The following is a 144179-nucleotide window of genomic DNA, read 5'->3' as shown; positions in this document are numbered from 1 at the left end:
ATTAACAGTACAGTAAAGTGTATAAATAAAATGTGGTATTTTCATTTGGTGGAATGCAAGCAACACACACAACAACATGAAGAAATTGTAGAGATTTTTAGAGCTAGATTTTAGTACCTGCATTGCACTGTACAATTCAATCCTCATAAAGTCCCATGAAGGGAAAGAAAAGCAACTAAATTACAGTGCTTAGGAGGTGGAAATGGGTACCATAACATTTATGCTATTGGTAACCTTTAGGGAAGTTGGAAGGAACAGTGATCAAGGGGGCACAAGTTGGTAGCTTCTTCAGGTCTGACAATGTGCTCTCATTTAACCTGGGTAACAGGTTACACCAATGTTCTGCTTATAATGATTAATGATGTCATACATTTTATGCTTAACGGACTTTTCCATGTCTAAATTACATTTTATAAGTAAAGGATTAAAACATAAGAACCAAAAGGCAAAGATTCCACAGGGGTCCGAGAGCACATCCTTAGTTAAGGGATCACTGTCACGTGAATGTCCTGGCACTTCGGTTTGCTGGCATTTTCTGTCTCAGCAACAATCCTTCCGCTCCTCTCCTGTTATGTAGCAGTCTTCTTCTTTTTTTGTTTGTTTGGTGGGTGGAGTTGGAGAATCGCAATGACCCAGTTACATGGTTGAACACTGATTGCTTTCAATCAGATCAACGTAATACTCTTAGAATCTGAATTAATCTAATCAGGTGCAAGCCATTCAAAACACAGAATTTGTATGGCTAAAAGAGTCGAATCAGAAATTGGAATCTGATCCAATTAAACTGAACCATGAGGGAGACTTGTTGAGACTTTTGTGAAATAGCATTCCTTGATCATCAGAAAAAGCTACCAGAAGTCATGAACTTGAAGCCTGGAACTTTTCCTACCAGATATGAGAATCCAGCCTTAGGGGGAAAAAAAAATCTATCACACCTGAAGAGGTAAAGAAACTGGGTCTTTGCCAAGCTGTAGGTACAAATCAAAGAAATCCAAAGCTTGCCCTACCTATGGACTTTACAGTTTTATGAGCGATGCAATTCAATTATTTTTTGTTTAAACTTGTTTGCATTTTTTCCCTTTGATTACTTGCAACATTAAAAAGCCCTAATTGACAAATAGGACTGACAAAATTGCATATAATTAAGACAGTATCATCTGATGTGATTGAAAGAATAAATAGAAGACTATTTTGAGTTAAATATGAATTTATGGGAAAGAACATCACTGACATTTAAATCTATTTCAGACCAAGCTGTGAACAGAATTGGAGCAGAGTGTAAAATGTGACCTGGGGTAAGGGCATAACCTCTTTTGGTTTTAGTTTTTTCATCTAGGAAATGAGGTTAAGATTAGAAATCTATCTCATTGGGTTTTCAGATACTAGCATTATAGTTTAGCAGTTAGGAGCATGAAAAAGAGAAGCTGAATAAATTTGGATTTTAGTTCCAGCTGTAGGTAATGATAATATTGAGGTCATAAGGTTTTTACTAAAATTAAAGGGGATGATTTATGCAAAGGATTTTGTAAAGTATTGAGTATTTACTATGTCTAACAAAAATTCACTACTATTATTCATAGTACGATTGTCTCACGTACAGAATGAAGAAATTTGGCTTATACGAGGGTGAGTCAAAAATTATCCTCACTCCAGTTATATTAAAACTTCTATAAATTCTACAGCCAGAGTGGGGATAATTTTTGTCTCAGCCTCATATACATCCCAAAGTTCTTTCTACTTTTGTATATACCTTTGTATAATCAGCAATTTATGAAACCAGACATTTGGAAAAACAAGGAAATTCAAGGTAAAGTTCAGTATCCTATGTGAGTCTGTCAAATGGTTGTATCTACCAGAACAACAAAATTAAGAAAGAAATCCCTTTGTTGTCTGCATCCTCCTTAGCAGGTTGATTCACATGAAACTGTCATTTCTATCAGCTGAAGTAGTAACATTGTTGACCTAACAGCTTACTAACTTAGGACTAACTGGGGAGGGAAACACTAGCAACACATGGTGCTAAAGTTAAGCTGCTCATTTTATAAACTGAGTTGGTCCAACCAAAGCACCACTGCCCTGAAACCCTATGCCAAGGTCCCTCTCACGCATTGAACTGGGTTTGAATTCACTACAGCACAAAGCCTACTGTAATACCATGATTTAAATTAGACAATAATAGGGGTAATTTTCCCCCACCTGTTTATTGTTATTTTTATAGTAACTAGAATGTAGTTTTTATTGGTTTTATTTTACTGTTATATGAAGTCATATAAAATTTGGGGTGAAGAAGGAATTCTTAACCACTACATTTTTTTTTTTAATATTTATTTATTTATTTGGCTGCTCTGGGTCTTAGTTGTGGCACAAGGGATCTTTGTTGCACATGCAGGATCTTTCATTGCACCATGCAGGATCTAGTTCCCTGACCAGATATCAAACCCAGGCCCCCTGTGTTGGGAGCACAGAGTCTTAACCACTGGGACACCAGGAAAGCTCCCCCACCCTCATTACTTCTTTTTTTTTTTTTTTTTTTTTTTTTTGCGGGGGGGAGGGTACACCAAGTTCAATCATCTGTTTTTATACAGGGATATGTGTATAAAAACCACTACATTTTTAATTTGAACATAAGGAAGAAATAAGATGAGAGAAGCCTATTCTCCAAAACCACTGAAAACATTTCTCTCCTATTTTGCTTCATAATTTTGTGCTGGATCAGATGTATCTATTTACTTCTTCTGAACAACTTTATTCAATTTCCCAGTTTTCAGATTATCAGTTAGATCACACATTTAATGAAATGATAGGTATTGGCTTCTATAACATGTTTCCTAAGACTCATCTGGTCAACAAAACATGGACTTAATTCAAGAGGGTCTATGCTTTTCTAAATAATTACGGGTGAGAAAAGGCTGGACCACAGGTCTCCAAAGTCCCAACAGCATCTTAAACTTTGGCAACAGCAATTCATGAAATTTGTTTTAATGTTCAAGGACTTCCCTGTGATATTTGCTACTATGTTCACTTTTGCTTTGATTTAAAAATTATGCCAAATTAAAATGCTAAAAGTATGTATAAGGATAATAAAATTTAAACACTGATCATTAATAAATAAATACAGCCCATATAATTCCTTTTAAAAAGTGTGACTGTTGGATAATACTAGACAATTCTCAAAAACCTATCTTAGTCCTAAATCTGCTCATATTGCTGGAAGAGGAGAAATGTATCTCATCATCCTCATAATACAATTATTTCATGTTCAAATCAATGTTTGTCTATATGCAACATACCAAACGGTCAGTGTTTAAATTGCATAGAAAATGCTTAAAAGAATGACTGAAGCTTTCACTTTTCAACCAATCGATATAGAGTCATTTACACACAAGAGAGGGAAAGAAAAGAAATTCTTCAGTGAATTTAAGATACAGAACACAGAAAATATAATGATCCAAGGCCCAAGAGATGGGATCATTTCTTTGTAGTTAAAGAATAGTCTCTTAGGAAACAGAACATGCAGGCCCCATCAGGTGTGTTTCTTGAGCACTGTACTATGTAAGAAGTCTTAGCAGAGTATTGTTCGTTGAGTGGACTGAATTTTTCTATTTCTGTCTGCAGTCCGTGCTTTCTCTCAGAGATAATAAAGCATTCCAGCAGGGGCCGAGAAAGGAGCCGTAAATTCCTCTCCACTGATGATGACCCCTACTTAGTCTTTATTGATTCTTCACAATTCACTGATAAGTTTAACATAAAATGAGATCCAAATGAATGCTAAATAGGCATGAAGTGACAGAAAAACACAGCAATCTAATTTACTAGGATTCATCTGAAATGCACATAACAAACAATGGCAACGGAGAGCGTTTTACAGGTTTGACGACTAGTGATGTTCTGTCTTATGGAGTGTTTTTCTAATTTTCACTTTTAACATCAGTTATCCTCTTCTCCATGCGGAAGTTTAGAGTGTGAATGTGTTTTGTAAAAAAAGGAAAATTAATGTGTCATATCCCTTCATCATTTCCTTTTTTGCATCATTTCATGCTTAGAAAGCCATCCGTAATACACTGCCTCCTAAACTTTACTTCACGTGAAATATTTCATTCTCCTGGATTTTTCTGATTAATAGTGAGGCAAATACCTATTAAAAAAAATTAGTCCATTGTACATAATCATTTATTGAACTGATATATCACTTTTCACTGACTTTATGTCCTAAAGCTTATCAGAGACCCAATCCATCCATGGATGACATTTATTCTCGGTGCGATAATTATCAGACACAGCGCTGGGTTCAGGGAACACAGGTAATGGGCAGATCTTTCATGAGCTTGACCACGTGGAGGGGATTCCCATCAGCAAGTATCACACAAAGGGAGCTTGCAGGAGAGCACGTTAAAATGGAACCTGACTAGAGAAGGCAAATTGAATTCAACAAGCAAAGAGGGATGTTGTCGGTGAAAGGTCTCAGGCACAGGGACTCACCCATGGAGATGCCTTGTTCTGGGAGGGAGATGGTCTAATGAAGCTACAGGAGGAAAGACAGCGCAGCTGGAGCAGGAGAGGGAGGGTGCAGTGGTGCAGGCAAGGCTGGAGAGTAGACAGGCTTCAGATCACAGCAGCTGGTGGGACAACCATTGAAGGGTGCTAATCATGGGTTAAATGACCAACGCTTTCCTGAGGAAAGGGGATTCTACTAGCCATGTGAAGGGCAGGAGGAGCAGAGTGGACAGAGGCTAGGGTGACATGGTGACATATTGGACTAGGAGGATGTCATTGAAATAAACATTATTGGATGGGTTCCAGGATGCTTTAGAATATATAACATAATGACAGACTGGATGCAGGAAGTAAAGGGGTGCAGGCAGAAGCACCAGGCTTTAGATTTACACACATGAGTGAGTAATGTCATTCACTGAGGGAACATGGTTTAGATTTGGTCTTAGTCAATTTTTAGGAGACTCTGAGTCATCTAAAAGAGGGGTTGACAAACTGTCTGTAAAGGGCCATAGTAAATATTTGGGGATTTGTGGGCCACACATGGTCACTGTTATATATTATTCACTTTACTTACTTTTTATATAGTTAGAATCCTTTAAAAATGTAAGAACCATTGTTAGCTCCAGAGAAATAGAAAAATGGGTGCAGGATTTGAGCTATGGCCTTCAGCAGCCAATGTAAGTGTCTGGAGTGAAGAGAAGGCCATCTGATCTAGAAACATGACTGTCTAGCCCCAGGTATCACAAGCCAGGATTAATGCAGTAAGTGAAGCTATGGATACAAATGAATGCACCTTGGAAGAAATTATGGAATAAAGGGAGAAGAGGGACTGACTGAGCATTGGAGAACTCTAACACGTCCAGCCAAGAAAGGAAACTTGCAAAGAGTACTAAAGGGACTTTCAGAAAAATGGTAAGAAAACTATAAGAATGTGTATCATGGAAGTCAACGAAAGTCTAGGGAGATTGTTTTTTGAAGTTAAAACCTCTAGATCCCTCAATGCTGATGCAATTGGGAAATGTTTACTAAATGCTGGAGAGAAACTTGATAATGAATGGTTTCTGATATAGTAGAAGAGGTACAAAGATTGGACTCTATTTGGAGGGGGTACCCTTCCTTTACTACATTAAAACATATCCATGTAGGTTTAGGTACAGGAGCAGGAGGTTTCCATCTAGAGAATGGCTGTCATTCCTTGATGAGGGAACAGACAGGTAAGGAGTGGGGATAGTAGGTTTGAAGAGAAAACAGAGACAGAAAATTAGTTGGCTTGCTGGGGAGTGTTGAGGGCCTACATGAGATTCCATGAATTTATGGAATTACCTGACTTTATTTCTGTGAGATTTTCTAGGACTGCATTTAATGCTCTGACACAGTGCAAATATTAAGTAAAAACAAATGAGCAAAATGATACATGCATGTATCCTTTGACCCAGAGATCTCCTAAATAAATACTAGCAAAAATATAAAATGACATGTATAAAACTGTGAGACATGGCATTAGTTTTGATATCAAAGTCCGAGAAGCAGTTCAGATATCCACCATTTGATACTGTGGGATAGATTTGGGTGCACCCGTACAGGGGTGTGTTATGCAATTTATTAGAATGGGATTAGGAAATGCATCTACATATGGATGCATTTTTAAAATAAAAGAAAACATGCAGGTCAGTGCCTGGAGAGAGGCAGGCATGCTGGCCAGTCGGTGTCACATTCACTTCCTGACTGAAACTTCAAATCTTTCTTCTCCCAGTCTCCATGCTTCAAAACTCCAACACTTCCAAGCCCTTACTTTCAACTGGGTGCTTTGTTTTTACTCTCTTAGATTAAGAAAATTCTTATTTATACCACCAAACCTAGTAGCATAACTAGCACTCTATTAAGTACAGAAATTCTCTGAACACACATCTGAGGACAGTCCCCCAACACTGAGCTGGGTTCCAGCTCTCCAGCTACTCAATGATTTTCTTCTTGAAATTCCCTCTCCACATGCATTCTCTGGAATCATTCATTCATTAAGCAGACAATTATATAAAAGTTCACTACAAGTGGGACAATATTATAAAACACTTTACAATTATTAACTCATTTAATCATCAGATTTTTCTCCCCCCATACCATCTCTGTTGGAAACATGGTTTTCATTTAAAGTCTCCCTCAAGGGACTTCCCTGGTGGTGCAGTGGTTAAGAATCTGCCTGCCAATGCAGGGGACACCGGCTCGATCCCTGGTCTGGAAAGATCCCACATCCTGCAGAGCCACTAAGCCTGTGAGCCACAACTACTGAGCCTGTGCTCTAGAGCCCACAAGCCACAACTACTGAAGTCCGTGCACCTAGAGCCCATGCTCCGCAACAAGAGAAGCCACCACAATGAGAAGCCCGCACACTGCAACAAAGAGTAGCTCCCACTCGCCACAACTAGAAAGAAAGCCCCTGGGCAGCAACAAAGACCCAATGCAGCCAATAATTAATTAATTAATTAATCAATTTATAAACAAAGAAAATAAAGTCTTCCTGAAGCCCACATTCTGCTTCAACAGTGAGACATCTCCACAGAGTTGCTGAAAGAGTTGTATGTATACACTTAAACTGTCCACTTTCTCTGTCCCCAATTTGTCTCTTGAGCCCACACCAATCAGTATTTCAAAACAAATAGCTCCTATCAGAATCTCTATCCGCCCCCACCTCGCCTGCTCCAGTAGCTGAATCAACTTTCAGCTTGCTGGACCCAAGAAAGGCAGCATTGGACAAAGCTAACCACACCCACTTTCAAACCACATTCTTCCCCCCACCCCCATCACCCTTCCTTGCTTTCCTCTAACTTCCCCTCACTTCCCATTGCTGGATTCCCCTCATTTTCCCTACTTCTAAACCAGAGGTCCTTTCTTGGCTGCAAATTATAATCATCTTGGAAATTTCTTTTTAAATTTCCAATGCCAGGTCACACACAGACCCATCTCCCAAAGTGAGACTGAGGCAGCCGTGGTTTTCTAAACTCTTCGGTAGATTCCAGGGTGCAGCCGAAGTTGGAAATCGCTGCTGGACGAAAGGCTATCCGAGAGGCCCCACCCATGGTCTCCGCTGACCTCAACCCCTCTGACCCATCTCTCTTCCTCCCCTCCCCACCCCCACGGGCTACTTCTCGGTAGACACACTGGGCTCCTAACTGTGCCCCAAACACGGCCAGAGTCCGCTCACCCCAGGATCTTGGCGTTTCCCTTGAGCTCTGTCAGCATGACCCTCGCTTCCCTCAGATCTCGGCCCAAAAGTCGCCTTAGCAGGAGACGTCTCTTCCTGTCCGGTCCTTCCACCCATCCTCCACCCGCAGCTCTCCCCAACCCTTATCACCTCTCAGCTTGTTAATAGGAGTGTGCTGATTGGGTATCTCCGTCACCAGAGTCCGATGGATTCTACCACTGATTATGGGTTAATCAGTGAGCAGAACAGACCAAGTGTCTTCCACACTTAACCCTTAATCAGTAGCAGAATCATCAGAGTGCAGAAAGGACTCTAGAACGTCCTGTACAATAAATGCTTGAATTTCTCTTTCTTCACATGTTAACTTTTTCTTTGGTTTATGTTATTATAAACTCAATGTCAAATTCTTATAGTTCTCTTCCTTCCTCTTTAATAATAAGATCAGAATTAATTTTTCTTTAGTACAGTCCTTCTCCTGTTCCATAAATTTTCTTATTATTTTATTTTCCATGATAAGTCTTTACATTTACTACTATGACATAAGACTGGCTTTAAGAAACATTTGGTGAAAAAGTTCTTTCTATTCTCTCTTTTTCCCCATTCCCAGTCACCGTGTTTTGTTTAGTTTAGTTATACATCAGTCATTTCAATTTCAAAAAATTGTAATAAGTATATTATTTTCTAAAATTTTCTGAATTCTTCCTTTTTCCAATAACCTCAACCCAAATAAACTAAATTTAAAATATAATTATGCAATATTTTTCATTGTACAAAAAGTAGAGGAAACGTAGCCATAATAGTTAAAGGTAACCGTATGTCTTTCAGGTGTAGGTATGTTGAAGTGAATCTTCCAGATATCAGGCTAATTAATTATTTTTTATTGTTACTAAATGCATTCATTTGTTCCAGGTCATACTCAACTATTACTCTTTCTTGTATTTCATATGAATGTATGAGTGTTTTTCCCTCCAGCTATGTGGGCAGTAAATCTCAGTTTCTGCCTCTACCTTCACCACCTTGGCCATTGTGAAGTAAGCAACTAAGCTATCACTCTTGTTTGTGTTCTTTCTGAATCTGGGAGGTTTCCTCATCATTGTGTGTGTGTGTGTGGTTGGTGTGTGTGTGTGTGTGTGTGTGTGTGTCTAGAGAGACAGAGACAGAGTCCAGCAGAGATAGAGACAGAGCAAAAGAAAAGGAAATATAAATATATTTTCTAGGAGCCAAAGTTAAAATTTGAAACAACATGAATATTTAAATTTTGAGCTTAAAAAATAAACAGGTTCTATCCACACAAATGAAAACTACTCAGTAATTAAATGATGCTAAATCTATGTTTTGTTTGTATGGCTACGTGTCCACAATATATAGTTATTAAAACAGCAGTGTACAAAACAACTTGAATATAAAAATCCCACTTTTAGAAAGACCTGTGTGTATGTACATTTCATAGAAAATAATTAAAATTTATACATTATCATGTCAATTTGTTTTTAGTGGGCTTATAAGTAGCACTGCTTTCTCCTAACTACCTTCCTGTAATATTTGAATTATTTTCCAATGAACATGAATTATTTTCAAATTCAGAGATAAAATAGCATTTTTATTAAGACTAAGATTCAAACAGATATTTAAATTACTGATGTACAAGTAAAATTCCACATCATTTTCTGACCAAAGCATGATTAGTGTCTAATAATTCAAAGTAAGTTTCCTTTAATTGTAAAACACTAATTCAAAACTTCAATTGGCCTTAACTTAAACCCCCCAAATCCCCAAAGATGTTTTTCACTATAAAAGGTAGGAAATAAAGGAAAGGAAAAGAATGCTTGGATTCATTTGTATTTTTGTTTTTATTTTCTGGCAGTGCTGGGAAAGCAATATGACAAAAAAATAAGAGGTATAGCTGTCAAAAACAGAACACATTTTTTCATTGTTTGTACATGATATGATTGTATAGCCAAACACCAAAAAATAAAAATAAGAAAATAATAGAACATGTCAGAGTTTATTAAGGTGGTAAATTGTAGAATAAATATGCAAAATCAAATGTTTTCCTTTATATCAGCAAACACTTTTAAAATTAATAAAATTCATCTCTACTTTATTTTATATTTTTTTAAATGAACAGGTATGGTGTGTTCCAATAGACTTTTTTTTTAAGCTCTTTATGGGAGTATAATTGCTTTACACTGTTGTACCAGTTTCTGCTGTACAACAAAGTGAGTCAGCTATATTTATACATATATCCCCATATCCCCTCCCTTATTATACATTTTTAAATTAAAATATTTTCCCCACTTGGTTAACCAATTATCTCAGTAACAATATCTTAAAAATCCACATTTTCCACTGAAAAAGATTCAGCTACTGAACATATGAAAATGTCGTTCAAATGAGAAATTGATATTAGGCTGAATCAAACAAGTACCATTCTCAGAAGGAATTGCAGACAGCACTTCCTCACTGCAGGGAAGTTATCGGGTGTCATTGCCCCCACTCATTTATTATCCTCAAGTTGACCAGCTCAGTTTGCGTGGAACTCCTGCTTTACGTGCACAGGTCACTGTGCAAGTAAACCCACAGAATATCACACCTTTTACAGCAGCAACTTTAACTAGTGTTTTTCCCCCAAGCTGCACCAATGTATTTTAACACCTATATGCCAAAGAGAAAAGGAGTATTTGCCAATTTTAATGCCAAGATTTTTTATGACAGTAAGATTTTCAGATTTACTAATAGTATCCTTTAAATAAAAGCATACATAAATGTTGAGCTTAAAAAGATTGCATATAAAAATACAGTATTTGTTTCAAAATTCAAATATCTCATTTTTGTTTCTTCACATTCGTTCTGATTACATAAAGCTTGCAAAAATTACATTATTCACTTCAAATGTTTTAAGAATATAGTGTATTATCAACAAATCTTGTAGGGAATTCCCTCGTGGACCAGTGGTTAGGACTCCAAGCTCTCACACTCAGGGCTGGGGTTCAATCCCTGGTCTGGGAACAAAGATCCCCCAAGTCACACAGCCAAAAAAAACCACAAAAAACAAAAAATCAAATCTTCTGAAAACTAAACTAAGTAAATGATTCACATAGCCTGAAATAAAATGAAGAAAGCAGGAAGGGCTGCATATTGTAACCTGTTTTTAAAGTCCTATACAGGACTCCTTACTCCAACTGATATATATTAACCTAGAAAAAAATAATGCAGAAGGAAAAAATTCACCATCCTTCAAGAAATAATTACCAACATAATATGTTCAGTGTATTCTTGAGTTTCATATTATTGTTACTCTATTCCAGAAAGTCAGGGAAAAAAACCTTTATTATCACTATACTGTCCAAAGTCGTCAAGACTGAGTACTGCTCAGGTATCTAACGAATACTGTAAGTGTTTTAAATAGGCCAATTTAATTTGTCCAATGACACAAGAATGCTGTTATCCACCAAAGACCTTGTAATTAAGTTGAGGACTATTTTAGTCCATTAGCACAAAATGCATCACAGAAGTAGAGTGAACTAAAGCAGATCAGCCCCATGTGTTGCCATAGCTAATGAGACTTCTTTTTGTTTGAAATTTAGGTGCTTTATTTCCATTGAAATAATCATGTTGGATATAACCTGCTGTTTGGTTTCTGCTGCCTTATATTTTCAGGGAATCCATGAAACACTGTAAACATGTAACGCAGAGTCCAGTACAGTTGTTGGTACTTCCAAATGCCAAGGATCCAAACAATCTTGTAATTAAAAAAAAAGGAAAATCATATCAGCAAGATTTCTCATCACGTGACTCTGGAAGTCAATGTTTGGCAACGTTTCCATAAAATCACAAAATTCCTTATACATCTACTTTGAAATAAAAGTGATTACAGTGTAATGTTTTATGGAGACTATGTAGATAAAATGTAGACTATTTATATTGAGTTGTTATTCTACTTAACTAATTTTGAAGAAAAATTTTCTTATGAGCTTTATTTTGTAACATCTTTCAAAATTTAAATTAATAACATTTGAAAAATTAAAGAATATAAAAATAAGCTTTTATAATTATGCTGTATTTTTCATCTGTGTATAGAGTTATATATAAACTTGAACATATTGTTCAGAAAAAAACTGCAGTCTGTTTTTCAAACCTAACCTAGTAGCATATGTATTAAATGCAACTTTAAAAACAACTATCTATACATATTGGGGGGGGGGATAATATTTTTATCTGTAAAAGCTTATTGTATAAATTTCAGAAAGTACTTACAAGTAGAACAAATGTTTAAAAATTAGCCTAACTCATTGCTACTAAAAAATATCCCCAACTAAAACTATGTTGTATATTTCAGACATCTTCCTCTATATAATATACATCTGAATGTGACTATGTGGGCATGAATGTGTGAATATATTTTATATTAATGACGTACTATGAAAATGTGAATTATCTCCTCCAGAGGCCACATTATATTAATATGTCATAATATAGTCACCAATTCCAAATGTGAGATCTATAGAAAACTTCAGATCTTTATAAGTAAGAAAAATGCTGAAATATTTTCATGAGTAAGCCTTTATTACAGAATCCAAATTATTTTTTAAGATACATATATAGGAATGCACACGTTTCCAGTAATTCCAGTTATTTAATTGTCTGGATGTATCAAGGTTTACTAAATCACAGATATCTACAGGAGTACATTTGATGAATTCCTACAAGTGGCTTATGAGAATTTTTAATTTTGCACATCTTATCATACAATCTGTGGAAAATTTGACAAATCTTCAAGAACATTAGCAGTGCACGAAAATCCATTATCCTCAGACCTCTATCAATGCTGGACATCTTTTCTCCAGTGTATTTGCTAATTTAATGGCCCTTAAGTAGAATTTCATCATTGTTTTTGTTTGTTAGTTAATGTTTTGGGTGCTCTGCAGGGTTTGTAGGATCATAGCTCCCTGACCAGGGATTGAACCCATGCCCCCTGCTTTGGAAGCACAGAGTCTTAATGGTTGGACAGCCAGGGAAGTCCCGCATCATTGTTTTAAGTTGCTTTCCTTTAATTACAAGGTAGTTTGAATGTTTATTTTAAAAATTTTTACAAGCCAAATGTGTATTTCTTGTTCATGTTTTGCCTTTGTTTATATTGAAGATGTTTGTTTTGACAATTTTTGATGTACTGTGTATATGGCTTTATTTTTTATATTCATCAGAAAGTCTCTTTTTGCTTCAGGACCATAAAAATATTTATCAGCATCTTACTTTACTATTTATTTGATTTTTACCCATTTTATATATTTTGAAATGAGTGGCTTAACTATTTTTGTTTATGTATTCTTTTCCAAGCAGCCTTTGAAAATAGGACTACTGTTTATTCCATTCTTTCCCTCTTCTTAAATACCATCTATCTTTATGATATAATAAACAATAATATCCATTTTAATCAATTTTTATGTATTTAAGTTTACCTTCAAACAAGAAAATATTCGGTTATATTTTCTTTAGCTCACCAGTGGTCTGATTAAAATGAGTAGATAAATAGATTTGGCATCTTGACATATATTGTGATGCAGTCTCCACTGATCTCAGAAGACACCTTAACTTATTAATAATTAAAGGCACTTGGTAACTGATTTTTCCCCATGTGGGAACTAGAATCTTTATCCTACTTATCAACTAGTATATGTTCTATTCAATATCTTTCTGTATATACTGACATATGACGATATCTTTGTCAGAATTTTATAAAACTAGGTAGAGACTGACTGAATACACAGTCTGTGGTGAAAACTCCAGCTGATTTGTCATAAAGACTCGGAATGAGCTGCAAAGGATTCACACGGTATGGAAATATGTGTCTTCAGTTCCTTCTCATTAAAGAACTAATGATATTTCTTCATCAGAGTGGCTAGAATCTTAGTCTGAATTTCTTTATTTTCCAGTACCTCATGGTAAAATTAGGATAGAAGTTTCTTCTCTCAGGACCCTCACCTACCATTTCAGGCAATTCTTAGTTTTTCTTGATGACCAAGGGGATGTCTAGATAGTGAGGCACCACTCTGTCTTTAAGACCAGAGTGCAAGAGACTGCCTTCTCTTTGGCAGCTGTGTTTTATCCCTGGAATCAGCAACTGGCAGGGTGGCAGTGAGAGGGGGGAGAAGATGATCTGCCCCCTTTTTACAAGAGTAGTCGCTTCCTGTGTGCTGTCTCCAGCAAAACGAGGTCCCTCGTGGCTTGGCACTGACATACTTTGTATGGATGTAGCATCAGGAAACAACCTCCAGCCAGCAACTTGCCTGACATGTTATGCGTTACAATGTCACCTTTTATTTTTTCTAGCAAATATACCAGTTCTATTATTTAAATCTGAGGAGTTGGTTTATAAAAGTATAGCTTCTGCCAGAACCTAGCACTGCCCTAAGCCGTCTCGAATGAACGATGAATCCTCAGGGATCAGTATTGTTCTGTGTTCCGTGACAGTTCACATTATTAAAGAAAATGGTTTTTGTTCCTTTCTGTCAAATCAACATGGTTCTCTAATATGTCAAGCAATTGCTTGTTTTGAATAACTGTCAGATTTGCCATTGCCGCTAGAATGAGGTCAAAGTTGACAACTGAGCAGATATTGATAACACTTCCCAATAAGCAGAGGGGACGATTATGACAACCTACTTTATGCTGGAATCTTAGTTCTACTTGATTCTGCCTAATGACTTAAATATTGTACTCAGTAGGGATATAACTGAGAAAAGTATAAAAAAATCAAGTTTTGACATTTAACAGAGATTAAGTTCTTTAAAAACATTCTATCTATCATGTTTGTAGTCTTAAGTGTTATTACAAATGCAAGCCAAGTGTCTAGAAACATTTAATCTGTGTGTATCTAAGGGAGAAGCAGTAGTTTCCAAAGTATGTTTGTTTTAACCACACATCTGTTGGTTACACATGACTAGCTAATCCTGTTTTGGGACTGATTATGTAAAAATACTTACACCATATGTCATTATCCTAGAATATTTGTATGGGCAAGTTCATTAAAATTTTCAGATGTCCTTTACAAAAAAATAAAATACTTTTGTTTGTAGAATTAAGAGCAATGGTATTTCACAAAATACATATAAATTGTGATGAAGATAAGCGTTTGTGGATTTTGCACTGATGTTCATGTTCATAGTTGTTCAGCTGAAACTTGTTCAAAGTCACCTCTAAGACACAATTGATTTTCATGCAAATGTCATATAAGATTTAATAGCAAAAGGGAAATGTTTCACAAATTAAATGAAGAAATTCATTTCCAAGTGCTTCAACACATCTGTTGATCAAATTACTTGCGATAGGGTGACTTTATTTCCAAGGTCACAGGACTTCCAACAGAGTAAATAGAGAACTCTCCCACCCACCCAAAAAGATGACTATATAAAATGCATGCTTTTATTACTAGAAACACTCTAAATCCTTTGAGACCACAGTATACTTTATTTTTATTTTCTTAGCATGATCTCATGTAAATAGTAGTAAACATATTTCTGAAATAATCTTGAAAATCATTATTTTTCAAGAAAGGATCATTTTCCAAGGAATAAAGATACTTTAAAAATGTTACTAAAATTCCACCTCTATTATTAGCTGGATACATTTGTTTTATGCATTTGTATCTGACATAAAATATGTACACTCCACCCTAAATGAAATCACAGTTTGGAATGAGTCTACAAAGATCTCATCCTCTTCCAAAACTTCCTGAAGGCTGCTGAGTTCACAGTGATACCAGTTCCTCCATTACATTCTCTCTCTTTGATCGAATACCAGGAGAATCCCTGGATTGCAAAGGACTCAGTAAGTACAATCTTTTCAAAAGGAATATTCTGTTAGGCAGTACACATTTGAAGCAAGTCCAGTCAGAGCTGAGAGATTTGAATTTTTTCGTATTTTTAAAAATACCAAAAGAACTTTGTATTTTTATTTTCCACTGTTGTACGTTTTGCATGCCTTCCCACATTGTGTGGGAATTCAGAAGAATCATCCAGTTGGATGATTTTATATCACTGGATATCGTGGTGGTGCTAATTAGTGGGCAAGAATATCTCAAGTTAGTGAATGGGCACTTTAGTGTCAGGTTTTATTTTCTTATTTAAAATTACTTTACAAGTTCAGTTTCCCTAATTTTATTCTAAATTGTAGACATTTAGGAGGAAATTTTACTGATACTTTGGCATTATGATAGCATCTCGCATATTAAAACTATTTACAGAAACTTGTAGATTGTAACAATTAGAACTATTTTTACAGAGAAAAGCTCTTATTTTAGAGAGAAATTATGTTAATAAAATTAATTTATTTACAATCATTAAACAAGGATTGAGAAGTATTTCATAATATCCTCTATTATAGTCATTACACTGAAAGAAATCAGTTTCTCTTTGAAAACTAATGATGTTCACTATGCCAGTATATACAGGTACTACCCAGGAACCTAAAAGAGACTGTAAGGAAATCATTTTTTAACCTTTCTTTCGGGTCTCTTAACACTTTTTTCTTTTGACACAAAATTCACATAACATAATATTAACCGCTGTCAAGTGTACAGTTCAGTGGCATTTAGTGCATTCAAAATGCTGCACAACCATCACCTCTTTCTAGTTTCGAATGTTTCATTACCCCAGAAGAACACTCCATGCCATTAAGTACTTCTCTTTCCCATCTGCTGGTAAACTATAATATGCTCTCTGTCTCTGTGGAATTGCCTCTCCTGGATATTTCATAAAAAAGAGTGGTGCAATATGAGACCCTTTGTGTCTGGCTTCTCTCAGCTTAATGTTTTTGAGAATCATCCAAGTTACAGCACATATCTCTACTTCATTCTTTTTATAGCCAAATAATATTCCATTGTATTTATATACCACAATTTGTTTATCCATTCATCTGTTGATAGACAACTAGAACATCTGAGACACCCACCTTTTACTGCTATGAATAATGCTGTCAAAAACATTTGTGTATAAGTTCTGTATGGACATGCATTTTTATTTCTCTTGAGTATATACCTAGGAGTGTAATTGCTGAATTATATGATAATTCTATATTTAACTTTTTGAGGAGCTTTCCAAATGTCTCCCACAGTATCTTCACTGTCTTACATTCTCAACAGCAACGTATGAGAGTTCCTATTTCTCCACATCCTTGCCAACATGTTATTATACACTGTTTTGATTACACCGTCCCAGTGGATGTGAAGTGGTATCTCACTGTGATTTTGACTTAGATTTCCTTAATCACCAATGATGTTAAACACCTTTTTATGTGCTTGTTGGGCATTTGTTTATCTTTTTTAGAGAAATATCTATTCAAGTCCTTAGTCCTTTTTATTTACTTGAGTTGTTTTTCTCTTTGTTAATAAGTTGTAAGAGTTTTTTTTAAATTATTCTGGATACTAACTCTTTTCTGGTATGTGATTTGCAAATATGCTCTTTCATTCTGTCGATGGTCTTTTTACTTTCTTGATAGTGCCCTCTGATGCCCAACAATTTTAATTGTTGTGAAGGTAATTTATCAATATTTTTCTGTTAGTGCTCATGCATTTGGTGTCAAATTTGGCAAATATCGCCACATCTGAGATCAAAAAGATATATTACGTTTTCTTCTAAGAGTTTTATAGTTTTAGCTCATATTTAGGTTGTTGACTCATTTTGACTTAATTTTTGTACATGGAATGAGGTTAAGTCTTCAACTTTATTCTTTTATATTCTTTTCCCTATTGGATAGTCTTGGCACTCTGTTGAAAATCAGGTAGGCATAGGTATTTGGGGTTCTGAACTCTCAATTCCAGCCTGTTGGTCTGTATGTCCACCCTTATGGCAGTACACACTCTTTTGGTTACTATAGCTTTGTATTAAGTTTTTAAATCAGAAAATGTGAGTCTCCCAACTTTATCTTTTTCCATATTATTGGGTTGGCCATTTGGGGCCCTTTGTAATTCCATATGAATGAGCCACTTATTAGCATAAAAGAGAAAATTGGTAGGAATCACATGATGTTCATATAGAGAAATTGAGGACAGGACCCCATGTTGCTTCTTATCTGAATAAGATGACATCTTCATATATTGAATTTAAAGGTTGTTGGTAATTTGGGCTGTAGCTATATTAAAAATGTTTTTAACCAAGTCCAATTTAAGGACACATTCTAAATAGTCTGCTTCTCTTATTTTCAAATTATGAATTTTTGATTATATTGTTAGTGCTAAGGAAAGATTCGCTATATTTATTTTAAAAGCTTAAAGACTTCTAAGTAAACATTGGACTAAAATTACATCTGGTGAAGAGTAGGTGCTGTGACAATGTCTCAGCCAGAAACGAGTGCTGCCCTGGCTGGTTCGGAGTGCCACACCACATGCGGCACAGTCTTTTCATGAGCTCCTCGACTGGTTAGGGAATTGCTTCCCCAAGCACCGATACTTCTGGTTCTATGAAGCAGTAAAGAACAGGAGTAAACTGAAAATTTTCCTCATATCTTCATATCCCCTTATCCTGGGTTCCCACCATGGTGTGGGAATACCATCTAAATTTCAAATATGGGGTGAGGACCAATCATTGTATAAGCAGATAGGAAAGAAAATAGTTATGTATAAGCAAAGAGATTTCAGTCCAGAGGACTGCAACACTTTACGAAATCAGGCCACATTCTTACTTATAACAATTTCTTCAATTAAAAAAATGAGAGATTTTTAGAAAAGTTTGCCACAATGGAGAAGAGCAGATGATTATGGAAAAAAGAAAAAATCTAAGAACAAGCAGATTACACAATGGCTGTATATAAAACCATGGAGAGTGAATGGACCTCAGGCTGAATGCTAAAGAAACATGAATCAGAGGGGAAAAAATGTAAAAGTCAAAAATCCCAGAAGAAAAAAATAATAAATTAATGAGAAGACAGGTAAGATATAAATCAAAAAGTTCTAATCTGTATAAACGATAAGTATAAAGTAAAAGGAAAGAAAATAATAAAAACAGTAAAAACTTTACAGAGCAGGAGGAAGCAATAAATTCACAGCTTGAAAGAGAACAGTTGGTATTAATAATCACAACACATAACTTGGTGAAAATTTTTAATTGCAAGAGTAAAGAGAAAAGTCTTAAACACCGCATAATCAGAATACATAGTGTTTGTTTTGCTCACAACCATGTCACCAGAACAATTAGTGCCGATAGTCAGTGACGATAAATGTAAATATTTGTCACGTGAATGTATGAATGAATAAAGTTACATCCAGGAGGGCCCTGTGCCTGACACGGATCACACTAAAATCCATATACGGAATTTTGAGAATTGTTTTGACCCTATAATTATAATACCAGGTAAATATTACTGGAGGGGAAAGGTCATCAGAAATGAAAAACATGATCAACTCAGATCACACTAGCCAAAGAAACTTCCTAAGAGGAAAAAGTAAAAATTTAAAGCACTTTCTGAACAATAAGTTATGAAAAGAGTTACAACAGCACAAGAAGAGGAAAATCAAGAGTGACAAGTTGATAAAGCCTTAGAATGAAAGACGTTATGATTAAACAAGCTAAGAATTGGACTAAGCACATCTATTGAAGTAAAATGCTTGTACACCACAGTACAGTTATAAAAGACTAAAAAATAGCAAGTAATTGGGAGCAAATTATCTGTATCAATATTAATTTTGAAGTAGAATTAGGAAGAACATGATTATGTTGAGTGAAAGTCTAATTATTTGACCCCCTTTGTGGCTCTCTTGTCTCCTTCATTCTGGAAGCTCTCCTGTGTTTTTCCTCGTTTTTAATAACCTGGACATTTTTGAAGAATACAGGCCAGATCCTATGTAGAATATACCTCTGTTCAGGTTTATCGAGTTTCCCCATGATTAGTTCAGCTTGTGCATCTCTGATAGGGGTACCACAGGAGGGATGTGTGTCAGTGCATCCCATGGAGGGGCACATTTCTCCCATTTCTGTCTGGTTAGCTTTGACCACATTGGTGAAGGCGGTAGCTGTCAGATTTCTCTATGGTAAAGTTATTATTAAGTTTTTTATAACTAATAAATATTTTGTGTGGTCAGTGCTTTGAAACTATATAAATATGCTCTTCTTCATCTAAGTTTTACTCACCAGTTTTAACGTTTGTTAAGAGTTCCTCCCTGGATGCACTATTCCCCAGGAAGGATGAAGGAGCAGAGAGAAAGGTGCCCGGGGCGTGGCTCCAAGGCTGACCAGACAGACTGAGGAGGGCAGGTGGGGGGAGGAGAAAGGAGACAAGATGGGCCTAGTGTGGGTGGGTGTGGTTATATAACAAAAATAAAAATAATTTTAAACAGTTTGTGATCTCTTGGGTATGTTCCTTGTAGGACCTGTCACCTTCTACACTAGAGACAGAAATTCATGTATCAGCAAGGAGGACAGAGCTGCTTCTGACCATGGAAATAAGATAAGGTTAAGTAACCACAAATAGGGGTATAGTGACTGAGAAGAGGAAAACTGTGAGTCTTCTTATCTAACAATCTCTGTTTTCAGTAGAAGTGACATTTATTTGCAGAAAGTCAGATAGAGGAAGTATCAGAACTTCATCCTGGAAAAGATGGGCGTCCTGGGCTGGACTGGTGCTGAGGTCCAGGAGCTTTTGAAATGGACCCTGGGGTGGAGATGCGCCGGCTCCATGGTAGAAAGAAGATGGGCAGAGGCAGACGCCCAGCTGTGGTCCAGTCATGAGAAAGGCCTCAGCCACCCACGGGGCTCTGGGCTGGACGCCTGCCCGTTAGAGCATCCTGGACCAGGGTAAAGGCCCAGGCCTTTAGCCATCCTCTGACCTGTCACTGAGGCAATCTGCGTCTGGGACAGGGTGTGAACATGACTGTGGCAATTTTCTTGGCTGGGGGATAATCACCTGGAGGGGAAACGCAGCCCCAAATTCCCAGCTGTTGGCACTCCAGGTTGGAGGTGTGGTGGGTGGTTAGTCCTGCAGGGGCTGGGAAGGATCTGGGGGCACTCGCAGGACACAGCACAAGAACAGAGCCCTCCTGAAGTCCAGTTTCATCTGCAGCTACTGGGGAACGCCTGCCGCAGGAGCGCTGTACACGCAAACACACTGCAAACGGACCTATTTGCTGTGTACTTACCAATTTCTGCCCTGTTTGAGGTCTAGACTTCTCTTACAGGTGAACTATGACAAAAGGAAAATTTTGCTTTCAACACTTGTTTACAAAGTGCTGGCACCTGAATTTGCTATGTTTGTTGTAAATTAATTTATCTGTGGCAAGGAGAGAAAGATTTGAATAGAAAAATCACAGATGAGAATCTTTTTTAATACTCAGAGGAACGTGCAGAGAGGAAAACTGGGGCCAGGAAAAGAGAATAATTACAATCTTCCTGTCGATTGGCTGGAGGGGTAAAATGTCATCTTCCTGCATAATAAATTTAAAAAATTTCAATATTTAAGGCCTCATCACAGAGATCTGTCAGTGAGAAACATTAATTTCTGTGCTGCCTACAGGGCAATCTGTTGTCATTGAGGGCTGTTGACTATTAAATGCTTAGATGAATTAAATAAGTGCTTGTGAAGTCTACAATTTCCAATCAGAAAATGAGACAGAGATCAAAATGACATTTTAAAAAAGGGCGTTTTATAGCTTCTGTTTCGAAATCTTAGGGCATCTCCATTGAAATCAAATACTGCTGCAATGCTTAAATTCCTGGCCATTCTTACTCACTGGGTTAGATTCTGGAGAGGAGAGTATCTTTTAATACATTTTAATGTGTCTATATAGACAAAACAAACTTTCAGGTTGAGTGTGTTTAGTGAACTTTGACTAATGTCTAGTTCAGCAGTTCTCAAAGTTCATGCTCTTCTGACCTCTTTGCATTTTGTTAAAAATCATTAGACCCCAAAGAGTTTTGTTTGGTTATGTGAGTTTTAGCTATCATTATTTAACCTTTCAGAAACAGAAACAGAAATATTTTCAAAATATTCATTTATAACTTATTGAAAAACAAAAAATAATAAAGTTATTACATAGTATCATAATAAAGAAAAATAAGCATATTTTCAAAAACAGAAGTATATACTGCCAGCCCTTCTTATTTATATCTGTGAGCTCTGCTTCCATGGATGCTGCAACCACAGATGGAAAATATTCAGGAAAAAAAAAATTCCAGAATGTTCTAAAGAGCAAAACTCAAATTTGCCACATGCTGGCAACTATTTACATAGCAGTTATATTGTATTAAGTATTATAAGTAATCTGGAGGTGATTTAAAGTACACAGGAGGATGTATGTAGGTTATGTGCAAATAGTGTTTACTATGCCCTTTTATATAAGGGACTTGAGCATCTCGGGATTTTGGTGTACGGGGAGGGGGTCCTGAAACCAATCCCCTCAGATACCAAGGGATGGCTGTATAATGAGAACAGCAGCATTGCTTTACATTTTTGCAATTTTCTTAAATGCCTGGCTTAAGAAAAGTCAGCTGGATTCTCATATAAGCTTCTTCGTTCAATCATTTGCCATATGGTGTTTTGGTTGAGACATATGAGGAAAATTTAGCCTTGCACAGATATATATTGGAAAAGGGAGAATTTTTTAATTAAACTTTTTATTTTGAGATAATTGTGAAATCACACACAGATGTTAGAAATAATAAGAGAGATCTTGTGTACTCCTTTCTTAGTTTCTCCAATGGTGACATTTTGGAAAACAATAGGACAATGTCAGAGCCAGGATATGGACTTAAACATGGTCAAGATCCAGACACTTCTGTTACCCAAATACCCCTCATGTTGCCTCTTACAACTGCCCCCACATGCCTCCTTAACTCCTGGCACCATTAATCTCTTCTCCCTTTCTAAATATATCATCTTAAAAATATTACATAAATGAAATGCAACCTTTTGGGATTGGCTACTTTCACACAGCATAATTTTCTGGCGATTCATACAGATTGCTGCATGTATCAATAGTTTATCCCTCTTATTGATGAGTAATATTTGTGGTAAAGATTACCACAATTTGCTTTGAAGAACATCTAGATTGTTTCCAGTTTGAGGTTATCATGAAAAAACCTTCCAGAAACATTAGTGTATGTTTGTCAACACACGTTTTCATGTCTCTGAGATTAATGAGTTGTATGGTAGAAGCATGTTTCATTTTTTAGAAACCATCAAACTATTTCCCTGAGTGGCTGTACCGTTTTACATTCCCAGTGGCCGTGTATGAGTAACACAGTTTCTGTTCATCCTCATAAGCAATTGCTGTTGTCACTATTTTTTATTTTAGCCATGCTGAGAGGCTGTAGGAATATCTTACTCTGGTTTTAATTTGGGTTTTCCTGACAGCTAATACTGCTGAACATCATTTCACATGCTTATTTGCCATCTCTACATCATTTTCATTGAAATATCTGTTTCTGCATTTTGTCTATTTTCTAACTGGACTGTTTCATTTTTTACTGTTGAGTTTAGAGAGTTATTTATATATTCTAGATACTAGCCCTCTGTTGGATGTGCAATTTGCAAATATTTTCACCCATTCCATAACTTGTCCTTTCATATTCTAAATGGGGTCTTTGGCAGAGCAAAAGTTTTTAATTTTGATGCAATCTAACTTTTCAATTTTGCTTTAATGGATCATGCTTTGGTGTTAAGCCTAAGAACTCTTGTCTAGGACAAGACTTTCTTGTCTTGAAGACTTTCTACCATAATTATTTTTTTGCCTGACAGTGTATAGTTTTACATTTTCCACAAGTTTGTGATTCATTTTGAGTTAATTTTTAATATAATAGTTTCATATAATAATAGTTTTTGTGTAATTTTGTATGTGATTCAGGTTAAGGTACTTTTTTTTTTTTTTTTTTTTGCCTGTGGATGTCCAAATATTCCAGCACCATTGTTGAAAAAGCTAACTTATCTCCATTGGACTTTTACATCTTTGCCAGACTTGGTTTCGTATATTTCTTGGGTCTATTTCTGGGTTCTCTATTCTGTTTCATTTATCTATGTCTCTTTCCCTCCATCAATTACATGCTGTCTTGGTTGCTATAGACATATAATACATCTTCAACTTAGGTAGACTGATTCCTTCCATTTTATTCTACTGTTTTTCAAAATTATTTAGCTCCTTTGTGTTTCCTTATAAATTTCATCACAATATTGTCTCCACTTACAAAAATGGTTGCTGATATTTGGATAGGAATTGTATTATACCTGTATATCAAATTTTGGTGGATTGACATTTTTACTAAATAAGTCATTGACTATGTGATCGTGGAATGTCTCTCCATTTATTTAGATCTTTCTTATTTTTTCATCAGTGTTTTGTAGTTTCCAGCATATAACTGGAGTACACGTTCTGTTAGAATTACACAGGTCGCATGTTTTACCCCATTGTATATGGTATTATGTTTTTAACGTCAGAGTCCAGGTGTTCACTGAGTCCTGTAAAAATGCTGTTGATTTCGCATCTTGTGACCTTGCTGAACTCAATGATTAGTCTGGAGAGTTATTTTGAATCTTGGTTGGTATTTTCTGTGTAGACAATCATGTCATTAGCAAAGAGGGACAGTTTTGTTTCTTCATTCCAATCTGTATTGCCTTACAGCCTGGGTTAGAACTCCACTCTTGACCTCACTAGCCCCCTGGGCACCAGCACAGTAGGGAGGGTGAGGGGCACCTCTTCCTGCCTGGAGAGGGCGGAAGTCTGTTCTCCCCACTGAGACTTTGTTGGTCTGGGTGAGAGAGGAGCCACAGTTTTGTCTGAGTGTTTGGCTGGAGTAGAGCTGTCTTGCAAGGCTGCCCCTTCCCCTGCCCTTTGACTAAAAAGAGCCGACTTTGAGGGGGAAGCTTTATTGTCTGTGCCGGTGGCCGGCTTGTTCTGCACCCAGAGGCAAAAAGAAAATCCAGGAATTCACCCTCATGTCATTCTTTGGGCCTTGAGGTCTGGCGCGTCTCAACCTTTCAGAATATTTTTAGACGTGTTTTATATAGAGTCCAGGATTATGGATACTCAACAGGAAGGAATAGGGAAAAATATGTCTCCTCCATTTTCCCAGAAACGGAAGTCTCAGAGTCAAGGATATTTTAAAAATACTCCCCTCAGAATTTTTAAAATGTTTTTCTCACTGCTTTTTCTTGAAGATGAGACCAAATAAAATAATCTATTTGGCAAATAACTTACTGATACTATTTCGCGTGCATTAATGAGTGTAATGAATGCCCTTTAACTTCAGTAACTGTTACAATGTTTTTAAACCAAAGCACTTCAGTAAATGCTACCTAAAGACTAAAAATCCATGAAATGTATTTCTTACATAAATACTCTTCTGTGGACCATTAAGTAAGAAAATATTTGATAATTTGAATTTATTCGGCAAATCTATATATGATATTTACCTATAAAAAAGCAGTTGGATTTAAAAATATATAACAATCAAAACAGGATTTGATCATGTGAGAGTTTGTGTAAATCAATAATAGACTCCTGGGTTAATCTTTTAGTCAATATAACAAAGTATATCTAATTCTTACTCAGCAATGCCATTGAATGCCTTGTAGTATAAACCTGATGTTATCGGGAAGCGACATCACTTTAAAAATGACTGTAATCATTGGTAATGTAACAATCTGTTCAACACAAATCTTAGAATAAAATTATAATTTGAGTGTGCACAAATGCCTCAGTGTAAAATGGCGTGTTAATGCCAATGAAAAGAGATCAATACTGAACCAATTCCTCTGGAGAATTAATATAAACAGAGATGAAGTAGCTTATAGTATATGTGACTGCAGTTTGAATTAATTCTAACATATATCCTTCCAATAGCACTTTTAGGTTTTATCCTGATGTAACCAAATGGTGGGTTATGTTATTGCCCCAAATCTTTGAATTCTGCACCATGTTTTTCACTTCTTATCCACATTACACATGGCAAAGCAAATTTCCTTCTACAATTTTCTTCTTGGCCAGGTTTACCCACGAGGGAAAAAGAATAATATAAGACTCAATAGGAACCACTGTTCCTACACTGTAATTATGAAAGTCTCTGTATTTATGTCCACATAAAGAGGGGAAACTGCAACGTGCCCCAAGGAAACAATAAAAATAGAGCGTGGGACAGGGCAAAAGCTGCAGAGAAAAAGGAAGGGGGTTAAGAGCTGAAGTGAAAAGATAATTAGCATCAGGGATGGGTAAGAGCAGAGGAGGGAGGTTCACACCTGCAAGCCTGGAGTGAAATGCAACCAAGTCCCAGGGCAACAGGGGTGGAGGAGGAAAACAGCAGGAGAGAGTAGCCTGGAGGAGGAAAGGACTGAATGCTGATGGCAAATGTCCTGGCTTCATCCACACCCAGAGTAACAGGCATACAGCAAAGCGGGGGTAACTTTCCCCCTGGAATCTCACCTGAAAGTAAGGTTTCCAAAGGGGCAGTTCCCCCGCTTCCCACATACCTCCCTGGAAAGCCAGCTTCCCCTGGCCAGTCACCTGGGAGGACACCTGTGCTCCAGCTCAGATCACAGACTCCACACCATGCAGAGAGAGAGAGCAAGGGCTTCCTTACTCCAAGGACCGTGGACAAAATTCAGCACAATTCAGGTGACTCATGAACCTGGTTGTGAAAAATATCACTTTCATCTTTACCAATGGCAGGAAAGGCTGATTAGGGAAACTGAACTTTCCCTAAGGAGTCCCCATACCATCCCTGCCCCCAGGACTCCAACTTCACTGCCAGTGGAGACCACCTCCACCCAGCAGTAAGAGGTGCACACCACACCACCAAACCTGCCAGGAAAACGAGGATAAACACCAACATTTTCCAGTATGGCGGAATTTTTTATTTAACTGTAACACAGAGAAAATGAAAGTCGATTTTTTTTTCAGCTTTATTGAGGGATAATTGACAAGAAAGTGGATTTTTAAAAACAACAATTATCGCCAGTATGTTTCCCACACTGAAATACAGCAGTAACATTGTGGGAATTAAGCAGGAAAATGTGGGAGTAGGAAGTGTAACCTTGGATTCTGTTCATAGCTTGGAAGCCAAATGTCTAAGCCACAAAAGAGCAGGCAGCCTGACAATGTCCAGAGGACTTTCCTGTCCACAGGTAATGAACCAGACAGAGATCAGTGGAGACTTTTTCTACCCCGGGATGTGCAGTCTAGTGCTGGGGGGCATGCATGTAGATGCATTAGATGCATGTAGGTGCATTAGATTTTCATGCCTTGAATTTTGTAGAGAAATTAGAACCAACTCCTCCTAATTTTAGCATATTGGTTTTCTTCCCTATTAATGAACAAGTTAGTGAACAGGAGATTGTATCTTGAAGTTGAGTAGAACTACATTCTATTGTCTGCGACAGAATTGGGACTAACTTGTGACAGAGGGCAGAGGTCAGCAAGCTGAGGCCTTGGTCTCTCTGCCCTTCCAGGAGAGGCCCACAGTACACCTGGATGGCTGGGACACCTGCCCCTGTGGCTTTTCCCTCCTCGAGTGGCAAGCCTCATAGAGGCCTGCGGAGAGATGTTAGACTTTTTGGGCTCAGGTGCAAAGCTGTAGGATTTTAAGTGGCCCCTGGTGGCAGAGGAAGTTATAGGAAAGGGGCCTGTCCCATCAAGCTCATTTCACTTTTCAGGAAATTCACCAAATACCAATTCTTACAGTCCATCCCCTGACCCCAGGGGCTGGTTAAACAGAGTAGTCCTTTCTTTAGAGCTACCAGTGTACTGACCTTCCCTTACCTACAGTGGGGAGAGACTGGGTGATTTGCCCCATCCACCTGTTTCCTGGATGAACCAAGAGTGCTCTGAGTTTATGTCCAGGGATGCATCAGTCCCGGGGGTTGGTGAGCAGGCAGTACCCAGGCCCCCTCCTGCTGAGCAAGGGTCTCCCTACAGCACCATCTTGTAGGAACGTAGCTGGAGTGATGGATGGCTGGTTGTAGGCGGGACTACGATGAGCCCGGCCCTGCTGGGAGGTGCCTCTCCCACTTCCTCTCCTTTGCCTTTAGGATTCTGTAATCCACACCCAGGTGTCTGAGCCTCAGTCCCCAAACCCCCCTCCACAATGACAATGACCCCAGTCAGCACTCCATCGCGTGGGGTCAGGTAGGAGCAGAGGGAGGGGCCTGCCATCTAGAGTGCTAGTTTTTCACCCTGCCCAGACCACATGTGATTGAAAGCCGAATTCTCTTGCTAATGCAACAGGACTTCCCTAAGCACAAAGAATTCATGTAAGGATGAAAAGGCCCCCAAATGGCGCTTGGAGACACCATCAGCTCTGTCCCAGGAGACTCTGTGCCCCACTCTCATCCTTAGTTCTGCAGGCCCAGGAGGTTTGCCAGGGCCCAGGGGCCAGGCAGAGGGTCTGCTGAGCACCAGAACTGGACTTGGGAGAGGCACAAATCTCAGGAAACGAGTCCTGGGTCTGACCCCGACGTTCCTTTTCAGCCCTTTTCGGCGCAGTAGGAGCTCAGGCATCTTAGGACTGTGGACAGGATGCCTGCTTGCCTGCAGGAGGGAGAGAGGCGCTCGCTAACCTCTGAGGGGACTCCTCAGGGACTGGTCCCCCTTTTCCATTCCTTACATCTCTCACGGCCCTTTGTTTTCCTCCACCTTCTGGGAACGTGACCCTTGTAAGCACAGCTGCTGATCAGGACATGTAAGAGCTTGCCAGGGCCGCGGTTCCATCAGAGTACCGGGCTTCCTGGTCTCCCCTGTCCCACCCGGGCTGCCTCTGGGCTAGCAGCACTCAGGGCGGGAGCAGCTGTGTCCAGACCAGGTACCTGCACTCTGGGACGCCCACTTTCCCAGCAGGCCTTGCGTCCAGGCTCCAGCCCAGGCAGGCGGGCCAGGCTGAGGTGCTCTGGGGCCCCCGGGGAAGGGGTGCTGCTGTGTGCCCAGGCTCTGCTGGGCCTGCTCCTCATCTCTGTTGGTTCCAGCTCTTTCTTCCTGAGCAAACGCTGCTTTCAAGAGTCAGAGGCGTGCTACTCCTTGAGGGGATCTGGCAGAGCTCTGGCCTTTCATCCCCCTTTTCCAACTCCTTTTGCCAAATGCTCGGGATGTTTAGACCTCGAGGCTCACACAGAAAACCTGCAGTCGTATCTCTCCGGGTTCCCCTTTCACAGCACACCCACGGCTCTAAAGGCCCTTCACTCAGGGGTGTGAGAACTCCACAGTGAGGCAGCAGACCCATATGGTCACCAGTGACCCATCCGTTCACAGATATAGTGACTGTGCCTCCATGGTGACCTTCCACGGCTCCAGGGGTGCTGTCCCACACTCTTGGGGTAACCCATCCTCAGGACTGTGTTATCCACTCTATGCTCAGCACCAGTCAGTCTGTGTAAAAACTGTTCTGGGGAAACACTAATGGCATTGTTTGGAGCAGCCTAGAATCCCCTGATTTCAGAAAAGATGCAGAGATCCAACTCCCTGTAGAGGGGTCCATGTGGCCCAGGATGAGGGTAGAGCATCACAGTGCCATGATGCTTCAGACAGACCAGACTATGCAGACCAAGCACTCCACTCCACACGGGACCAACATGGGAGTAAACAGACGAAACGAACATGTGGGTCTTGAGTACTGAGCACCACAAGCCGAGATGTCATTAGTTTAAGAGCATTTCCATAGGTTGGTTTCTCCCAGAAGCAAACCCCTTAGGCAAGGATTTAAACCCAAGCAATCAGGAAGCAGTCGCAGTGACTGAATATCAGGGACATGGCTGTGGACAGCTCCTAGCACCCTGTGCAGACCTGCCACACCTGTCACCAAAAGGTCAAGCCCCTTTCTGCCCTCTTTGACCTCCCTGCCTCTGTGACAGGCTCTGACCAATCTCAAGGGGCAGAGATGGTATTCTGAAACTTCTGAGCCCACACCTTAAGAGGCAACTTCTCTTTTCATCCAGGGGGTGTCCAGCTGCCAAGCAAAGAAGGCCAGGTAGGTTACTCCATGACATGCGACCAGTCCCAGCTGAGGCAGCAGACCTGCCACTGAAGACGGGCTGGGTGTCCCAGCCCCAGCTGAGCTCTCAGCTGAAGACAGCTTGTGTGAGGGAGCCTGCTGGCCTCTCCTGTCACAGAACAACTGCCCAGCTGAGCCCAGCAAATACAGAGACATAAGGAACTGCTTAAAGCTACTAGTTTGGGGATTGTTACACAACAGGAATTAACAAGTAGAGAAGGAGGTGTCAGGAAGCAGAAGTAGAAGAGTGGGGGAGGGGGCCAGGAAAGGAAATGAAGCCAAAGAAGGTGTGTGATGACAAATTGAGATGATAATTAGTAATTACAGCTAACGTGTCCCAAAATGGAGTTGGAGGGCCATTGAGGATCTAGTCTTAGACAAATCCCTGCACCACTAAGAGTTTGAATTTTCTCTAAACTGTATCAAACTCGTGGACACCACCAGCTGCTTTTAAAACAGCATCTGCTAGAAACTGACAATTGCAACCTTGTAGTTTCAGAGTTCCCCCCTTTCGCAACTATGTAATCATTCCAGACCAGGACCAATCCTTGCTTAACAAGCACCCTTACTTCTTCCAACCCATATTCTATTTTTTTTTAAATATGTTTTTGAAGTATAGTTGCTATACAATGTGGTGTTAACTTCTGCTGTACACAGTGATTCAGTTATACATATATATATATATATATATATATATATATATATATATACACATTATTTTTTAATATCCTTTTCCATTATGATTTATCACAGGATATTGAATATAGTTCCCTGTGCTATACAGTAGGACCTTGTTGCTTAACCATTCTATACATAATAATAATTTGCATCTGCGAATCCCAGAATTTCCATTCCATCCCCTCCCCCTTAGAAACCACAAATCTGTTCTCTGTGTCTGTGAGTCCATTTCTGTTTTGTAGCTAAGTTCATTTGTGTCATATTTTCGATTCCACATGTAATTGATACAATATATTTGTCTTTCTCTATCTGATTTACTTTGCTTAGTATAATAATCTCTAGTTCCATCCACGTTGCTGCAAATGGCATTAGTTTGTTCTTTTTTATGGCCTTATCCATTCATCTGTCAATGGACATTTAGGTTTTTTCCATGTCTTGGCTATTGTGAATAGTGCTGCTATGAACACAGGAGTTAATGTATCTTTTTGAATTCTAGTTCTGTCCAGAAATACACCCAGGAGTGGGATTGCTGGATCATATGGCAACACTATTTTTAGCTTTTTGAGAAAACTTCATACTGTTCTACACAGTGGTTGCACCAACTTACAGTCCCACCAACAGTGTAGGAGGATTCCCTTTTCTCCACACCCTCTTCCAACATTTCTTATTTGTAGACTTTTTAATGATGGCCATCTGACCAGTGTGAGAATGAATATTTCATTGTAGTTTTGATTTACATTGCTCTAATAATTAGTGATGTTGAGCATCTTCTCATGTACATTTTGGCCATCTGTAGTTCTTCTTTGAAGAAATATCTACTTAGTTCTTCCACCTGTTTTTTGCTTGGGTTGTTTCTTTTTTTGTTGTTGGTTATATGAGCTGTTTGTATATTTTGAAAATTAAGCCCTTGTCTTTCGCATCATTTGCAAATATTTTCTTCTAGTCCATAGGTTGTCTTTTCATTTTGTTTATGTTTTCCTTTGCTGTGCAAATGCTTATAAGTTTGATTACATCCCATTTGTTTATTTTTGTTTTTATTTCTACCACCTTGAGAGACTGACCTAAGAAAACAGTGGTATGATTTATGTCAGAGAATGTTTTGCCTATGTTCTCTTCTAGGGTTTTCATAGTGTCATGTCTTATGTTGAAGTCTTTAAGCCATTCTGAGTTTATTTTTGTGTGTGTTGTGAAGGTGTGCTCTAACTTCATTGATTTACATGCGGCTGTTCAGCTTTCCCAACACCACTTGCTGAAGACACTGTCTTTTTCCCATCGTATATTCTTGCCTCCTTTGTCAAAGATTAATTGACCATAGGTGTATGGATTTATTTCTGGGCTCTCTGTTCTGTTCCATTGATCCATTTGTCTGTTTTTGTGCCAATACCATGTCATTTTGATTGCTGTAGCTTTTTAGTATTGTCTGAAGTCTGGGAGAGTTAAGCCTCCTACTTTGTTCTTTTTCCTCAGGATGGTTTTGGCAATTATGGCTCTTTTATGTTTCCATATACATTGTAGGATTATTTATTCTTGCTCTGTGAAAATGTCATGGGTAATTTGATAGGGATCACATTAAATCTGTAGATTGCTTTGGGTAGTATGGCCATTTTAACAATATTAATTCTTCCAATCCAAGAGCATGAGATGTCTTTCCATTTCTTTGAATCATCTTTGATTTTCTTTATTAATGCTTTATAGTTCTCAGCTGTATAGTTCTCAGCAATAAGTCTTTCACCTCCTTGGTCAGGTTTATTCATAAGTATTTTATTTTATTTATTTTTTGCTGATTTTAAAAGGTATTTTTTTTTACATTCCCTTTCTGATATTTCATTGTTAGTGTAAAGAAATGCAACTGATTTCTGTATGTTAATCTTGTATGCTGCTACCTTGCTGACTAATTCTTGACAGTTATGTAGCCTTGCAGTTCTTGCCTTTATAAGCCTCCTCCATTTTGTATCCCTGTGCAACACAATTCAAGTGCCTCTTAAATCTGTGTCTCCTGGGCTGCAGTCCTAACAAACCCTCAATAAACATGTCTTTATTTCAGTCAGGTCTCCATTTCTCAAATTGTGGTTAACACGTGCATTGAGGAGAATGTTCCTGACCGAGAGGCTGAGACTCCACCTTGCTGGGGACCTCAGGCAACAGTTCTCAGCATCCTTCTGCCTTATCTCATCTGCAGCAGCAGGGAGCTGGAGTCATTTTCCCACCAACTCTCATTGGTTATTGGTTGGAGGTGCTACCTGGAGATTGCCTCACCTGCACACTGACTGCCTCAGCAGGAAAAAAAAAAATACTCCAGTGGACTGACAGGAGCATGGCTGCTGCAGAGATGCAAGTGGGAAGTGTCAGTTGCCCATCACTGGAGCTGTGGGGTCTGATGCCATCAACTCAGTGAAGGACCGTTTCCATCAATATGCATCTTATTCTCAAACTCCACATTTTGGTGTCTTTCAGGATCAAATCTCTTTTTGTGAACACATTGGCTTCTGTTCAGATGTTAAGACAGCTTACTTGTAATAATCTGTTTGCTAGAGTTTTTATCAGTGTACTAGTTAATATAAACCTTTATTATTACTCATAAAATTACTGAGGCTCAATATTTATTTATCCATCTTACTGTGGCCATGAATTCCACAAGGTGACTATCTGTTGCATAAAGAACTGTTTATTTTACTGTGCTTTAAATTGATTACCCTCTTAATTTCCCTTAGTGTCTCGATGACAAACTTTATATGCAGGTATTTGGAAAGTCACAGTCATTCATCCTGTTGCTCACAACTCACTGAAGAACCAGAATAACATTTGTGGTCTTCCCGTTGCTAGAGTGCTGCCTGGACCTTAACAGGTTTAAATGCTGAATTTTAAAACCACAATTAAAATATTTCATTGCCTCTCATGAGGCTGAACTGTTCTTTTTCATGAGTGCTTTAAGTACCATGGCTCTTTCTGCCATCTTCCCCACATTCTGTTTAAGCACCCTAACACATAAGACAAATCAAATAATTGTTCATTTAGAGGTGAGATCATGCTTAAATAACCAAAGTAAACAGATTTATACTACATTCCCTAAAAAAAGAATCAATGCAATTTACATAAGTTCATTTCATCTTGGTTTGATTATAAAAATTATCTTGACTTAATAGAGAATAAAATGTTACACTCTAGAATTTGCACTGTGGTTATTTCTTGGTGATAATTTTTCTCAATTATTTTCAAATATTCCTCTGTATTCTTATCTTCATTCTTATATTTTCCTATGATATTAAAATAGTTATAAATAAATACTACTATTGTAAACAAGAATGTGCAGTTTTATGAAAATGCTGTATTGTAGAAATTGATATCCATTTGTATTTCCTTATCTGAAGATATTGCTCTTGTCACACTCTACTTATTTTTTCTGTATCTTTTTAACAGCTTTATTGTGATATGTCACGTACCCTACTATCCACTCATTTAAAGTCTACCATTCACCTGACTTTTTAAAAAATTTTTATTGGAGTATAGTTGATTTACAAAGTTTTGTTAGATTCAGATGTACAACAAAGTGAATCAGTTATTCATATACATATATTCACTCTTTTTTTTTTTAGATTCTTTTTCCACATAGGTCATCACAGAGTATTGAGTAGAGTTCCTTGTGCTGTACAATAGGTTCTTATTAGTTATCTATTTTATACATAGTAGTGTGTATATGTCAGTCCCAATCTCCCAATTTATCCCCACTCCCATGCCCTGGTATCTGTAAGTTTGTTTTCTATGCCCGTTTCTACTTCTGTTTTGTAAATAAGTTCATTTGTACCCTTCTTTTAGATTCCACATATAAGTGATATCATATGATATTTGTCTTTCTGTGTCTGACTTACTTTACTTAGTATGGCAATCTCTAGGTCCACCCATGTTGCTGCAAATGGCATTATTTCATTCTTTTTTATGGCTGAGTAATATTTCATTGTATATATGTACCACATCTTCTTTATCCATTCATCTGTCAATGGACATTTAGGTTGCTTCCATGTCCTAGCTATTGTAAATACTGTTGCAATGAATATTGGGGTACATGTATCTTTTCAGATTATGGTTTTTTCCCAGTGTATGTCCAGGAGTGGGATTGCTGAGTCATATGGTAGTTCTATTTTTAAGTTTTTAAGGAACCTTCATACCCTTCTCCATAGTGGTTGTACCAATTTACATTCCCAACAACAGGGCAAGAGGGTTCCCTTTTCTTCACACCCTCTCCAGCATTTGTTGTCTGTAGGTTTTCTGATGATGCCCATTCTAACCCATGTGAGGTGATACCTCATTGTAATTTTGATTTGCATTTCTCTAATAATTAGTGATGTTGAGCATCTTTTCATGTGCCTCTTGGCTATGTGTATGTCTTCCTTGGAGAAATGTCTATTTAGGTCTTCTGCCTATTTTTTGATTAGGTTATTTGTTTTTTTTTTTGTTTTTTGATATTGAGCTGCATGAGCTTTTGTATACTTTGGAGATTAATCCCTTGTTGGTTGATTCATTTGCAAATATTTTCTCTCATTCTGAGGGTTGTCTTTTTATTTTGTTTATGGTTTCCTTTGCTGTGCTTTTAAGTTTAATTAGGCCCCATTTGTTTATTTTTGTTTTTATTTCCATTATTCTAGGAGGTGGGTCAAAAAGGATCTTGCTTTGATGTATGTCACAGAGTGTTCTGCCTATGTTTTCCTCCAGGAGTTTTATAGTGTCTGGCCTTACATTTAGGTCTTTAATCCATTTTGAGTTTATTTTTGTGTATGGTGTTAGGAAGTGTTCTAATTTCATTTTTTTACATGTAGCTGTCCAGTTTTCCCAGCACCACTTACTGAAGAGACTTTCTGATTTTAGTGCATTCACAGAGTTGGACAATCATCACCATAACCAATGTAAGAAAATTTTCATCATCCTGAAAGGAAGCTCCCTAGCCATTAGTAATCACTCCTACTCTCCAGGCTCCCAGAGGGAAAGGAGATGTGATAATGGAAGCAGAGCTTGGAAGGATGCAAGGAGGGGCCACGAGCCAAGGAATAAGGGCAGCACATAGAAGTTTTAAAGGACAAGAAAATAAATTCTCCCCTGGACCCTCCAGAGGGAAATGCAACCCTGCTGACACCTTCAATTCAGCCCACGGAGATCCACATCAGACTTCCGACTTACAAAACTAAAAGACAATACATTTATTTTGTTTTAAGCCACAAAATTTGTAGTAATTTGTTACAGCAACAATAGAACACTACGACACTAGTGTATTAGGAACAAAATTGATTTTTGTGTGTTGATCTTGTGTCTTGCAACCTTGCTATACTCATTTACTCATTCTAATCGTTTTTAGCGGATTCCTTAGAATTTTCTATATACAAGATCGTATCATCTTTGAAAGACATAGTTTTACTCTTTCTTTCTAATCTGGATGCCTTTTACTTTTTTCTTTTTTCTTTTTTTTTTTTTTCCACATGGCTTGTAGGGGAATATTAGTTCCCCAACCAGAGATCAAATTTGGGCCCCTGGCAGTGAGTCCTAACCACTGGACTGCCAGGGAAGTCCCTTCTTTTCCTTAAATACATGATTATCTTGTCTAGAACCTCCAGTAAGTTTTGAATAGGAGGGACAAAAGTGACATCCTTATCTTGTTTCTGATCTTAGGGACAAGATGATATTAACCTTGGGTTTTTGCAGATGCTGCATATCAAGCTGAGGAATTTCCTGTCTATACCGACTTTAAGTTTTTTGTTTTTTTTTAAATCATGGAAGAGTATTGGATTTTGTCAAATGTCTTTTCTTGTCTCTGGAGTTAATCATGAGGTTTTGCCCTGTGTTGTGAGGGAACCCAGGATTTGTTCTACTCAGGTGTGGTAAAACAGGCAGACATGAAAATGACTGTTATAAAGTAATATGTTTACTCACAGTTCCCTAGAAACAGGAGGCATGGCACTCTGCAGGGCCACACATGAAAGCACCAGCCTCAGGCAGGCAAAGAGAGTGGTGGGAAAATGTGTGCAAGAACCTTTACTGTGGTTTCTGCAGGAAGGAATGGGTGAGGCAGGGTAAGCAGGTTTAAGATGGGCTAATTTGGAAAATTTCAGCAGGCTCTAGGGAATAGGAACTGACTCTAGTTGTCTGGTACCTGACCTCTGGGTGATTAGGGCAGGGGATAATAACCCTGAATGTGAGAGCCAAGTAGAGAAGGTGGTTAGGGTGTGGGCTCTGGATTGGTTGGGTGCCCTTGGGCAAGCTGTTTGCTGTCTCTAAAAACTGGCTGACCCTGCAAGGAGTAGTTGCTACAGGGTCAGCCAGGCCCCAGATCAAAGCGTCTAAAAGCAGAAGAAAAAAATACCTGCTTAGTACACCCTGTATTCTATTGAAATGGTGTATTACATTAATTGACATTTGGATATTAAACGAACATTGTATTCCTGGATAAACTCCACTTGATCATGATGTATAATCCTTTATATATTGGTAGATTTGACTTGCTAGTATTGTGTTAAGAATTTTTTTCTCTTTTTTTTTGTAGTATAGATCTCTTTTTTTTAAATTAATTTATTTATTTATTGTTTTTTTGGGGGTACACCAAGTTCAATCATCTGTTTTTATACACATATCCCAGTATTCCCTCCCTCCCTTGACTCCCCCCCCACCCTCCCCGTCCCAGTCCTCTAAGGCATCACCCATCCTCGAGGTGAACTCCCTTTGTCATACAGCAACTTCCCACCGGCTATCTATCCTACAGTTGGTAGTATATATATATGTCCATGCTACTCTCTCACTTCGTCCCAGCCTCCCCCTCACCCCCTGCCCCCCCAAACCTCGAGCTCTCCAGCTATACTGGTCTATAGCTTTGTTTCTTTTCCATTTGTCTGTTTCTCTCTGATGCATTTGTCTGGTTTTGGATAAGGATAACCTCATAGAATGAGTTGGGAAGTGTTCCCTGCTCTACTATTTTTGGGAAGATAATTGTGAAGAACTGGTATTATTTCTTTGAATGTTTGGTAGAATTGACCCATGAAGCCATCTAAGTCTGGGCTTTTCTTTGTGGGAAGTCTTTAAATTAATGGTTCACTCTTTTTGCTTGTTATAGATCTATTCAGATTTTCTGTTTATTCTTAATTTCAGTAGTTTGTGTCTGTTTAGGTGTTTTTTCATTCTGAAATATTTTGAGGCAATTTTTAAATGCATAATTTCATGGACATTTTCAAATTTAGTAACAGTTATATAAATACTTCTCAGATAAGTTGTATATAGTTTATATTTGATATTATGTCTCCTTTCAGTAAAGTTCAGAGGAAGATGAAGACAAGGGTAGCATTGAGCTTGGGGTTTCCTTCAGAAAATGCAAGTATTTTTTAGGTGTTCTATATGCAATTGCTCTTTATAAAATCAAAAACAGTCAAATATTTGTAATTTCATATGGTTCAACCTTATTAGTTACCTAAAAATATCAATCTTTGTTTATAACTAATCTCCTTATCTTTCCCTTCATTTTGGCTATTCCATCTCCTACCTTAATCTGCTAACGCATCCAAACACCCAAGCGAAAACAGTGTCACTTTAGACACCTTAAGCCTCTTGCTGTTTCACCTCCTCGGTACTAGGTCAGCCTGTAGTTACTGTAGACTTTTACGGTCAGCGTGCCTCTGCATCTTAGTCTCACTCTTCTGTGTCTCCACAGCATGGTTGTGGCTGAAGTTCACACTTTTTCTCACTTGGACCCTTGCCCCTGGTCATTCCCTCTTCCCTCTCGTAAAATCCTTCCTCTGCTCTGCAAAGAAAATAGATTCTCCTTTCTGCTAATATGAAGCATATACTTTGCTCTCATGTCACAGGATGAAATCCACACTTACTTGCAATAGCCTGTGTTCCTCATCGATGCTTTTCCTACACCCAAAACTTCCAGCAGGTTGCTTACTGCACCTTTTTGGCCTCTGAATGCCAGTGATCACAAGGTACGTCTAGGCACTGATTCCTTTAGGAATCTGCTGCCTGCTCCATTGGATGCTTGGAATGTTCTTCATTCTTTAGCAGCCCAGTGAACACATGCTCATGTTTTAATTCTCAGCTTACATGTCTACAACTGTAAATAAGCCTTTCTGCCAACCCTCCTGCCCCAAACTATTAAAATTTACCAATCACCTACATATCTCCACCCAACTCTGTACAAATCCTGTCGTAAAAATTATAACACGTGGTTTATAAAAACATGTGAATACACATACACACACACACACACAAACACACAAGCTGTGTTCCTCTATCGAATTCTAAGTTCCTTGGAAGCAGCAACATGCATTACTGGAACAATAATCTCTACTGTTTATTTTTGGTTGGGGCTCATTTAGTAAGAGTAGTAAAAAAGTAAAAGACAGATATATATGATGATGATGGTGATGAGCTGGAAGCCTTGTGTAACAAACAAAAGCTTCCACAAACAGATGTGTCTTAATTGGTATGTGGATTTCTTAGGACACCGTGGAAGAAGAAAACAGAGGATCAGACAGAAGCCACTAGGAAGGAAAGGGGTGAAGGGCACAGGAATATATAAAGGAGTATCAGTGAGTAAGGCTGTTGATCATGTTAGTTCATAATTTTCACCAAAAGAAATGGAATAGGTCAGGATTCGAAGAGCATATGTTTATTTAGTACGTAATATGTACCAGGTATATTATGTTTTATCTTTGTTTATATTTACTAAAATTCCTATTGGATAAGTAGATTTTTCACAGTATAGCTCTATTATGCGATAATTAATAATAATTCAGGGATTACTTTTTTTAAAACACCTTGTCTTGGTTCTCATTTGTATTTTAATAAGGCTTGCTAGTCATCATAACACCTTAAAGCAGAAATTTTGGAAAAGTTTTAAATATTTTTTCATATTTCTAAATTACAAAGGCTCAGAATATCATGGGAAAATTAGATACATTAAGGTCAGTGACTTTCCAAAAGTCAGTTATTTTATAGAAAGAGAAACTTAAGTGGGTCTCATTCCAGATTCTGTATGGCTTCCCTGCATCATCCTGCCGCCCCACGACTAAGTGGGCTAGATTTACTCGTATGTCACAGATGAAGGGGATTGGGGATGGATGAACTGCTGTTGACGTCACCATCCAGTGTGTGACATATCGCACCTGTCTGGTCCACTTAAGTTAATGCCCAGATGGTAAGGGGTTTGCACAGCTGTGGAGCTATGGATAAAGATTCTCACAGGGGATGAGTGGTGGTCACGGAGGAGGGCTTCAAAAGCATGGTTAGAATGGAGGACTGTCCTAGAGTTCTCTCAAAAGCCGCCTCCCAGGTTCCAGAATGGCTTCATATTGTAAGCTCTGATTCTTTACATTTGTTGAGTGGGGAACTAGGGATTAAGCACTCTCCTTAGATTGTGAGACTCTCTTCTCTCTGTTCCATGGGAATATTTTTGTCTCCAAAGGAATGTAGAAATGTTGCACTAGAGTGGTGCAAATTTCAGAATGGTGATGGTGAGAAGAACATTGTCCCTGACATCAAGACCTGAGTGGTCTGGGTCCTTCTGAGTGGTAGTTATATATCCTGGGACATTTTAAATGATCTTTCTTGGTTTGGCTTCTTCATCTCTAAATCAGTGAGAGTAATTCCTACTTTACCTATTTCTCAGGACAGCTGTGAAGATTAAATGAGAAGGTATGCATAAGTGTCTTGTCAACTACAGAAGTCTCTCCAATATTAAGTGTTATTATGTAGAATAGCTGAATAAAATGAAGAATAAATTTTCACTAAAGACAAAGCCAGTTACACAGCATGAAGAAACTGCAGCTGTAAAAGATTATTATCAGAAAAGAAGACACCAAATGTGTTCTCTAAGATTAGATGTAGATCATATTTTAAACCCTTTAAACACCACTTAATCCTCCCCTATTTTAAATAACTGCTTCATTTCAAAAATAATTGTTCTTTGACGAGACTGTGAAAGATACAAAAAAGTTTACATAAGAAAAAAAAACCCACCTATACCTAAATGCTGAGGCTACCCACAATTTATGTGAGTATTTTCTTACATGTACACACTAAATATTCAGCTTTTTTTTGCTGGTATTTTAAACAGATGTTTACATGTCTTCAAGATCCTTTGTAAACATTCACTTAATGGATACATTAAATTCTTACAATGCAGATTGTCCTTCTTTTCTTGTAAAATTTTGCTTTGTTTGGTACCAGTCCTCTCTCCCCTTAGCCAGTAGCAATGTCAGATGGCTCTCCCTGACCTCAGCCCACTGGTTTCCACCCCACCTGTCCTCTCCTCGAAGCTCCTTGTTACTGTTTAATGAAGAAATGTATTTGTATAAGTACCCAACTCCTGTCTGGATTCCCTGTTGACATGGGTAGGAGATTGAGGCCAGTGGAAAAATGCCCTCACCAACACACACACACACACACACACACACACACACACCCCTTGATCTTCCTGAAAGGGAAGCACTGCCGTCCCCACCCTGGCCTCCCTTCTTCCCTCTTCACAATGAATCCTCCAACCTCCATTCCTCTCTTTAAGATTAGTGACTCACTTTCTAAGGATCTAGGCTAAGACCAGCCCTTCACTGTTCTCTCCCAGGTGCCCACATGCCCTCAAATACCCCAAGTGCTTCCTGAGTGGGTCCATTTCTCTCTGTCTCCTCCTCTATTCCTGGACTTAGGTTTCCCTTGCATGTGGGGAGCTGAACCATGGTAGGGAAGACTGGACTTGGGACTCTGGGTATCCCAAAGCAGGAAGGGTATGGCCGTCTGATTTTACGAATGTTCAAGCCCGAGAAATAGAGACAGTGAGGCCTAAGTTGTGCCTGTTCACAGGACTAGAAGTTTGCTTTATGAGATGCCAGCACCTCAGCTGATGGTGTTTTTGCTTCCTCCTTTTCTGGCCCTTTGATTGGTGGAAATCCTTTCCAGATTCTGAGCTAAGGATTCTGGTCTGGTAATCTTCGTGTTGTTTGTTGTTGCAACATTGCACCTTTTTTTCTATCCCTTCCCAAGAGGACAAACATTTTGAGAAGCCATCGCTAACCACACGTATTTTATCCTGGAGTCTAAGCCACTTTGTGTATGTGTGGAGAAAAGAATATTCAGTTTGTCTGAGAGAGGAGGTGAACTGTGATACCAAATGCTTAATATGGTATGATTTGTAAATATACAGCAGCAAAATGAATAATTTCTTATAATTACATTTGCCACATCACAAAAAATTTGGCACAATGATATATGAGTTTTCTAAGGCCACAGACTGGGACGCTGAAACAAGAGAAATTAATGTTCCTACAATTCTAGAGGCTAGAAGTCCAAGATCAAGTATCAGCAGGGCTGGGTTTCCCTGAGGCCTCTCTTCTTAGCTTGTAGATGGCCCTCTTCTCCCTGTGTCTGCACAGGGTCTTCCCTCCTTGAGTGTGCTCTAATCTACTCTTCTAGTAAGGACACCAGTCATTTTGGATTACAACCCACCCATATGACCTCAGTTTAATTTAGTTACCTCTTTAAAGACCTTATCTCCAAATACAGTTACATTCTGAAGTACTAGGGATTAAGACTTCAGCATATAAATTTGGAGGGGACACAGTTCAGCTCATAACAGATGTTAAAGAGATATCCAGAATGATTTTTTAAATAAACACAGTAGTATTGCACTTTGTTGAAAAGATAATTATCTGTTTTAAAGAGTTACTAATTCATTTTAAATGTAAATTCATACATCAGGCTATAATTCTTATTAATTCACATAATATTTAAGCTATGGCATTCAGGTATTACGTTCAAAGTTCATATCAAGAACATGAGCATTCATTGCTAAGTCAAAATAAATTGGTACCGAAAAAAACATCTTCCAGTGGGTTTCATAAAAGTTGCTTTGAAATTTAGCACTTAAGATAATCAGAAGAACTACCCCTGTACATTCATATTCCAATTCCCTCCTGTGTTTGAAATGTGGGTAGATAAAATGCCTTTAAGGAAATGTAATTATTGTATTTCAGTACTTCCTATTCTGCTTGTTCAGGAAATGTAACAAAATCTTAAGTAACAGAGTTTCAAAATCAAAGTTACTCTTCCATCATTATTAGTATTCTAATGGTCCCTTGCCAACAATATACCGGGACACTTTAAAAAGCTTTGCAAACAGTAATAAGAAACGAATACTTCTTATTCTTCTCAAAGAAAACCCACAGAGAAGAGTTTAAATACCCAAAGTAAAATATGTATAATAATCCTGACTTCTACAATAGCACTCTTTATTATAAGAGCTTTTTAAGAACAAATCTATTTGTAGTTTAGAAAGAAAAGCTTAGACAATTTTTGGAATTTGAAAATAAAATATGCCTTTTAACATCATATAAAAATGTTTTGTTCTGTGATTTTTAAAATTCTAAATTCTTTAGTATGTATAAGATGAATTTTATGTATCCAATATTTCATGTTTATTGGAATTGGTTATTTCAACATTAGGCTATTAAAAATGTGTCATTTCTTTTACTTTTATAGTTTTTAAAAAAGTTAATCTTGAGTTCATTTATCTTATCATTGGAAGTTTGTACCTTTTGACCACCTTTACCCATTTCCCCTTCTCAACCCTCACCTCTGGCAACCACTAATCTGTTCTCTGTTTCTATGAGTTCAATTATTTTAGATTTCACACGTAAGTGAGATCATGCAGTATTTGTCTTTCTCTGACTTAATTCACTAAGCATAATGTCCTTAATTTTCATTCATGTTGTTACAAATGGCAGGATTCTCTTCTTTTCATGGCTGAATAATATTCTAATATAATATTCTAATATATACGCGCACACACACACACATGCACACACATATACCACATTTTCTCTATCCATTTATCTATCAATGGACACATGTCGTTTCCATGTTTTGGCTATTGTGAATAACACTGTAATGAACATGGGGGTACACATATCACTTTGAGACAGTGATTTCATTTCCTTTTTGTTATATACCCAGAAGTGAAATTGCTGGATCTTGTGGTAATACTGTTTTTAATTTTTTGAGGAACCTCCACACTGTTTTATTGCCTACATGACTTTACATTCTCATCATGCAAAAGGATTTCCTTTTCTCCACATCATCATCATGACTTATTTCTTACTTCATTGCATATAGATTATCTACATGCAATTATATTGAGTAGTTCAGAAATATTTCAAAATACATGCGCATTTACAGTTAAATGTTAAGATGTATGTCTCTTTCCTTTTTCTTTTTCTTTTCTTTCTTTCTTTCTTTTTCTTTCTTTCTTTCTTTCTTTCTTTCTTTCTTCCTTTCTTCCTTTCTTCCTTTCTTCCTTTCTTCCTTTCTTCCTTTCTTTCTTTCTTTCTTTTTTCTTTCTTTCTTTTTCTTTTTCTTTCTTTCTCTTTCTTTCTTTCTTTCTTTCTTTCTTTCTTTCTTTCTTTCTTTCTTTCTTTCTTTCTTTCTCTTTCTTTCTTTCTTTTCTCTCTTCCTTCCTTCCTTTCTTCCTTTCTTCCTTTCTTTCTTTCTCTTCCTTCCTTCCTTCCTTCCTTCCTTCTTTTCTCTTCCTTTCTTCCTCTCTTTCTTTCTTTTTCTTTCTTTTTTCTGTCATGCTGTGCAACTTGTGAGATCTTAGATCCCCAACCAGGGGTCAAACCTGGGCCCACTGGCAGTGAAAGCACCAAATCTTAACCACTGTACCACCAGGGAATTCCCGGCATGTATTTATTTCTACTAAACTGTACACACAGAGAGTGAGGTGAAAAATTAAAATTTATACTATTTCCAATCAATACTGTCTATTATTCAGTCCCAATAGTAAATGTTTGTGCTGACAATTTGAAATATTTTGTTTTGTATATGTCTTTTTTTTTTCAAGCTCTTCATTGGAAAATAATTGCTTTACACTCTTGTACCAGCTTTTGAGGCATACCGAAGTGAATCAGCTGTATGTATACATATATCCCCATATCTCCTCCCTCCCGTGACTCCTTCCTGCTCTCCCTATCCTGGCCCTCTAAGGTATCACCCATTATCGAGTTGATCTCCCTTTGTTATACAGCAACTTCCCACTAGCTATCTATTTTACAGTTGGTAGTGTATATATGTCTGTGCTACTCTATCACTTCGTCCCAGCTTCCCTTTTGATCCCTGACCCCCAAACCCCGTGTTTTTCAGTCCATTCTCTGCATCTGCATCCTTATTCTTGCCCTGTCACTGGGTTCATCAGTATATTTTTTTTTTTTAGGTTCCGTATATATGAGTTAGCACACAGTATTTGTTTTTCTCTTTCTGGCTTACTTCTCTGTGTATGACAGACTCTAGTTCTATCCACCTCATTACATATAGCACCATTTCATTCCTTTTTATGGATGAGTAATATTCCATTGTATACATATGACACATCTTCTTTATCCGTTCATCTGTTGATGGGCATTTAGGTTGCTTCCATGTCCTGGCTATTGTAAATAGTGCTGCAATGAACATTATGGTACATGTTTCTTTGGGGATTATGATTTTCTCTGGATATATGTCCAGTAGTAGGATTACTGGATCACATGGTAGTTCTATTTGTAGTTTTTTAAGGAACCTCCAAACTGTTTTCCATAGAGGCTGTACCAGCTTACACTCCCACCAACAGTGCAAGAGAGTTCCCTTTTCTCCACACCCTCCCCATCATTTATTGTTTCTAGATGTTTTGATGATGGTCATTCTGACTGGTGTGAGGTGGTACCTCATTGTGGCTTTGACTTGCATTTCTCTGATGATGAGTGATGTTGAGCATCTTTTCATGTGTTTGTTAGCCATCTGCCTGTCTTCTTCTGTCTCTTTAAGTCTTCCACCCATTTGTGGATTAGGTTATTTGCTTTTTTGGTATTAAGCTGCATGAGCTGCTTGTATATTTTGGAGGTTAATCCTTTATCTGTTGCGTCACTGACAAGTATTTTCTCCCATTCTGAGGGTTGCCTTCTTGTCTTGTTTATGGTTTCTTTTGCTGTGCAAAAGCTTTTAAGTTTCATGAGGTCCCATTTCTTTATTTTTGTTTTTATTTCCATTATTCTAGGAGGTGGGTCCAAAAGGATCTTGCTTTGATGTATGCCACAGAGTGTTCTGCCTATGTTTTCCTCTAGGAGTTTTAGAGTGTCTGGCCTTACATTTCGGTCTTTCATCCATTTGGAGTTTATTTTTGTGTATGGTGTTAGGAAGTGTTTTAATTTCATTCTTTTACATGTTGTTGTCCAATTTGCCCAGCAACACTTATTGAAGAGGGTGTCTTTTTTTCCATTGTATATTCGTGCCTCCTTTGTCAAAGATAAGGTGCCCATATGTGTTTGGGCTTACCTCTGAGTTCTCTATTCTATTCCATTGATCTTCCTTTCTATTTTTGTGCCAGTTCCATACTGTCTTGATCACTATGGCCTTGTAGTATAGTTTGAAGTCAGGAAGCCTGATTCCACCAACTCCATTTTCCCTTCTCAAGATTGCTTTAGCTGTTCAGGGTCTTTTGCATTTCATACAAATCGTAAGATTTCTTGCTCTAGTTCTGTGAAAAATGCCATTGGTAATTTGATCGGGATTGCATTGAATCTGTAAATTGCTTTGGGTAGTACAGACATTTTCACTATGTTGATTCTTCCAATCCAGGAACATGGTATGTCCCTCCATCGATTTGTGTCGTCTTTGATTTCTTTCATCAATGTCTTAAAGTTTTCTGCATACAGATCTTTTGCCTCCTTAGGCAGCTTTATTCCTAGGTATTTTATTCTTTTTGTTGCAATGGTGAATGGGAGCATTTCCTTAATTCCTCTTTCTGCTCTTCCGTTGTTAGTGTATAGGAATGCAAGAGATTTCTGTGCATTAATTTTGTACCCTGCTACTTTACTAAACTCACCAATTAGTGCTAGCAGTTTTCTGGTAGAGTCTTTAGGGTTTTCTATATATAATATCATGTCATCTGCAAAGAGTGACAATTTTACTTCTTCTTTTCCAATTTGGATTCCTTTTATTTCTTTTTCTTCTCTGATTGCTGTGGCTACAACTTCCAAAACTAGGTTGAATAATAGTGGTGAGAGTGGACACCCTTGTCTTGTTCCTGTTCTTAGAGGGAATGCTTCCAGTTTTTCCCCATTGAGAATGATGTTGGCTTTTGGTTTTTCATATATGGCTTTTATTATGTTGAGGTAATTTCCTTCTATGCCCATTTTCTGGAGAGCTTTTATCATAAATGGATGTTGAACTTTGTCAAAAGCTTTTTCTGCATCTATTGAAATGATCATATGGTTTTTATCCTTCAATTTGTTGATATGATGTATCACGTTGATTGATTTGCGTATATTGAAGAATCCTTGCATCCCAGGGATAAACCCCACTTGATTATGGTGTATGATTTTTTTAATGTGCTGTTGGAGTCTGTTAGCTAGTATTTTGTTGAGGATTTTTGCATCTATATTCATCAGTGATATTGGTCTGTAGTTTTCTTTTTTGTGACATCTTTGCCTGGTTTTGGTATCAGGGTGATGGTGGCCTCGTAGAATGAGTTTGGGAGTGTTCCTCCTTCTGCTATATTTTGGAAAAGTTTGAGAAGGATAGGTGTTAACTCTTCTTGAAATGTTTGTTAGAATTCACCCGTGAACCAATCTGGTCCTGGGTTTTTGTGTGTTGGGAGATTTTTAATCACTGCCTCAATTTCCGTACGTGTGATTGGTCTGTTCATGGTTTCTATTTCTTCCTGGTTCAGTCTTGGAAGATTGTATTTTTCTAAGAATGTATCCATTTCTTCCAGGTTATCCAATTGATTGGCATATAGTTGCTTGTAGTAGTTTCTCATGATCTTTTGTATTTCTGAGGTGTCCGTTGTTACTTCTCCTTTTTCATTTCTAATTCTGATGATTTGCATCTTCTCCCTTTTTTTCTTGCTGAGTCTGGCTAATGGTTTATCAATTTTGTTAATCTTCTCAAAGAACCAGCTTTTAGTTTTATTAATTTTTGCTATGGCTTCCTTCCTTTCTTTTTCATTTATTTCTGCTCTGATCTTTATGATTTCCTTCCTTCTGCTCACTTTGGGGTTTCTTTGTTTTTCTTTCTCTAATTGTTTTAGGTGTAAGGTTAGGTTGTTTATTCGATACTTTTCTTGTTTCTTAAGGTAGGACTGTATTGCTATAAACTTCCCTCTTAGAAATGCTTTTCTTGCTAACCATAGATTTTGGGTTGTTGTGTTTTCACTGTCATTTGTTTCTAGATATTTCTTGTTTTCCTCTTTGATTTCTTTAGTAATTTCTTGGTTGTTTAATAGTGAATTGTTTAGCCTCCATGTGTTTATATTTTTTGCAGTTTTTTTCCTGTAATTGATATCTAGTCTCATGGCGTTGTGATCTGAGAAGATGCTTGATATGATTTCAATTTTCTTGAATTTGCTGAGGTTTGATTTGTGACCCAAGATGTGATCTATCCTGGAAAATGTTCCGTGTGCACTTGAGAAGAAAGTGTATCCTGTCGTTTTTGGATGGAATGTCCTATAAGTATCAATTAAGTCAAGATGGTCTACTGTGTCATTTAAAGCTTGTGTGTCCTTATTTATTTTCTGCTTGGAAGATCTGTCCATTGATGTAAGTGGGGTGTTCAAGTCTCCCACAATTCTTGTGTTACTGTCGATGTCCCCTTTTATAGCTGTTAGCATTTGCCTTATGTATTGAGGTGCTCCAATGTTGAGGGCATAGATATTTACCATTGTGATATGTTCTTCTTGGATGGATCCCTTGATCATTATGCAGTGTCCTTCCTTGTCTCTTGTAATAGTCTTTACTTTAAAGTCTAATTTGTCTGATATGAGTATTGCTACTCCAGCTTTCTTTTAACTTCCATTTGCATGGAATATCTTTTTCCATCCCTTTACTTTCAGTCTATATGTATCCCTTGCTCTGAAGTGGGTTTCTTGTAGGCAGCATAGAGAAGGGTCTTGTTTTTGTATCCATTCAGCCAGTCTGTGTCTTTTGGTTGGAGCATTTAATCCATTTACATTTAAGGTGATTATTGACATGTGTGTTCCAATTACCATTTTCTTAATTGTTTTGGGTTTGTATTTGTAGGTGTTTTCCTTTTCTTGTGTTTCCTACTTAGAGAAGTTCCTTTAGCACTTGTTGTAAGGCTGGTTTGGTGGTGCTGAATTCTCTTAATTTTTGCTTGTGTGGAAAGCTTTTGATTTCTCTGTCAAATCTGAATGAGATTCTTGCTGGGTAGAGTATTCTTGGCTGTAGGTTTTTCTCTTTCAGGACTTTCAGTATATCCTGCCATTCCCTTCTGGCCTGCAGAGTTTCTGTAGAAAGGTCAGCTGTTATCCTTATGGGTTTTCCCTTACATGTTGTTTGTTGCTTTTCTCTTGCTGCTTTTAATATTTTTTCTTTGTGTTTAATTGTCATTAGTTTGATTAATATGTGCCTTGGAGTATTTCTCTTTGGGTTTATTCTCTATGGGACTCTCTCTGCTTCTTGGACTTGGTTAATTATTTTCCTTCCCATGTTGGGGAAGTTTTCCACTATAACCTCTCCAAATATTTTCTCAGACCCTTTCTTTTTTTCTTCTTCTTCTGGGATGCCTATGATTTGAATGCAGTGTGCTTAATGTTGTTACTGAGGTCTCTGAGTTTGCCTTCCATCCTTTTTTTTCTTTTTTCTCTTTCCTGCTCTGTGGGACTTATTTTCCCCATTCTATCTTCCAACTCACTTATTCGTTCTTCTGCCTCAGTCATTCTACTGTTTATACCATCTAGAGTATTTTTAATTTCAATTATTTTGTTGTCCATTACTATTTGCTTGCTCTTTAGTTCTTCTGAGTCCTTATTAATTGTTTCTTGTATTTTCTGTATTTTGTTATTGAGATTTTGTATCACCTTTACTATCATTACTCTGAATTCTGTTTCAGGCAGTTTTCCTATTTCCTGTTCATTTATTTGGTCTTGTGGGTTTTTTTCCTGCTCCTTTGACTGCATGGTGTTTCTTTGTTTTTGCATTTTGTCTAATTTTTTTGATTGCTGTCTGCTTTCTCTATGCTGCCTAGTAGTAATTCCTCTTGTTTCTGCCCTCTGCCCCCTGTGGTGGGGTTTGTGCAGTGTCTTGAGTAGATTTCCTGGTGGAGGGATCTGGTATCTGCTTTCCAGTGTGTGGCTCTGTTTCTTTTCCCTCTGATGAGCAGGGCTGTGACAGGAGGTGTTTTTTTAGGGTACCTGTGAGGTTAGTATGGCTTTAGGTAGTCTGTGTGCTGATGAGTGGGTTTGTGTCCCTGTCTTGTTTGTAGTCTGATTTGAGGTGTCCAGTACTGGCAGTTGCAGACAGTCAGATGAAGCCGAGTCTTAGACTCTGTGGGCTCTGTGAGAGTTCTCTGCAGTTAAATTTCCCTGTGTCAGAGGACTCCCTAGTAGTCTAGCATCCTGGATTCAGTGCTCCCTCCCCAGAGCCTCCTACTTGACTTTTGATGGAAGATTCCACAGTTCAGAGGTTGCTTGTCCCAGCAATAAAGGGGTTTAAAGAAGACTGTCCAAGCCCCAGGCTAATGGCAGAATGTTAGCCAAACAAATACTAAGTGTATGAAACACATAGATGTATAAGACACACACATATACTGAATCCAATAGAACATAAGGCACTAGAAAGACCTGACCGGAGAACCCCAGTATACCATCAGATAATCAAAGAAAAAACCAACAGAAATTCAAAGCCAAAAACAAAAACAAAAACAAAAAACAAAAGACCACACATACACAAACACAAATTCAGGGAGATTTTGAAAGCTAGGATCAAATATAATAAAGAATGAGAGTACCACCAGACACACTGAAGATTCTCAGAATGAAATCAGACAACTATACTTAGAACTAAGATAAAGACAAAACCTAATAATAAAAAACATAGCAGTGTGTCATATGGAGAATAAAGCATAATAGTATTGTGTATAAGTATATTAAGATTAAAGATACTAAAAAGGGATACAAGACAGGGCAACAGAAGAGTGTAGTGTGACTGGAAATATGAAAAGAAAAAGAAAGAAATAGAAATGTATAAAAGATAGAGATGAAAAGAATGTAGGAGAGATACAGTCAGTACTACGAAAAACTTAGCTAGAAATAGAATTATATAAAAAGGCTAAAAATAAAAATAGAATAAAAATAGAATAAAAAATATGTTATAAAACATGTTGATCCCTTAGGACTAAGATCACAATTAATAAAAAACAAAAAAACTAGTACTGACCCCAGAATGGACCAGATCAATAGAATTAATAATTACATATCTGTTTCCTTGGGATCTCAGCTGTAAGTGTTCTTCTACCCACCTTCAGTTTTTTGTATTGCTCTGCAACCAGCAGAGCTTCCTTTATTGTTCGTCTGTAAGAGCTGGTGTGTGGGCAAAGAGAGAGTACAATACTGGCTCCTTCACCTGGGAGTGAGTGAGCAGTGATGCCCTGCCTGGTCACAGCAGCTCAGTCAACCATGGTGGTGCCTGTTGCAGAGGGACTCTTGTGGTTCACATGTAAACAGAATGTCTCCAGAGCTGGGCCACTCTGTGGACTTTTGACTGTTGGCTGCAGGCACTCTAGGCCAGCCCTGCTCAGGGGCCTTTGTTATCCCTGAGTGCATTAGCCAGGCCCAGAGGGGTCTTTCCTTTGTCCATTGCAGGCGCCAAGAGAGAGGCTACACCCACGGTTCCTTCCTCTTGCTTGTGAGTCAGCAGTATTGAGCCGCCACCATGACCACCCAGCTTTCTGCAGTAGGCACTCTCTGCTGTGGATTTCTTCTCTCCTGTCCTCTCAGTCCATCTCCCCACTGCCAACAATGTTTCTCACCCTGAACCAGTTTTCTGGTTCCCACGTTCCAGCTCCCAGACCCCCTGGTCAGCTGTGAACCAAAGTCAGTCCAAACATGCTGAGCTGTGGTGCATACCCTCCATGTGTTTCTCACTCTTTCCTGTCTGCCACAGCTCAGCTGCTTCACCCTCTTTGAACAGTCCCAAATGCCTCCCTTCTGACCCAGAGAAATTCCCCATTGGAGAAGAGGTTTCCCCATCAGGTAAAGGATGTTTTCCTGAATTCAGCAATCACCCCTCTGTTTCAGATACCCCCACCCCAGGGTGTGGGACCCATCCCTTTCCTTTCTTCTCCCCCTCTTTCTCCTTTTTTATCCCCTCTGTCCTACCCAGTTATGTTGGGATATTTGCAGTCCTTTCTGGTGTCTGTGGTCGTTTGCTGGTATTCAGCTGGTTCTCTGCGGGAATTATTGCATCTTTTGGTGTATTCCTGATGCATCTGTGGAGAGGGATGCATTCCACGTCCTTCTACTTCACTGCCTTGTATATGTTGTGATATGAATAAAATGGGCCTATGTGCAGGCTTCCATTGTGAATTCCCCTTCTATCTGTCCACATCCCCCTTTGTTGTGGTGGTGAGAAGGTGGAAGAGAAAGTGGGTATTTTTATAGCAAAGCAGAGGATTTCCCAATGACATTAATTGAAATCAGAATAGTAAAATTTTACTAAATGCTTTCAAACAAGAAATGGATCCCTGTTCCCTTCTCCCTGTTCCTGGAGAACGTTACGGAGTTCTCCATCACTTATATGTTTCATCAGGTCAGAAAACATTTAACTATAAGCCCCCCAGTTCCTTAACTGAGCTTTCTTTTTGTTTACTCCGACCAGCTTTCCATCTTCATCCCTCATTCCTGAATCAGCATAGCTGTCTTGTAACTGCTTCCTACCCAGTTTCCTCTTTGTTCACAGCATAACATTCACAACACCTCCTAATATGTTTTCTTTATTGCATCCTTCTCTTCCCTGCTGAAACATTTATGTGACTCCTCCCATTGACTTATTTTTATTCATAAGAACAAAAATCAAATTTGACAAAGCTGTGAACAAAACTCAGGGCTACATAACCCCAGATCCCTTGATTCTTTTAACCCTATGTTATTCTATCTATTAGTGTTTCTCAATTCTAAGTAGTGATGATTGACTTTTATATGAAAAATAAATAATTATCTTGGAATCTCTTCATTAACTTGAATTATCTTTAGTGTGATTTTACTTGAATATCCAGATACAAACTGTGAATTTCTCATGCCTAGAATTTCTATGCATTGATAAAGCCAAAACAAATTTGTAAAGTAAATGAAGACAAAATGAAAATAATATTAAATCAATAAAATAAAGATGCTTAAAACCACCTCTAGTATTCACAGTCTCCTTAAAATACTGGGAAACAAAATATGATATTTTGAGGAAAAAGAAGATATATAAAAATTTGAATGTGAAAACTTTTATTAAAAGTAAATGATTTTGGCTTTAGAAAATCAACTAGCAAATTATTTAAAATAATGAGTCCAACAAGGGGGCAAGTAAAAGGGAAACCCTGAAAAATGAGTGGCTTCCACCACAGATCAGAAATGACTAGTCTGAAAACATACCATAAGAAGAAAATCCTATACATAGTGGAAACGAATATTATAACTTACCTGGATGTTAACTTGCATACACCATATTTTGTACAAAGATATGTTTTAAAGTAATAAGGTACATAACGGATCATCTGAATAAATATCTACTATTTCTATGTGTATTCATTGATAGAAAACAGAATATGCAAAACCTTAATTCTCCCTACAAATTCAATGCAACAGCACTCATGACTTCAATAAGATTTTTAATGAAAGTTGCAAACTGATTCTAAATGTATAGAGAAGTGTATGTATGCAAAAATAGCATGTACATGCATGTAGATAAAATGAATGTGGTTGAAATGTAGGTAATAAAGAAGCATAGATTAATTAGTACATAAATATAGGACCTCAGTGGTAGGGAAATCATTCTTAAATAGGTTAAAAAAAAGTCATAATGGAAAATTTAGCAAAATTAAGAGATTCATGCAACAATGGACTTCACAGATTCCAAACAAGTTAAAGATTTTGAGATATATGTTTAAAATACACAGCAGGTAAATGATAAATATTCAGATTATATAAAGAATTTCTATAAGTTAATACAAAAACTGAGCTATAAAATATGGGACATTAATAAATAGAAAACACAAATTTTAATATATATATAATTATCCCAGCCACTCTAGAAATAAAAGACAAAGAAATTAAAATTACAATAAAATATTAGTTTTCATTGATAATAACAGGACAACTTGAAGTTTGATAATGGTTTTATCTTTTTTAATATTTATTTATGTTTAGGTTGCATTGGGTCTTCATTGCTCTGTGCAGACTTTCTCTAGTTGTGGCAAGTGGGGACTACTCTTCATTGCAGTGCACAAGCTTCTCATTGCGGTGGCTTCTCTTGTTGTGTAGCACAGGCTCTAGGTGCGTGGGCTTCAGTAGTTGTGGTGGGTGGGCTCAGTAGTTGTGACTCATGGGCTCTAGAGTGCAGGTTCAGTAGTTGTGGCCTATGGGCTTAGTTGCTTCACGGCATGTGGGATCTTCCCGGACCAGGGATCAAACCCATGTCCCCTGCACTGGCAGGAGGATTCTTAACCACTGCACCACCAGGGAAGTCCCTGATAATAAATTTTAATTTATGAAATAGCAAACTGTTGCACACTCTCAGAAGAGCAATTTTGAATGAAAGTGTGAATGAGTTTGCCCCACAATTTAATTTCTAAACATCCATCCCGCAGATAGTCACACAATCACACAAAGAAGCATAAACAATAATATCACAAACGATAACATTCACTGAAGAGTTTTAATAACAAAAAACAAAACTTCATTGTGTTGTACTCATACTTTGGAATACTTTCCCACAGTTGGAAAAAAAAAGAAACAGCTAGATACATATAAACTCTCTTGGATAACTCACCAAGATATATCATGAATCAAACAGAATAGTATAACCCACAATGTAACACATGCTTCTAAAAGAACCTTAAACACAATTCCATACATTTTGTACAAGTACTCATAAGTGTAGAAATAGGGCTGAAAAATCACGACTGATTTGTATGATCAACTTCAGAGCATAAATATGGGTCTGGGATTGTGTTGGAAGCCAAAAGGGATTTGACCACCTTCTGTAGTGAGTTTCATGTTTTCTTTTTTAGGCTTTTCTTCCTTTTGTTTATGCTTTAATTATGTCATTAAAAATTAATTTAATAATAAAATTTGTAACCTGAATTTAACTTTACACACTGTATTTGAGGGCGAAGAAATCAAATTTAGCTCCTGTACTGTTTTATTTTTAGTATTTCCTTAAGGTTAAGTGTAAAACCTTTGGCTTTGAAATGTACAGAGTGTGCACAAGTGGCACACTTGGTTAGGCAGACAGGCAAGCCCTCCAACAAGGTACGTGTCAAGTGAGCTGATGGGGAAGAGGGAGGCAAGGGTGCCAGACACACAGCCTTGTCGGGGACAGAGTCTCCCACTGCCACTGGCTGGTGTGCAGTCACCCCTGCCAGCATCACTTCCTCTCCCAGTATGCTCCAGGAAACTGAGTTGCCTCATGTCTGTGTGTCATGGACCACAGAAAACCCTAACCTACACTCCCTACGAGATTCCATGAGATTGATGCTCTATCACTGTTTGGCGATGGCTGGACAAGCTTTTATGCTGCAAATTTCACCCAGGAGCAGTGAGTTACAGCAGCCAGGAGCTTTTCACAAACTCTATTCAGAGCATCCTTCCGTCTGCTTTCTTTCAAACACAGGCAACATGTTTATGTTGTTATACATAAATAATAACAATGAAAAGCATATCATTCCCAACAACTAAATTATAAAATAACTGAAATTCAAGTTTGGAAAACATCTGAGACACATATGAATACTACTGATACGTTCTGATAACTCAAAGAATATTTTGGTAAATAGAGTCACCCTGTATAGATTTATAAGGGAAATCAATCAATATTGAAAAGCAAGTAATTATCTTCAAATATACACAAATTTAAAGTAGTTTTTATAAGAATTTCATTAATTTCTTCCATTTTTAGAAATAATTTCTCCTTCTTATGCTTTTTGGAAGTTTTTCCATGTTTTGTGTTTCCAAAGAACTTGGTTGGCTTTTACTACAGATAGAATTTTGTTTGTAGGTGTTTTCTAGTTTCAGAGAAGAAAGTCTTCCTATTCTGTGCTCAGTGTAGCATGGGGTTAGTTTGGTATAATTAACATTTTCTTCTGTTATTATCTGAACTGTCCACTACATTCTTAGGTTAAGTAACCCATGTTATATATATATATATATAAAATATATATATTATATATATATATATAAAACCCATGTTTATATATACATATAAAACCTATGTTACCTATATAACATGGGACAATTAAAGAAAAAAAACAATTTGTTATAAACTGCAATGTTTTGGTAAAAATACTGTAATTGACTGAAGTCACATCTTTGTTTTAAGATACACATATTCTATGTGTTATGCAAAGAAAAATAATCACCTAATCAAATGTAACCATGGATTATGATATACAGAATATAATACTAAGTGAAAATTATGAAACAAAAGCAAACAATTCGAGAGTTATGCTTGAATAATTCTGAATTCCTAAACTCTTGTGTTGATTATTTTCAATGATGACTGACTGACATGTTAATTTCTGAAATTTTTAGCCAAATTATCTAAGATAGTGTAATTTGTATTACATATAATTTGTGATATAATTATGTTACCTTTCTCTGTTAAAGGCAAAATAATTCTTTGACTCACAGCAGCCAAACTTTATTGAATCAAACAATAAAAGTAATAAAATAAAATTATCACACACTGTAAGATCCTAACCCATTACCTTTTGTGGGCTTTAGCAGAACTTAGTGATGACTAACATTGCTTCAAACCAAGAGCAATATACTCAAAGACTTCAAAAGTTTGCCACTTACTGGAAAATTAGAATGCATACAATCCAAAATCAACTTTTGCTTCTAAATGTAAGAAATGTAATGGAATACTATGATACAAATCTTAGAGTCAGACTTGTTATGGGACAGTCAATGTAACGGATAATCTGGGTACTGTAGGAGGTACCACCTCGTAGTGCAATGGAGTCTATGATGTTAAAATGGGCAATTGAGCGCCCCCAGTGGACAGTCAGGGCATTCCACCTTTCATCTTAGAGTTGAAAGTTCTTTGTGTGTGTGTGTGTGTTTATGCATCAACATATTTCTTTTTTAAAGCTCTTTATTAGAATATAATTGATTTACACTCTTGTACCAGTTTTTGAGGTACACCAAAGTGAATTTCTAACATTAACCTAAACTGAGAAACCTGGGCTGTGTCATTAGAATAACCACAGTTGTTAGGATCCAGGTAGCTTGAATTTAAGGTTAATCTGGGCCTTGATGCAGAGTATTCAAGATTTCCTAAGTAGGATCTTATTCTCAAGCAAAGCCCTTTCCTACTACAGAGCACTCTGAACCTTGGATTTTTCCATGATCTCAGTGAGTTCTTTCCTGGGAATATCATGGTGTCTTGAAGCCAGGCCATAATGTCCAGTATAATTTTGCTTTGTGATTATCATTCTACTCTCTAAATAAGGTTAGATAGATTTGTAGGACTTATGACTTATTGAAATAGCTACAATTCTTTTCCTGTTTTTCTTTTCTCTCTCTCTCTCTCTTTTTTTTTCCTCATTCTCTTTTTTTTCTTTAAACTTCAAGCTTTTTAATGGTATGTGGTCTCATTGGTAGTTTGGGAGATAAATGTATTACTGACCTCTGCTTTATAATGATAAGAGAAGATCACAGAAATCTGAGTTCTCTTGATGATTTCTTGCTTCAAATCTTTAATATATGCAGGCCTGAATGTGAAAGAGCTAATTTAGTTGATCCAATTAACTTCATAATGCAAGTACAACATATCATTAATGCTATTTCCTCCTGTTTGTTTAATGGGTATCTAATTTGCTTCATATAAAAAAGTAAAACAGAATTAGATTCAGATGCTGAAGGATTTAATTGAGAATGTGGGACAGAAAAGAAAGAATTCTGTGATGACAAAGCGAAGGTATAAAACAAGCTTAATGCATTTCATAAACCTTAAGTAAATTTAACTTTAACAGGACTAAGTTATGCCATGTAAATGAATGGTTTGCAATGCTGTTTCTGATTTACCATGTGTTCCCCATATGTGAGCTCATCTTAAACTCATCTTTACCTGAAGCATAGGAATTTAAGAAAATCCAATCCAAAATTACGTGACTAGACATTGTGTCAAATTGGATGCCTTTGCCCTTTCTCTTGTTCCCTTGATCCATCACAAAAATAATACTCAATATTGAAAACTCAACTCTTAGGAACACTTCCCCCACACTTGCCAGTGCTGTTGGAAAATTCCCACCTGCCTGCTCTCCCTGTCTCCCCACCTTTCTTCCTTATTTCCTTCCCTTTGAAAATGAAAATAGCTTCTAATGCAGGTAAATTTTAAGCTTTCAGAGGATAAATATCATAAGTGCAAAGAAAAACACATTTCTGTATCCTGACAAACAGAGATAACTTCTCTTAAAATGTTGGCGCTAAAATACAATCTTTTTTTTTGTTTTGCTTTGTTTCACTTTGTTTTGTGGAAGAAAAAAAGAATACAGGTGGTATTTTTGGGGGGTCCTTATGTACCAAATATGTGCTTTTACCCTCTCATGTTAGTCTTTCTATGATTTAAATATAACCATTGCATAAAGCATGTGACTCTGGCCTTTTTTAACATTTTTTCAAACGGAACTTCTTTGTCTTTAAACAAAATAGCTATACACCTCTTAATTTTGCTCTTATTTTAAATCTTACATATATTTTGTACTTTTCCTTTCCCCCGTCTCAGTCTTTTGCTACACTACAGTTTATTTTTAAGTTAATTTTTGCATTTCATATCTTATTTTGTTTTCCTAATGGACATTCTATATTTCACGAATAGTTATCCATTTATCTTTTTCCAACAATCTTAAGAATAAATCAGTGGCTGCAAGATAGGAAAATACAGAATTATTTCCCTCCCTCATTTCATGGGGTACAGTTTGTTGAGATAATTTGCAATTTTGGTTCCACATGATTGTTTGTGTTTATGTCAGTAATTTGTACATCATTTCTCTTTTATTCTTTTATTTATTACTTACTATTATTCATTCATTTCTCTTTTATTCTCTTTTATACTTCACTTATATTAACAACAAAAAAAGAGAAGTAAACAAACTGTAAATTATTTGCGAACCTTATGTAGAAGCAAAATATTACATTCCCCCTATGATCTATTTTTTATTTTCTTTTCATCCTATAAGGCTTTTGTTTCCTTCAGATTCCACAGATTCACCCAGTACTAACAAACAGGATTTTGTGCAGAGCCCTGAGGCCGCAGGCTCTCCTAATTAGCAGCTGCTTGTGAGAGACACTCAGAACAGACAAGAAACAGTGGTTGATTCTGATGGATGAAATAGAATTTTAAATAACAAAAGCGCATTGCAGGAAAGAATTTAATAGACTTAGAAAATGAAACGTTATACACAGGACTGTAATCTTTTTTCTGCATGTAGCAACCATAAAATACTTGTCCTTGAATGTCCTCTGGAAGGTAACCTTTAATCTCAAGGAATTTTCCCCTAATTAATCATCATAAGTGATACTTAAAATTGTAAATTTACATGTATAGTTTTGGAAGGTGTTAGAAACATCCATTCCCTTTATTTGAAAGGATCTTACATTTTCTTACCTTCTTTTGTGTGAAAAGAGACATATATTGATGCTGTTTTGCTTTAAAATAGTGGGTCTGCAGAATTATTGTCATATCATCTGTGACACGTAGTGAACAGCTTCAGACACATCTTCTCTTTTGGAACATTGCATGTGTCTTGAATAATATTGTGTGTGTGATGTTACTGGCTTTTTATTGGCCTTGGTTCCATAGAAAAGTAATCCTAACTGAATCTTGGTACCTATGGAGTCTGTATCACACGGACAAGCCAGGGAAATACTTCTGCTCATACAAAATATGGCTGGTATTCTGGTATTATCTTCTTTTCTTTGTCACTTGTTCCTACATTACCTAAAAATCTTTCGAGGGAACTGAAGGCCACCACAATGTTAAAAGGTATAAGCTGTATGAAATTTTATATACAAATGGTAGAGAGACTCAGGACAGGTGAGGCTAAGAAACTTACACACTAGCTCTGTTATTCACAAGCTTTTTCCTCCTCTATGGCACTTTTTAAATAACAGTATTTTATTTTAATTTATTTTATTTTATTATCTGCTCATCAATTTTTTTTATTGGAATATAATTGCTTTACACTCTTGTACCAGTTTTTGAGGTACACCAAGGTCAATCATCTGTATTTATACACATATCCCCATATTCCCTCCCTCCCTCAATTCCCCCCCACCTGCCCCATCCCAGTCCTCTAAGGCATTATCCATCCTTGAGTTGAACTCCCTTTGTTGTACAGCAACTTCCCACTGGCTATCTATTTTACAGTTGGTAGTGTATATATGTCTATGCTACTCTCTCACTTCGTCTCAACTTCCCCTTCACGCCCCACCCCCCGAAACCTCGAGTTCTCCAGTCCATTCTCTGCATCTGCGTCCTTATTCTTGTCTTGCCACTGAGTTCATCAGTACCATCTTTAGATTCCGTATATATGAGTTAGCATACAATATTTGTCTTTCTCTTTCTGACTTACTTCACTCTGTATGACAGACTCTAGGTCTAACCACCTCATTACATATAGCTCCATCTCATTCCTTTTTATATCTGAGTAATATTCCACTGTATATATATGCCACATCTTCTTTATCCATTCATCTGTTGATGGGCATTTAGGTTGCTTCCATGTCCTGGCTATTGTAAATAGTGCTGCAATAAACATTTCTTTTGGGATTATGGTTGTCTCTGGGTATATGCCCAGTAGGTATATCATATGGTAGTTCTACTTTTAGCTTTTTACAGAATCTCCAAATTGTGTTCCATAGTGGCTGTACCAACAGTGCAGGAGAGTTCCTTTTTCTCCACACCCTCTCCAACATTTGTTGTTTCCAGATTTTGTGGTTATGGCCATTCTGATCAGTGTGAGGTGATACCTCATGGTGGCTTTGACTTGCATTTCTCTGATGATGAGTGATGTTGAACATCTTTTCATGTGTTTGTTGGCCATCTGTATGTCTTCTTTGGAGAAATGTCTATATAGATCTTCTTCCCATTTGTGGATTGGGTAATTGATTTTTTGGTGTTAAGCTGCATGAGCTGCTTGTATATTTTGGAGGTTAATCCTTTGTCCGTTGTTTCGTGGGATACTATTTTTTCCCATTCTGAGGGTTGCCTTCTAGTCTTGTTTATGGTTTCTTTTGCTGTGCAAAAGCTTTTAAGTTTCATGAGGTCCCATTTGTTTATTCTTGATTTTATTTCCATGATTCTAGGAGGTGGGCCCAAAAGGATCTTGCTTTGATGGATGTCATAGAGTGTTCTGCCTATGTTTTCCTCTAGGAGTTTTAGAGTGTCTGGCCTTACCTGTAGGTCTTTAATCCATTTGGAGTTTATTTTTGTGTATGGGGTTAGGAAGTGTTCTAATTTCATTCTTTGACATGTTGCTGTCCAATTTTCCCAGCACCACTTCTTGAAGAGGCTGTCTTTTTTCCATTGTATATTCATGCCTCCTTTGTCAAAGATAAGGTGCCCATATGTGTTTGGGCTTACCTCTGAGTTCTCTATTCTATTCCATTGATCTGCCTTTCTATTTTTGTGCCAGTACCATACTGTCTTGATCACTATGGCCTTGTAGTATAGTTTGAGTCAGGAAGCCTGATTCCACCAACTCCATTTTTCCTTCTCAAGATTGCTTTGGCTATTCGGGGTCTTCTGTGTTTCCATACATATCATAAGGTTTCTTGCTCTAGTTCTGTGAAAAATGCCATTGGTAATTTGATCTGGATTGCATTGAATCTGTAAATTACTTTGGGTAGTACAGTCATTTTCACGATGTTGATTCTTCCAATCCAGGAACATGGTATGTCCCTCCATCGGTTTATGTCGTCTTTGATTTCTTTCATCAGTGTCATAAAGTTTTCTGCATACAGATCTTTTGCCTCCTTTGGCAGGTTTATTCCTAGGTATTTTATTCTTTTTCTTGCAATGGTAAATGGGAGTGTTTCCTTAATTTCTCTTTCTGCTTTTTCGTTGTTAGTGTGTAGGAATGCAAGAGATTTCTGTGCATTAATTTTGTATCCTGCTACTTTACTAAATTCATCAATTAGTGCTAGCAGTTTTCTGGTAGAGCCTTTTGGGTTTTCTATGTATAATATCATGTCATCTGCAAAGAGTGACAATTTTACTTCTTCTTTTCCAATTTGGATTCCTTTTATTTCTTCTTCTTCTCTGATTGCTGTGGGTAAAGCTTCCAAAACTAGGTTGAATAATAGTGGTGAGAGTGGACACCCTTGTCTTGTTCCTGTTCTAAGAGGGAATTCTTTCAGTTTTTCCCCAATGATAACGATGTTGGCTTTTGGTTTCTCATGTATGGCTTGTATCATGTTGAGGTAATTTCCTTCTATGCCCATTTTCTGGAGAGATTTTATCATAAATGGATGTTAATTTTTGTCAAAAGCTTTTTCTGCATCTATTGAGATGATCATATGTTTTTATCCTTCAATTTGTTGATATGATGTATCACATTGATTGATTTGCATATGTTGAAGAATCCTTGCATCCCAGGGATAAACCCCACTTGATCATGGTGTATGATCTTTTTAATGTGCTGTTGGAGTCTGTTAGCTAGTATTTTGTTGAGGATTTTTGCATCTATATTCATCAGTGATATTGGTCTGTAATTTTCTTTTTTTGTGACATCTTTGCCTGGTTTTGGTATCAGGGTGATGGTGGCCTCGTAGAATGAGTTTGGGAGTGTTCCTCCTTCTGCTATATTTTGGAAGAGTTTGAGAAGGATAGGTTTTAGCTCTTCTCTGAATATTTGATACAATTCACCTGTGAAGTCATCTGGCCCTGGGCTTTTGTGTGTTGGGAGATTTTTAATCACTGCCTCAATTTCCATACTTGTGATTGGTCTGTTCATAGTTTCTATTTCTTCCTGGTTCATTCATGGAACATTGTATTTTTCTAAGAATTTATCCATTTCTTCCAGGTCATCCAATTTACTGGCATATAGTTGCTTGTGGTAGTCTCTCATCATCTTTTGTATTTCTGAGTTGTCCGTTGTTACTTCTCCTTTTTCTTTTCTAACTCTTCTCTTTTTTTTTCTTGCTGAGTCTGGCTAATGGTTTATCAATTTTGTTAATCTTCTCAAAGAACCAGCTTTTAGTTTTATTTATTTCTGCTATTGCTTCCTTTCTTTCTTTTTCATTTATTTCTGCTCTGATCTTTATGATTTCCTTCCTTCTGCTCACTTTGGGGTTTCTTTGTTTTTCTTTTTGTAATTGTTTTCAGTGTAAGGTTAGGTTGTTTATATGATTTTTTTTTTGTTTCTTGAGGTAGGACTGTATTGCTATAAACTTCTCTCTTAGAAATCCTTTTGCTGCGAACCATAGATTTTGGGTTGTTGCGTTTTCATTGTCATTTGTTTCTAGATATTTTTTGAATTCCTCTTTGATTTCTTTAGTAATTTCTTGGTTGTTTAATAGTGAATTGTTTAGCCTCCATGTGTTTGTATTTTTTGCAGTTTTTTTCCGGTAATTGATATCTAGTCTTATGGCGTTGTGGTCTGAGAAGATGCTTGATATGATTTCAATTTTCTTGAATTTACCAAGATTTGATTTGTGACCCAAGATTTGATCTATCCTGGAAAATGTTCCGTGTGCACTTGAGAAGAAAGTGTATCCTGTCGTTTTTGGATGGAATGTCCTATAAGTATCAATTAAGTCAAGATGGTCTACTGTGTCATTTAAAGCTTGTGTGTCCTTATTTATTTTCTGCTTGGAAGATCTGTCCATTGATGTAAGTGGGGTGTTCAAGTCTCCCACAATTCTTGTGTTACTGTCGATTTCCCCTTTTATGGCTGTTAGCATTTGCCTTATGTATTGAGGTGCTCCAATGTTGAGGGCATAGATATTTACCATTGTGATATGTTCTTCTTGGATGGATCCCTTGATCATTATGCAGTGTCCTTCCTTGTCTCTTGTAATAGTCTTTACTTTAAAGTCTAATTTGTCTGATATGAGTATTGCTACTCCAGCTTTCTTTTAACTTCCATTTGCATGGAATATCTTTTTCCATCCCTTTACTTTCAGTCTATATGTATCCCTTGCTCTGAAGTGGGTTTCTTGTAGGCAGCATAGAGAAGGGTCTTGTTTTTGTATCCATTCAGCCAGTCTGTGTCTTTTGGTTGGAGCATTTAATCCATTTACATTTAAGGTGATTATTGACATGTGTGTTCCAATTACCATTTTCTTAATTGTTTTGGGTTTGTATTTGTAGGTGTTTTCCTTTTCTTGTGTTTCCTACTTAGAGAAGTTCCTTTAGCACTTGTTGTAAGGCTGGTTTGGTGGTGCTGAATTCTCTTAATTTTTGCTTGTGTGGACAGCTTTTGATTTCTCTGTCAAATCTGAATGAGATTCTTGCTGGGTAGAGTATTCTTGGCTGTAGGTTTTTCTCTTTCAGGACTTTCAGTATATCCTGCCATTCCCTTCTGGCCTGCAGAGTTTCTGTAGAAAGGTCAGCTGTTATCCTTATGGGTTTTCCCTTACATGTTGTTTGTTGCTTTTCTCTTGCTGCTTTTAATATTTTTTCTTTGTGTTTAATTGTCATTAGTTTGATTAATATGTGCCTTGGAGTATTTCTCTTTGGGTTTATTCTGTATGGGACTCTCTGTGCTTCTTGGACTTGGTTAATTATTTTCCTTTCCATGTTGGGGAAGTTTTCCACTATAACCTCTCCAAATATTTTCTCAGACCCTTTCTTTTTTTCTTCTTCTTCTGGGATGCCTCTGATTCAAATGTTGGTATGCTTAATGTTATCCTGAGGTCTCTGAAACTGCCTTCTATTCTTTTTTTTCTTTTTTCTCTATCCTGTCCTGTGGCACTTATTTCCCCCATTCTATCTTGCAACTCAATTATTCATTCTTCTGCCTCAGTTATTCTGCTGGTTATGCTATCTATAGGGTTTTTAATTTCAGTTATTTTGTTATCCATTGCTGTTTGTTCCTTCGTTCTTCTGAGTTCTTATGAACTGTTATTTGTACTTTATTTTGTTATCAAGATTTTGTATCATCTTTACTATCATTACTCTGAATTCTTTTTCAGGCATTTTTCCTATTTCTTCTTCATTTATTTGGTCTTATAGTTTTTTTTTTTTTTTTTTTTTTTTCCTGCTCCTTTGCATGCATGGTGTTTTTTTGTTTCCTCATGGTTCTCCAAACTTCTGGGGTTGCTCGTCCCAGTGATATAGGGGTTTATAGAAGACTGTCCAAGCCCCAGACTAATGGCCGAGTGTTGGGTCAAACAAATACTAAGTCTAGGAGACACATACATGTATAAGACACACAATTACTGAATCCGTTAGGACATAAAGCACTAGAAAGACCTGACAGAAGAACCCCAGTATGCTATCAGATATTCAAAGAGAAAACCAACAGAAATTGAAAACCAAAACAGAACAAAACAGAAACTAAAGCAAAAACAAACAAACAAGCAAACAAATAACACGTTACACATGCAAACACAGATCCAGGAAGATACTGAAAGCTAGGATCAAATATAAAAAAGAGCTAGAGTACCACCAGACAGAAGGGAGATTCTCAGAATGAAATTAGACAATTTTACTAAGACCTAAGATAAAGACAAAAACCTAATATTAAATACCAAGGTGGTGTGTCCTCTGGAGAATAGAGCAAGGAGTCTGAGCAGATCGATAGTGTTGCTTATAAGTATGTTAAGATAAAATAAACTAAAAATGGATGGAAGACAGAGGAACAGAAGAGAGTAGTGTGACTGGAAATATGCAAATAAAAAGAAAGGAATAGAAATGTATAAAAGATAGAGATGAAAAGAAGGTAGGAGAGATATTAGTCCATACTCCAAAAAACTTAGCTAGAAATAGAAGTATGTAAAAAGGCTAAAAATAAAAATAGAATAAAAAATAGAATAAAAATATGTTATAAAACTTGTAGATCCCTTAGGACAAAGATCATAATTAATAAAGAAAAAAAAATACTAGAACTAATCCCTGAATGGACCAGTTGAATAGAAGTCATACTGATATTTCTGTTTCCTTAGAGACTCAGCTGTAAGTGTCCTTCCACTCACCTTGGGTTTTTTGTATTATTCTGTAACCAGCAGAGCTTCCTTTTTTGTTACTCTGTATGTGTTGGTGTGTGGGGAGGGGGAGGGGGAGGGTAAAATAGTGGCTCCTTCCCCTGGGAGTGAGTGAGCAGTGGCATCCTGCCTGGGTCATGGTGGCTCGGGCGGCTCAGGTGGTGCCTGTTGCAGAGGGACGCAGGCAGCTCAGGCCAAGAGAGTGACTCCAACTGCAGCTCCTCCCCCCAGCTACACCTCCACCAGGGCTTCCTGCCTGGGTCACAGTGGCTCAGTCGGCCGTGGTGGTGCCCGCTCCAGAGGGACCCCAGTGGCTCAAATGTAAACAGAATGTCTCAGAGTTGGGCCTCTCTCCAGGCTTCTTTGTTCTCAGCAGCCTCCCTGCTGCCAGCATTCCAAGGGGCTTTAAGCTAGCACTGCCCGAAGGCCTGAGGATCCCTGTTATCCCTGAGTGCCTTAGGTGGCCCACAGGGGTCCCTCCAATGTCTGCTGCAGGTTCCGAAAGAGAGAGAGAGGCTATGCCCGTGGCTCCTCCCCCCCACCCATGAGCCAGCAGCAGCCAGCTGCCATCATGGCCAGGCAGCTCTTAGGGGCAGGCACTCCTCGCTGCGGATCTCTTTCCTCTTGTCCTCTCCGTCCATCTCTTTACTGGCAACAATTTTTCTCACCCTGAACCAGCTCTCCAGTTCCCATGCTCCCGCTCCCAGAACCTCTGTTCAGCTGTGAATCGATGTCTCAGTCCGGGAACACTGAGCTGTGATGCGGACCCTCCATGTGTTTCTCACTCCCTCCCATCTGCCATAGCTCCGCTGCTTCACCCTCTTTGAGCCATCGTAGATGCCTCCCTACCAGTTATGTTGGGCTCCTTGCAGTCCTTTCTGGTGCCCGAGGTCATTTGCTGGTGTTCAGTTGGTTCTCTGTGGGAATTATTGTGTCCTTTGGTGCATTCCCAATGCATCTGTGGGGAGGGATGCATTCCACGTCCCTCTACTTCACCACCATCTTTTCTCCCCTCAAGTAACAGTATTTTAAAAGAGAAGATTCAAGTCTGCTGAACATGAGGAAAAACCAATGACCAACTAGTTCTCTGGTTTCTAGACCCCTAGGACACCTCTGTGTTAGCTGCATATCAGTCTAAGTCCAAAGCCCAGCTATGCTTTAAAAAGTGTTCATTTCTGTTTTTTGTTTGTGTACCTGTAATTTATTTGTGGTTATGAAAAGGATAAAACTCAGGTGTTCTGGAGATGTGAATGCTTTCTTCTCCCTAAGCTCAATCACACTTGTCCCTAAGCTTTCACAAAAAAGAAACCCTATAAGCAAATTTGCTCTGTGATTTCATTGGATGTACAGTGCATGCTCTCCTGCACACTGTGCCTCCTTATTTAACAAAAGGTCAGTTAAGACACATTTTTCAAAAAGAAATTTCTTAGAGAAATACAGCCAACTCATCTGCACTTGTATTACATTCTAAAATTTAATTTTCTACCTACTTTCCTTTAGAGACCAGAAGCAAATGAATAGTTTGAACAGATCAGGCTGACCCTCTGTATAATTAATTTTATAGAAATATATTTTGGTTTTTTGCTAGCAACCTATATTCATGATTTTTGAAAGAAACTACCCAATAAAAACATGCTTATATAAATAGTAAATATTTATAATTACTATAAATTATTTTATATATTATAAAGTATTAATCCTCCCCCTCTAGGAGGACTGTCATCTAAAGAACTACTGTTGAATTTCTATCACTCACAATACAAATAACATCACCAATAAAGTCACCTTTTACCCATTTCTTGCTAAAAAGTTTAGAACCAAATTAAATCCCTATGTTTAGTTAGTTTTGCAGATCAACATGTTACACATTTTGAGCCCATTTAGGCCTCATTTCTAAACTCACTATGCCTTGTCATTTTTAGTGTTCAGTAGAAGGTGATGAATGACTAATTTATTTTTATTTATGTATTTATTTTATTTATTTATTTATTTATTTATTTATTTATTTCGTTGTGCCAGGTCTTAGTTGTGGCATGTGGCCTCTAGTTCCCTGACCAGGGATTGAACCCAGGCCCCCTGCATTGGGAGTGCAGAGATCACCAGGGAAGTCCCAAAATGACTAATTTCTTGATAAAATTTTGTCAGTACATGTGTATATGTATGTGTAGGACATGTTGTATCAATACTCTTAGATACATGTACTTTGACTCGATAATTTAATGTCTGAGAATGTGCCTAAGGGTATAATCAAATATACACATGATGATTTATAAGCCATGATTTACTATGTATTATTTAAGGAAGTTAAAATTTATAAAATAAAATCAGAATCCAATAATAGGGTAATTCTTAATTAAATTCAGTACTAATAGCATGAAACATGCTGTCATAATACATTTAAGAAGGAAAAGTTCTCACGCTATGATGTTGAATGAACAAAGCAGAATGTAGGTATAAAATTATAATGCACTATGGTTTCAATTTTATGAGAACCATGTATATTTTAACGGAAAGAAAAATCCCTATACCAAAATGTTCTCAGAAGTGCTCTGAGTGAAGGGATTTTAGATAATATTACTGACTTATTGTGTGTTTCCTCATATTCTAGATTTCTAAAATAAAAAAGTATTATCTTTTAGATATGGAAAAAAGAATATATTAAATTAATCATTTTACAAAGCCAAAGAAAAAGAAAATTATATGGAATATCTAGAAGAAAGCTGGTTTTGGTTTTGTTTTGTTTTATTTGCAATTGTCCTTCCAGTCAGGAAAGAGTAAAAGAATAAAAACAAAACATTTTGGCAATTGTCTCATGCACTGAATGATTGCATTGTTATAGAAGAGGCAGATAATTTATTTATGAATTTTGAGTATATTTTATAAAATGCTCACTTGCTAAAACACTTTCTGGGAGCTGTACAAAAATTCAAAATATAAAATCAATCTTAATTAGGAAAATTACCAAGAAACAAAGACATACAATTCCAACATTACCATTTGGGCAACTGATCAGGCAAAGCAAATAAAGCTAAAATATTATGTTTGGGGGTTGGAGACTAAAAACTGACATTTGTGGTAACAGTAAAAATAGTAAGGATTCTTAACTTTGTATCCCTCAGCTACAGAAAGGTGTCTTCCTGCATGTAAATTGATTTCTTTGATGTTAAGCAGATATAAAGTGGTTTTGATAGGCTTTATCTTACATACTTGAAGCCATGCTCCCTCTAGGTTACTGAGCTTTGTTCATGAACACCGGTGTGAAAAAACCTTCTCTCAGCATATAGGATGATGCACAAAAGAATATGTGGACAACAAAATGATACAATATATCACAACCTGTACTAGAGCCTTTATGGCTGAGAACAACAAACAAACAAAAACAAACAAAAAACTTATGATATGTTTCCTATAAAAACAAATGAGTACAATACACTCATATATTCAAAAACATTTTGAAAATGATGTCTTTTCTTCAGTTTCTATTTTTAAATATTCTACAAAGAAATAATCAAAGATGGCAATACAATAGAAATACAAAGCCTCATTGAAGTTATACAGTAGTGGTGTCAGCAAGACAGTGGAGTAGGAAGCTGGGTCTTTATAGTTGGCATATGTTCCTAAAATGTGGTTTAGAAAGAATGAAGTTTCATTTAATTCAAGGGTTTAGAAAAATCTTATATGAAAAATTCCAATGAAATCTTTGAGTAAAAGATATATATATATTCAAATCTTTGAATAAATAAATAAATATATATATATATATCTTTATCCTGAAGCAAAATCCATTTAAGGTATTTTATATGTAAAAAATACTTTTATATTATATATACTTACATTTATGTGTATAGTTATTTTTACATGTAAAATAATTTTATTCTGCAGTTATATATGTAGATATATATGTACACATACATTCATATTCAGAAAGGCACACACACAAATCTACCTACATTTTGAAAAAGCTTTCTTAATTAAAATATTCTAAGCAGTAGAGTTTAACAATTAGGAATAAACAAAAACAGTTTCTTCCGCAAAAGGTTGCCATTTCCTTGCTAAAAAAGCTTTCTTCAATTTTCTCCAAATCTTGCTAAGAAAAATTAGTGCTAATAGCTAAGTATTTTGAAAGTTTGTTTGTAATGTTAAAAAGACTTAGATATGACTTTGGAAAATCAGCTAAAGCTATAATGAGCCTGACTACGGCTGTCATTTTTGACTGATGAAAGCTATTTGAGCAAACAAACAAAGCTTCAAAGCAACTATGAAGTAGACACAGTAAGCCATTAAATTATTTTAAGATAAAACCATAGTAAATGTCTCAGGCCACAGATTATTTATTTATGTGAGACTTCCCTTACTTTGTTTTATCAGAAAAAGTTACATATTTCAAACCTTCATGTTAAGAGTACAGTTTTCATTAAGTCTTAGTTTTATTTTAGTAAGTTGGAAAGCAGGAAACGGAGCTAAGTACTAGTGGCTGACAAATTAATATATATAAAAATGTAGAAATTATAAAACTACTATTTAAACTGGTAATATAAAGCATACTTTGTGATTTTGTAACTTCATCATATACAAATAGATAAGATGTTAGGTCAAAATCTGCATCATATGGTCAATAAATGTCTGGTAGCACAAAGAATCTACCGTATTTCTCTTAGTAATTGAACAGCCTTATAATTCTGTTTCATAAAACCCTGAGCTCTTGTACTTTAATTACAGGTGAGAGAGCATACTCTCAGGCCCTGTTCCACCTTAACCTACCTTGAAGCACACTTATAAAGCCAAATGATTACTTGGGACATTTCAAACTAAACTGCTCTTTCTCTCTCAGGACTATGTCATTTACTACTCCATATCTCAGAAAACATTTCAGAAATTGTCTTCAGGGCAATAAGAATAAAAAAGGAATGAAGGTCCATGAGCTGCAGATGTTTAACATATAAATATGCTATTTATAAGCAACAGATTTTTGCACTTTGGAATTTCAAGGTAGGTAATGGTTTATGATAAGAGATATACATTTAAGCTGAAGGACCCAAACACTTTGAGGGACATAATATTCTAGAATGTTCTGCTTCAGAGAACACTGTTTCTGAAAATTACTTTCAAGGAAAGGGTCTATTTTGGTGCCGTGTTCAGTGATTGCATTTCCAGTGCTGATATTCAGTGGATTGTCTGCAGTGTCAGAGAGACTGAAGCACAATTCTGTGATTATCTCAGAAGACATAGAAGAATGCATGTGTCATTGGTCCTACTTAAATCTATGAATTTGACCAAAATATGTGGAAATTGTCTATCAAGAAAGATGATAGTTTTCTGAACACAAACAGTTTAAGTACTTGGAATGCCAGGTGGAGGAAATAGAAAGAAGACATTTATCTTTGGTAATAGGGCAAAGTTAATCCACTGAATTTGAATTTAAACTACTCTGCAAACCAAATTCTATAAGTAAAACTTTCTTTATTTGTTTTCACATTTAAAAAAATTAAAATTTGTATTTGATTTTCAGAATACGAATATTTCATCATAATATAGTAAAGATCTTGTTGAATAAATAACCTTCTTCAAAAGACTTCTAGTTTTTATTGTTTTTTTAAAATTTGGTTTGTAAATGATTTCTTTGGATCTTATACCAAAACACAGGTAACTAAAGCAAAAATAAGCAAGTGGGACTATGTCACACTGGAAAGTTCCTGCACAACAAAAGAAATAGTCAACCAAATAAAAAGGTAACTGATAGAATGTGAGAAAATATTTGCAAACCATATATCCAGTGAGAAGTTAATATCCAAAATATATCAGGAACTCATACAACCCAACAGCAATAAACCAAATACCCCAATTTAAAATGTGCAGAGGACCTGAATAGACATTTAGACATTTTTGCAAACAAGATATGCAAATGACCAACCTTTTCACCAAACATGAAAAGGTGCTCAATATCATTAATCATTAGGGAAATGCAAATCAAAACCACAATCACCTCATATCTGTTAGAATGGCTATTATTAAAAAGTCAAGAGTTAACAAGTGTTGGTGAGGATGTGGAATAAAGGAAAACCTTGTGTACTGTTGGTGGGAATATAAATTGGTGCAGCCACTAAGGAAAACATTTTGAAGGTTCTTCAAAAAATTAAGCACAGAACTACCATATTATCTAGCAATTCCACTTCTGGATGCATACCCAAAGGAACTTAAATAAATATCTCTAAGAGACATTTGTATTCTGATGTTCACTGCAGCATTATTTACAATAGCCAAGGCATGGAAACAACCTAAGTGCCCATCAAGGGATGAATGGATAAAGAAAACGTGGTACATATATACGGTGGAACATTATTTAGCCATAAAAATGAAGGAAATTCTGTCATTTGTAACACCATGAATGAAACTGGAGGGCATTAAACTAAGTGAAATAAGGCACACAGAAAAATACAAATACCACATGGTATCACTTCTATGTGGAATCTAAAAAAAGAGTCAAACTCCTAAAAACAAAGAGTAGAATGGTTGATTGCCAGGGGTTGGGGTTGGGAGAAATGGGGACAAACTTTAAGTCAAAAGATGAATAAATTCTAGGGATCTAGTGTACAGCAGGGTTACTATATTTAATAATATTGTTTTATATTTTTGCAATTAGACTAAGAGAGATCTTATGTGTTTTCCCAATATAAAAAGTAAAACAGGTAATTATGTGAGGTCATGGATGTGTTAATTAATTCGATTGTGGTAATCATTTTGATCTTGGAGAGGCAGCAGTGAGCAGTGGCGTGAAGTGAGATCTTAATTCCCTGCCTAGGAACTGAACCTGGGTAGCCTGGATGAACACCAGAATTCTAGCCACCAGACCAGCAAGGGTGAGGGGCTAGAAGCTATTTTTCCTTGGCTCTTGCCCCCAGTGAAAAACGCATTTCTCAAGGAGGCAAAAACTGTAAAAACAGGTACAAGAAATGTAAATAGGAGGCTAGTTGTAAATGCTCAACCTGCAGTCCATTGAGAACTACCTCAATTTCACAATGTACAAATATATCAAATCATCACACTGTACATTTTAAATATGTTATAATTTTGCCAATAATACTTCAGTAAAGCTGGAAAAAGATATATAAAATACACAAAAAAGTATGTACAATTCTGCTCCTGATGCCAATGTGAGATTCCAATTCCTCACCCCCACCCCACAGAGCAATTCTCTGACACCAGCTAGAGTGTCCTACAATTCAACTCAGTCTGACACTATCCACTGGGAAATAACATCAGATCCCACGCGTTCAGGTCTCAGCCCACAAGTCTGTCCCTTCTGCCCCTACTTCAGAGGGCAATCACAAGTCCAATTTGATTTTCCCCCAGTATTTAGATTAGTTATTCCCAAGTTAACTACATTCTACTCTGTTAGAAATTTACCTAATTATCTTTTCTAAAGGCTAACAGCCAATTGAACCATTCTTGGGGAAATCTGTGGCTTTTAAACGAGATTGCTTTTTTGAGGGAATGACCTTTCCATCAGTTATTGATCCGCTTTCCATGTATCTCATCTCATCAAATATATTTTCTATTTTCCGTATCTCATTCTTAAGACTGAATATACCTCTGCTAAATTAATCATCACAGCATTCTTTTGAGACAGGCATTAAAATCACCTTTTATAGAATATAAAACTAAGACTCAGATGGTTCAAAGTATTGTTCTAAATTACCTTGTTAGTAAGCTGGAGGTCAGAAGTCAAGAGCAAGTCTGCTGAATCGAAATGCTTGCTCTCCCATCAGCCATAATAGCATGGTTCAATGGGATATGGTCTAGACATTCCTTCCTAAATGTGGTTTCTTTTAATTCATTAAATTAACAGCATTTAAATTTATTTTTGTCCTCAGAGTGCTCCCTTAACCAGTTCATCTCCCAAATTTCCAGTAAAAACAAAAGTCTTTCCTCAGCATGTGAAAATATATATATATCAGGTAGACTAAACACACACACACACACGTATATTTTTAAATTTTTTCCCCTCAGAGGCAGCACATTCTTCCTCTCCATCCTTCAGCCCCAATAGGACTGATCGGTCCCTATTCCTGATACATAGCTATTGAGGTCATATGTCACCACACTTCTAGTCCCACTGGCTCTCCCCAGTTCTGGGTCATTATGATCCCTGATTCCCAAATCAAACTTTAAAGAATTATTGAGAATGAGGGCATTGAAGATAAATGTTTTGATATCTTCTATTGCTAACTATGTCCTTATGCTACTTTCACACTTGATCTACAGGCTGGCCATAAATGCCAGGTTAAAAACACTTTTTTCTCATAATTTAAAGACATGCCTCCATTATCTCCTACAGTTTTTCTGCTTCCTGGTGTGTTTCATTGTCTGTGAGTTTCCTGGCTTTGATCTGTGCCTCTTGTGCCTGGTGGTCTTGGACTATCCAGCACATTAAGATTGAGTGTCTGACAAAGCTGACTGGAAATTTTCCTGCGGGCAGAGCCTGTGCCGAGCCCTTCCTCCTAAGGCCACCCTGAGGGGCAGCCTCATTTCAGCGTATCTGGGGGCCCTGCTTTGGGGCTGAGCAGCTCATAAGCCTGACAGCCACGCTTATGAGAACAGGTGGAGGAAAAGGGATGCAGGCCTCACTGTCGGTGCTCTGAGTTTCCCTGAGGGCCCAGGGCTGGGCCCTGCCCTCCCTGCCTAGTGCCTTCCTGATGTAAAGGGATGTAAGCTTCTTCACCCCCACATTCAAAGATATCCCACACTGCCAGTTCCCTAGTCTTTCTAGAGCTCTGCAGTGTGGACCATCTACATTTTAGTCTCCCCCATCGTCAGGCACAGGGTGTGTCACAGAATGTTTTGTTACTCAGTTTCCACTCACTTATTGGCTCTATTGATTCTAAGATTTTGCTGGCATATCTTTTCTTATCGCTCTCTGTCCTCCTCTGTGTTTTTGTCTTTTTATTTGATACTGATTTTTCTATATTGCCAGTTGTGCTTTATGAAGAAGCAGGAATAGATATGTATATTCCAACCACCACATTTTACTCAAATCTTTCTCCTCCAAACCCAGGGTCTTTTCCCCATCTTGCTCTTAAGTGAAATCACAAAATAATTAGGGATATGTCAAAGGTCATCTCTAGTAGATCTTGGAAGTAATGCAGTTACGCTCTACTTTCCAGGAAGTAAGAGAGGACCCCGGTGTTGGGTCAGGAGTCCTGCGATATTTTGGACAAAAGCAGAACCATTATCGTAGCAGTGCCCAGACTTCCCTCATCATTGAATATTCTCCCGTTTTCATCACTCTCCAGCCATACTGGCCCTGCTGTTATTAGCTGAGCATCCCAAGCCTGTTTCACCTTTGGATCTTTATGTTCACTCTTCCTCATCCTCAGATGTTTCATAGGTTCTCTCTCAGATTAAGCTGTTCAACAGAGTGTCCATTTATGGTCACTCTCTGCCCTTTCTCAACTTTCTTTGTAATACTTTTCAGCAATGAAGTTGTTTTATCTACCTTCCAACCTTCCAACCTGTGTACCTATGTTTTTGTCTGTTTCCCCTCTCTGCTCTCTAGGATTTAACTTCCATGAGAATACAGACCTTTCTGCCTCGTTCACTGCTTTATATCAAAAGACACAGTAAGCATTTTGGTGAAGAAATCAATGCATTTGGGGGATAAAAGTAACAACTGTACTGCTAAGGAACTAGAGATTCTCTCATTGACAAATCAGAAGTTACTGAAGTGCTAACTATAAAATATATGTGTACAATAATATATAATATATGTACATACTATTGATATTTTTCCAATTCACCGTTAAAGATGTTTTATATTACTGATGCTGGGTTTTAACAACAGTTTTCCATTTTTTACTTGCATTTGAGTGAACATGAGCTAAGCACAAAATGCAAAGTAGGAAACATTGTGGAATTTTACTTGTGGTGTCTGTTTTTCTTCCTTCTTGTGTATATTTATGCTCTTGACATTCTTTATCTTTTAGATCCTGGGATTGATGATTCCAGTTCTGAGATGTCTGCATATGTTTCCTTCTGTCAGGGTCAGCATTAGAACTACATTCCTCCTACCTATTATTATCAAAAGAGCAATTTGGTTTTCGTGGCACAACATTATTCCTTGAATACAAGCCTAAAATCCATTAAAAACCTACAGTTAGAAATTGATTCTTTTCAAATAAAGTAAAGCCTTATGCCCCTGCTGGGAATTTGACCTTGCTTTATTATTTTGTTTAGCCATTCTGGACACAGATACCATAACTTCATGTATTATCTTCCTCCTCCTTGGGTTCTTTATTAATACTATTCTATATTAGCACTATTTCTATATTAAAACTACTACTAACTCCAAAATTCAATAAGAAAAGGTTAGAGAATTTTGCAGAGAATAGGAAACTAAACTCTCTAGAAGTCCTTAAACATGAATAAAGTTTAAAATATAAACTCCAAAAATGTAGTAGGCAAGATATAAGGGCCAACCCTGCCAAATAAGCACACTTAAAAATCCCAGATAAAGGACTCTGGGAAGGCTCATGCCAATGAGCACTTCCCAGAACTCTTTCCGCCATTTACTCCTGTCGTCTTGGTGAGCCACAGCCGCCCCCCACCTCTGCAGGCAACACTCTCACACCAGTAGGACAAGCAACCCCAAAAGTTTGGACAACCATGAGGAAACAAAGAAACACCATGCAGGCAAAGGAGCAGGAAAAAAAACCCACAAGACCAAACACAAGAGGAGGAAATAGCAAAAATGCCTGAAAAAGAATTCAGAGTAATGATAGTAAAAATGATACAAAATCTTGATAACAAAATAGAGAAAGTACAAGAAACAGTTCATAAGAACTCAGAAAAACAAACAGCAATGGATAACAAAATAACTGAAATTAAAAATACTCTAGATGCTATAACCAGCAGAATGACTGAGGCAGAAGAACAAATAAGTGAGTTGGAAGATAGAATGGGGGAAATAAATGCCACAGAGCAGGAAAAAGAGAAAAGAATAAAAAGAATAGAAGACAGTCTCAGAGACCTCAGTGATAACATTAAGCATACCAACATTCGAATTATAGGCATCCCAGAAGAAGAAGAAAACAAGAAAGGGTCTGAGAAAATATTTGAAGAGGTTATAGTGGAAAACTTCCCCAACATGGGAAAGGAAATAATTAACCAAGTCCAAGAAGCACAGAGAGTCCCATACAGAATAAACCCAAGGAGAAATACACCAAGGCACATATTAATCAAACTAACGACAATTAAACACAAAGAAAAAATATTAAAAGCAGCAAGAGAAAAGCAACAAACAACATATAAGGGAAAACCCATAAGGATAACAGCTGACCTTTCTGCAGAAACTCTGCAGGCCAGAAGGGAATGGCAGGATATACTGAAAGTCCTGAAAGAGAGAAATCTACAGCCAAGAATACTCTACCCAGCAAGAATCTCATTCAGATTGATGGAGAAATCAAAAGCTTTCCACACAAGCAAAAATTAACAGAATTCAGCACCACCAAACCAGCCTTACAACAAGTGCTAAAGGAACTTCTCTAAGTAGGAAACACAAGAAAAGGAAAACACCTATAAATACAAACCCAAAACAATTAAGAAAATGGTCATTGGAACACACATATCAATAATCACTTTAAATGTAAATGGATTAAATGCTCCAACCAAAAGACACAGACTGGCTGAATGGATACAAAAACAAGACCCTTCTATATGCTGCCTACAAGAAACCCACTTCAGACCAAGGGATACATATAGACTGAAAGTAAAGGGATGGCAAAAGATATTCCATGCAAATGGAAGTTAAAAGAAAGCTGGAGTAGCAATACTCATATCAGACAAATTAGACTTGAAAGTAAAGACTATTAAAAGAGACAAGGAAGGACACTGCATAATGATCAAGGGATCCATCCAAGAAGAACATATCACAATGGTAAATATCTATGCCCTCAACATTGAAGCACCTCAATACATAAGGCAAAAGCTAACAGCTCTAAAAGGGGACATAGACAGTAACACAATAATAGTGGGAGACTTGAACACCCCACTTACATCAATGGACAGATCATCCAAACAGAAAATAAATAAAGACACACAAGCTTTAAATGACACATTAGACCATCTTGCCTTAATTGATATTTATAGGACATTCCATCCAAAAATGACAGATTACACTTTCTTCTCAGGTGCACACGGAACATTCTCCAGGATAGATCACATCTTGGGTCACAAATCAAACCTCGGCAAATTCAAGAAAATTGAAATCATATCAAGCATCTTCTCAGACCACAACACCATGAGACTAGATGTCAATTATAGGAAAAAAACTGCAAAAAAAAAAAAAAATACAAACACATGGAGGCTAAACAATTCACTATTAAACAACCAAGGAATCACTAAAGAAATCAAAGAAGAAATCAAAAAATATCTAGAAACAAATGACAACGAAAACACAACAACCCAAAACATCTGGGATGCAGCAAAAGCAGTTCTAAGAGGGAAGTTTATAGCAATACAGTCCTACCTTAAGAAACAAGAAAATTATTGAATAAGCAACCTAACCTTAGACCTAAAACAACTAGAGAAAGAAGATCAAAGAAACCCCAAAGTGAGCAGAAGGAAAGAAATCATAAAGATCAGAGCAGAAATAAATGAAAAAAAAGGGAAGGAAACCATAGCAAAAATAAATAAAACTAAAAGCTGGTTCTTTGAGAAGATTAACAAAATTGATAAACCAATAGCCAGACTCAGCAAGAAAAAAAGGGAGAAGATGCAAATCAACAGAATTAGAAATGAAAATGGAGAAGTAACAACGGACACCTCAGAAATACAAAACATCATGAGAGACTACTACAAGCAACTATATGCCAATACATTGGATAACCTGGAAGAAATGGATACATTCTTAGAAAAATACAATCTTCCAAGACTGAATCAGGAAGAAATAGAAACCATGAACAGACCAATCACAAGTATGGAAATTGAGGCAGTGATTAAAAATCTCCCAACACACAAAAGCCCAGGACCAGATGGGTTCATGGGCGAATTCTATCAAACATTTCGAGAAGAGCTAACACCTATCCTTCTCAAACTCTTCCAAAATATTGCAGAAGGCAGAACACTCCCAAACTCATTCTACGAGGCTACCATCACCCTGATACCAAAACCAGGCAAAGATATCACAAAAAAAGAAAATTACAGATCAATATCACTGATGAATATAGATGCAAAAATCCTCAACAAAATACTAGCTAACAGACTCCAACAGCACATTAAAAAAATCATACACCATGATCAAGTGGGGTTTATCCCTGGGATGCAAGGATTCTTCAATATATGCAAATCAATCAACGTGATACATCATATCAACAAATTGAAGGATAAAAACCATATGATCATTTCAATAGATGCAGAAAAAGCTTTTGACAAAGTTCAACATCCACTTTAGATAAAAGCTCTCCAGAAAATGGGCATAGAAGGAAATTACCTCAACATAATAAAAGCCATATATGAAAAACCAAAAGCCAACATCATTCTCAATGGGGAAAAACTGGAAGCATTCCCTCTAAGAACAGGAACAAGACAAGGGGGTCCTCTCTCACCACTATTATTCAACATAGTTTTGGAAGTGTTAGCCACAGCAATCAGAGAAGAAAAAGAAATCAAAGGAATCCAAATTGGAAAAGAAGAAGTAAAATTGTCACTCTTTGCAGATGACATGATATTATATATAGAAAACCCTAAAGACTCTACCAGAACACTGCTAGCAGTAATTGGTGAGTTTAGTAAAGTAGCAGGGTACAAAATTAATGCACAGAAATCTCTTGCATTCCTATACACTAACAATGGAAGAGCAGAAAGAGAAATTAAGGAAACGCTCCCATTCACCATTGCAACAAAAAGAATAAAATACCTAGGAATAAAGCTGCCTAAGGAGGCAAAAGATCTGTATGCAGAAAACTTTAAGACATTGATGAAAGAAATCAAAGACGACACAAACAGATGGAGGGACATACCATGTTCCTGGATTGGAAGAATCAACATAATGAAAATGACTGTACTACCCAAAGCAATTTACAGATTCAATGCAATCCCGATCAAATTACCAATGGCATTTTTCACAGAACTAGAGCAAGAAATCTTACGATTTGTATGGAAACGCAAGAGACCCTGAATAGCCAAAGCAATCTTGAGAAGGAAAAATGGAGTTGGTGGAATCAGGCTTCCTGACTTCAAACTATACTACAAGGCCATAGTGATCAAGACAGTATGGTACTGGCACAAAAATAGAAAGGAAGATCAATGGAATAGAATAGAGAACTCAGAGGTAAGCCCAAACACATATGGGCACCTTATCTTTGACAAAGGAGGCATGAATATACAATGGAAAAAAGACAGCCTCTTCAATAAGTGGTGCTGGGAAAATTAGACAGCAACATGTCAAAGAATGAGATTAGAACACTTCCTAACACCATACACAAAAATAAACTCCAAATGGATTAAAGACCTACATGTAAGGCCAGACACTCTAAAACTCCTAGAGGAAAACATAGGCAGAACACTCTATGACATCCATCAAAGCAAGATCCTTTTGGACCCACCTCCTAGAATTATGGAAATAAAATCAAGAATAAACAAATGGGACCTCATGAAACTTAAAAGCTTTTGCACAGCGAAGGAAACCATAAACAAGACTAAAAGGCAACCCTCAGAATGGGAAAAAATAGTTGCCTATGAAACAACGGACAAAGGATTAACCTTCAAAATATACAAGCAGCTCATGCAGCTTAATACCAAAAAAGCAAATAACCCAATCCACAAATGGGCAGAAGACCTAAATAGACATTTCTCCAAAGAAGACATGCAGATGGCCAACAAACACATGAAAAGATGCTCAACATCACTCATCATCAGAGAAATGCAAGTCAAAGCCACCATGAGGTATCACCTCACACCGATCAGAATGGCCATCATCACAAAATCTGGAAACAACAAATGTTGGAGAGGGTGTGGAGAAAAGGGAACTCTCCTGCACTCTTGGTGGGATTGTAAGTTGGTACAGCCACTATGGAAAACAATTTGGAGGTTCCTTAAAAAACTACGAATAGAACTACCCTATGATCCAGTAATCCCACTCCTGGGCATATACCCAAAGAAAACCATAATCCCAAAAGAAACTTGTACCATAATGTTTATTGCAGCACTATTTACAATAGCCAGGACATGGAAGCAACCTAAATGCCCATCAACAAATGAATGGATAAAGAAGATGTGACATATATACACAATGGAATATTACTCAGCTATAGAAAGGAATGAGATGGAGCTATATGTTATGAGGTGGATAGACCTAGAGTCTGTCATACAGAGTGAAGTAAGTCAGAAAGAGAAAGACAAATATTGTATGCTAACTCACATATACGGAATCTAAAAATGGTACTGATGAACTCAGTGACAAGAACAAGGATGCAGATACAGAGAATGGACTAGAGAACTCGAGGTATGGGAGGGGGCGGGGGGTGAAGGGGAAACTGAGACGAAGCAAGAGAGTAGCACAGACATATATAGTCAGTGGGAAGTTGCTGTATAACAAAGGGAGTCCAACTCGAGGATGGAAGATGCCTTAGAGGACTGGGGCGGGGAGGGTGGGGGGGACTCGAGGTGGGTGGAGTCAAGGAAGGGAGGGAATACGGGGATATGTGTATAAAAACAGATGACTGAACTTGGTGTACCCCCCAAAAAAATAATAATAAAAAAAAAATCCCAGATAAAATACTTTAATAAATCATTGCAAAGCAATTAAGAAAATCTTCTGAAGCCAAAATTTACCAAAATCCCCAAATTTTAAGAATTGAAAAACTATTGAAGAAAATGCATGCTGGGGAGGATAATGGTGTGACATCAACATATAAAGGAGTTCCTAAATTCCTCAAGCAGACTGCAAAAGAAAAAAAACAAACAAAGCAAACAAAAACCAGCATTCCCTATACATTCTGAACTGTAAATTGCCCTTTTCTTTTGGGGAATGAAATCAACATGGTGTGGATATAAAAACATTATATCTAAAATTTAATTTAAGGTTAGTAGAAAGTTGGTAGAAAATAATCTTATTTGGAAGAAAGAATTTCAGACTCATAACTTAAATAATTTATACTGGTAAAGTTAAAGAAATATAATCTCAGAATCTGAAATTAAGGAGCCCAAAAGGATACAAAGCATCATGAGTGAGACAGAATAATCAGTACATTTCAGGATTAATTTTTCAATGATCTTTGAATGATCAACTTGCACCCCAATGCTCATTGCTGCACTGTTTACAGCAGCCAGGACATGGAAGCAACCTAAGTGTCCATCAACAGAGGAATGGATAAAAAAGATGTAGTATGTATACACAATGGAATATTACTCAGCTATAAAAAGGAATGAAATTGTGCCATTCACAGAGATGTGGATGGACCTAGAGACTGTCGTACAGAGTGAAGTAAGTCAGAAAGAGAAAAACAAATATCATATATTAACACATATATGTGGATTCTAGAAAAATGGTATGGATGAACCTATTTGCAAGGCAGAAATAGAGACACAGACATAGAGAACAAATGTATGGATACCAAGAGGGACGGGGAGGGTGGGAGGAATTGGGAGATTGGGATTGACACATATATACTAGTGATACTACGTATAAAATAGATAACTAATGAGTGCATGCTATATAGCACAGGGAACTCTATTTAGTGCACTGATGTGACCTGAATGGTAAGGAAGTCCAGAAGGGAGGGGATATGTGTGTGTGTATGTGTGTATGTGTGTGTGTATATATATATATGTACATGGCTGATTCATTTTGCTGTGCAGTAGAAACTAATACAATGTTGTAACACAACTATACTCCAATAAAAATTAATTTAAAAAAAGATACCTTCACATAGTTTTAAAAATAAAAGAGGTTTTGACTAAAAATGAAGAGGTGAATTGGGGAGTGAATCTAACAGAATGTCTAGAACTGTAATAAATGGGTAAATAACATGTGAGATAAGCTTGGAGACAGTGCTACTAAATTGGAAGATAGATTTGAAGAAACTACTTAGAAGGCAGCCCAAAGACAAAGAAATGGAAATATAAACTAGAGGTTAAAAGATACAGGTGAAAACATGAAGAGTTCCAACATACTTCTGATTAGATTAAAAAGGAGATAGTAGAGATAGTAGGCAGGGGTGTGGTAATATTCTGAGAGATAATAGGTGAGAATTTTCAAGAATTAGCAAATAAACAAAATCTCCCAGATTTAGGAAGACTAATGAACCTCAAGTTAGACACACAGAAAGAACAAAGTAAAGCTGTAGAACAGGAAAGGCAAAGAAAGGAATGTAAAACAATCAACAAAACAGAGATTTCCTACAAGAGAATGTTAACGAGACCAACACGGGGCTTACCAACAAATCAATGGAAGCCATAGGGGAGGGAATAATATTCCCCAAATTCCTGGAGCTCATGGATGCAGGCTGGCCCTTGTTCAGTAAAACCTCCTAAAATGTTTTGCACAAGTGCATCAGGAAACACCTGTTAGAGTGTCTAGTGCAGGGTGGATATAAGCTTGATACTGTATCCTTGCAAATACACTGAAGAAACATGAGAACAGCTAAATGTGAAAACAAAGGTGAATAGTCAAATAAAAGATAAGATTCATGATAAAAGGTGACTCCAGAGGATACTCTAGAAAGGAACACTTTAGTCAGAGTCTTTACTACTGAAGTTACTGCCAAACCGACAGTTTTGGTGATTTTGTTACAGAAAGAAGCATTTGTTAGCATGACTGTGTGATAAGACTTGGACATACCCTAGGATTGCAGGTTTGATCTTTGTTATATGATTCTTTTATGCCAATTTTATAGTCAAATGAATATAGTTAGCAATGTATAATTTTATAAATAGAAATTCTGTTGATTTCCTATCAATTGTATAGTATGTAATATTTACTCACATCTACTATTTCACTTTGAACTACCTAGACCCCAAACCACCGCTTCTCCCAAGAGCTATCCAGTATTTGTGTTTCTGATCTTGCTTTTTGACAAGTGATCAATCCTGTATATAAGGCCTTCCCTAACCATCCAATTTAAATTACCACTTTCTATTTTACTCTTTTATAACACCTTGCACATTTCTTTATAATAACAAAATATTTCTAATTCCTCCTGTCCCAAGTATTATTCATTTTCTTTACAATAAACTTCAATCATTGAGTACATTAGTGCTGCTGTTATTTTGAATAAACTGTTATCTGTTAGATGAATTAGAAATAAGAAAAATAAAAGTCTTTACCTTCACTAATTTCTTCTCTCTCTTCCTTTATATAGATCCAAGTTTCTGAAGTATATCATTTTCCTTCCCTCTGAAGAACTTTTAATGTTTCTTGTAAGGTAGGTCTACTGGCAACAAATTTCTTCAATTTTTGTTCTTCTGAGAAAGTCTTTGTTTTCTCTTCACTTTTGAAGGATATATTTGCAAGGCACAAAATTCTAGGTTACTGGGCTTTTTCCTCTCAACACTTTTAATATTTCATTCTACTCGTTTCTTGCTTGTACAGTTTCTGACGAGAAGTCTGATGTAACTCTTATCTTTCCTCCTCTATAGTGAGATGGTTTTTCCATCTTCTTTCAAAATTTTTTCTTTACCTTGGACTTCCTGCAGTTTGAATATGATATACCTAGGTATAGAATTCTTTGGCATTATCCTGTTCTGTGCTCTCTGAGCTTTGTGGATTTGTGGTTTGGTGTCAAACATTAATTTGGGAAATTCTCAGTCACTACTATTTTAAATATTTCTTCTGTTCCTCTTGCTCTTTCTCCTTCTGGTATTTCTGTTATGTTTATGCTACACCTTTTGTCATTGTCACACAGTTCATGGATATTCTATTCCTTTTTTTCAGCATTTTTTCTCTTAGCCTCTCAACTTTGGAAGTTTCTATTGACATACCCTCTAGCTCGAAGATTCTTTCCTCCGCCACATCCAGTCTCGCAATGAGCCCATCAAAAGCATTGTTAGTTTCCAATACAGTGCTTTTAATTTCTAGCATTTCTTCATGGTTCTTTCTTAGGATTTCCATCTCTCTGCTCACCAATGTGAGCATCTGTTTTTGCATGCTGTCTACTTTATCCACAAGAGCCCTTATCATATTGATCCTGTTTTTTTTGTATTATCAGTCTTATAATTACAACATCCCTGACATATCTGAGTCTGGTTCTGGTGCTTGTTCTGTCTCTTCAAACTGTAATTTTTGCCTTTTAGTGTGCCTTGTAATTTTTTGTTGAAAGCCAGACATGATTCCAACAAAAAATTACCTGGTGCTGTTTTCTGCAGAGGTTTCTTTTCATGGGATTCTGCACTTGCAAGTTGTCATTTTCTATATCTGCTTGTCTGTCTCTAATTTGAGGGACTGTAGTTTATCCTTTGATCTCACTTCTCTGATATATTTTAAAAGAGTTCTTTATTTTTAACTCATCTAGCTTTTCACTTTTTATTAGGATGGAGAGACAACTTACAAGCTCTTGACATACAAGACCAAAACCCAGGACCACACAACCTTTGATGTAACGCAGCTTATAAACAGTTCTTTTTGTGACCTTATTTGTTATTAATTTCTTATGAAACTTGAAACAACAAAACCTTTGATTCTTACACTCGGTAACTTATCTCTAGTATAAATCTCAGCTCCTATTACATAGTAGGAAATCTCAGTATTTCAAATGTAAGGGAAAAAATTGGATTTTAGTAGTTAGTGCCTCTAGCAGATAATATGCTACTACTTTTTTGGTGATTATTTTTGCTTGAAAATTCTCTGTTTCGCTGCAACTTTTAAATACTACTAACTAAAACCTAGTATGTTTCATTTGTGCCTAGATACACTTTCATTACTGGTTTATACTCATGTGGATAATATAGTGAAGTAGTTTTTGAGATGCATGTGCAGAAACTACTCTCATAGATGATGTTTACTTGTAACAGACCAGGCAATGTGCTGTGATCATTGCCTCAAGGTTTACAGTGGGTTTGACTCCTATTAACATTAATGAGAATCTCTTGGCTGCCTCTGTGCATAAAGTACTAGAATCTTCTCCCCAGGCTATGTCCCCTTTGGGTTTGTATGGCTAATATATGTCATTAAGCTATAATGGTAAACATAACTACTTGGAAATTGCATTTCACCTTTTCCACCTGCAGATCTCAAATCAAATTGCAAACAATTAATTGTGCTTATAACACTTCTGCAAGGTACTTTTGAAAAGCAATATACAAAGATAGCCTGTACCATTTCTGAAGTGCAGTTTTGACTGAGGAAACGTGTCAGTCCTTACAATAGCAATGCTTACAAATCCATAATATACAATCATAGAAAATAAATATGGTCTCCCATATAATTGGACAAATAAATTGGCAGATCTATTTAACTCTTAAAAACTCTTCCAGGACACAAGACTTGATAACTGCAGGGTAATCTAAAGTATTCAAACATAGTTTGGATTTCATTTTCATGATCTGTCATCAGCAGGCTCACTTTTCCTAAATAAGTGAAGAAATAATATTTTTATAACATGAAAATACTATCTCCTCATCTCCCCTGGCTCTGGTGAGGTCTATAGGACCCTGGTAGTGCAGGGAAGACAGAGGAGATACCTGGGTGGCTTGAACTTGGCACAGGAAAATGGCAGAGGTAATAGCTGGAGAGAAGCCCCTGGGCCTGGGGGCCAGTGTTTAACAGGATGTGGGCAAATGAAACCTGATTTGCATGCATGGAAGCAGAGAACACGTTTCCAGTGGTGTCTGCCCAGCACTGGTCCAAGCAGTGGGAACACAAGAGCAATACAAAGGCCTCTGTTGTCATGACCCTCACATTCTAGTGCAAAGAGACAGTGAGAGAGAGAACAGATGGGCAGATGAGCAGTCCTCACTTTCTGGTCTTAGGACCCCCTGATGCTCTTAACAATTGAGAACCCCCAAAGCTTTTGTTTATGTGAGCTATATTCAGTGATATTTACTATATTCAAATTAACACCGACATTTTTTTAAAATACTTATTTGTAAATAATAATATTAAAACTGTTACATGTTAACTTAGAAAATGGTTTTTAATGAAAAGTAACTATTTTCCAAAGCAAAAACAATGAAGAGAGTGGCATTGTTTTATATTTCTACGAATATCTGTGACATCTGTTTTGATAGAACATAGCTAGATTCTCATATCTATGTCTGCAGTAAATGCTGAGAATATGATTTTTTTGGAGGAAGTACATGAAGAAAATCTACCTTGGAAAGACAGGACTGCATTAATAGATAGTCTTTTTTGATACCTCACTAAAGCTCTGCAAAAGGTAGCTTCATAAAGATTTATTGCAATGTAGAGTATGAAGACATACTGATGAAATTTCCATAGACTAACATCCTTTATCTATCTTGGTCTTTGCATGAATATTTTACCTATTCGTGATTCTGCAAAATAGTACATTGATCATTCAGAAAACCATTCATGGATTTATGCAGGTCTTTCAAATTTTGACACATTTAATTACTCTTTCTCTCATATATATATATATATATATATATATATATATATATATATTCACATTTGTTAAGACCACCCTAAATACACTTGAAAAGACTTTTAAGTATTGGGAAGCTGTCAATGGCAACAAATACAATATTCCAAAATTCTATTTTTCACCTCCAAGCTTTAATTTTATTTTTGGCAATAAAATACTGTCAGTTGTGTGACAGGCTATGTTCATTTTCAAAAAAATATTGTCTTCAGTCATTTTTTTCAAATAAAGATGGTTCTATATGAAAAGGTGTCTAGTCCAGTTCACAACTCAAACAATTTCACAAAGGCTTTTCCTTAAGAACTCCATCATCCTCTGGTAAACCACTGTCTCAGTCGGGTTACTGCAACAAAAGTACCATAACAAGACAAGATCTAGGTGATGTCAGATTTCTGTCTGAGAGGTGCCTGCTTCCTCGTTTGTAGACATGCTTTCCTGGGGGGTCCTCACTGGTGGACGGGATGGGCTAGCTCTCTGGGGCTCTTTTGGAAGACACTAATCCTCCCAAAAGTCCCACCTCCTAATACTGACACCTTAGGGGTTAGGGTTTCAACATACAAATTTGGAGGAGACACAAACTTTCAGACCATAGTAGCCTCAAACACACAATGTAGATCCCGCATTTCATCACATGGTGTATTAAAAAAGCATCTATTAAAGGCTCAAGTGTAGTAAAATTAACTTTTTTTCTGCTTCATCAAGAGACATTTTGAGTGAAACTCAAATACCTTTTTACTAGAAAAGTATGGAATGAAGAATTCAATGATACAATTTGTCCCCACTGCTTTAATTTATACTGTGAGCAACAGTTTTATCTACAATGGCTTTTGCACCATCAGTGCAAATACAATACATTTACATTTACAGATAATATTTAGTATTATTATAAAAATATTTTTTTACCTCATTAACTGACTGATTGGGTCATGGTGGTTGCACAGACTATACTTAGGGAATCACCGAAGGAAACAAACAAATTACCTTACAGATAACATAAGGGCTATAGTGGTAATAAAATATATGGTGGGGATGATTGATGATTGCTCTCTATTAATTTTATTTAGTACCTTTTGCCTTCTGTAAAGTTGACATTTTAGACCTAACCCAGCAACACAAAATCTGTCACAGCAGTGCTAAGTATGTAAGCCCCGAAGTCAGCAATGACACTATTTGTTCAATGAAAGGAAAGGAGTCAGAGTGACTGGAACTTAGTAAGAGGAGAGGAGAATGGTGCAGGTGGAGGAGTAGGCAGGGGTGAGGGAGTGCAGGGTTCAAAAGCCCTGATAACTAATTTGAATTATATCTTACTGTCATAGGTGCTATTAGAGGATTTTTAAAAGAGGAGAAAATAAACTAATGTATGATTTTAAAAGAGTACTTTATGTACCATGGCTTATAGAGAGGAAAGTAGAAATGGTGAGCGCAGCTGTAGCATAAAAGGTGAAAACTCAAGCATGGCAGGATTTTAGATGCAAAGAGGTACACACATCCGAGATACGTTAGTGCATCATGCTTCTAGGAGGTGTATGTGGATAGGACCTGGGAGGTGAAAGCAAAAGAAAGGCTGAGTCCTAGGAAATTCGTGGAGTTTGGTGCTGTTGATTAAAATTTAGGAAAATGGACGAGAACGAGGTTTGGTGGGTGCTGGGGAAAGTTGTTGAAGTACATGCTTGGGGGAAACCAAGGGGTCTGTTTGAAGCAGGTGCTAGGACTTGGAAAGATGGCTAAATGTGTATAGCTGGCATTCAGATGGTATTGATATTTAAAGTCATGGACTGGAAGGAATCATGTAGGGAGAGAGTATGTGTACGTCAGGAGAAGAGGACCCAGGACTCAGCCCTGAGCCTGGCAACATTTGGATGGATTTTTGTGTATTGTAACTTTCTTCATTATGAATATCCTGTTGACCCAGCATTATTTACTGACAAAATGGCCCTTTCCCAATGATCTGCACTGTCATCCTTACCATAAACATATATACTTGTCAGGAAAATTATGTATTTACAATATTGAGTATTCCAAATGTAAACATGGTATATCCCTCCACTAATTTAAGCCTTTTTAAAATTCTCTCAATATGCTTTTATAGTTTTATGCTTGGAGGCTCTTATAAATCTATTAAGTTATTGCTGAGTATTTGAGTTTCTGATGTTACAGTAAAAGATAGTTTTTTAAATTTTATTTCCCATTTGTTGCAAGGTATACAAATAGGTTATTTTTTGTATGTTGACCTTTAAGTCCACAAATTTGTTATTAAACTCGCTTATTAAGCTTCATAATACATCCAATAATTATTTTTGGATTTCTATTTATACAATCATATCATCTGTGAAAAATGACTTTTGTATTTCTTCCTTTCCAATCATCATATGTTTTGTTTTATTGCAATGGTTAGGAACCTAGTACTATAACGTCTATTTTCTGCTTGCTTCAATCCCTTAAATTTTTTTTAAACTATATACAATTTTTTATTTCACACTAAATTGACATCTAGAATTTATCATCATAAGTTTAGTTACAAAAGATGTGATTCCCATCATATGAGAACATTCTCATTTAAAAATTAAACTATTTTTACTTGTCTTTTAAGTGTATTGAATGTTATCTATTATAGCACTTTAATATCTTGAATCTTGTATTAAAAATGTACTCTTCAGTGGTCAATAATCATTTCACATCATTCCTTCTTCTACTTATACCCATATTTCTATTTCATTTTCTCACAAAGTTTTATTTTTATGAAATATAATGTTTTTATTTTGAAAATCTCATATTGGTTTTCCTATAGCATTATGAAACTAGATTACATTTATTAATCTTTATGATTTAAAAAATTTTTCACAGGACTTCCCTGGTGGTCCAGTGGTAAGGAATCCACCTTCCAATGCAGGGGACGTGGGTTGGATCCCTGGATGCAGAACTAAGATTCCACATGCCCCTAGGCAACTAAGCCTGCACACCACAAATACTGAGCTCCTGCGCCTCAACTGAAGAGCCCACGTGCTGCAAACTACACAGTCCCCAAGCTCTGGAGCCCATACGCCACAATTAGAGAGAGAAAAAACCCTCATGCCACAATTAGAGAGAAGCCTGCGAGCCACAACTGGAGAGAAGCCCGGGCAAGGCAACAAAGACCCGACGCAGCCAAAAAAATAAAAAATAAAGAAAATAAAGAAATATTTTTTTAAAAATGTCCCATGGTCATAAGGCAATAGAATGCTCTCTTCAGTTTTTATTACAATTATTATTAGTATACAATTAATAAAATAAAATAAATATAATTACAAATTTTTATGAGACAGAGATAGGATTATGCCATTAGTAAATGCTGAACCTTGAAAGGTGTATTAAAGACTTACCTCAAGACACTAGGACATAATTAACAGTTGGAAAGAAGGAGAGAAAATTTAAAGTATAAGGAAGATAGAAGTGCAATGTCAACAGACTTTTTTTTTTTTTTCAAGACATTTGGGAATATTCATGGAAATACTACAGTATTCCTTAGATTTCAAATTTTAAAACTCTGGCATAGAGAGAACAAGAGCAGAGCCCTGACAGCCATTCAGAGTTAGGAAGAGGTGGTCTTCCAAGCAAACAAAAAAGCACAGGGGAAAAGATACCCAGAAAAACTCAGGGGAATGGCCTTTAAATAAGAAAACTAGAAATGGAGTAAAGAGTAAATGATACCAAAACAAAAAACAAAAACTTAAGAATAATGACTAGAGGAGAGAAAAAGATGGTGGCAAAGTAGAGGGACATGGAATGCATCCCTCTCCATAGATGCATTGGGAATGCACTGAAGGACACAATAATTCACATAGAGAACCAGCTGAACACCAGCAGACAGCCTCGGACACCAGAAAGGACCTCAAGGATCCCGACATAACCGGGAGGGAGGCATCTACGATGACTCAAAGAGGGTGAAGCGGCGGAGCTGTGGCAGACGGGAGGGAGTGAGAAACATACAGAGGGTCTGCACCGCAGCTCAGCGTTCCCGGACCGAGATGTAGATTCACAGCTGAACAGAGGGTCTGGGAGTGGGAGCGAGGGACCTGGAGAGCTGGTTCAGGGTGAAGAAAATTGTTGCCAGTAAGGTGATGGAAGGAGAGGACAGGAGGGAAGAGGTCCACGGCGAGGAGTGCCTGCCCCTGAGAGCTGCAGGGCCAAGATGGCGGCTGGAGGCTGCAGGCTCACGGGAGGGGGGGAGGAGCCGTGCGCATAGCCTCTCTCTCTCTTTCGGAGCCTCTGTAACAGGCAGTGGAGAGATGCCCTGTGGGTCACCTGAGGCACTCAGGGATAACAAGTACCTTCAGGCATTTGGGCGGGGCTAGATTAAAACCCCTTGGAACACCGGCAGCAGCGAGGCTGCAGAGAAAAAAAAACCTGAGAGAGGCCCAACTCTGAGACTTTCTGTTTACACCTGAGCCACCTGCATCCCTCTGCAACAGGCACCTCCAAGCCCAACTGAAACAACAGTGCGCCACTGCTCACTCACTCCCAGGGAAAGGATCCACTATTGTACCCTCTCCCTTCCCACACACAGAACAATAAAGGTAGCTCTGCTGGTCACAGAATAATGCAAAAAAACCTAAGGCAAGTAGAATGACACTTACAGCTGAGACTCTAAGGAAACAGAAATATTAGTATCTCCTATTGAAATGGTCCATTCTGGGATCAGTTCTGGATTTTTTTCTTCTTTTTTTTTTTTTCCTTTATTAATTACGATCTTAGCCATAAGGGATCTACAAGTTTTATAACCTAATTTTTTAATGCCATTTTTATTCTATTTTTTTTTGCCTTTTTATATACTTCTATTTCTAGCTAAGTTTTTGGTAGTATGGACAATATATCTCTCATACATTCCTTTCATCCCTATCTTTTATACATTTCTATTCCTTTCTTTTTATTTGCATATTTCCAATCACACTATGCTCTTCTGTTCCCCTTTCTTCCAGCCATTTTTAGTTTATTTTATCTTCACATACTTATAAGCAACACTATCGATCTGCTCAGACTCCTTGCTGTATTCTCCAGATAACGCACCTCCTTGGTATTTAATATTAGGTTTTTGTCTTTATCTTAGTTCTTAGTATAATTGTCTAATTTCATTCTGAGAATCTCCATTCTGTCTGGTGGTATTCTAGCTCTTTTCTATATTTGATTCTAGCTTACAAAATCTCCCTGGATTAATGTTTGTATGTGTAAGGTGTCATTTGTTTGTTTGTTTGCTTTTGCTTTTCTCTCTGATTTGTTCTGTTTCAGTTGCAAATTCTGTTGGGTTTCTCTTTGAATATCTGATAGCATACTGGGGTTCTGTCAGGTCTTTCTAGAGCCTTATGTCCTAATGGATTCAGTAATTGTATGTCTTATACATGTATGTTTCCTAGACTTAATATTTGTTTAACCCAACACTTGGACATTAGTCTGAGGCTTGGACAGTCGTCTATAAACACCTCTATCGCCAGGAAAAGCAACCCCAAAAGTTTGGACAACCATGAGGAAACAAAGAAACACCATGCAGGCAAAGGAGCAGGAAAAAAACCCACAAGACCAAACACAAGAGGAGGAAATAGCAAAAATGCCTGCAAAAGAATTCAGAGTAATGATAGTAAAAATGATACAAAATCTTGATAACAAAATAGAGAAAGTACAAGAAACAGTTCATAAGAACTCAGAATAACAAACAACAATGGATAACAAAATAACTGAAATTAAAAATACTCTAGATGCTATAACCAGCACAATGACTGAGGCAGAAGAATGAATAAGTGAGTTGGAAGATAGAATGGGGGAAATAACTGCCACAGAGCAGGAAAAAGAGAAAAGAATAAAATGAACAGAAGACAATCTCAGAGACCTCAGACATAATATTAAGCGAACCAACATTCGAATTATAGGCATCCCAGAAGAAGAAGAAAACAAGAAAGGGTCTGAGAAAATATTTGAAGAGGTTATAGTGGAAAACTTCCCCAACATGGGAAGGGAAATAATTAGCCAAGTCTAAGAAGCACAGAGAGTCCCATACAGAATAAACCCAAAGAGAAATACACCAAGGCACATATTAATCAAACTAATGACAATTAAACACAAAGAAAAAATATTAAAAGCAGCAAGAGAAAAGCAACAAACAACATATAAGGGAAAACCCATAAGGATAACAGCTGACCTTTCTGCAGAAACTCTGCAGGCCAGAAGGCAATGGCAGGATATATTGAAAGTCCTGAAAGAGAGAAACCTACAGCCAAGAATACTCTACCCAGCAAGAATCTCATTCAGATTGACGGAGAAATCAAAAGCTTTCCACACAAGCAAAAGTTAAGAGAATTCAGCACCACCAAACCAGCCTTACAACAAGTGCTAAAGGAACTTCTCTAAGTAGGAAACACAAGAAAAGGAAAACACCTACAAATACAAACCCAAAACAATTAAGAAAATGGTAATTGGAACACACATGTCAATAATCACCTTAAATGTAAATGGATTAAATGCTCCAACCAAAAGACACAGACTGGCTGAATGGGTACAAAAACAAGACCCTTCTCTATGCTGCCTACAAGAAACCCACTTCAGACCAAGGGATACATATAGACTGAATGTAAAGCGATGGAAAAAGATATTCCATGCAAATGGAACTCAAAAGAAAGCTGGAGTAGCAATACTCATATCAGACCAATTAGACTTTAAAGTAAAGACTATTACAAGAGACAAGGAAGGACATTGCATAATGATCAAGGGATCCATTCAAGAAGAACATATCACAATGGTAAATATCTATGCCCTCAACATAGGAGCACCTCAATACATAAGGCAAAAGCTAACAGCTATAAAAGGGGACATTGACAGCAACACAATAGTAGTGGGAGACTTGAACACCCCACTTACATCAATGGACAGATCATCCAAACAGAAAATAAATAAAGACACACAAGCTTTAAATGACACATTAGACCATCTCGACTTAATTGATATTTATAGGACACTCCATCCAAAAATGACAGAATACACTTGTTTCTCAAGTGCCCATGGAACATTTTTCAGGATAGATCACATCTTGGGCCACAAATCAAACCTCAGCGAATTCAAGAAAATTGAAATCATATCAAGCATCTTCTCAGACCACAACACCATGAGACCAGATATCAATTACAGGAAAAAAACTGCAAAAAATACAAACACATGGAGGCTAAACAATTCACTATTAACAACCAAGAAATCACTAAAGAAATCAAAGAGGAAATCAAAAAATATCTAGAAACAAATGACAATGAAAACACAACAACCCAAAACCTCTGGGACGCAGCAAAAGCAGTTCTAAGAGGAAAGTTTATAGCAATACAGTCCTACCTTAAGAAACAAGAAAATTATCAACTAAACAACCTAACCTTACACTTAAAGCAATTAGAAAAAGAACAAAGAAACCCCAAAGTGAGCAGAAGGAAAGAAATCATAAAGATCAGAGCAGAAATAAATGAAAAAGAAAGGAAGGAAGCAATAGCAAAAATTAATAAAACTAAAAGCTGGTTCTTTGAGAAGATTAACAAAATTGATAAACTATTAGCGAGACTCAGCAAGAAAAAAAGGGAGAAGATGCAAATCAACAGAATTAGAAATGAAAAAGGAGAAGTAACAACGGACACCTCAGAAATACAAAAGATCATGAGAGACTACTACAAGTAACTATATGCCAATACATAGGATACCCTGGAAGAAATGGATAAGTCCTTAGAAAAACACAATCTTCCAAGACTGAACCAGGAAGAAATAGAAACTATGAACAGACCAATCACAAGTATGGAAATTGAGGCAGTGATTAAAAATCTCCCAACACACAAAAGCCCAGGAACAGATGGATTCATGGGCGAATTCTATCAAACATTTCAAGAAGAGCTAACACCTATCCTTCTCAAACTCTTCCAAAGTATTGCAGAAGGCGGAACACTCCCAAACTCATTCTATGAGGCCACCATCACCCTGATACCAAAACCAGGCAAAGATGTCACAAAAAAAGAAAACTACAGACCAATATCATTGATGAATATAGATGCAAAAATCCTCAACAAAATACTAGCTAACAGAATCCAACAGCACATTAAAAAAATCATCCACCATGATCAAGTGGGGTTTATCCCTGGGATGCAAGGATTCTTCAATATACGCAAATCAATCAACGTGATATATCATATCAACAAATTGAAGGATAAAACCCATATGATCATCTCAATAGATGCAGAAAAAGCTTTTGACAAAGTTCAATATCCATTTATGATAAAAGCTCTCCAGAAAATGGGCATAGAAGGAAATTACCTCAACATAATAAAAGCCATATATGAAAAACCAAAAGCCAACATCATTCTCAATGGGGAAAAACTGAAAGAATTCCCTCTAAGAACAGGAACAAGACAAGGGTGTCCACTCTCACCATTATTATTCAACATAGTTTTGGAAGTTTTAGCCACACCAATCAGAGAAGAAAAAGAAATAAAAGGAATCCAAATTGGAAAAGAAGAAGTAAAATTGTCACTCTTTGCAGATGACACGATATTATACATAGAAAACCCTAAAGACTCTACCAGAAAACTGCTAGCACTAATTGATGAGTTTAATAAAGTAGCAGGATACAAAATTAATGCACAGAAATCTCTGGCATTCCTATACACTAACAACAGAAGAGCAGAAAGAGAAATTAAGGAAACGCTCCCATTCACCATTGCAACCAAAAGAATCAAATACCTAGGAATAAACCTGCCTAAGGAGGCAAAAGATCTGCATGCAGAAAACTTTAAGACATTGATGAAAGAAATCAAAGACGACACAAACCGATGGAGGGACATACCATGTTCCTGGATTGGAAGAATCAACATAATGAAAATGACTGTACTACCCAAAGCAATTTACAGATTCAATGCAATCCCGATCAAATTACCAATGGCATTTTTCACAGAACTAGAGCAAGAAATCTTACAATTTGTATGGAAACGCAAAAGACCCTGAATAGCCAAAGCAATCTTGAGAAGGAAAAATGGAGTTGGTGGAATCAGGCTTCCTGACTTCAAACTATACTACAAGGCTACAGTGATCAAGACAGTATGGTACTGGCACAAAAATAGAAAGGAAGATCAATGGAATAGAATAGAGAACTCAGAAGTAAGCTCAAACACATATGGGCATCTTATCTTTGACAAAGGAGGCATGAATATACAATGGAAAAAAAACAGCCTCTTCAATAAGTGGTGCTGGGAAAATTGGACAGCAACATGTCAAAGAATGAAATTAGAACACTTCCTAACACCATACACAAAAATAAACTCCAAATGGATTAAAGACCTACAGGTAAGGGCAGACACTCTAAAACTCCTAGAGGAAAACATAGGCAGAACACTCTATGACATCCATCAAAGCAAGATCCTTTTGGACCCACCTCTTAGAATCATGGAAATAAAATCAATAAACAAATGGGACCTCAAGAAACTTAAAAGCTTTTGCACAGTGAAAGAAACCATAAACACGACTAAAAGGCAACCCTCAGAATGGGAAAAAATAGTTGCCTATGAAAAACGGACAAAGGATTAACCTCCAAAATATACAAGCAGCTCATGCAGCTTAATACCAAAAAAAAGCAAATAACCCGGTCCACAAATGGACGGAAGACCTAAATAGACATTTCTCCAAAGAAGACATACAGATGGCCAACAAACACATGAAAAGATGCTCAACATCACTGATCATCAGAGAATTGCCAGTCAAAGCCACCATGAGGTATCACCTCACACCAATCAGAATGGCCATCATCACAAAGTCTGGAAACAACAAATGTTGGAGAGGGTGTGGAGAAAAGGGAACTCTCCTGCACTCTTGGTGGGATTGTAAGTTGGTACAGTCACTATGGAAAACAATTTGGAGGTTCCTTAAAAAACTACAAATAGAACTACCATATGATCCAGTAATCCCACTCCTGGGCATATACCCAAAGAAAACCATAATCCCAAAAGAAACTTGTACCATCATGTTTATTGCAGCACTATTTACAATAGCCAGGACATGGAAGCAACCTAAATGCCCATCAACAAATGAATGGATACAGAAGATGTGGCATATATATACAATGGAATATTACTCAGCTATAAAAAGGGATGAGATGGAGCTATATGTAATTAGGTGGATAGAACTACAGTCTGTCATACATAGTGAAGTAAGTCAGAAAGAGAAGGACAAATATTGTATGCTAACTCACATATACGGAATCTAAAAATGGTACTGATGAACTCAGTGAGAAGAACAAGGAAGCAGATACAGAGAATGGACTGGAGAACTCTAGGTATGGGAGGGGGCGGGGGGTGAAGGGGAAACTGAGAAGAAGCGAGAGAGTAGCACAGACATATATACTACCAACTGTAAAATAGTCAGTGGGAAGTTGTTGTATAACAAAGGGAGTCCAACTCAAGGATGGAAGATGCCTTAGAGGACTGGGGCGGGGAGGGTGGGGGGGACTCGAGGGGGGGGCGTCAAGGAAGGGAGGAAATATGGGGATATGTGTATAAAAACAGTTGATTGAACCTGGTGTACCCCCCAAAAAATAAAAATAAAATAAAAAAAAAAAAGGAATGAGATGGAGCTATATGTTATGAGGTGGATAGACCTAGAGTCTGTCATACAGAGTGAAGTAAGTCAGAAAGAGAAAGACAAATATTGTATGCTAACTCACATATACAGAATCTAAAAATTGTACTGATGAACTCAGTGAGAAGAATAAGGACACAGATGCAGAGAATGGACTAGAGAACTCGAGGTTTGGGAGGGGGCAGGGGGTGAAGGGGAAGCTGAGATGAAGTGAGAGAGTAGCACAGACATATATATACTACCAGCTGTAAAATAGATAGCCAGTGGGAAGTTGTTGTATAACAAAGGGAGTTCAACTCGTGGATGGAAGATGCCTTAGAGGACTGGGAGGGGGAGGATGGGGGGGGACTCATGGGAGGGTGGGGAATAGTCGAGGGAGGGAGGGAATACGGGGATATGTGTATAAAAACAGATGATTGAACTTGGTGTACCCCCCAAAAAAAATAATAAATAAATAAAATTAAAAAAAAAAGAATAATCACTAGAAATTTTCCAAAATTAAAAACACTACATACAAGACATTACATTTAGTTTTGTTACTATCGTTATGTGCCAAAGACGGTACAGGGACACATCATTAAAGCCAGGCAGAATAAACCTACAATAAGGTCCCCTAGAAAATATACATGCAGAGAAGACAATGTAGGTCTCACCCCTTCCCCTCAGCATCCTCGGGAAGGTACCCTTGGGGGTAAGGGCAGGGTGGGGTAGCGGTACTGAGTGCACAGGGAAAGGACTCTGGTAGCAGAATTTGGCCCTGTGATCCCACCTGTGTGTACTGGCATGAAGGACTTGCTAGGGATATCCACACAGCTGAAACAGTCTTTCTGTTCACTGTAAGCCTGATGGTAAAATGAAGCCAATGGCTCTCAAGGCTGGAAACAGCCCCTTCTTCTGTTGAGTTAACCCAAACGTGTGAGTCAGCTCGCTGTTGAGCTACCAAAGGGAGAAAGAAATAAGCATCTAGGTTTTCCAGGTTCATCTGTCATCACTGTAATTTTGATTATTATTACCACTATTGCTTTCCAACTTAAATGCAATGGCCAGAGAATGTATTCTCTATGACACAGATTGTTTGAAATTTCTTAATGAATTGGCACATGGTAATTTTTTGTAAATTTTTTTGATTGTCAGTTTCTAGAATGTTCTGTTCACATCTTCAACCATCCCCTTTTCCCACAATGCTCTTTGCCTCATTCTCTACCACCCAACTCCTCTTTATCCTCTCAGACTCAAACAGAATGTGGCTTAATAAGCAGTGTTTCCCTCACTTTCCATCAAAGTTAGTCCCCAATAATATACTTGCTTAGGAACTTGGATGATTATTATTATTATTATTATTATTATTTATTATTATTACTTGCTTGGCTAAAGCTTAATTAAAACTCTAATTCAAATCGCTCATCAGAATAATGATTGGTAATTTTGGTATGTGTGTTCAAATGTGTATACTGAATTTATAAGCTCCATAAATGCAGTCTGTCATGTTAAACTTTTATTCCTAACACCTTATTCTGGACCTGACTTAAGTTAGAGTTCAATATATATTCAAATACAACGAACGAATGAATAGTTGAAATCACCAATGATAAAAATTTGAGATGAAGGATTAGGGATGTGAGCTGTTTTCTACACAGTGAACACGAAATGGTTCTAGGACATCCACTTTGGGAGGGCTAATAGAGGTGGATATGTGAGTCTGGCCCTCAGAAAAGAAGTCTGGGTCAGAGGTGTAGATTTGGAGATGCTCAGCTTAAAGTTGGCAGTAAGACCCTGGGACAGAACAATCTCACACAAGACTTCATCATAGTCCAGGAAGCGAAAGCAGCCTGGGAAAGAATTCTGAAGTAAATTGACATGGAGAGTGAGTGAGAAGCCCAGAAAAGAAATTAAGGAGTGTTTTCTCACACCCCTGCCCTGAACCAAGATAGTCAAGTTTCCTACGCAGTCAGTCATTATTTTATTTACATATTTGTCTCTTCAGAGAACTATATTTTAGTCATCCTTGTATCCTTAGCTACTCGTACCTAATACTCATCCAATTTAATCTACTATATAAATCAATGTTTCAATGAATATGTTTAGCATTTAAATTTATCTCTTTTTTTATTTACATTTTCTTTTTCATTCCTGTTAGGAAACAGAAAGATTAGATAGTTGTAAAAGAATTTATCTCCAATCTGTTGATTGCTTGAATGTTCTCTAACTTCTGATCTTCTGTTTCTTGAAAAATATCCTTTCTTAAGATTGACTTTTTGATAAAGTACTATTCTTAGGTGGTAGGCAAAAAGAGTAGAAGAAATTAAATATATCATTGGCTGACATTAATCAATAGGATTTTGCTGCCTTTTTTCTAATGCCCTTAAAACTTTAGTCCTCAAAATTGATGGGGACAAGTCATTTAGTGAGTGAATCACTAATAAAATCACTTAGAGATGCACATATCTAATCCTATAAAATGAATGCAGCAGTACAAACTTACTCTTTTTGTTTTTTAGTACAAACTTATTCTTGATAAAATTCAGCTGTTCTCTTCAGAAATTACTTTTTGATTTCAAAACCTCTGTGAGGTATGTTGTCAATACTTTATTTCAAAGCTGTGGAAAAAAAACTTACTATATGAATTAAGAAAATAAAATCTAATTTTCAGTGATTTAATATTAAGGAAAGGGACTTCCCTGGTGACGCAGTGGTTAAGAATCTGCCTGCCAATGTTGGGGACACAGGTTTGATCCCTGGTCCAGGAAGGGATCATGTTGTAGCATATTGTAGCATGTCAGTACTTCATTTCATCTTGTAACTGGAGAACACTCCCTTGTATAGATAAGCTACAATTTGCTTGTCTACATTCTGGCTACTGTGAATAGTGATGTTATGAGCATTCTTGTACAAGTTTTTGTTTGAACACTTGTTTTTAATTCTTTTGAATGGAAATCATGGGTTAAAATAAAAAGATATAAGTATGTATCATAAAAAACTATAAAAGACATTGAACTAGTAGACCAGGATTCTGGTCCTGAGCACAGCACTGACTAGTTACAAAGTAAAGCTGAGATATATAAGCTTTCTGGGCATCGGCTGGCCCACTTACAAAATGAGTACGTTATTAGCTTTGCTCAACATCTTGCATTGTCATGAAGCTCAAATAAATGATTGTCAAAGCATATGAAAATCACAATGTATTTTATTATCCATAGGCATGATTCTAAACTAACAGCAATAATGATGATTATTATTACACTGGGTCCTGGGGTACCCAACACTGCATTTCCATTGAAGCAGGAAGTCTCTCACATACATTACATTGATGATTCTCCGAAGAAATACTAGCATGGTAAACGTGGTGCCCCAAACAGTTTGGCGTTCCCTCAATAAGTTAAACATAGCATTATCAAGAGCAGCTCATTACAAATTAAAAGCCATCTGTTAGCACTAAAGACTGGTATATCTTTATAATGTCCAAATACAGCATTTTTGTGTGTTAGGCAATATCCAAAAGTATATATCTCAATAAAGTCAAATATGTTCTTTAAAACATATTTTAAAAATTTTATTGGAGTATAGTTGATAATATTGTGTTACTTTCTGCTGTACAGCAAAGTGAATCAGTTATACACATATCCACTCTTTTTTAGATTCTTTTCTCATGTTGGTCATTACAGAGTATCGAGTAGAGTTCCCGTTCTATATAGCAGGTCCTTATTAGTTATCTGTTTTATATATAGTAGTGTGTATATGTCAATCCCAGTCTTCCAATTTACTCCTCCCTTCTCTCTTCCCCCTGGTAACCATAAGTTTTTTTCTATGTCTGTGAGTCTGTTTCTATTTTGTAAATAAGTTCACTTGTATCATACTTTAGATTCCACATATAAGTGATATCATATGGTATTTGTTTTTCACTGTTTGACTTACTGCACTCAATACGACAATTTCTAGGTCCATCCATGTTACTGCAAATGGCATTATTTCATTCTTTTTTATGTTTGAGTAATATTCCATTGTATATATCTGCCACATCTTCTTTATCCATTCATCTGTTGGCGGACATTTAGATTGCTTCATGTCCTGGCTATTGTAAATAGTGCTGCAATGAACTTTGGGGTGCATGTATCTAAAACATTTTAGAAAAATTAGTGGAACACAAAGAAATGCCATTTCAATAACATTGTAATGGAGGGGGGGTTATACAGTTTGACGGTTTATTTTTCTAAGAATGAGCTTCCACATATGTCATCTTACTTAGTCTTTGTCTCAATCTGAGTCAATAAAGTATGATAAAACCCCCAATAACATCATTTTCTTAATATTTCAGGATTAATATTATTGGCACAGTTCAACATCTTTAGCAAAAGAGTTGCCTGGAGAGCAGAGAGCAGGAATTTAGCTTGAAAAAAAGAGGAAAGATAGGGAATGGGTGTTGAAAACACTTACCATTTGCTTTCTTCAGTTTAAAGAAGGGTCACAAAGGTGGGGTGGAATGAGAGTCGCATGGTTTTGAACTTCACATGGTGCCTCAAACACGACAAGCTGGATGCCCTTCAATCAAAATGAAAATTATAGCCCTGAGCAGCATTTCTATCAGAGAAAAGCAAATGTTGTGATTTCTGCACTGAAATCAAATTTAACTGGAATGATTCAATAAAATGATGGTATCATTATAAATGTGGTGCTTTTTCTTAAGGTTTGATTAGTCTAGACACCTGAGTTAAGAAATGACTGCTATTTGATGCTTCAAAGTACACTTGGCAACTTTGATTAAATATTTATGTTAAATGTAGATGACTTAAAGTAAAATGTGTTCCAATCAAGGCTCTAGCAAGCTGGATATACAGTTTCAGAGATGATGTAAAGCCACGTAATTCGAGGTTCAGCCGACTCAAGATGGTGCAGCCCTCCCACTTCCACTCCCCACGGAGGGGCAGGTCACAGCAGCCCTTGTTTCATGTGGCCGTCTCCAGGTAGCCTGAGAACGTCTGAAAGAATAGACAGTAGTGAGGTGCAGTTTGCTCTCTCTCTCTTCACCCCTCTTCTGTGACAACAGTAGAGACCCACATATGTTCTTGTGTAAACAAAATTTACAAATACATCTTAGGCAAGTCTAACTCATGATCTTTCTTTCTCAAACTGTCCTTAGCCCTTATCCCCAATTCTTTGAGAATTTATTTGTTTCTTCAATTCAAAATATCCCTGTTGCATTTTCCTTTAAACTATGCTAAATCCATAATGCATATTTATTTACATTCTCACTGAGAGCATTAATATGTACCTGAGTTTTAAGACAGGAACTTGGAAGTCATCTTGTTTTCCATTTTCATTCTTTCCACACTTCATCAGGTACTAAGTGTTGTCAAATCGCCCCAGTGTGTTTGGATCTGTTGTCTTTTTGCACAGCTCTCCCCAGACCTGCTCCCTGGGGCCATGGCTCAAGCCCAGGCTCTCATCCCTCCAGCCCAGACAAATGCTATGGGCCATCTGCTGCTCCTGCCCTTGTGTGCACCAAAGTCCATCCACATGATGTCAGAGATCTTAAGTAAATTAAATCTGATGTTATTAGTTACTTTGGACTCACATTTAGACCTTTGTGATTCTAAAGGTTCTTCTTACATATTTACAATTCAACTTCATTTTGACTTTTCAATTTTGTATCATATGCTATAGAAGTATATAAATAATTCTTATTTTCATTTTATTTACCGAAAAAATAAATGTACTTGCTTTAAAAATGTCAAACAGTACATATTTTCAATGTAAAATTGAAAGACCCCTATCCTATGTTCACTCCCTCAAGAGTAATCAGTGTTGACAGTGTGTTGAATCTTTCCCAGGAATTACATTTCTCCAGTGGCTTCCCAGTGCTGACAGAATGAATTACACTGTCCTTAGACTCCTTTTTTGGACCTTCCCTCTCTTGTTCCTCACATATTGGAGCACAGACTATGATGGAATGAGTTTCAACCTGTGCCCCTGATTTGTTACTTATATTCATTTCTCAAACTTCAGACTAAACAAAACTTCCTCTGGCAAAAGTTTAGGGCTTTTCATTAAAAAAAAAAAAAAAAAGACAGTTGCTCAAATCAACTCAAGTTGGGAAGGAGTAGTGGCTCTTCAAGATACATCAGATTATTTAAAATAAGAACTGCAACTATGACAGATTTCACGGAAACTGGAATTAGGATGAAGGCATCTTCATCCTCCCCCGACCATTGTTTCCATTTTTATCTTATATTGTTTCTGATACTCTCGGAAACCAGAAACTGCTCAATACTTAAACTGAACACTTTTTATTTACTGTTTCCCCATGATTTTAATTTATAGGTAATTTTGATTGCCTTGGCCCTGCTAAAAGTTACATAAGCTTTTACCTTTTGCCCTTTCTGGTTGTTCCCCCAGATTTATATTTCCAATTCCTAGAATAAAAATTCTAGGTACATGTAGGTCATAAGACATAAGCTGCTTGCCAGAGCGTACCTGGATTCTCCCATGCTCGGGTGCCCACTCTCTTCTAGGAGGCCACAGGGTACTAACGATGGCAATTGTCCCTCAGCAGGACCGTGGGGATTATGAGAGTTAATTGCATTTGTCAACTTAGACAGGCTATGGTGTCCAATTGTTTGGTCAAAGGCTAGTCTAGATGTTACTGTGAAGGTATTGTTTAGATGTGATTAATGTTTAAAAATCTTAAGTAAGATTTTACGATTATCCTCAATGTGTGTGGGATGGGGGAGGGACTTCATTCAATCAATTGAAGGCCTTAAGACCAAAAATAGATTTCCCAGAAAAGAAGAAATTCTGTCTCAATACTGTAACATAGAAATCCTTCCCTACACAGATGTAGAGAACAAACATATGAACACCAAGTGGGGAAAGCAGGGAGGGTTGGGTTGAATTGGGAGATTGGGATTGCCTTATATACATTATTAGTAGGAAAAAAAGATACCAAATTGTACACTCTAAATATATGCAGTTTATTGTATGTCAACTGTATCTCAATAAAAATTCTTAAAAAAAAAAAAAAAGACTCAAGGAGAGCCTGCAGATTCACAAAAAAAAAAAAAAAAAAAGAAAAGAGAAAAAAAAAGAAAGAAAGAAATCCTGCCCTAACAGCCTGCCCTGTAAATTTAAGACTAAATACTATTGAGTTTCCAGCCTGTCAGTCTGCCTTAGAAATTTCAAACTTATCAGGTCCTACAATTATTTGAGCCAGTTTCTTAAAATAAATCCCCTTATCTCTATCATCTGTATCCATGTTCATATCCACATCTATATCTCTATGTTATATACCCTATTCCTTCTGTTCCTCTGGAGAACACTGACTGATACAGATTATAGTACTGACTATGTTTTCTAGAGGAATAGAGTCTTAAGGAGCCTTTTCTGAATTTGTTCTTGGTTTGTGGAATTGGTTCTCTATTTTTATTTTATAAAATGTAAGACACTAGTGATTCTACTTCCACTGATAAAGAGAGCACTGATGGTCCATGACGTGATATAGTAAGAGGTATGTGCAAAATAGTACCATTGGATACTTTTAATCAAGCACTTTTTTTCAATTTTTATTGCAGTATGATAGCTTTACACTGTTGTGCCAGCTTCCGCTGTACAACAAAGAGAATCAGCTGTATTTATACACATATCCCCATATTCCCCTGCCTCTTGAGCCTGCCTCCCATCCTCTCTATCTCACTCCTCTAGGTCATCACCAAGCATTGAGTTGATCTCCCTGTGTTAGGCTGTTGCTTACATTCCCATACACCAACAATGAAAAATTAGAAAGAGAAATTAAGAAAACACTTCCATTTACCATTGCAACAAAAAGAATAAAATACCTAGGAATAAACCTACCTAAGGAGGCAAAAGACCTATATGCAGAAAATTATAAGACACTGATGAAAGAAATCAAAGACGACACAGATGGAGAGATATACCATGTTCTTGGATTGGAAGAATCAATATTGTGAAAATGACTGTACTACCCAAAATACTCAAGCACTTATAAGAGGCAAGGTTCTGGGTGACCATGTATTTGATACTTTTGAATGTTTTTATCAAACAAAGGAGTATGTTGAGACTGGCAGTTTGCTCCTAATTGTGGTGGGCAAATGGGGAAAGAAAAAGAGGAACTTAGGGCTTCAGATTCTCAGCTCAAATGCTCCATAAGTGACTTAAAATTTTCTATGTCTGCCCTGAAGAAAACCCTTATCTCCTTCAGAGATAGAACCGAGACTGCTGAAAACAGAACCCAGAATTCCATCCTGTGAGTGGCTGAATTACACACAAAGTGCAGAGTATCTATTGGTAAAGAGAGGATGTTGACTGGGAAGGAATGGGATCCTTGGAATTGGCATGCGGACCTATGGGCAGATCCTGATGAAGCCGAGGATATTGAATTAACTTTTTCTAAATATTGCTGAATCTTCTTTGACAGTAGAGACAGCCCAACCACCCCTGCCTCAGGAGGGTATCCTCTCTTCCTGCAGTACTTACCTTGCAAGGCAGTGCTGATTCTCCCCAGAACCCACCCCACCACCTGTCTTTGCTTCTAGACTTATAAGCAGACTCAGGTCCTGACAGATCCCAAACAGATGGGGTACAAATTGTGACCCATGAGTAGATGTGCCTCACTTGAAAAGAACTGTATAATTTTTCCAATCTCTACAGCAGAAATCCAGGGAATAGGTATGGAAATGAATATTAAGGATGCAGGAAAAAGGGTGAAAGGAACACAAAATTGTATATAAGCTCACTAAGCAGAGGTTCTGAATTTAACTCATAGCCAGAGGGGTTACAAAGGACTCTAACAATGTGGTTGTTTGGTTGGTTGGTTAGAACATGGACCAATAAGTTCCCTACAATAGATGAAGATGAAATGCCAGAGCTGCCTTGGTTTCTGTAGCGGAAGGATGTAAAGACTGTAATACTAGAATGGATTTATCATGTCAGACCTATTTGCCTGTCCTAGGAGGGTCCAGAGGACACTGCTTTCACTAAGGCTGTGAGAAATACAGTTGTGAGGGAAACTCTTGGGTTCTTGAAGAACTCTGTAGATGAAAAATTACAGTGAGAACTGCTGTCAATGAGCTGGGATCCTTAAATGCACTGGGGACAATTAGACCCAGGGTGGCAGAGGCCAAAGGGCAGTAATCAATTGTTGAGGACAAGTGGCTGTGGTTACTATAATGCACAGTGGAGGCAAAGCTATAATCAGAAGACTAGGACTTGCAGAGATCTATGGTGTTGGCTAGCTGATCATGAAGTTTCCAGAAGAGAACTAGTTGGCCAGTCTTATTTGATCTGGTCAAGAATTCTAGGTCAATTCTAAAAAGCCCCAGTCCTTCATTCAACTCCCACACATAAGCCAGTTTGCAGATCCAGAATGCCTTGAGTGAGAGGGAATTGATGTCCTTTTGAGGAAGCACCCTGGTACACTGCCAAAATTGGTACTGTGAATCTTTCTCCCAGCCTTCAAAGGAAAATATGGCCTTTCACCAGGATGACTGTACACTGTGGAAAAGGAAATATCAGACTTTTGAAGGATTACTGGATAATAGCTCTGAACTCACACTAACTCTAGGAGACTGAAAATGTCATGGTGGCCCACCAATCTGATTTGGGCTTCTGAGGATCAGGAGATCAATGGAGTTTTAGTTCAGATCCATCTTACAGTGGGACCAAAGTATCCCCCAAACCTATTCTGCGGTTATTTTCCCAGTTCCAAAATGCATAATTGGAATAGATTAAACCAGCAACTGGCAGAAGCCTCACATTGGTTCCCTAAATAGCAGAGTGAGGGATATCATGGTAGGAAAAGCCAAGTGGAAGTCACTAGAACTGCCTCTGCCTAAGAACATAGTAAGCTGAAAGCAATACTGTGCTCTTAGAGGAACTGCAGACATCAGTGTCACCATCAAGGACTTGAAGAACTCAGGGGTGGCAATTCCCACCACATCTTCATGCAATTCACCTACTGGCCTGTGCAGAAGACAGACGGATCTTGGAGAATGACAATGGGTTATTGTAAACTTAGCTAGGCGTAGCTCCAACTGCAGCTGCTGCTCTAGACGTGGTTAGATTGCTTAAGCAAATGGCTGTGTCCTCTCACACATGGCATGGGGTTATTGATCTGACAAATGCTTTCTTCTTGATACCAAGAAGAAGTTTGCTGGAAACTGTCAAGGCCAGTAATGTGCTTTCCTATCCTATCTCAGGGCTATGCCAGCTCTCCATCCCTATGTCACAATCTAGGATGTAGAGATCTCGATCACCTTTCCCTCCACAGACTATAACACTGGTCCATTACACTGATGGAATTATGCTCATGACCAAGATGTAGCAACTACTCTAGACTTACTATAACACATCTGTGTGTCACAAGGTGGGAAACAAATTCAACAAAAACTCATAGGGCTTCCACCTCAGTGAAATTTCTAGGGTCAGTAGTGTGGGCATGTAGAGATATCCTCTCTAAGGCAAAGGGTAAATCATTGCATTTGGTCCCCTCTGTAACAAAAAGGAGGCACAAGGCCCAGTAGACCTCTTAGGATTTTGGAGACAGTATTTCTCACTTAGGAGTGCTACTCCAGCCTGTTTTCCTCTTGACCTGAAAAGCTACTAGTTTGGGGTGAAGCCCAGAACAGGAGTGGCCTCTGCAGCAGGTCCAGGCTGCCCTAGACCACACGATCCAGCAGATCCAAGTGGCAGTGGCAGGTAGGGGTGCGCTTTGGAGCCTTGTGTGAGCTCCTATAGGTGAATCATAGAGCAGACACTTAGGATTTTGGAGCAAAGCTCTGCCTCCTCTGCAAATAACTGCTTTTGAAAAATAATCTTTGACCAGCTACCGGATGTTAGTAAAGACTGAACAGCTAGTCATGTATCACCAACTTACCATGCCAACCGCACTGCCCTTTATGAACTGGGTGTTGCCTGACCCAAACTATAAAGTTGGGCGTGTGTAGCAACACTCCATCATCAAATGGAAGAGGTGTAAATGAAATTGGACACAAGCAGCCTTGAAGACATGAGCGTGAGGACATGGTCCAAATATTCACAGCCCATGTTTATCTTACCTTACTTTCTCTCTCCCAGCTCCCTGCTACACCCTCAAGAGGAATTTCTTATAATCAGTTGACTGTGGAAGAGAAACCCTGGGCCTGGTTTACAGATGTTTCTGCACCATATGCAGGGACACCTGAAAGCAGACAGCCACAGCCCTGCAGCCCCTTTCTGGGACACCCCTGCAGAACACTGAGAAGGGAAATCCTCCCGGGGGGCAGGACTCTGAGAATTGTACCTGGCTGTTCACTGTATTTAGTAGGAGAAATTGCCAAGACGTGTGATTGTTTACTGATTCATAGGCTGTGGTCTATTATTTGGTTGGACAGTCAGGAACTTGGAAGGGGTATAATTGGAAAATCAGTGACAAGGAGGTCTAAGAAAGAGGTATGTAGGTAGAGCTTTCTGCATGGTCAAAAAGCATGAAGATATTTATGTCCCACTTGAATATTCTTCAGAGGGTGATCCCAGCTGAGGTTCTGGTGGATAGATGACCCATTCTGAGGGCATCAGTCAGCATCTTTCCCCGGGCACTCCTGTCATCACCCACTGGGCTCATGGACAAAGTAGCCCAGCTGACAAGGATGGAGGTGTGTTCTTAGCAACACAGACATTCACTCACCAAAGCCAACCTGGCTACAGCCACCACTGAGCACCCAATCTGCAGCAGCAAACACTGAATTTCCAATAGGACATCATTCCCCAGGGTGCTCAGCCAGCTACCTGGTGGCAGCTTGATTACATTGGGTCTCTTTCATCATGGACAGGACAGGGTTCTGTTTTTACCGGACTTCACAGAGTCTGGCTATGAATTTGCCTTCCCTGTGCACAACACTTTTGCCTAAACTACCATCTGTGGACTTACAGGATGCCTTAGCAACCACCGTGATAGTACGCACAGCATTACTTCTGATCTGGGAACCTACTTCGCAGCAGAGTAAGTGCAGCAATGGTCCCGTGCTTATGGAATTCATTGATTTTACCGTTTCCCACCATCCTGGTTTGATACAACGGTGGAACCTCCTTTTGAAGACTGAGTTATAGCGCCCCCTAGGTGGTAGTACCTGGTAGGACTGGGGCAAGCTTCTTCAGAAGGCTGTGGTATGCGCTCTGAATCAGGTGGATAGAGACATAGATGTATAGATACACGATTGCTTTGTTGAGCTATATGGTTTTAAATGTCTGGAGCAATAAATAATGACCTGAGGGTCTATGATTTCAATATATTAAAGAATATTTCCAATGAAAACATTTTTATCATTCATTTTGGAGGCCGGATTATAAACATAATAGTTTGTCTGATGATTTAAGCCCAAGAAAACTCATACAATTTTTGAGATACAATATGGATATTATGTCATGGAATAGGAACATTATAGTCCATTTTCAGACACTAAAATGTTCTGCTGACCCAGACCTGGAATACTCTGTTTCGTGCTGATGACTCAGATGTAAGAACAATGAAGTGAACCAGCTGGAATTAGAGAACAATGAAAAGGAGGACAGAGTCGATGAGAGTGATTAAGGGAAGGGCAGAAGGAACCACGTAATAGCAGCCAAGTACTCAAAATAGGATCAACTTCAGAATTCAATTCTGACCACTACTGATGATTAAACTGGGTTTTATTTTTCATCTTCATTTAATACTATATCTTTTATTCCATGTGAACAACACTCCAGTCTAGTAAACCACGAAATGGGAATGAAGCCTGTAATTTTAATTAACATATTTTAAAATGTTTCTGATTTGTATGCATTTGATCAAATTTTCATTTACGGTGAGCCGTGCTTTTCATTCTCATGAACTGTTTGACATAACCCTTTCTTTCTTCAATGCAATACTAACATTTAATAAAATGTGCTACATTCTTAGCATGACTTGCCAGGAATTTTTCTCCCTACACATATTTGTGTAATGGAAACCAAACCTCACAGCCAGGTTCAATTTCAGTCGACAGGTAAAAGTCCGCATTTTTGTTACTGTCTTATTTCGTCTTTTAGGGTTGCCTTCCTCCTGTCTCCGCGTGGCCACAGCGGATAATGAACGTCACTCATCCTTCCTCCTGACTCCCTCCCTGCCTTATCCGGGCTCTTGATGAGCACGGGTACTCACGGATACTCAACTGGGGGCCAAGCATAGGGCACCAGCAATGCAAACGAGGATTAGAAATAAATTAACAACCTGAAGAGGGGCTATTGAAAACTTTTTTTTTCTTTTCTTTTGGCCAGATAGAGAACAATGTTATCTGTCGATTTCATAGCAAATAAAGATTCTAATGGATCTTGACTCCAGGGTCTGATGCACACAGAGTGATTCTGCATCTTCTATCAGTCAAATGTATTCTCCGTTCACCTGTTCACTCATCCATTCATCCTGCCAACTGGACGTGTAAGCGGAGTTCACTAAACAAAGTACAGCAAACCACCCCCACCAAGAGATCTCTGAGAACAGGAGCGTGTTTAACTTGTTTTGTACTCCCTGGGCCTAGTGGGCACTTAATAAGTGCTTTTGGCCTTATATGGCCGTCAGTAAATGTGTCTTAAATTTAAGTAAGAAAAACAAGTATTATTAGGACTGCAGACATGAGCTTCCTCTTATCCATGTGCTCTTCACCACTGTTTTAAATCTCCCAGAATCGGAAAGGACTAGGGAGTCAAAGAACTGCCACATCCAAGTCTCTCCTTAGTTTTCATCTCATTTAACTCTTCTGCAGAATCTATCGAATTTTCGATTTCACTTTTTCCAGCAGCAGAACGGGGGAGAGGAAGGAAAGCGAGAAAGGGGAGAAGAATAAGACCCATGCTTGTGAGAGTTAAATGTGAAACGCAGAGTTAAGTCAGCTATCAGGGGCCTGGCACGCAGTAATTTCTCCCAAAAAATTACTCTGTGATTACTGAAGATGCTACAAACATTTAGCATCCTTGCTTTTTGCCATGCAGCTCTCAGTACTTGAGATGTTCTTTTGTTTATATTTTCACTTGTCAGAAAGATGTTTTTCTTTAAAGAACAATTGAAATGTCACTTCCTGTGATCACTTCACTGATCCCCTTTATGGGGAAAATTACTGGTTCCTGCCCTGACTGTGTTGTTTCCAACAGAAATAATGCTAAACCTGAAGCATGAGAAGAGGGGTATAAAGTAATAGTTTGACTTGCAGTATTGCCCTTCTCTCTGCATGAGCTTTAATTCCGGGAGGGAGCAAATATGGGAAGGGAGGGTGTGGTGGCAGGCTGGGTCTCCCAGTTGCCAAAACACACAATGTCAAGCTAAAAATACATTTTTTTTTAATGTTTATGAAACCAAAATGGATCAGAATTTTGCTTAGTTTTCATACTCTATCATACTATATGTTCAACGCATAAAAAAACACAAAAGTTTAATCTCTAAATTTTAGTCTCTTTAATTTTTAATCTCATCACAGTGAGCATATACACAAACAGCACATGTTCTATGTACGGGCATGCGCTTTTGAAAAATAGTATTATAACATAAATCTGTTTCATATCTATTTTTAAAATTAGCAATATAGTATGAACATTTTCTCCAGCCAGTAAACATTATGATGTACATTTTCATGACTTCATTGTGTGATGTTCTGGGTTCCAGATGGACCAAGTGTACAGGGTTGGACATAACAGCAGGGCCTGGGATTGTATTGGTCGGGGCGTCATCTCCATCCCTGGATGGGTAGGAGCACCTCGCACTAGCAGTGAAAATTCATGGAAATACAGGAAAAAGGCTAGGACAAACACTTAAAATGTATACATAAATTAACACTTAAAAAATATATATAAAATGTATATATGTATATATACATACATACAGAGACGTATAAGTATACATTATCATATATTACACATATAAAGTTGTTAGCATTTTGTGCTATTATAAATAATGCTAAAATATATATCTGTACACAAAATTATGGGAAATTACTGGGAAAGGAATTGCTTCATCAAAGCCTATACAAAATTGTAAAGTTTGTTCATATATATTCCCAAACGTCTCTATAAAATGTTTATACCACATTCAGTCCCCCCAATAACTTCCTCACAATCTAGCCTGGACGCATTCCCCATTTTTCCAAATAGTGTTCTGTTGAAAAGGGTAAAGTCAGAGAAGTAGAGCTTATCTTTCATTTTTTAATTAAAATTTCTTTAACCACTACAGAGCACAAATATATTACATGTCATTCCATTGGGGACAGAGGTGGTTAATTTGTTACTAAGCCCTGATGAGTTTCTAAAATTGTGGGGACTAGTCATTTGTCTGCACTGTATGTGGCACTTAATTTACTGTGTTGATCAGAATAGTAAAGGTGTGCTTATGTACCACAATTTAAACATGTATGTCTTACCTTATTTTAAATCCACTATTTAGTTTCATTCTCAACAAGCTGTGTTACTTCTTCACCTAAGTATTTTTTTTTTCCGGGAATATTCTTTGATTTAAATCAAAATGTGCTTTCAGAGGTAATTTAAACACCTGTTCAAATTATTCGCTGATGAAGAGAGAAAGGGGAAGTTTCCACATATATACGACTCCATGTGCTGAATCAGATAGACAGGAGAGAGTTAAAGCCAAAGGGACTCGCCAAAATGAGGACCATATTTAGCACAAATTGCATTTCCTGTCTTGCTGTGGTCCTTGGCTTTAGCAGGAAAAGTACTGCCATTTTCTTCACTAATAATCCAGGCTGTCCCACTTCACCTCCGCCTCAAGCATTCTTCTCTCAACGAAAAAGGCAGTGATATTTCCCTTCATTTGCTTCCCAGCTGTTTGTATTTTCCTCCTGCCTCTCCTGTACTGAGCAAGGAGGAGTTGATACAATTTTGCTACACGTTCCTTTCAATTACATGGCTAACAGGATTCTCCCTCTCAAGAAGTGAATCAGCTTTTACCAGGCTCTTTCTTAATCTGCTCCTCTATTTCTCCAATAAATTGGCCAACGCTTCAGTGGGCGGATGCCACTCTTCCAGGTGCCTGTGTGAAAAGCCTTTGCCCTGCACATCGTTTGCTCATTCTGTTGTTACCATCTGTAGAAGTCTCTTGACCACATCAATCACTAGTGTTGTATTCCAACATCTTTCCACAGGCTACATGTTGGTTTTTTGCTTTGTTTCTGTTTCATACTAAAATTACTTGAATTGTATACAGGTCTGAATCAAAAGCTGGATACTTGAAATTCTTCTCACCAGTATTTCTCCTCATTTTGCATTTGGGTGTTGTTAGTTAGTCACCTATTCATTTTGAATCACTGGGTTAGTGAGCCAGTAGACTGAGTCGAAAAGACAATAAACAGGGGTCTAGTTATCTTTCCAAGGAAATTTATCTTTTCATAACTTTCCAGAAAAAGTCAGCATGTTTTTAGTTATGATATGATGATCCACTGGTACCTATTTGCTGAGCTCTGCTCTTGATGCTGGAACATCAGCAATAAGACAGAGAAGGTCCCTTTCCTCAGGGTATATATTTGAAGGGGGTGTAGAGTACAGACTATTCGTAAAAGTTCATAAAAATAAACAAGATGGGACTTCCCTGGCAGTGCAGTGGTGAAGAATCCGCCTGTCAATGCAGGGGACACGAGTTCCATCCCGGGTCCAGGAAGACCCCACATACCACGGAGCAGCTAAGCCCATGCATCACAACTACTGAGCCCACGTGCTGCAACTACTGAAGCCCACGCACCACAACAAAGAGTAGCCCCCACTCGCTGCAACTAGAGAAAGCCCGAGCGTAGCAATAAAGACCCAACGCATCCAGTAAATTAATTAATTAATTTTAAAAAAAGGTAATTTTAGATAGAAGCAAGGGCCGTGAAGAAATAATTTCACAGGTACATGGTGATAAGGAGTGAAACGTGTTGAGAGTGTTTTTAAAAATATGATTTTTTACAGATACCTCTACCTGCTGGGTTATGGCTTGTACTGAAAACTGGGTGCAGAAAGCAGAAGAGAACTCAAGGAACATCATTACGTGCTTAGAAAAATAGAAAAGATTCTGCACTGATTACACAAAGGAGAAAAAGAGGAAGAAGAAGAACAAAGAGGAGTAGGAAGAGGACAGGAAAAAGGAGAAGGAAGGGAAGTGAAAGAGGAACATTTTGAGAGCTTTTGAGTTCACTAATATTCAAAATATGAGCAGTTTTTTTAAATATAAATAAATAAATAGCCAGGACATGGAAGCAACCTAAATGTCCATCAGCAGATGAATGGATAAAGAAGATGTGGCACATATATGCAAGGGAATATTACTCAGACATAAAAAGGAACAAAACTGAGTTATTTGTAGTGAGGTGGGTGAAACTAGAGTCTGTCATACAGAGCGAAGTAAGTCAGAATCAGAAAAACAAATACCATGTGCTAACTCATATATATGGAATCTTAAAAAAATGGTACTGATGAACAGAGTGGCAGGGCAGGAATAAAGACGCAGATGTAGAGAAGAGACTTGAGGACACAGGGGAGTGGGGAGAAACTGGGATGCAGTGAGAGAGGAGCACTGACATATATACACTACCAAATGTAAAATAGATGGCTAGTGGGAAGCTGCTCCATAGCACAGGGAAATCAACTTGATGATGGGTGATGACATAGAGGGGTGGGATAGGGAGGATGGGAGGCAGGTTCAAGAGGGAGGGGATATGGGGATATATGTATACATATAGCTGATTCACTTTGTGGTGCAGCAGAAACTAACACAACATTATAAAGCAATTATACTCCAGTAAAGATCTGAAAAAAGTATAAATAAATAAATAAACTTTTGAGTGATATAACATAGAGATAGAAATAATTAGGGAAATGCCAATCAAAACCACAGTGAAGACTTCCCTGGCAGTCCAGTGGTTAACACTCTGTGCTTCCACTGCAGGGGGTGCAGGTTTGATCCCTGGTGGGGGAACTAAGATCCCGCATGCCCTGCAGTGCAGGGGGTAGCGGGGAAGCCACAATGAGATATCACCTCATACCTGCTGGAATTTCTATTATCAAGAAGACAAGCAATAAGTGTTGGGTGAGGATTGTGGAGAAAAGGGAAACTTTGTTCATGTTGGTGGGGATGTAAATTGGTACAGCCATTATAGAAAACAGTATAGTTTCCTCAAAAAATTAAAAATGTAACTACCATATGATCCAGCAATCTCACTTCTGAGTAAATATCTGAAGGAAACGAAACCACTGCCTTGAAGAGATCTCTGCATCCCCACGTTCACTGCAGGATTATCCACTGTGTATGTATGTATGTATATTTCACTGTGGCATTACTCATTTTTTTTATCCATTCATCCATTGACAGACACTAAATTTGCATCTATGTCATGTGAATAATATTATTATAATATAATAATAATATTGGGAATAATATTGGGATTGGGGTTGGGGATGGGTGGGGAAATGGGGAGATGTTATCAAACTTTCCATTATAAAATGAATACATTCTGGGGATCTAATGTACAGCTCTGTGACTATATTATACACCTGAAAGTTGCCAAGAGTAGTTTGGCATGAGTATCTTGAATGTTCTTGACACACACATACACCAAAAAAACGGTAAATATGAGGTGATGCCTATATTAACTAAACTCATTGGGGTGACCACTTGACAATACATACATATAGCAAACATCATGCTGTTCACTTTAAACTTACACAATGTCACTTGGCAATTATATCTCAATAAAGCTAAGGGAAAAATAAATGTTTTAAAGACACCAAGTGTAGAAGACATATTTGTGAAAAATAAGAACACAAAGTCTCTCAATCAATTTTATCTTGATTACATGTTAAAAAATATATGCATGTATATTTGATAAAATAATAGTTTAATTTAAATGCCAACAGGAACTCGTGCGGAACTTCATAAGTCCCCTTTCCCCACTGTGAGTGTGTGTTCAGTTCCCCCTCATCACTGATGTTCTTGTGCAAGCAAGTCTGATTGGGAAAAACCTGAAAAGAGGGCAAAGTGGAATATGAGACACACACATAGGAAGAGAGATTTAGCTTCTATTGATAGAACTGCAGTGTCTTCTTGCCCCTTTTTGTTACATACTAAACCGATGAGAGAGAGTGCCAAATTACTTGCCTCTTGAGACATGAAAAAGCCAACAGAGTTTCAAGAAAAAAGAACCAAACTCCTTTCCTTTCATTTTAAACCAGATGTCCAAACACTTAATAATTAGTAAAAAAGGGAAATTGACTAGGCTTATTTTCTATAAACCTACAAAAAGATAAACATTTTAGAATGAGACAGTATTTTAGTCGAATAACTTACTTATGATAGATTATAGATTCCTGTGGTAATAACTACATTAAACTCTTTCATTCTCCCTTTGCCCAAGTTGCTTCACGCACCCCCACCCATGTCCCCTTGTGGCTGTGGGCTTGTTTGGATGCTTGCCTGTGTTGAAAGCTCTGATGATTCAGGAAACTGCCTCCCCTCCCTTTTCAATCTTCCCTCTTCATCTCCCTTTCTCCTTCTCTTTGTCTGCCTCTTTTACCCTTAAAGTACCAGCCTAAGTGTTATAAGTATGTGTTTTATTTGTTGCCAGTTCAGAGGAAATGAAAGTTGTTGATCATTATGTCACGGTTTTATCTCAGCTTAATCATATGAACCAGTGGAGAGAGAGTTTTTTCAGAGTCATTTGATTATGAGGAAAGGTAATATATTTTCATCGATTCTGTGCGTTCAGGGCCACATTTATTTCATTTCCCCACTTGCAATTGCTATGTTCACGAAACACTGATAATTTTACACTATTTCTTGCGTTGGAGAAAGATTAGTAACATATAATTGTTCCATTCAGTAAGCAGCATGCAAGTTTTCATATAACCAGAAAAGCAAGAGATGATTACATGAAAATAAACAACTGAAAACGGAATGTGCTATGTGTACCAGTGATCCTAGAGAGAGTAGCTATTCATCCACTGATACAGCACCTTACTGCTTACAAAGCACTGTTAATCTTAAAAATTATGAAGAGTGTGTGGACTTGAAAGCACAGAACTTTGAAAAACCTAGAGGGTCATGCAAACACTTTGCGTGTGTGATAAGGGATCAAACAGAACTTAAAATTTAAAGATACGTTAATGTTTATGTTAGTGCACGGAAGGGGGCAAAGAAAACAATTTACTCAATGTAGTTAATCTACATGAAGTAGCCTGAAGGCAATCCACTAACTCCTGGAATTTACTATTTCCTACTTCTTAAAGAGTGGACATGTTTTGTTATTCAAGAAACTTAAATGTAATTATCAGCATCTGGGGATATCTGCATTTGGGTAATCACAAAATCAAATCTATTTAGAATAATAATCAAATAATTAAAATATTTCTGGATAAGTAGGGAATATTTCAGGACTTAAGATATTTTTGAAAATACACATAAATGAATACCACAGAATCTATAAGAAGACATCTAAAATCTGTAAGAAGACATTTTTCTTTTCTTTTTCTTTTTTTTTTTTTGGCCACGCCACACGGCTAGTGGGATCTTAGTTCCCCGACCAGGGATTGAACCCTCACCCCCAGTATTGAAAGCATGGAGTCTTAACCACTGGATCACCAGGGAAATTCCCAGAAGACATTTAAATAATAAATCATTTATTTATTTATTCATTCAAAATAATGTTTACTAGGTACTGAAGAAGCTGTGGTAAACAAAGCATAGGACTCAGATTTATTATTTTACAGAAATGAAAAATAACATGCTCTTAACAGTAATGCTGCAAAGGAGAAGTGCATGGTGCTACAGAAATGTGTATGTAAACTCCTACTCATGGAAATGATGTTATCAGACACCTCAAGCTTAGCTCAAGGAATAAATCTTTAAGTTCCAAATTGGAAAAGCATAGACCCACTGCAATATTTGTCACTAATACCCCCACTCGAGCCACATTGTAACAGTCCATATCCCACCACAGGGAGCACGAGCACCGCCAGAAGAAACACAACAAGCCAGGAACCTTGCCTGGCAACCGAGAGGTAAATGTAACTGGAGTTTCCAGCCACAGATCTGGCCATGATCTTGCAGAATCTTAGGATTTATAAGTTGCATCACTTGTCCATTAATATTGGGAAAGCCTCCAGATGAATCTTAAGTATGACATAGACCTAAATATATCTCACCCCAAATGCCACAAGAGTACACAAATTTGAAGAGTCTCAGCTGAGACTATAAAACTCTGTGAAATGGATGCTACTAAATGATTTAAGAGAAAAGAAGACTCATGGTGTCTCTGAGAAGTAGACACAGCGACTGTTTTGAAGGTCCGTCCCCAAGAAAAACAGGAGAGATGAATGGCAGGCAAAGTAACTTTAGAAAGAGACTTTGGACCAGGCATCCTTAATGGTATCCAGTCAAACTCATTGAGATTCTGCTTGAGTATCCTTATCAAGCTTCCCCAACTGAAAATGCTGCTCTGGGCTACCAGGCCACAACCATTTTCTTTATAGGAGACATCTTCCAAGCGTGGACATTGTCAGAGGTTACATTCTGAAAAGTAATTTAGATAAAGAAAGTTTCCTCCAGTTATACACAGACAGCAAGTAACAAGCTCCTCCTAAAATTCCTATCAGTTGTTGATCTCCTCTCCTACTCAGACCATTAGTTTATTTACTACCAATATTTTTTCCCATTTATCAGATCGTGTGTGTGTGTGTGTGTGTGTGTGTGTGTGTGTGGTGACAGCATACCTTGTCAGTCAAGCAGTTTTACTCTCAATTCAGGTGGGTCCCAAACAATGTACAGACTCAGAAGAGCAAATTGGTTTCCTGCCCCAGAAGACTCCCTGTGTTGTGGTTTGTGAGTAGGGGCGAGGCAAGTTCCTGGAGATCTATTAGTTAGAGATTAAAGGGCCACTTCTGTAATATAAACTCAGGCAAGGGGCTTCCTAGAATGGCAAGGAGCTTCTGAATAAATCCATTTTCAGAAATTCTTCTAGATTAAAAGTCATCACAGACCATAAATTCCCTGGATCAATTCAAATATGTAAATTTAATGTAAATCATGAGAAATGACCATCGGATCTTTAATGTTTATAGGTGACATATTAACTACGAAGACATACTTTGGGAGGAAGTTTAAAGTATATTTTATCTTTCTTCAGATTATTACTAAAACAAGGTTTTAAAAAATATTATAATATCTGATATTAATTATTGAGTACCCAATAAAACCAAATATGCAAAAAACTATATTTGACACAAATTAAAACAGACAACTTATTAACATAAAATGCAAAAATTGTGTTTGTTTCTTATCTGGGAGTATCATCAATTTTTAAAGAGAATATTAAAAGTGTTAGGTATGGTAGCTATTTTCTAAAAGTTAAATGTGTTTGTAAAAAATACGCTACTTATTAGGTATGAACTAAAGAATAAAAGTAAAGCAACAAACAACACATAATTACCTTGGAAAACAAAGGGGACTGGTAAAAAAGAATAATTAGATGTTTTATTTAGTCTTGCTCAGATTATTGAAGAGAGATTTCAGTATTAAATAATGCAATGATATCATGAAATAACTTTATGTGTGTTTCGTATGGCATTTCAAATAATATAAACATTGACAGAGTTAAGACGTGTCTCTCAAGCTATGGTTACTGGAGATAGAGTAATAGGGGAAAAATCATTTCTTGCAATATTCATGATATCACATACTTCATGCCTTAAACCTATTGCAAAAAGCCCTTATGTTTTATCCCTGTGTGTAGTTCAAATTGATTAAACTAGTGGATAAATAATTAATTCTTCCTGTAAATAATTGAAAAAGGTTTATTTGGCTAGTATCACATTTCCTTTATGTGAATGATTCTTTATGTTGGATATATAACCTATTACCTTACATTTTAAAACAAGAAAACACTACCAAAGATGTATCCATTAAAAATAAAAGGTTATTTTGTCAAATATGTATAAACTTGAATATTTCCCTCATAAAGGCATTAATAAAATTAATACCTCTCTCTCTACACACACACATGAATGAACAAATCAAAAACAAATACCTACCTTTAGAAGTGTACTTATAATTGATTTACTTCAAAGAAAACCATAAATAATTCTATAGAAATTGGTTATATCTATGTTCTTAATTAATTTATGACCAAAGTAATCCAACCTCTTGGATCCCCTGAAAATCAACTCTTTTACATATTAGTTTTACCATATTAGAACTCAATAAAAAATATTATTTGACAAATCATATAAATCAAATACACCCTTGCTATTAGGGAGGGGGAATGTGAACAGCTGGAATTCAGGGAGAAAGAATTGTGTAAACAGTAACATAGGGGAGTGACACAGGTGGATACACCCAGGAATTACTAAATAATAAGTATTATGGAGTCAGTCCATTGACTCTAGAACCTCCAATAGTGTAGGAAGGGACCAGCCTGGTTCCCCCACATGACTGCGTGAGGGCTTTTTGCTCACTGGAAAGCATCCAGATGAGGGTCATTTCCGGGACTGATCAGTCGCAAATGAGCTCATTACTAAGCTGTTACCTTGGAAAAGTGGTACAGAAGATAAAGTCTATGAAGGAGGCTGTGACATTGGCCAAAGGGAGGCCAAAGAGTCCCAAGTGGAGATAAGTGGACTCAGATAACTCAGGGCCTAGTCTATGAACCTCATTTAAGAGCCACAGGATACAGTATACACTATACAGTGTACAGGATACATTATTTAGCATACAATATGCAGTATACAGTATATACTATATAGTATACAGGATACATAATTTAGTATACAGTATACACTATACAGTATACAGAATAATACAGTATATATTATAAAGGCTTTTTCAGGGGGGAGTGTCGCTACATGCCATTCAATGTAACTGTTGTGACAAAAAATGCTTGATTCTTAGTCAATTTTAAAATGAACAGCTTAGCTGAGGAAGAAGACAGCTGGTCGTCTGCACGACAGCCATTTCCTGCTTTTTTCAGCAAATGACCCCTGATTTCCTGCATCCTCCTCTGAGCAGTCATGCCCTTCCTTTGTGGGAAGCTGGACTCTGCCCACCCCACCCAGAGCCAGGGGGCTGCATAATCACCAGCTAGGCAGTGTGAGGGCCTCAGTCCCCCAACTAGGTTTGTGGTTTCAGTGGGACCTGAATCAAACCCTGCCCAGCCGAGTGAAGGAAAGTTTGCTGGAAGGCCCTGGGAAGGTTTTTCGCATTCCTGTTGACAGATATAAGATGGGGGTTTTCTCTATTCTGCCTCTTTGTGCAGACTATTTGAATGGAAGCACCCACACCAGCAGGACTGGGGGGGGATGCCAAGATTGTTGCCGAGAAGGTGAGCCGACCCACGATGGTACTGAGACTTTCAGTTAAACAACCACAGCCCCTCACCTTTGTATTTCTTTTTTCATGATATAATATTTTTGTTGTTGTTGTTTATGCCATTTTAATATATCATTCTGTTGTTTATAGGCAAAGCATGTTAGTGTAATAGGGGAGAAACTTTGTATTCTATTACAAGGTAATCACTAAATGGATGTTGCCTATAAGCTTAAATTATACATAATGGCCCATCTCTGGGAACCCTGCTTCCTAGGTAATGAGCATTAAGCTAAAATACCTTTGTTTAGCTCACAGGAAACATCCTGACCAGGCCAACCCCTGAATGACTGCAGGAAGGAAGAAATTAACACATCCTCTCTAAAGGCCAAACAGAACCAGGAAATGTTTGACTTTATTCCCTCTTCTTTTAGTATAAAAGAAGCCTGAATTCTAACTCAAGCAAGATGATTCTTTGGGTCATGAGTCCACCATCTTCTTGGTCTGCTGGCTTTCCAAGTAAAATCGCCATTCTTTGCCCCAATGACTCATCTCTCCATCTATTGGCCTGTCCTGTGGGGAGCAGCCTGAGCCTGGTCTTGATAACATCAGGAAGTTAGATGTAAGGTAGTAAGGCTGTAAAAGCAGGTCAAGATAAAATTATCAAGGAGGCAGAGATCAGACCAAGGAGTGAGCTTTTCCTGGTAAACAGTCAGAAGTCATTGATGGTTTTTGAGCAAGGGAGTGACAGGAGCAGAGCTGCACTTCAAAGGATTAATTTAGAAGCTGTGTGTGGGAAGGATTTAAGAGAAGGCTCAGAACATTTCACCACTTGGAAGGCATTGTTGAATATTCATAAAAACTAGTTTATCACTCAGCATAAATAATTTTAGACACAAAGTAAAATACAGTATGTGTTGCCATGGAAGTGACAGAGCCTAGGAGAGATAATGACAAGCACAAAAGATGGTACCACTGTGACTTAAATTAGTATAAGGCTTCCTAGAATTTAAGTACATTTTCAGGCAGAGTATTTTGAATACACGAGGGAAAGATTATGGTTATTTTATAGTTCTTACAAAGAAAGAAAATAATGAGAGTCTTTTTGCACATGAGACTTATAAAACGAAACAAGATCAAGTTCTCAGAGTCAGAAGGCTGGCTAGGGTGTGAAGGAGTTCCCGAGCCCGCCAAAATCACGCAGATCCCGTGCGCAGCCCCGACCTCATGTCCGGATTAGCAATGCCATCATTGTAGTCATTCTGGAAATGGTGATAAATGGTAACAAACGTATTAACGCTGGTTAAGGGCTAAGCCCTGTACATAACACACACAGGCATGTGGTCTTCATCCTTTACCATCACCCACATTTGCAAGTGATGAAGGGGGATATAAAGAAGACATCATTGCTGAATTCATACTCATGAGAAACACCAGTGAGAACCAAAGCTACAAAATACATATTAATAAGTGGTGAAATCACAATTATGCCAAGATTTTCAAAAGTATGGATTAATAAAGAGTTTGAAAAGGATGATAGGTATACGGATGTTACTCTAGATGAGGTAAATTTATTTCAGAGTTGAAAACTACAAAGAAGATTTGAACAATCCCGTAACGGAAATTACTGTATATGAAAAGGAGAGAGAAAGTATGAAAGCTAAAAAAAATTTTCTCAAATAAACTGAGTGCACAAATAGATGTTACATTAAATTAGCACAGGGGGTGGGGTGTTGGGAGTGGATGGAGAACAAACATACCAAAAATCAAACATCTTTGAACATACAATTTAAGGTAGCAACCTCACAAAACTTGGCCGTGATGTCCTGGCAGGACGTTTCTTAGCTTCATTCACTACACTCTCTGGCATAGGCTGCAGTGCGCATGTCCACGTGACCATCTCCCTTCACCGGACAGCGATAAATGAACTGAAAGAATTATAAACTGAGATGGACACTCCATCAGGGCAAGGGCTTTCTCTGCCTATAATCCATCCACGCATCCCATACATGATATCCCAGTAGTGTTGTTCTCTGGGCCCCACTCCCAGTTTCTGATTCAGTAGGTTGGGGGAGAGGGCTGAGAATTTGCATTTTCCAACGTTGGCAGGGGCTGCTGCTGTTTTCTCACAATGAGAAGCACTGTGCACAGTTGAAAGAATCTAAGTTGAAGGAATCTACAAATCCATCTCTCCAAATGGCCAGTGGTTCCCAGTCAAACTCCTTCCAGGCTTCCTCTGCCAAACTTTTCAGAGAAGCTGTCTGAAAACCCTGTATCCAGCTCCTCACCTCCCATCCCTCCCCAGGCTGCTTCAATTTGCTGTCTGCTCCTGTTTGCTCCAGAAGCTGCTGGTTAGGGCTGCCAGCCCCTCCAACCTCTCAGCAGACCTCACATCCTACAGGCACCTGTGGACCACGATCCGCCCTGGCTTTTAGCAACAGCTCACCTCCCTTCTTCTGCCCTCAGACACCAGGGCACGTGTTTGTGGATCCACGCTCCTCATTTGTGTCTACAATGTAGGTAGATTTATCTTCCAAAAATTCCAAAAAGGTTCTATGAATGTCCTGTTTAAACTCCTTAAATCTCTTCCCACTTCTCTTAGGATTTCTTCTACTGGATACTCAGGGCTACTCACTCGTCATACTCCACGTGGAAGTTCAAGTGCCTCTCCCTGTAGAAAGCAGTCCTTGCCTATCACAGTTTCTAAGAGCTCCTTGAACTTGGATTAGTTTGCTAGGGCTGCCATATGGCCACAGACTGGGGGGCTTAAACAACAGACGTTTACTTTTTCATAGTTCTGGAGTCTGGAGTCCAAGTTCAAGGCGTCCACAGGTTTGGTTCCTTCCGAGGCCTCTCTCCTCCGCTGCAGTCTTTTCTGAATGCTAGCACATCCCAGGCACCCCTCTGGTGTGTCCTGATCTCTTTTACAAAGACACAAATCAGATTGGATTAGGACCGACCCTAAAAGCCTGATTTTCACATAATTACCTCTTTAAAGGATCTGTCTCCAAATACAGTCTCATTCTGAGGTGCTGGCAGAGTTAGAGCTTCAACAAATGAATTTTGGATGAACACAACCAGCCCATAACAAATGTCTACATTGCACTCTTATTAGATTTGTAATTAAGTTATTAACTTCCCTACCTTCCTGGTGATGGTGCTCAGTGCGGAATCTGAAGCACCTGACACAGTGTCTGCCCCATAGAAGGATCAGGTTATCCTGTTTCCTTCTGAATGAAGGGAGAAACAAGGAACCTGGAGCAGCTTTCCCTGCACGTGACTGGAGTTTCCCAAACACAGACTCACCAAGCAAAATGCCTCTGAGCCACGTGGCTTTGTGGTGACATGGCCTCTCCCCATAAACTGGGGCTCAGTCAATGCCAAGGGGGCACCCTCCCCTCCATGGGGCAGATGTACTTTCAGGGAAGAAGAGTCAAAGGATTCAAAGGGAAAGTGTTCAGAATCTAAAAACCCACTTAATGTCTAAGTGATGCTGTAGTTCATTCCCTGGTTCAAACCTCTAAGAACAAAGAATGCAAATAATCAATACCCAATCTCCTAGTTCAAGTTCTCATTATTGAATCTAATTATGCCAAAGCAAACATGGTACAAGACTCAGAGCCAATCTATTCTTTCTGTTTTGCTGCACCCTTTGCTCTGCTGTTGGCCAGGCCAGATTCCTAGACCTTACAAAGCAGTTACATAAAATAAATTTGATACAATGTTCCACTCTATCATAAAACACAATTGCTGCTCTTTAGAAAAAAAGAAACAGAAAGTAGAAAATTACCAAAAAGTAGAAAATGCTGTCTTTCAAGAAATAGGCACCATTGACTTCCCTGGAGGTCCAATGGTTAAGACTCCAAGCTTCCACTGCAGGGGGCATGGGTTCCATCTCTGGTCAGGGAACTAAGATTCTGCATGCTGCATGGTGTCGCAAAAAAAAAAAAAAAAAAAGGAAGAAATAGCCACCATTACCACATTTTTCCATGTATCTAATTTTCTATGTGTATGTTAAAATATGCAAGCATACTTTGTGCAAACATACATTAAACAAAAACACTCTACTTAGTCATTTTTTTCAGTGGTTTAACTTTATTGGGATCCTTCTAATTTTGAGATATTCTTTAGATCTTTCAGGTTTCACTTCTTATATATGTCTTTTTATCCCTGGAGAATTGCTTGGATACAGAAATACATTTCATCCTTTAAAATTTAGAAGAAAGCATTACTTACTAAAAAGTTCATGTGATGCAATGAACCTTATGTCAACCAACCAAACTTGACTCCACTCACCTGCACACAGTAAAACCAATCTACTGACACGTGATTGTGGTGAAGGAAAGTGCAACATTTATTACAGGTGCCAAGCAAGGAGTCCAGGCAGCTAGTACTGAAAAGACCCAAACTCCTCACTGGCTTTAAGGTAAAGGTTTTTAAAGACAGGGTAAGAGGTGGAGGTTGTGGGGTGTTTTATCAGCTCATGGACATTCTTCTGACTGGTTGGTGGTGAGGTAAGTGGGAGTCAGCATCACTGACCTTCTAGTTCCAGCTGGCCTGGTCTCTACGTGCTTGTGGGCAGCATAGAGTTAACGTCTTCCCCCGGGGAGGGGTTTCAATATCTGCAAAACAGGTCAAAGGATAGGGCTCGGAATATTATCTATAACCCTTGAGGAGGAACTAAAGGTCCTTGACTTTATTTGATGGCTAAAGTATTATTATTTTGTCTTGCTTGACTGTTTGCCTTTCTTTCTGCATTTTCTCACTTCTTTGATTAAATTTATTTTTTGGAACTCGGGGAAGGCCTAGGAGGCTAAAGTTTTCTACGGACAGGAGGCAGGCAGGGGACATGGGGAGGGTCTGTCCTGGGGAGGCCCTGTAGGGTCCTGCTTTGTTACACTGTGAGTGAATGAGATTGCGATCCATTATTGCTTCTCCCCACACCCAAATCCCACACCTCAGACGTTACCACGGTTACATTTTTCATGTGGATTTCCAGACATTCTTTTTAATGTATCATTGTGGGATATTTAATTCTTTCTTTCTTTTTTTATCAAATTGGGTTAAAAAATTATACCAAAACTTGCTTTATCATACTTAACACTTGAAGGTCATTTCATGTTACTAAAGTAATTTAATATTTTTCTTTAAAACTTCTAAATATTCCAGAGTATGACAGTTCCACAATGCATTTAGCAGAGCAGCCATGGACTGGTATTTAATTTGTTTCCAGATTTGTTTTCTATTGCAAATAATATTACAACAAACATTTCTGTGCATACTTTATTTTACGAGTCATGATATATGCAGATCTAAATCCTAAAATTTAAGTTTAATATCAATTACATTTTTAAAAGACCTCCAAACTGATACCAGAAAGTTTGTATCAATCTACATTCCCACCAACAATATATGAGGATAATCTTTTTTTCCCACATCATCCCCAAGGTAGCAAATTTAAATTGTCTTAATTTTTCCTCAGCTAGTGGACAAGAATAAAATCCAATTTTATTAATTTGCATTTCCATATGTCCTGTGTATGAGATTTTTCTTTTTATATTTTTATTACTTATTTGTACTTCATCTTGTTTACATTTTTGAATTGTTTGAAGTTTTTTTTTATTTATTTGTTTGACTTATTGAAGATTGAAATCTTTTCCTTGCTTTATTGAGGGCAAATACTTTCACTAACCTCTTGTTGCTTTATAACTTTTGTTTACAATTATTTTCACTTTTTCTCGAGTCGAACTTCTCAATTCATGACTTGCCTAAGTAGGTCCCACTAAGTATAAGATATAAATATATCCTTACATACTTTTATCCGGTATTCTAAAATTTTATGCTCTTTTTAGAAATTCATCAAGTTGGACTTGGTCTATGCCATGTGTGGGCCAATGGTCATGTATGGACCTGTAATCAAGGAGGGTTCCTATTTCCTGTCCTTATTCTTTCATGAATCTGCTTCTCCAATCCACGTTACCAAATCCAGTGGCTATGCTCTGCTTCTCCACATCCAACCTGATAGCTGCTTTTGATACTGCTATCCACTCCTTTTTCTTGGAACACTTTCTTCACTCAGTGTCTGGAACTCCATTCTCCTGATTCTCTTAGTGTGTCCTTGGCCCAGCCTCTATATATTGGAATTCTCAGAGCTTGGGGCTTAGACTTTTTCTCTGCACAGTCATTGTCTTCTTATGTGATTTCATCAAGCAAATTGTCTCAGTCTTGGCTTGCCTAAAAATATTTTTCTTTTGCCCTCACATTTAGATAATAGTTTCTCTAAATAAATGCATTTCCCTCAAGCCAAGACCACAGCATGGACTCTGGAGCCAGGCTGTCTGTGTTTGAATTCCTTTCCACCACTTATCAGCTGTGTGACCTTAAGCAAGTGACTTAAAATTTTTGTGTCTAAACTTCCTTCTCAGAAGGGGAAGCTGGGATGAAGTGAGAGAGTAGCATCGACATATACACACTACCAAATGTAAAATAGATGGCTAGTGGAAGCTGCTGCCTAGCCCAGGGGGATCAACTCAATGCTTTGTGAGGACCTAGAGGAATGGGATAGGGAGGGTGGGAGGGAGGCTCAAGAGGGAGGGGATATGGGGATATATGTATACATACAGCTGATTCACTTTGTTGTACAGCAGAAACTAATGCAACATTGTAAAGCAATTATATTCCAATAAAGATCTAAAGAAATAAGAACATAGATAAAACTCCCTTCTCTGAAAAATGAGGCTAATAATGAGTACCTACCTCATCAGGTTAGGAAGATTCAAAGAGAAAACATGCACAAAGAACTTAGACCAAAACCTGTGCTAAATATAAATGTGTGAACTGTCATTTGATAACATCATGCATCAAAATAGCTGGAGCTATTCTGCATCTTGTGATTTTGTAACCTTTCCAAGACTTTTCACTCTGAAGAGTTTTGCGATCTTCTCTTGGAGAATGGAAACTTCACTGGGATAACTCCAGAGAGGTGAATTTTCTTTCTCCCCAGGCTCTTGGTTATCCTTTGATTAGAAAGCATATGTCGCCTCAGTTCTCGAAATGTTTCAACAATCAATTCTTTGTGTTCTGCATTTTTTCCATTCCATGGCTCTTCCTACAGAACTCTTAGTATGGTGAAATAGTAATGATAGTAACTCCATGATCAATGGTCCATGTTACTTATCTCAATTTTTCAGTTTCTGTGGTTTGTCTTTTTAAACTATGATCTTGAAAGCATTTCAGCTAAATCATCTGTATACTAGTTCTCTATCAGTGTGAATGCTGCCTTTGAATTGTATCCTTCCGGCACTTGTAATTTTCTAAATAACTTAGGATGCTTCTTGGCATATCATCTTGCTCATTTATCATATAGAATAATACTCTTCAAGAGTATAAATTACAGTTTCATTAAAGTCTTCTCTTTTCTGTTGTCAAAGATAAAATGCACGAGACAATTAAGGAGATAACTTTATTCAGGCTATTGCAGTAAGGAGATTGTTCATTAATAAGGACTGTCCCAGAGAAAAGGAAGGGGATCTAGGGTTTTATAAAGACTAGTAAACAATTGACTCTTAAAGAAGGATGGCAGTCCATCTTGTTTCAGGCTATAAGATGGTCCTTTGAGGCTGGCCATTTCTCAGAACCCAAAAGCGTGGGGGGATTTCTCAACCTTTGCTTCTTTCCAGGAGCAAGAGGCCAGATAATACTCAACATTGTCACCATACTAAGTCTGTTTATTTTTGTTTGTCTCATCTAATGGTTGAATTTAGTACCTTGCTTTCATGCTATCCAGTTACCATAAATGTATGGTAATTTTTTTATGTCTATGTGTATATGTGTGTGAAATGAGAGAATGCTTATAACATTATGTCTTTCAGCTATTTCCATTAGTCACATAAATCATCATAGATTCTACCAACTTCTTAACACAAATATCCAGGAAACTAGGATTTAGGAACAAATACATACATCAATATTATCATCTACTTACAGATTTCTTAACTTTGCTACAGTTCTTCTTGAAGAACCCATTCTGGTGTTTCATAACAGATGCTAGTAGTGAAAACACTGCCATGAACTAGCAGTCCAATTGATCAAACAAATAGTGAGGATCCTTCCCTTGCTTTCTGTTTTAATTTGAGTGGTTACATATTGCTAGTACCAATGCCAGGCATAAAAGTACTTTCAATGTATATTCTTAAAATGCAATAGAAAGCCATTCACAGAGCTTCATTAGTAGTCATTCATCAAGTTAGTTGCAGGAACTCAGCTGTGAAATTAGTGGTCCAGTTTGGTTTCCAGATCATTTTCATAGACAAATAAAGAGTACTTAAAGTTCCCAGGGATGCATCCTGCCTCATTCCCCAGGATATGGTTGCAGAGGTCTCCCATTGAGGCTCATCTCATCACATTTTTAAGAGACAGACTTGTCTAAAAGCTTGATGACCAGAAGCACACTGTGTGTTCGTGTTCACAGATGGTGTCTCAATAACCAGTCTCTACAAGTGAGTTTCAGCAATTATACTGCTCATCACATGCCAACAATCCATCTGAGAACCTCCAGGATCTGAATACCAACATTTATTTTTAGTTGTGGCAGTCCAACAATCTTGTTAAAAGCAACTTAAAAATCCAAAGAAAATACAGAGAGAAAACAACCTGTTTGAAGGCATTGGAGCGGTACCAAAGCAACTTACACCTAAAGGTAAAAAATCCCAGAGAAGGAGACCCCCTGAGAGGTGGGCTGACTTTGCCTCAGAACATTCGCCAACTATGGGCCAACAGCAAAGAACTGAGGCCAAACAGAAGATAAGTACAAGAATCAAAGAAACCTTGAAGATTTTTGTTTTTGTTTTTACAATCTTACAGAACTCCAGACAGGGAGGGAAGAAAAAGACCAAAGGTCAGAGAACTCTAAACTCAACCCTGGAATCTTGTAATCTCCTTCCCAAGTCATTTACCAAATTCTGAAGCTACCTGGAACAGAAGAGTTAGAAACCAAACAAAAAGTCTGACATATTTAAGATCTAAGAAAAGAAGGATCGGTATTCAGGATCCAGCTCTTCTCTCTGAGAAAACAGAATCCAGGCATCTTCTTAATCTCTCAGGATGCCTGAGGGGGGATAAACCCTAGGAACTAGGTGTGGGTGGGTGGTACTTAGAGGGTTACTGGGTCCTAGTAAATCTTGGGTTAGTTCCGTCTCTATTGGATTATGCTAATTAGGTCCATCTCATCTGTTGTAAGAAAATATCTCATAAGTCCCTACAATTTTTCTAACACAATGTATTGCATTTAGAGAAATTACAAGCCATTCCAAGAAATAAGATCAAATGAACAAAAAAGAAGTATAAAAAACAATTTTACAGGTAGTCTAGTTTTTGGAGTTTTAAACAAGGATTTTAAAAAGTTGGGTAAGTTTATTTTAAAAATAGAAGAAAAGTTGTTTAATTACATTAATATTTATATATATATATATGTATATATATATATATATATAGCTAGCAAGCTATGAAGAGAAAATGTTGTGTAAAACAATTGTTTGATTAATCCAGTAGAAGGAAAGAAAAAAAAATGACAAGTGATTAGAATAGGAAATAAATATAAGAGAAAAGAAAACAAATTATCAATAATTACATTAAATGAAAATACCTAAATATGTGAGTTAAAAGACTAAGACGGCCATACTGAACTAAAAAGTGAATCTTGCTTACAAGAGACAAACTTCATAAAGATGAAAGTTTAAGCACAAGTAAATTCAAAATAAAGAAAAATCTACCAAGTAAAAACTAACCAAAAGAAAGCTTATGTTGTTCTAGCAGTGTCAGTAAATGTATGTATACATATAAAGTGAGATGATGACATAAAACTTGTAGAATGCCACTAAACATTTGCTTAGATCAAAATTTATAGTCTTTAATACAGTATTAGAAACAAAGGAAGGCCGAGAATTATCAAGGTTTTCTAAGTATCCACCTCAAGAAATTATAAAAAGAGCAGTAAATTCAACCCAATAAAAAGTACAAGGAAGGGAATTTTACAGATTTTATTTTAATAAAAGAAAATATACAATACAGAAAATCCATGGAACTAAATCTGTTCTTGAATAGGGGTAACAAAAGTGATAAGCTTATAGAAAAACTGGTCAAGAAAAAAGAACAAAGGCAGAAATTATGAATAGCAAAAATAAAAAGGAAAACATCATTCAAGATCCATAGACATCACATAAGTAATAAGAGGTTACTATGAACAATTTTATTTAAAAAAAATTTTACCAAAACTGAAACTAGAAGATATAGAAAACATGAATAGGCTTCCCTTTTTAAAATTAATTAAATCTATAGTTGAAAACCTGTCCATCAAATGAAGAAATCTGCAGGTCAGATGAGCTCATTTGATGGATAGGTTTTCAACTATAGATAGTTTTTTTCTAATTGCACAAAATCTAATGAAAATGAAAATGAGGGAGAGCTCTGGATTCTATGAAGCTGAAATAAACAACACCAAAAATTAACAAGGATGTAAAAGGAAAGAAAAAGTACAAGTCAATCTCTGTTACAAACATAGAAGCAAAACAAATATATATAAAAAAATCAGAAGTCAAATTCAGGATAACACATCAGGAATAAGCTGGTTTTATTCCAGGAATGCAAGGTTGGCCAACGGTTGAAACTGAATCAGCTAGTTCCACATCTACAATACAATACAACAAGCTCTTTTGGGTTTACAATAAGGGTTGTATTTGATTTCTAGGTCTCAAATATTCTTCATTGCCATAGGTTTCTAATGGCCTTCATACTGGCTTTTCAACTGTTACATATTTCTCCTCATAGCCTTTTCCTTGAGAAAACTATTTTCAAAATTTTGCTACTAATTAAAAAGTTTTAAAGTCATTTGAAATATTTTCACATTTATAGAAATATTTCTTATTTTAAGTAATATTTTAATTTTTCACACTATGACTGAAGAGTAGCCAAAGCAGTTTTAGAAAAAAATAATTAGAAATATGTGTGAATGCTGAGAAGAGGGGCTTGGCCTACCATATATCAAACTAGGTTAAAAAGGTGTAGTAATAAAAAAAAAAAAAAAAAAAAAAAAAAAAAAGCATAGTACTGGCACAGGTATAGGCAAGTAGATCTATCGAACAGAATAAGAGCTCCATATGAATTAAAGTCAAAAAGAGGGGGGGAAATGGTGTTAACGCATTAGGACAAAGGGCTTATCAGTTTGAGAAGGAAATTTTTTATTAAACATAATTCCAAAGGTCAAAGTACTAAACTAAATGATTGGGTATAAAATAGGCTGCAAGGATGTGTTGCACAACACAGGGAATATAGCTCATATTTTGTAATAGCTGTAAATGAAGCATAACCTTTAAAAATTATATTTAAAATATATATGGAGGAAAAACAATTAAAAAAAAAACCACTTTGCATTAAATAAATAAACCTAAAAAATAAAGGTAGCTAAACTTACTAACAGAAGAAGATACCATAGATAAAGGATAAAGTAAAAGTCAATTAACAGATTGAAAAACTACACACAATATGGCTATGTAGGCATATGTAGGATATACGTGTGTGTGTACGTATATAGGTACACATATGCATATATGTACATACACACACACATATATACATATATACTCATACATCATAGAAAAGATATGTGCTTAGAATATGCAAAGAAATGCCTCCAAAAATCAAATTAAATACCATATTTCCCTTCTCATCTGCTAGTCTAAACCCCTTAAGACACCCATTTGTCTTATGTCCACATTTCTGCCCCTTTCTTCCAACTCTCCCCAGCTCCTGGATCCTGCTCATTATCAGCAAAATTTTGTACGTATGTGTGTGTCTGTGTGTGTGTGTATGTTCCATTCACCTTTCTGATCTAATAGAAACGTGTGTCTTCCTGGTTTACTTGTCTAACATTGGCTCTCCTTTTTTCCTTATAACATTTATGCCACTAAGCCTGCAGGTGGAGAAGGTGTCCTTCTTGATGCCTGGTTTCATTTCAGACCATTTCTCTTCCTTCTCCAAAAATAAGACAGTACAAAACAGAAACAGGATTGAATATGCTATCAGATTACATCCCTCACAGTCCCCTACTGTGGTCTCCTCCACCAGTACCCATGTCTCTCCATCGTTTCTCTGGGTTGCGAATCATATTTCATTCTTGGTGATTTCAATACCAACACCTAGGCCTCTCAGTTCCTTGTCAGACTCCTGTCCTCAGATGAGTTTGCCCCTCTCCTGACCTCAGTCATCATCCCCGTGCTTACCTGATTTTCATTACTGCAACCCCTCCTTAGCGTTAATTTCATGCATCTACTCTATGAGTTCCACCTCCTGTTTTTCCTACAACTCCCTCTAGTACCCCGAACTCAATGATTCTTCAATGCATAGGAACCACCGTTGTACCTGGCTCAACCAATATTTTTCTCTGGCCGCTACTCTTCTGATGGGCCCACTACACTCCTCACCTGGCTTAAATTCCATAATCAATCATTATCATTCTTTGTCCTAATTGCTTGACAAAACTACAACCTGGCTTAATCCAGCTATATGACGACTCCTTCCTTGAGCCCACGTGCTGAATGGCTGGAGGAGAGACAACCGGCACTAAGTCATCTTGCACTAAACTCATAATCTCATAATCACCAACCTCAGTGTCCTGCTCTAAGTCCTTAATCTATTTCCTCTCTTTTTGCACTGCACATGCCTCATGCATTATGCTAAACATATGTTGGAGTCTGTCAAATGCTTTTTATTTTTAATCTATGGACTTGATCATATGATTTTTCTTTTTTTAGCCTGTTGATGTGATGGATTACCTTAATTGATTTTCAGATGTCAAACCAGCATTGCATGCCTGGGAGAAATCCCATTTCTCATGATGTATGATACTTTTTGTACATTTTCGGATTCTTTTTAAAAATATTTTTTAATGATTTTTGCACTTATGTCCATGAGAGATATTGGTCTGATGTCTCAGCTATTCCTCCCAGTTTCAATGTGAGTAGTTTCTCACTTTCCCAGTGTACAAGAGTCTCAACCAGTTTCTGGATTTCTCGCAAAGAGAATTGCTGCATGTGTAGCTATTGTGTTGGTGTGCTATGAGGGCAGGGAGATTCCAGAGCCTTCTACTCTGTCATCTTGATGATGTCACTCCTCTCAGTTACACTTCTTTTTGTACTTTTTCAGTGGTTTCCCTAGAGATGTAATATGCATTTATAACTAATTCAAGTTCACTTGTAGATAACACTGTACCACTTTACAGGAACTTCAGGTATATTATAATAACAAAAGAATACTAATTCCTCCCTCCTGCCCCTTATATTATTACTGGAATTCATTACACTTACATATTAGCATATATATATATATATATACACACACACACACATATTATATAATGCATATGTTACTATATACATATGTTCATATATATACATATATACATAAGTGTAAGTAATTTAAAATGTTGTTGGTATTATCATTTTCAAGAAGCTATAACCTGTTAGATCAATTAAGAACAGGAAAAATAAATACCAGTACCACAAACTCCCAGAGACAGGGAGTTAGAATCCAGACCCCAGATTTTTAGTTTACTTTCACTTATTCTTTTTCTGATGATCTTCCTTTCTTTACACAGATCTGAGTTTGTGACCTATATCTTTTTCCTTCTCTCTAAAGAATTTTTAAGATTTCTTGTAAGGCAGGTTTAATGGCAACGAATTCCCTCAACTTTTGTTTGTCTGAGAAAGTTTTTATTTCTCCTTTACATGTGAAGGATAATTTCACAGGGTACAGAATTCTAGTTTGGTGGGGGTTTTTCCTCAATCCTTAAAATATTTCACTCCACTCCCTTCTTGCTTGCATGGATTTTCATGAGAAGACAGGTATAGTTCTTATCTTTTCTGTAAGTAAGTGTTGTGTTTGTTTTTTTTTTAAACTGTTTTCTTTTAAGATTTTTTTCTTTATCTTTGATTTTCTGTGGTTTGAAGATGATATGCCTAGATGCAGAGTTTTTGACATTTTTTTCCTACTTGGTGTTCTCTGAGCTTCATTAACTTGGGGGTAAATTCTCAATGATTACAATTTCAAATATTTCTTCTGTTTCTTCTTCTCTTTCTTTTCCATCTGGTATTCCCATCACATGTATGTGACCTCTGTTGTCTCACAGTTGTCTCACAGTTGGTGATATTCTGTTCTACTTTTTTTTTCTCTCTTCTTTCCAGTCTTGACGTTTCTATTGAGATGTCTTCAAGCTCAAGATTCTTTCCTCAGCCATGACTCTCTACTAACAAGCCCATCAAAATCATTCTGTTACAGTATTTTTATCTCTAGCATTTCTTTGTGGTTCTTTTTTAGAATTTCCATCTCTCCCCTTACATTTTCTGTCTATTCTTTCATGTTGTCTACTTTATTCATCAGAGCCCTACCATATTAACCATAGTTGTTCAAACTCCCAATGTGATGATTCCAACATCTCTGCCACCTGAATGGCATCTGAAATCTGATGTTTGCTCTGTCTCTTCAAACTGTTTTTTTTTTTTCTGCCTTTTAGTGTGCTTTGTAATTTTTTATTAATAGCCAGACATAATGTAATAGGTAAAAGAACTGATGCAAAAAAGCCTTTAGTAATGTCACGGTGAGGTGTTGGGGAGGGGAAACATTCTATATTCTATAAATAGGTCTCATATTTTAGTGAGCCTGTACCTCTTGACTTTGACCTTCACAGGGTCCTCTCAGACTCCCCTTGCCCCAGATGGGACTGGACGTCTGGGGTGGACTGAAGTCGGCTATTTTTCTTCCCCCAGGTCAGTTAGGTGCTAATAAAACCCTATCAGGTTAGGCTCTGGTTAAATAGTTTCTCCTGGGTGCTCTGGCATATTTCAGCACAGCTTTAAGCCTGCTCCCTGCCAGAAGCACTTTAGAATTTTTCTCTGACATTCCCCTGAGAACTTGGTCCAGCTCCTGGAGGTAAAACTCATAGAAGGGTGGATCCCCCTGAAGTTTTTAACTCTTAGACTTTTTCACCCTGAGCCTCCAGCAATTTGTCAAAAGAAAAAAAAAAAAAAAAAAAGTTTAGCCCTGATTCCTGTGGAAGTTTCTGCTTGTGGGTTTCCACTCTGTTGTGATTCTCCATACTTGCCTGTTTGTCTCTCCCATTTAAGGGGCAACAGTTTGCCCTGTGACCTCACTTCTCTTATGGATCTAAGAAAAAGTGTTGGTTTTTCTGTTGTTCAGCTTTCTACTTGTTAGGACAGAGTCATGATATCAATCTCCTTACATGCCAGGCAGGAAACCGGAAGTTCTACACTTTTTATTTTTAATCTTACTCTACAAAGAAAAAAGAAGAATACAAAGTGAACATCATGCTTACTATTTTTGTAGGGCATTTTCAGTTCCTATGCAGATTAAAGCTAAAAGGAGATTTTACTCCCCTTAATGTTTTTTCTCAAGCGTTTGTTCATACTTAGGCTTTATTTTCTGGGCACTGTTATTATAGGTCAGCCCTACTCTTTTGAAAATAGGAAAGAGTGACTGCACTATTCTATGTCATTAATTACGTTATATACTTATTTTGCTTCAAAATTTTACCAGGAAGACTAAATCAAATATTCATGGGTACTCAATAATTATACCAGACACCAATTGTTTGTCTATCAGATAAGTGCACTTCTAATTAGATATGGAGAAGAGAAAACTGAAAGTGCACACCAATCTTTTTTGCATTTACTGAAAATTTCTTATGTCTATTCGGAACACATCATTATTCTGCAAATGAGCATCCATCTGTTATCGTACGAAGAAAATGTAATCCTTTGCTCTTTAGTTCCTATTTTCCCATTAGGCCATACAAGGAAAGGAAATGAATTCTAGGCTATACTTTTGATTTATTGCATAACTGAACACAATTTACACAGAGAAAAGTGCTGTTTTAATTTTACACACGTCAATAAACACACATACATATGTTCAACCTTTAGATGTAGTCATAAAAGTGACTAACTGTGAGGATTCTGGAAATAGAGTGAAAACATACATAAAAGTTTCACTTTTAATAGTATTGTTCAGAATCCTATTATCCAAAATTAAGTAAGGGTTTCTAGTCTCTCTTTAAGTGCACATTTTTAAACTTAGTCTTCCAAAACTATTTACCTATTACATTGTATGATCTTTTCTCCATGACAATGTCTTCATGCTCATTACACTGGAACAATACGTATGGATTTTTAAAACTTGTTAGTGCCCCTGCAATGCTGTATGAATGCCTACAACATTTTTTCCTTTAGTCCTATCTTTGATGTCATTATCACTAAGTTTTCAAAATAGATCCAACGACTTTTTTCTGAATGCTTTGTTTCAGGAAATTCTGATTTTTTTTAAATTAATTAATTAGTTAATTTATTTATTGGCTGCACAGGGTCTTCATTGCTGCACGCAGGCTTTCTATAGTTGCAGAGAGTGGGGGCTACTCATGGGTTTCTCATTGCTGTGGCTTCTCTTGTTGCAGAGCACAGGCCCTAGGCATGTGGGCTTCAGCAGTTGCAGCACATGGGCTCAGTAGTTGAGGCTCGCAGGCTCCAGAGCACAGGCTCAGTAGTTGTGGTTCACAGGCTTAGTTGCTCCACGGCATATGGGATCTTCCCGGACTAGGGCTTGAACCCATGTCCCCTGCATTGGCGGGCAGATTCTTAACCACTGTGCCACCAGGGAAGTCCAAGAAATTCTGATTCTTACCATCACAGATTTTTGAAAATATATTATCACATAATTTCTCTCTCGTATTTAAGAATTTTTTACTGTTTCAGCTAAGCCATCACATTTTGGATGATAAATTCCTCATCAGTTTCTCCTACCACCCCTTACTAAAGTACCAAAGTATGTATCTAGGTATGGGTCTCTTTAAATGTACTAAGGTGCCCATTAGTGAAAACCTTTTAAATCCTGGAGTCATAACTCTACTTTCTTTGACTTAGTGTTGTTTTCTTCTCTTATTTCCTCAGTTTCTGATGATCTTCAACCTGATATTACCTTTCTGCCCTGGAACATCTACCATGGCTATTGTGGAGTTTTGTTTATTTTTTCAATGACTTATCTATTCATTATCATAATTTATTTTTACAGACAAGTTTGACAATCTAATATCTATTATATTTGTTTTCCATTGCACCCAGCATATTTTTAAATGCCTCCACTACACTTGTTATTTATTTGAAAATATTTTCTAATTTCAGGTCACTCCCTTTAAACTAATGAAAAGTCTTCTTGGAAGTGATACGTAGGGGATGTTCTGTACACTGAAAATTCTGCTTATTTGCACAGAATTCTCAAAAAACAATGACTGGGAAATCACTTCTGGAATAGTGTATGTTAAACCAAGGTGTATGTCACCTTCCATTTCTACACATTACCTTGTAAAATGGTCAGTCTAGCTGTTGTGTAGAAGTGAATGGGAGGCAGGAGGCAAGCTTGTTGTTGTCCAAGGCATTAAGGCAGAAGGAGACTAAGACTGAAGCTGTGGGTGAGGAATGACCTCTCTAGAACCGTGCAAATAGAGCTGACAGGCCTTGGTGATAGACCAAACTAGGGCTGAAGGAAAAACCATGTGAAGATTCTCTATCTTGGATTTTAATAACGGTTACCCTTTACTAAAATGTGGAAAAGTGAAGGGGGAGCAAATGGGTGAGAGATTGGGGGTTCAATTCTGAACACCTTATGCTTGGGGTGCATGTTACAGAACCAAATGCATATGTCAAGTTGGGAGTGAGATAGAAGATTCAACATTTCAAAAAAGAAATTCAGGTAGGAGCTATAAATCTAGAAGTGGTTGGCATATAGACAGCACAGAATTATAAAAATAATTTCTAAGCTGTATTGAGTACTAAATCACCGAGCTAAGTGTTTTGCACGTGGTATCCAAATTAATAGTCAAGTCACCCTTTAACCTAAGTATTATCAACTCCATCTTACAGGTGATGAATCTGAGACACAGGAAGTTAAGCAACTTGTCAAGCAAAGATCATAAAACCTGTAAGTGAATTCAAAACCTTACATTCTTCCTCAAGACTCTGCACTTATAGCCACTATGTTATATTCATGACAGACCATGAGAAGGAGGAAAATATAGCACAAGACTTAATGCTTAGTAACTTGATTTTAGAATACAGGTAAATAAAAATAATGGGTAAAGGCAACTAAGAATTTCTGACCAGAAATGTAAGCAGAAAATCAGGATAATATGTCATGTAAACCAAGAAAAAATAACTCTAAGAAAGAGGAAATTGTTTAGCTATTTCAAGTAGTGCTGAGGTGAGTGGTAGGATGAGGACTTAAAATATGCATGGGACCCCACATGATGTTCTTGTGAGAAGAGTTTTGATGTGCATGTAGAAGCCAGAATAAAATGGATGTGTCAATAAGGTTGAGAGTGTTCACACACTGAACATATCTTGTACTTCAAACAACAACAATAACAATAACAGAACCAAAAAAACAAACAAAAAAAAACATACTCGTGCTCAGTAACAAGAATAGAACAGAAACGTAAACCTCAGTGCTCAAGCTGTAAGCCTTCTGGTTTCTCAATCCAGGGCGTGCAAAACTTTCTACCTGGGATGGAGAAAAACTAGGGGAAAGACTTGAAGCCAAGGCTTGGGGTGTGCTACTCACTGCCTACCTGCCTGCTCTCAGAGAGGAAAAGTTCTGTACCCAATCTACAGCAGGAGCTAAAGGTTTTAGAAAGTGTGCCTAAGGAAGTGAGTATCTCCTCACCACAAATTCAGTGGGGCTGACTCTAGGGCTGGATCTGCACAGGGCAAAACCCCTCACCTGATTTGAAGACACAATTAGACTGGGACCTGGTGGAAGAGGCTGTGAAAACACAGGAAGAGATAAGCATGGGCTGAACCAAAAGAGAGAGAAGAAATCAAAGACATTTTCTACAAATAATAAATGCCGCAAAGGGTGTGGAGAAAAGGAAACCCTCCTACACTGTTGGTGGGAATGTAAATTGGTGCAGCCACTAGGGAGAGCAGTAAGAATGTTCCTTAAAAAACTAAAAACAAAGTTGCCATATGATCCTGCAATTTCACTCCTGGACATACATCCAGAGAAAACTAATTCGAAAAGATACATGCACCACAATGTTCATGGCAGCACTATTTACACTAGCTAGGACATGGAAGCAACCTAAATGTCCATCAACAGATGAATGGATGAAAAATATGTGGTACATATATATATAATGGAATATTACTCAGCCATAAAATGAATGAAATAATGCCATCTGTAGCAACAAGGATGGACTTAGAGATTATCATACTAAGTGAAGTCAGACAAACAAAGACAAATAACATATGATATCACTTATATGTGGAATCTACAAAAAAGATACAAATGAACTTACTTACAAAACACAAATTGACTCACAGACATAGAAAACAAACTTATGGTTGCCAAAGGGGAAAGGGATGGGGATAAATTAGGAGTTTTGGATTAGCAAATACAAACTACTATATATAAAATAGATAAACAACAAGGATCTACTGTATAGCACAGGGAATTATATTAGATATCTTGTAATAGATCATGATGGAAAAAATATGAAAAAATATACATATGTATAATATATATACATATAAAACTGAATCACCTCAACATAATAAAAGCCATATATGACAAACCAACAGCCAACCTCATACTAAATGGTGAAAAACTGAAAGCATACCCTCTAAGAATAGGAACAAGACAAGGGTGCCCACTCACTCCATTATTATTCAACATAGTTTTGGAAGTTTTAGCCACACCAATCAGAGAAGAAAAAGAAATAAAAGGAATCCAAACTAGAAAAAGAAGAAGTAAAATTGTCACTCTTTGCAGATGACATGATTTTATACATAGAAAACCCTAAAGACTCTACCAGAAAACTGCTAGCACTAATTGATGAGTTCAGTAAAGTAGCAGGATACAAAATTAATGCACAGAAATCTCTTGCATTCCTATACACTAAAAATGGAAGAGCAGAAAGAGAAATTAAGGAAACTCTCCCATTCACCATTGCAACCAAAAGAATAAAATAACTAGGAATAAACCTGCCGAAGGAGGCAAAAGATCTGTATGCAGAAAACTATAAGAAACTGATGAAAGAAATCAAAGGTGATACAAACCAACAGATGGACATAACATGTTCTTGGATTGAAAGAATCAACATTGTGAAAATGACTATCCTACCCAAAGCAATTTACAGATTCAATGCATTCCCTATCAAATTACCAATGGCATTTTTCACAGAATTAGAACAAAAAATTTTACAATTTGTATGGAAATGCAAAAGACCCCAAATAGCCAAAGCAATCTTGAGAAGGAAAGACAGAATTGGTGGAATTAGGCTTCCTGACTTCAAACTATACTACAAGGCTACAGTGATCAAGACAGTATGGTACTGGCACAAAAATAGAAATGTAGATCAATGGAAACAGACAAGAAAACCCAGAGGTAAACCCACACACATCTGGGCACCTTATCTTTGACAAAGGAGGCAAGAATATACAATGGAAAAAAGAGCCTTTTCATTAAGTGGTGCTGGGAAAATTGGACAACTACATGTAAAAGAATGAAATGAGAACACTTCCTAACACCATACACAAAAATAAACTCAAAATGGATTAAAGACCTCAATGTAAGGCCAGACAGTATAAAAACTCCTGGGGGAAAACATAGGCAGAACACTCTATGACATCCATCAAAGCAAGATCCTTTTGGACCCACCTCCTAGAATAATGGAAATAAAATCAATAATAAATAAATGGGACCTAATGAAACTTAAAAGCTTTTGCACAGCGAAAGTAACCATAAAGAAGACAAGAAGACAACCCTCAGAATGGGAGAAAATATTTGCCCATGAAGCAATGGACGAAGGATTAATCTGCAAAATGTACAAGCAGCCCATGCAGCTTAATACCAAAAAATCGAATAACCCAATCCACAAATGGGCAGAAGACCCAAATTTCTCCAAAGAAGACCTGCAGGTGGCTAACACATGAAAAGATGCTGAACATCATTAATCATTAGAGAAATGCAAGTCAAAGCCACAATGAGGTATCACCTCACACTGGTCAGAATGGCCATCATCAAAAATCTAGAAACAATAAATGTTGGAGTGGGTGTGGAGAAAAGGAAACTCTCCTGCACTGTTGGTGGGAATGTAAGTTGGTACAGCCACTGTGGAAAACAGTTTGGAGGTTCCTTAAAAAACTAAAATTGGAACTACCATATGACCCAGGAATCCCACTACTGGGCACATACCCTGAGAAAACCATAACCCAAAAAGAAACATGTGCCATAATGTTCATTGCAGCACGATTTACAATAGCCAGGACATGGAAGCAACCTAAATGCCCATCAACAGATAAATGGATAAAGAAGATGTGGCACATATACACAATGGAATATTATTTGGCCATAAAAAGGAATGAAATTGTGCTATATGTTATGAGGTGGATAGACCTAGAGACTGTCATACAGAATGAAGTAAGCCAGAAAGAGAAAAACAAATACCATATGCTAACTCATATTTATGGAATCTAAAAAAATGGTATTGATGAACCCAGTGACAGGGCAAGAATAAAGATGCAGATATAGAGAATGGACTTGAGGACAAAGGGTTGGGGGCAGGAAGGCAAAGGGGAAGCTAGGATGAAGTGAGAGAGTAGCATAGACACATATACACTACCAACTGTAAAATAGATAGCTAGTGGGAAGTTGCTGTATAACGAAGGGTGATCAACTCAATAATGGGTGATGCCTTAGAGGGCCAGGATAGGGAGGGTAGGAGGGAGTCACGGGAGGGAGGGGATATAGGGTTATATGTATAAATACAGATGATTCACTTTGGTGTACCTCAAAAACTGGTACAAGAGTGTAAAGCAATTATATTCCAATAAAGAGCTTAAAAAAAAAAACTTAGTCACTTTGCTGTACACCAGAAACTAACACAACATTGTAAATCAACTATATTTCAATTAAAAAAAAGAAATTAGACATTTAAAAATTGATATTCAAAATAGGTCCATAAGCCACAATAAAAAAATATTTGATGCAATCTAATGCT

The sequence above is a fragment of the Hippopotamus amphibius genome, chromosome 4, assembly GCF_030028045.1.
Source record: "Hippopotamus amphibius kiboko isolate mHipAmp2 chromosome 4, mHipAmp2.hap2, whole genome shotgun sequence".
Lineage (NCBI taxonomy): Eukaryota > Metazoa > Chordata > Mammalia > Artiodactyla > Hippopotamidae > Hippopotamus > Hippopotamus amphibius.
This window is presented reverse-complemented; position numbering follows the sequence as displayed.